This window comes from Balaenoptera physalus (genome assembly GCF_965194825.1).
Source record: "Balaenoptera physalus genome assembly, chromosome: 8".
In the NCBI taxonomy this organism is placed as follows: domain Eukaryota; kingdom Metazoa; phylum Chordata; class Mammalia; order Artiodactyla; family Balaenopteridae; genus Balaenoptera; species Balaenoptera physalus.
Genome location: NC_138887.1, coordinates 16,722,102 through 16,866,280, shown reverse-complemented (window position 1 = coordinate 16,866,280; position 144,179 = coordinate 16,722,102). Strand labels below are relative to the sequence as shown.

Genomic DNA, 144,179 nt, shown 5'->3' with positions numbered 1-144,179 from the left:
ATAACACATGATATAAGTTTAAAAAAATATTCCACATATAAGTCAAACATATAAGAAACAGTAGACAAGTGGTTGGCAGGGAGTGGGGTGGGAGAGAGGTAAAGGAAATAGAGGTTGGTAAAAGGATACAAATTTTCAGCTGTAAGCTGAATAAGTTTTACGGAGCTAAAGTAAAGCATGGTGACTATTTGGCTGATTATATGAGGTAATAAATGTGTTAACTAGATGGTAGGAATTCTTTCACAATGTACATGTTTATCAAGTCACCACAAGGTACACTTTAAATATATTACAGTTTCATTTGTCAATTATATCCCAAAGCTGAAAAGAAAGAAGAAAGAAGAAAGAAAGAAAGAAAGAAAGGACAAAAAAAGAAAAAGAAAGAAAGAGAAAGAAAGGAAAGAAAAGCTTAAGAGTAAAATCTGAAAGGCTAAAATTGTCTCCCAATAACTCTGATCCCAGAGCAAAACATCAAGAATATTTATAGAGGGACTTCCCTGGTGGTCCAGTGGTAAAGAATCCACCTTCCAGGGCTTCACCTGGTGGCGCAGTGGTTAAGAATCTGCCTGCCAATGCAGGGGACACGGGTTCGAGCCCTGGTCCGGGAAGATTGCACATGCCGCGAAGCAATGAAGCACGTGTGCCACAACTACTGAGCTTGCGTTCTAGAGCCACGAGCCACAACTACTGAGCCTGCGTGCCGCAACTACTGAAGCTTGCGCGCCTAGAGCCCATGCTCTGCAACAAGAGAGGCGACCGCAATGAGAAGCCCGTGCACCACAACGAAGAGTAGCCCCCGCTCGCCACAACTAGAGAAAGCCCACGCACAATAATGAAGACCCAATGCAGCCAAAAATAAATAAATAAAATAAATTAAAAAAAAAAAAAAAGAATCCACCTTCCAGTGCAGGGGACGCGGGTTAGATCCCTGGTCAAGGAACTAAGATCCCGTATGCCGCACGGGAAGCCAAAACAAACAAAAACAACTGAAAAATGGATCACAGACCTAAATGTAAAATGCCAAACTGTAAAACTCCTAGAATATAGAATAAAACCTAGATGATCTTGGGTATGGCAATGAATGTTTAGATACAACACCAAAGACACAATCCATGAAAAACAGATAATCAGATCTACACAAAGGAATAAAGAGCACCAAAAATGGGTTGAATTCCTTCTCTGTAACTTGGGTTTAGCATTTGTGGATTTGAAGTTTGTCATTCCTTATCTCCAGAACATGTATGTTTGTATAGGTTGTACATTATACAATTATATGATTCCAGACTTCAAAGACTCTAATGGGGGGTAATCCCAAGGAAAGTCCCTGGGAAGTTCGGACAGTGTAGAAGGCGGTCTTCTTTGATTTGTTGTTCTAGTAGGAGTAGTGTATTGACTGAACCAACGTGTAAAGTTAGGTATCTAGACAGAGATAGGCTTGATTAGGTTTGGGAGGATTTATTTCACTCAAAAAAACATAAGCCTGACCAGCCATTGGATCAAGTCAACATATTTAAGTGTTTGTTACATTCAGGGCACCATGCCCAGTATTGTAAGTGCTGTCATTCTTTATTCACTAAAACGTAGCATATGGGCAACCAAAAACCGCTGCACTTCAGTTTCTTCATCTCTCAAATAGAGATAATGTTGCCTATTTTACAGGGTTGTAACCAGAACAAGACAGTACACAGAAAACCCTGGGCACATTTCCTGACACAGAGTAGGTATTTCACAAGTAAGAGCTCTTTCTAATACCAACCCACTGGTCTACCATTCAGCTCTTCTCCAGGGAAATGGTGGTAGAAGGGGAGACAGATCAGTCTAGAATGTTGCTATCAAAGTGTGGTACCAAGACCAGCAGCATTACCACCTGGAAGCTTTATAGAAATGCAGAATTTCAAAACTCAACCCAGATCTACTGAATCAGAATCAGGTTATTTGTATACACACTCATGTTTGACCGCTGTTCTAGAAAACTGCCCTGACCAGCACCTACCTTTCCAGCCCAACATCTCTAGACCTCCAAAGTTAACTCTACCCAGATAATTTGCCATCCCCCTTTCACCCTACCTTCTCAGATCTTCACGTTCCTTCCCAGTCATTTTCTCCAGCAGACAAGAGTAGCAAACATGTGCTCACACAAGCCTCAGTACTGATGTCTAACTCCTGTATCCTTAAAACCTGTCAGGAAAGGATCAAGTGTGATGTGTCTGATTTTCATGTGCTTGAGGGCTTCCTTGCTTGTTTTTTAGTAAGTCACCAGGTCCAGTTCTCTGTATTTATGTAACAAAAGAAACTACAATGATGGTTCATTATCAAGCAAACAGATAGTGTGGGGTGGGAAACCGTGGACCACATGATAAATGCTTCCAACCTACCAAGAAAAGTATCTAATTAACAAAAGCTTTGTACCTAAGAGAAGACTGCGTTACTAGTTCTTAGAATCTCCACGATACTGGATTTACCCTCCATCTATAGAATCGGAAGACACCAGCTCCAAGCAGATCCCACTATGAACAGAAAGTATTCACCTGTGGCTATTTATTACAAGGGGGAGAGCTTCTGGTTCAAACAGAGAGCCTGCATTTAACAACTGCAATTACATGAACAACTAGAAATCTAACTACACAATAAGTGTGATGAGTGCCCCAAGGGGCAACCTATCCAGGAGTTACAGCCTGGTATATTGTTACAATAGCACAAGAGTCTGAGGGCTCCCTGGAAGACAGGAAGGTAAAGAATTTGGGAGAGGACTCTTGAAAAACAATGACAAAGGACCCTCCAGCCATGGAGAGATCTCAGCCTGAGGCTGCTGTCTGTCTTCATCCTGGGTCACCAAATGCTTGTTAAGAAGAGTTACTTTGGGGAGTGGCATTGTTAAGAGTCTCTCAAATGTCCTCCCATCCTCAGAGGAGCTTCCCCTAATCCTCCCCCCCACCTCCAATATCTGAGAGAGAAAGGGAGTATCAAAGTACTGATGGATTTAAAGACTTGAAACATCAGGGCTGCTGTAAAAACACTCCCAAGACAAGCCTATCCTGGATTGGAACCTTCTAACTCTGATCAGAGTGGACCTTCCATCATCCGAGGGTGAACAGCCACAGGAGCTCCAAGAGCGGCCCAGACAGAGGTGCCTGATGGTTTGGTCTCAACTGCAATTCGGGGACAGAATGTGGTCTGGACTGAGAAAATTACCGGGGGCCACGAGGACTGTCAGGAAAGCAAGCATATGTGTCGGAGCACTGAGAATGTTGTCCCTTATCTGCTCCCAGGGAGAAACCTCCCGTGTCATTTTTGTTTCTAGACAAAATTATTCTAGGTTGTTTCCATGTTTCTCTAACTAGACTATGGCTCCATCAGTGGTTGGACTGAGTCTGAGTCTTACTCATTTTGCATCCCTACCCCCGAGCAAAGAACCTAGAACTTTATAAAGTTTAGTTAAATGAATAGTGTGGTTCAGGGGCAAAGGCTACTTTAATTACTATTTCCACTGGTACACAGACCCCCTGCCTATCATCAGCTGGCTGGTGTGGTCTGAAGTAAGAGATTAGAAACCATTACTAAATGATTAATTACAGTGATTTGGTTGAAAACCTGAGAACTAAAGCTACAATCCCCCTGATTCTCAACTAAGAAATTCCAACTACTCTACTGATACAGTCTAAATGTTTACATTCCTCCCAAATTCATATGTTGAGATCTAACCCCCAAGGTGATGGTATTAGGAGGCGGGGCTTTTAGAAGTTCATTAGGATTAGGAGGGCTCTGCCTTCATGACTGAGGTTAGTGTCCTACAAAAGACTCCAGGGAGCCCCCTTGCCCTCTTCCATCAAGTGAGGTCACAGTGAAAAGACTCATCTATGAACCAGGAAGTCGACTCTCACCCGACACTGAATCTGCTGGTGCACTGACCTTGGACTTCTAGTCTCCAGAACTGCGATAAATTTGTTTACGAGCCAACCAGTCTATGGTATTCTGTTACAGCAGCCCACATGGCCTAAGACAAACCATGAGGAAAGCGATCTGCCTCCTTGGGGGTGCCCTGTTTAGCTGTGCTAATCAAAGAGGTTTTACACACACAAAAAAAAGGAAACCCAAAAAACTCAAGAGTGTCTTAGATTGATTACAAAACCAGCTACAATCCTTAACCCCTCCCTGTAACTGTAACGGTTGCAATGTGACTCTGTTGTCCCTCCCATCAAGAAGTGGGGTCTATTTCCCCCGCCCCTTGACTCTGGACTGGCCTTGGCACTTGATTTGGCACAGAATGCAATGGAAGTGATGGTGTGCTGGTTCTGAGCTCAGACCTCTAGAGACTTTGCACATTTCCACACTCTTTCAGAATCCTGCCACCACTATGTAAACAAACCCAGGCTAGCCTGTTAAATAATGAAAGACACGTGGCCTGGTCACACATTGACTCAGCTGACAGCCAGCCAACTGCCAGATGTGTGAGGCCATCCTAGACCAGCAGCTCCAGAAATAGCTAACTGATACATGTAGATTGTTTAAAAACAGTTTCACCGTCACTAACTCTGCTAGTTACAATCTACCTTCAATCAGACCAGAATCTCAATTATTTTAGAAGGGTCAAAGGGGAAAATAGTCAAGTCCTCATATTTTTCCTTGACACAGACCTCGGGGATGAGTTCAAAAGTATCAATCCACTTGAAAATTTGATTGATTTTTTTCCAGGTTTACTGGCAATTGGAAGCAATTGATAATAGTTGCATGCTCAGAGACCTTACTAACCTGAGCTGCTTTATACAGAACAGAGTACGCATGCTTGCAAGGCTCATTTACAAAAGCAACTTAATCCAGGTGCTGACTGATTACCAAAATGGCAGAGTCAAGAGAGTCACTATTAAGAGTTATGATAGGGAATTCCTTGGTGGTCCAGTGGTTAGGACTCTGCACTTCCACTTCAGGGGGCACAGGTTCGATCCATGGTCAGGGAAGTAAGATCCTGCATGTGGCACAGCCAAAAATAAATAAATTTAAAAAAGTTATGATAAATGTTTGTCAGAATTAGGTTCAGCTCTGAGCAACATAAATCCCCAAATGATAATAGCTTAAACTGGATTGCAGTTTCCCTTACACAAACATCTAGGAAAGAAGATCACGATTTCACAGGGCCGGGGGCCCAGGCTTCTATCTGGTTGCACTGCCATGGATGGCCTCGACTCCAAGATGGCAGCCCGTGCATTCCAAGCAAAAAGATAAAGGGAGGGGGAAAAAAAGGCAAAGGCAGAGTAGGACGATGCAGAACCTGCCTAGCCCCATGAACACATCAAAAATACATCTACATGTGGAACAATCCTGAAAACTCACTAGAGTCTGGCAGAAAGACCCCTGTACAACCAAGGCTGCAAGAAAGAACCACATGGAATCAGGTAAGAGGGAAGAGAAGAGAAGCCATCAGGTTGGGACCTGTGTCCCTGGGAGGGGACTCAGAGGGAAGAGATCCTCCCTGGGGAAGGAACAGTTTGAGCCACATATTGGGTGGTCCAGCCGTGGGGTCTGACACAGGGAAGGTGAGCCCCTTGGCCAGTTGGAGGGTCAGTGGAATGAACAGGAGGGCTGTGGGAAGCCTGGGCCCCACTCATGAGGGGCATGCAGATGTTTACTTGCTCCCAAAGAAGGGTGGACTGAAAACTGCACAGCCACCCTGGCATGCGCCTCAGCCTGAGCAGAGCTAACACGCCAGCTCGGCTTGCTTCAGGACACAGCACACACTGGAGCATGAGCTGCCACGGCTGAGGAGAAAGCTCAGCTGGGAGACACAGGGGCGGCTCAAACCAGAAGCAGCTTCTGAGTCAGGCAGAGGCATCTAATTCCTGGCACTTACACAGGCAACATATGAGGGGCCCCAATCTTGGTCTGAGGCCGGACCACCAGAGCCTGCAGCCCTACCCAGGCCGAGATCCCACACAGGCCCCGCCTGCCCTGCAGCACAGCTCCACACCAGGGTGAGGGCAGCAGAGGCCAAGGGGAGAGCTCAGCTGTGAGGGACAAAGGAGGCTCAGACCTGAGGCAGTGTCTAAACAGGGTGGGAGCAGTCATTATGGGTGCTAATACGGGCAGCCCATCAGAAGTGGGCTAGGGCTCTGACCCCAGCTGGACCACTACAGACCATACCCCAACCAGCCCCTCTTGCTGTAGCACTGCTCCCTTCTGGGATGAGGGTGCTAGTGCTGGGAGAGGAGAGTGCACACACTTAAAGGGAATGGAGCCAACTCAAACCCAACCCTTGGATCTCTGCTCCAGCAACTTGGGACCCAGTGCTGCCCCCAGTAGTGTGGTGAAGGCCACTGAGCACAGTGGAGGCCCTGGCTCACACCTGGCTCCAGCCCTTGGCCCTCCAACCCAACTCTGACCAAGGTGACAGCTGCGAGCAAACCCTGTGTAAAGACGTGACCTGTGTTCATGTCAGATCCAGCTCTCCTACCAAAGGAGAAGGCGCATGCAGTCTGCATGGGGATGTTCCCACATAAGGGCACCCCTTCAAGACCACAAGAGCTAACTCTTTCATTCGTCTCTCAGAGACAGAAAGGTAAGCAAAATAAGAGGATTTTGTTTCAAATGAAAGAACAACAACAACAAAAATCCCTGAGAAAAACAATGAAACAATTTACCAAAGAATTCAAAGCATTAGTAGTAAGAATGCTGAGTTAAGGAATAGAATAGATTAACACAGTGAGAAAATTAACAAGGAACTAGAATATATAAAAAAGAACCAGAACGGAATCATATTGGTACAATAACTGAAATGAAAAACTCACTAGAAGGAACAGACTAGGTGATACAGAAGAAAGCATTAAGTGATCTGGAATAGAATAATGGGAATCACCCAATCAGAACAGTAAAAACAAAAAAATTGAGAACAGTTTAAAGGATCTCTGGGACATCAAGTGTACCAACATTTGCATTATAGGGGTCCCAGAAGGGGAAGAGGGAAGGAGGTCGAAAATGTAATAGATGAAATTATGGCTGAAAACTTCCCAAACCTGAAGAAGGAAGCAGATACCCAGGTACAGAAAGCACAGAGGGTCCCAAACAAGATGAACCCAGAGACCCACACCAAGACATATAATTAAAACGGCAAACATTAAAGAGAATTCAAAAGGCAGCAAGAGGAAAAGAGTTACACACAAGGGAATCCCCATAAGGCTATGAGCAGCTTCCTCTGCAGAAACTTTGCAGGACAGAAGGGACTGGCACAATAGACTCAAAGTGCTTAGAAGGAAAAACCTGCACCTAGGATACTCTACTCAGCAAGATTATCATTTAGAATTGATGGAGAGAGAAAAAACTTCACAGACAAGCCAAAAAAAAAAAAAAAAAAAGTCATCAATAGTAAACCTATACTAAAAAAAAGGTTAAAGGGTTTTCTCTAAGCGGAAAAGAAAGGCTGTAAAAGAAGTAAGAATCTACAGGAAAGGAAAAAAAAATCCCACTAGTAAAGGCAAATACATAGTAAATGCTGAGGGTCAAACACTTATATACACTAGTACGAAATTAACAAAACAAAAAAACTACAATCAACTATAACTACAATAATCAGTAAATGGATCAACATGAAAATGTAAAATACGACATCAAAAACAAAACGTGGGGGACGGGAGTAAAAAAGATGTAGATCTTTTAGAGTGTTTAAACTTAAAGGACTCCCTGTTGAAAACAAATACATCTAGTTATGGGTCAATGTATATGAAACTCGTGGTAACCACAAATCAAAAACCTAAATAAAAAGGAGAGAAAGGAACACAAGCATACCACTAAAGAAAAAAAAAAAAAAACCACAAGGGAAAAACCACAAGAACACAGGAAAACTGTAAAACTAGAAAACAAGTAATAAAATGGCAATAAGTACATACCTACCAATAATTATTTTAAATGTCAATGGACTAAATGCTCCACTCAGAAGGACATAGGGTGGCTAACTGGATAAAAAGAAGACCCACCTATCCATGCTGCTTACAACAGGCACACCTCAGAGCTCAAGACATACAGACTGAGGACGACAGGACAGAAAAAGGTGTTTCATGAAAATGGAAACAAGAAAGCAGGAGTAGCAATACTTATGTCAGAAAAACTGAACTTTAAAACAAAGTCTGTAACAATAGACAAAGAAGGGCATTATATAATGATAAAGGGATCCATACAAGAAGAAGACATTATACCCTTTAACATATATGCACCCAGTACAGGAGCACCAAATATATAAAGCAAATATTAACAAAGAAATGAACAGTAATACAGTAATAGCACGGGACTTTCACACCCCACTTACATCAATGCAGTGATCATCCAGACAGAAAATCAGTAAGGCAACCAGTGGTCTTAAGTGACAGAGCAGGTGGACTTAGATATCTATAGGACATTCCATCAAAAACAAACAAACAAACAAAACCGAGCAGAATACAGTCTTTTCAAGAGCACATGGAGTGTTCTCCACGATAGATCACATGCTATGCCACAAAACAAGTCTCAACAAATTTAAGAGGATAGAAATATCATGCATTTTTTTCTGACTATGATGGTATGAAACTAGAAATTGCAGACAGAAAAATGGGAAAAACACACATGGAGACTAAGCAATATGCTACTGAAAAAACTAATAGGTCAATGAAGAAATCAAAGAGGAAATCAGAAATATCTCAAGACAAATGAAAATGGAAACAACTTACCAAAAACTGTGGGATGCAGCAAAAGAAGTTCTAAGAGGGTAGTTTATAGCAATACAAGCCTACCTCAAGAAACCAAAAAATCTCAAACAACCTAACTTACCATCTAAAAGGAATTAGAAAAAGAACAAAGACAGCCCAAAGTCAACAGAAGGAAATGAAGATCAGAAAGGAAATAAAACAGACCCCCCCCCAAAAAAAGTTAACAATCAATGAAACCAAGAGCTGGTTTTTTTTAGTATTAAAAAAATAGACAAGACTTTAGCCAGTTTTGTCAAGAAGAGAGAGGACCTGAATAAAACAAAGAAGAAATGGAGGAGAACAACTAATACTACAGACACACAAAAAACCATATTACTATGGCCTAGTAGTTATACACCATAAAGTGGACAACCTAGAAGATATGGCCAAGTTTCTAGAAACTTACAACTTGCCAAGACTGAATCAGGAAGAAATAAACAGTCTGAACATACCAATAACTAGTAGTGAAATTGAATTTGTAATAAAAAACTTGCAAAGAGAAGTCCAGGACCAGACAGCTTCACAGGACAATTCTACCTAACATATAAAGAGTTAATACCTATCCTTCTCAAACTATTCCAAAAAATTGAGGAGGGAACACTCCCAAATTCATTCCACAAGGCCACCATTACCCTGACACCAAAACCAGACAAAGACACTACAAAAAGAAACTTATAGGCCAGTACCTTTGATGAATATAGATGCAAAACTTCTCAACAAAATATTAGCAAATCGAATTCAATAATATATAAAAAGATCATAGATTATGAGCAAGTGGGATTTATTCTGTGGCTGCAAGGAAGGTTCAATATTCACAAATCCATCTATTTGACATACCACATTAACAAAGCCAAGAATAAAAATCACACGCTCATCTCAATAGACACAAAAAACATTTTACAAAATTCAACATCCATTTGTGACAAAAACTCAAAGTTGGTATAGAGGGAACATGTCTCAATGTATAAAAGACCATTTACAACAAATCCACAGCTAACATCACACTCAATGGTGAAAAGCTGAAATCCTTTCGTCTAAATTCAGGAATAAGACAAGGATGCCCACTGTCACCACTTCTATTAAACACAATATTGAAAGTCCTAGCCACAGCAATCAAACAAGAAAAATAAAAGGCATCCAAATTGGAAAAAATGCAGTAAAGCTGTCACTATTTGCAGCTGACGTGATACTATATAGAAACCCCTGAAGTCTCCACCACACCCCAAAATATTAGAATAAATGAATTCAGTAATGTTGTAGGGTACAAGAATTACAGAAAAATCTATTGCTTTTCTATACACTAATAATGAACGAGCAAAAAGAAAACAAGAAAATCCCATTTAAAATTGCATCAAAAAAGAATAAAATACCTAGGTGTAAAGTTAACCAAGGAGATGAAAGACCTATACTCTAAAAACCATAAATCACTTATGAAGGAATGTGAAAATGTGACAAAGAAATTTGAAGATATCCTGTGTTCTTGGATTGGAAAAATAAGATGGTCATACTACCCAAAGCAATCTACATATTTAATGCAACCCCTATCAAAATACCAATGATATTTTTCACAGAACTAAAACAATCCTAAAATTCATATGGAGCCACAAAAACCCCCAAATTGCCAAAGCAACCTTGAGAAAAAAGAACAAAGCTGGAAGTAACATGCTCCCTGACATCAGATTATACTACAAAGGTACAGTAATCAAAACAGCATGGTACTGGCACAAAAGCAGACACATAGATTGGTGGAATAGAATTCAGAGCTCAGAAATAAATCCATGCACTTATGGTCAATCAATCTACAACAAAGGCAGCAAGAATATACACTGGAGTAAAGATAGTCTCTTCAACAAGTGGTACTGGGAAAACTGGACAGCTACATGTCAAAGAATGAGATTAGTACATTTCCTCACACTATAAACAAAAATAAACTCAAAGGATTAAAAGACCTAAAAGACCTGAAGCCATAAAACTCCTAGAACATAGGCAGAACACTCTGACATAAATCATAGCAATATTTTTTTGGATTTGTCTCCTCAGGCAGAGGAAACAAAAGCAGAAATAAATAAATGGGACTTAATTAAACTAAAAGCTTCTGCACAGCAAAGGAAAATATTGACAAAACAAAAGACAACTTATTGAATGGGAGAAAATATTTGCAATCTTGTATGACTAAGGGGTTAATATCCAAAATATACAAACAGCTCTTACAATATCAAAACCCCCAATTTTAAAAATGAGAAGATCTGAATAGACATTTTTTCAAAGATGACATATAGATGGCCAACAAGTACATGAAGAGTTGCTCAACATTGCTAATCGGAGAAATGCAAATCAAAATCACAATGAGATTATCACCTCACACTAGTCAGAATGGCCAACATCAAAAAGAAAATGAATAACAAATGTTGGAGAGGATTGGAGAAAAGGGCATCCTCCTGCACTGTTAGTGGGAATGTAAACTGGTGCAACCACTATGGAAAATAAAATGGAGGTTTCTCAATAAACTAAAAATAGAACTACCATATGATACATCAATTCTACTCTGGGTATATATCCAAAGAAAAAAAACACTTATTGGAAAAGATACAGGCACCCCAATGTTCACAGAAGCATTATTCACAATAGCCAAGATACAGAACCAACCTCAGTGTCCTTCAATGGATGAATGGATAAAGAAGATGTGGTATATATAAACCCCCACACAATGGAGTATTATTCATCCATAAAAAAGAATAAAATTCTACCATTTACAACAATGTGGATGGACCTATAGAGTATTATGATTAGTAAAGTAAGTCAGACAGAAGAAGACAAATATTCTATGTTATCACTTACATGTGGAATCTAAAAAATAAAACAAATGAATGAATAAAACAGAAAAGAAACAGACTCACAGCTACAGAGAACCAACTAGTGGTAACCAGTGGGGAGACGGAAGATTGCAGGGGCAAGATAGAGGTATGGAATTAAGTGACACAAACTAGTATGTATAAAATCGACAAGCAACAAGGATATATTGTACAGTACAGAGAAATATAGCCATTATTTTGTAGTAACTTTAAATGGAGTATCATCTACAAAATTATTCAATCACTAGGTTGTATACCTGAAACTATATAATGCCGTCATCTTATTACCCTCTCACCAGCCACACCTAGCTGCAAGGAAGACTCAGAAAGGGAATCTTAACTTTGAGAGGCCCTGGTACGTAGCTACAAATTGGATTACTACTGAATTTGGAAGACAAAAACAAAGAAAGTTTAATACCTTGTTACATATTTCTACTCAGTGTCAGTAAGGGCGTCCTTTAACTTTCAAATGAGTTGTTCTCTCAATTTTATTTACATGCTCAATTGTTTGTAACATGGAAAGCGATTCCTCACAGAGACAATATTGTTTCTGAGGATTATGTTCCCAGACCAATAAACAAAATCTGTTTTAGCCTACAGTGTCTTTGAAATATGGTTTTTCGTCTATACTCCGTGACCCCTTATTCCATCATTTCGAGGGAAAAAGTATACACCAAATGACTGCAGACTGTATCTTAGGAACAGAAAGGGACCTCCTGAAACAGCAAATGTTGAAGGGAAAGGGGGCCCCTCTTGAGCCATGTGGGTGCCCTACATTTGCATCAGAAAAAAAGTCTTCCTGTCTAAGGTATTAGTCATACTATAAGGTTGTGACTTGGAGAACACGGCGCCCCAGAGGGGGATGACCACATTCCATCCCATTTTAGCCTATTCATCTTTTATTTGTTGTGGGAACTGTGCTCCTGGAGACTATGTGGCCCCGGTTATGTTCACAAGATACATGATGATGGATGCAGTGCTACCCTGAGCTTGAGGCAGTCTGTTGCCTTCACTTTGCCCCAGTTTCAGGCTTCACCAAGGGCAACTGCAGGTATAATCAGCCTCCCTTGACGGCTAGTCTTTGACCAAGTGCACTATTGGCTTCATCGGAGGAGACACCCACTGTGTGTATGTGTGATAAACATATCCACAGCGTCAGAAACACAGGGACCAAGCAATAGAGAACAGGGCAAGAGAAAGAGTAAAACGTGAGAATTCATGCCAGTTGATCTGTCATTTTCTAGGCATCTAAATTGTGGGGGACATGGAACACGAGGCATTTCCAACACACTGATATCTGGAATGACTTAGTTTGGCAGTTTGTCATTTTCTGCTGCCATCAAGCAGTTCACCATGGCTGATGGATGTCTTTCCTGATTATCAATGGGAACCTTGCTACTCTGAAACCTATTGATTAATGCATCCATCTTCCCAGCCTTGGAAACCTTTCCACTAGGCTGCTTAGGAGAGTTGATTAAGAAGTCTTCTTCATATTTTCAAGCCCTCTGAAAATTCTTATGGACCAAATGGGGAAGAGAAATCAAGGTTTCCAAGGATGAGTTTCAAATGCGCTTAACTTCTTTTGTGGGCTACTCTTCAGGAATTTGCTTTGCTAACTGGTCAAAGGGCTTGCCTAATGATAACATATTCCTCTTAACTTACTTTCCAGCAGAGAGAGGCTGAGTGGCTTTTTTTTTTTTTCTCCTCAAGTGGACTGAGTTTCTTTCAAGAGGTTGAGTTTTAACTCGACTTCAATCACAACGAAGGTCCCAGAACTCTCCTTTGAGTACGTAACAAAATTACTTTTTCTATTGAGTTACACTAAATTGGTGGTCAGTGGGAGAATTAAAGCCCTTCTGCCACTTCCTGTGAGGAAACCAGAATACTGCAGACACTACCACAAGGTTCCAAGAATAGGAACGATATGCACAGATTAATGACTAACCCACACAGAGGGCTCAGAGCAACTGAGATTCACAGTGAGATCCATGCTGCTTCCAGCAGAGCTAGACCTCCCTTCTCTTCCAGTAACCAAATAAGCCCTATGACCCTACACAAGATACCTGTGCACTTTTTTTCCTGGGCATTTAATACCATCCAGCAAGCCCTGTCCTTAGATTCTAGTGCCTAACCTTCCTTTCCTCCCAAGGATTTAGGGATACTCGAAAATATGTTTTCCAATGAGTAACTAATGATTCAGGATGTAATATATCCTCATGTAGCACACCAATAAAGTAGGGTGGCTGGTTTACCCACTCAGTGAAAAAGCAGGGGTGATGATCAGAGTATCCGACAACACAAAGCACGGCAGTCAGCAATCCAAATGAACCTTGGCCATTATGTCAGCTAAGTACCTACTGCAGAATGTCGGCCCCATCACGAGTGGGGAGACGTCCCCTGGTGACCAGTGTCCAGATTGGAAGATTCCTCCCTTGTTACCGTCTTTCTTGAAGACAGGGCATAGCTCTTTGTGGCCTGGGGCTCTTTTAGAGGATTCACCTTTCCCTCTTCTGCAAGTTTGTGTGACAGTCTCTTTAGACTCAGTGAAGGCTGAGAATCTATTTGTAGATTCCAAACACGATTATCATTTGTAGAATGCCCCTTGCTCCCAAATCCGTCACCAAGGTCTGTCAATTCCATTTCCTAAGCAGTCCCAAATCATTCCTGCCTTCTGTCCCCTCTGAGACATAGGTCAGGCACACACTATGTCCCATCTGGAATCCGTGTAACTAGTCCCCCAGGCATGTCCCTGCAATCCAACCTGCAAACACATACAGGGAGGGTGTTCTAAGCACAAACATGATTGGGTCACTTCAGTGCTTAAAGTAATTCAACACTGCTCTGTAGGAGTGTAAACCTCAGTAATATTTCCAGGCACTTTGGGAGGTACCCCTACAATATTCCCCCATTCCCCAGTGAAAGGCTGATGTTCTAACCAAGCCCAACTATTTCAAGTTCCTGAAGGCACGATTCTTCATGTCTGAGACAGCAGGAGCTGCTCCCTGCATCTGGAATGTGGGCTGCAAGCCGGCCCTGCCCTCTCTAGGACTTTGTTCTCTGTGATCTCAGAGCCTCAGCTAAAGACTTCTACTGACAGACTCTTTACAAACCCTGTATCTTTGTCATGACACCTGGGCCCACAAAGTGGGGAGACCTCAAAGGGTGACAACCTTCAGTCATTTGGGAGTAAACTAGTTATTTACTCCCAGATTGACTGTAGTAGAAAGAACGTGGGTTTAGGGTCTTAGGAGGACACATTTCCTGAGATGACCATGGCTAAGTCACTTAGTCTCTTTCAGGTTGCAGGATATGGCATTGTCATTTTTGTAAGTTAAAATTGAAAAACTCAGCAATCTCATATAGTTTAACCTCCTTTAAAGTCTCCTGCTCTGTGAAATGCAGCTATGAATCTCCACCTGCCAGGTCTGCTGTGAGGAAGTTTAGCATCACGGTTAAAAGATTGGGGGTTATAACTGGGTTAGAGTTCCAGCTCTGACGACCTTGTACAAGTTATTTAACCTTAGCGGGCCTCAGTTTCCTCACCTATAAAGTTGGGGATAATTGCAAGGCCTTCTTTGTAAAGAAGCTGTGAAAATTGAATGAGAATTTGCACTGAAGGCCGAGTTCACAGTCAACATTCTCTAAATGGCAGTTAGCGTGAGCAAATGGTAAGTGGAGCCCACTTCGTAAAATGCTCTAATTTTAATCGCTCTGCGAATAGCTTAACAGTGTAACTAATTTGCAACCTGACTGCTTGGTGGATGAACACTATCTTTAGAGCCCGAGTACCTTCCTCACCATTTAAAAGCCTCCATTCTCCCTCAGTATTGATCAGGATCCTGAGTGGATGTGCCTACACGCTTTCTTCTCTTTCCTTTCCTCCTACGTGGTCCATGTGCCACCATGATGAGTTTAAAAGGTTGAAAAAGAATTACTGGGGACCCCAGCACCTGCCCCATCCCCTTTCTCAGACTCCCATTAACTCCTGAAAAAGTCAAAGTAGTTGTCAAGAAGCGATGCTTGCACAGGTGTGTTATGAGGCTATTTAATACCAAGATTGCAATGAAACCATCCCTGTTTGCAAGACTAAGTCAAAAGATACCGATGCTTCTCTGTGGGGCGACTCCTGGCTTGGCCTTGTGTTCACAGGGAGCCCCAAGCCCGAGTTCATTACCTACGTCACCCACTGGCCCTGCTCAGTACTCCAGAGAAAGGTGCCCACGCGACAACCTGGGCATCTCCACCGGGCCAGCACCCCAAGGCACTCACCTCACCCCCTTCTACTATTCCCTCTTTGCTGGCCCTTTGGCAAATGCCCACACGGCTCACACCTCTTTTCTTCTTCAGAAATGGCCTGGTGAGATCTAGGTCTTTGACTTTGGGGAGAAGCTGTTATCTTTCTGAAAGGCTTTATGTTGAAGTTCTTCGGAAATAAAGACACACATTCCCCGAGGTGATCCAGGGCCCAAGTGAGGGGAACCACTGTGCCAGCCGAGCTGAGCTTCCCCACGCCCACCCCTCCTGGCCTTCCTCCAACTCTGGTTTAGAGGAGCTGCTCAGGAGGAGGAACAAGGCCTCTGCTCCTTGCTTAAGCGAGGCCCCAGCCAGAGGCCCTTGGAGTGGGCTCCCGGGCCCAGTTCTGCATCCCCCCTCCTGGTCATCACTGCTGTCCGCTATGGGCCAGTCCTATACCTGGGCAAGGAAACCCAAGGAGCCTGTGCCCCAGCTGCAGTGACCAGCTCCTTGCTCTTACTCCTCTGACCTTGTTTCCTCATTCTGATAACTGACCTCCTCATGGTTACAGGGCCCACCTGTTCCCAGGTCCACCAGCATGCCCTTCTGATCATTTTTCTGATACCTAGTGGCCCCAGCCCTCCCGAGGACCACAGCCTCCAGCTTAAAACCCAGCCAGAACTTGATGTATGATGTGTTGTGGGGTGAGGAGAGGCTGGTGTTCCCTGCTGGAGACCGGGGTGGTGGTGAGGGGAACGGTCAGCAGAGAAGGGACAAGAAAAGCGAGAAAGACACAGCAAAGGACAGAGTGGCAGAGAGCATCCATGGGGGAAAAAGAGAGCCTGAGAGACGCCACATAGCACAGCTGTTGGGAATCCAGTCCTTAGCGCTTCTGCCTCAAGTAGTTTGGAGGGACTGAATACAACTTGATTTTACCCACCTGATTCATCAGGGGAATCCCAGGGCTTTGAGAGCCAGTAAGGTCAGGAGGAAACACACAGAAAGCTACCCCTTCGCAGCTATTAATTTAACACAGTGTGTGTACCTGTGAGGCAGCAAGGACACTCTTAATTACCACCTTAAAAAATGCCTAGCTTTTAAAAATGTCTTCGCTCCTGTTTTCAACTTTGCCAAAGTGTGATCCTCGGAGGGAGTGTGTCTTCAGTCTGGCCACAGACACTGTGACATCTCAGTCTACAAATGGTGCCCCGAGAGTTGTGCCTGCTGAGCCCCGCAGCTGTGGACGGGACCCTGAACTGGATTCCAGATTTCTCCCTCTGTATAAGGCTTGGAGTACATTATGCTAAGTGAAATTACATCACACAAAGAAAGAGAAATGCTGTATGGTATCACTTACATGTGGAATCTAAAAGATACAACAAACCAGTGAATATAACAAAAAAGAAGCAGACACACAGATAAATAGAAAACAAGCTAGTGGGGACCAGTGGGGAGAAGGAAGGGGAGAGGGGCAAGACAGGGGTAGGGGAGTAAGAGACACAAACTATTAGGTCTAAAATAAGTTACAAGGATATATATAACAAAAAGAATATAGCCAATATTTTATAATAATTATAAATGGAATATAACCTTTAAAATTGTGAATCGCTATATTGTACACCTAACATACTATACAGCAACTATACTTCAATAAACTTTTTTTTAAAAAAAGAAAGTTTTTCTCTTGATTGGGTCAGTTTTCTGGGTCTATTCATAAGTCCCATACATGTTCTATAAATACCAAAATATTTCCCAAAAAAGTCATATATATCCTTAATCAGTCATCATAATCTTGTCCAAATTTGATTTTACATGATCCCTCCTCTCTCCATCACCATTTCTACAGGATTTGCTTCCTGCAGCACTAAGTTTCTTTACCTCTGCCACTAGTTACCCACTGAGATCTAGGTATGCTAATAATAATAAAAGCAGCTAATATTTACCAAGATCTTCTTATCTAGCAGGCACTAAGGGCTTTACAGGTACTATTATCTCATTTTATTCTCAGTCTGTAGCTGTTGTTATCTCTAGATGTCAGTATGATGCACTATGACAGAATGGAGGTCCTGAAAAGCCTCTTACTGCAAGACACCTAGAAATGACTCAAACTGTAACAAAACGACTTGTCAATGCAAATCTGAACTGGTGAGAAAGAGACAAAATTCCCTAGGACGGCAAACAACAACAACGTAAAAAAAGCTGAAGGCCAGGGTGGTAAGCAAGCCCAAATGGCTTTGGCTGCCCTAGGATGTTGGCTGGTTTTCCTAACCAAGGGGTTTGGATTTTAATAGTCACTTGGGAAAGGAAGGCCAAGCCTTGAACTCACTCCAGGTAGAAAGCTGGAACTTAAATGCCTGTATTAGGAAAAAAAAAAAAAGAAAGAAACACTGGAAAGAAAAAAAAAAAAAAAAAAAAAAACAATGATCTAAGCATCCATGTTGAAAAATTAACCACAAATTAAATCCTAAGAAAGTAACAAAGAGCGGAAATTAACATAAAACAAAACACACGCATGCCCCCTAAAGCTAGAGCCCTGGAAGACGTACAACTTCGGTGGAGAGAGGGGAATAGAAAAAAATTCCATCCACAAGCAAAGGGAGACCGCAAAGAAACTTGCCTGTCTTGTCCTGGTTCTGAATCGAGGACCAAAAGGCTCTGGGAATTCATAAACATGGGCCTCCCCAGCTCAGGTTAGAGCAGGCAAACAACGAGCACATAAACAAGTATAAATAGGAGTCCCTGGTCGACAAGTCCCCCAGAACACCTGGCAGCCTCAACGGCGAGGCCTCTGCCACAAGACACACCCTCCACACAAGCTGCCCACACTCACCGTCCGGAGAAGGGGGTCCCGAAAGCCGCGGACACCGCTCACACCCGCAGCCCTCAGCGGCTGAGTCACATCCATCCTTTATAAGCGCTGACTCTCAAAGCGTAATGCTGGAGTCACCTGGAACTACTTAGAAATGCAAATCACTGGGGCCCAGCTGGACCCACTGAATCAGGCGCTCTGGGGTGAAGCCCAATAATCTGTTTCACAAGCCCCGTAGGCGATTCTGATGCGCTCGGTTTGAGAACTTTATACCCATTCTTCCTCCTGTTGGGGAAGAAGAAAACTTTCTTCTACCCTTCTAGGTTCTTCTGACTGGTCTAAGAATTAAAGTGACGTGAGACAGATTAACAGGCGAAAATCAAATTTGAACGAGAGGTTCAAGAAAGATAACATGAGGTCGATATGCCACGCTAAGCTAAGGAACAGAACAGGGTTCTGGGGCTTCCAAGGCCAGGGAGGGTCATTCACAGGATAAGAAGAAGAGCACATGTTTGGTAAGTAGATGTTTGCCCTGCCATATACATGGGACCGCTTCGAACAAATTTATCTCTGGTAATGACTCCTTTTCTGGGGAAAAAAACCTAAAAACAGGTTAAATTCCTCTAGGTAGTTAAGGGAGAGGCAGTAGTTTTCTCTTGAGCCTACAGGGTCTTCACTACCTTCAGATAATAGTAATCCACATGCCAAAAGAGCAAAAATTGGGGAGGCCTGTTCTGAACCCCTACATTCCCAAGGACTGCCACCAAGACAAAAATATTCAATAAAGTCCAATAAGATTGGGAATTATCACTCCAGAACCCAAGTATATATTATGCCTACCAAACCTTAAATATAATTTTTAGACCGCCAAAGAGAAATTTTATTTTTAAAGCACTGGAACACATATGAGTCATTCTTTTCACATTTTGTATAATAAAATAGTAGACCCTTTAAACAAGTAGGGTTTCAGCTTTAAAAATGAAGTCTTCTCACATGATTATTTATAACCTATTTTTGTAATAATTAAAATATGACTGAAAGATACCAATTACTTTCACATGAATAGAGCGCCATTTACATAAATTACAATGCTAATAATTTTCTATTTTCAATCTAGAATTTGGGTGTATGTGCTGTGTTTTTCCTTGGGTAGAAAAAACAACTCCTCTTAAATAGAATAAGTATTCTGTTGCTTTGAATACACGAATAGGTTTGAAATTAGGACATCTTGCTTGGGACACAACTAAATCATCTGGTCACCTCCAATTACACTTTCAGTTGTTAGTTCTTACACACCGGTGTTCAGAGTGTTTGTTTATTTCAACTTCATGCAGGTCTGAAATGCTGATAGACTTCATTAAAAATAAGAACTTTTATTTCATAGAGTCTATGACCTCATGTTTTCTATTTCATTTTGTTGTTTCATTAGAAAATATGTTCTATAAGTTTCCTTGGGTCATACTGTAATAAGACAGAGTGGACTTTTTGCTTTAAGCAGGATGTTAGGATCCTGGGGGCGGGGCGCTCTGCATTGGTAGAGCTACTACAACCTGAAGTTTATTTGCTCACTTCTATGAATCTAGAATTTAAGTGGATATTTTATTTAAAAGTGATCAGTTCCTGGTACAAGCTGTACACCAGTAATTATTCACAACAAAATATCCCATTCAAGTGATAAGAACCTTTATGTCTACCATGCAAAGCATGTCTTACCTAATTTCAAGATTTCAGACTAACACAATCAGTGATCAGAATGACCGTTTTTTAAATTGAAGTATAGTTGATTTACAATGTTGTGTTAGTTTCTGGTATACAGCAAAGCAATTCAGATATACATGTCTCTGTGTGTGTATTTATATATATATATATATTCTTTTTCAGATTCTTTTCCATTACAGGTTACTACAAGACATTGAATATATTGATAGCTCCCTGTGCTATACAGTGGGTCCTTGTTGTTTATTTTATATACAGTAGGGTGTATCTGCAAATCCCGAACTCCTAATTTATCCTCCCTGCCCCTTTCCCCTTTGGTAATGATAAGTCTGTTTTCTATATCTGTGGTCTGTTTCTGTTTTGTAAATAAGTTCATTTGTATCATTTTTTTAGATTCCGCATATAAGTGATATCATATGATATTTGTCTTCCTCTGTCTGATTTACTTCACTTAGTATGATAATCTCTAGGTACATCCATGTTGCTGCAAATGACATTATTTCATTCCTTCTTTATGGCTGAGTAATATTCCATTGTATATATATATACCACATCTTCTTTATCCATTCATCTGTCCATGGACATTCAGGTTGCTTCCATGTCTTGGCTATTGTAAATAGTGCTGCTATGAACACAGGGGTGCATGTATCTTTTTGAATTAGAGTTCAAATATGGATATGTGCCCAGGAGTGGGATTGCTGGATCCTATGGTAATTCTACTTTTAGTTTTTTAAGGAACCTACATACTGTTCTTGATAGTGGCTGCACCAATTTACATTCCCACCAACAGTGTAGGAGGGTTCCCTTTTCTCCACACCCTCTCTAGCATTTATTGTTTGTAGGCTTTTTGATGATGGCCATTCTGACTGGTGTGAGGTAGTACCTCACTGCAGTTCTGATTTGCATTTCTCTTAATGATTAGTGATGTTGACTATCTTTTCATGTGCCTATTGGCCATCTGTATGTCTTCTTTGGAGAAATGCAGAATGACATTTTATACCATGTGCTTCCCTTCCTTCTACCTAAGCACAGGGGCAGGGTCTATTGGCACATGTGCAATAGATGTAAGAGCAAAGTAATTCTGAGAATTGCCCCAGGTGGAGAAAGTTTTTCTAGGCAAGCTACCTGCACTGCCCAAGCAGTCTTTGTTGGTGATTAAGTTTTGACCTGAGTCCCCTCACCCCACATCTCCTCTCCTTTACTCTCTCAGTTGCCTCAAATATTTGTACTCAGCTCTCCAGACCCAACAGTCAGGACTTGTGTTCTTGACAGAAGGTGTCTGACCCAGTCCCCTGTCATTCCATCTCAACTGACACAAGGATGAGTCATCACAGAGAACAGCTCCAGCTCTACCACCAGAAGCTTACTCATCCCATACACATCACCCTCCCCAATAGCAACATCGCCTTCATTGCCTTTTCCATACCCACCAACATGAACCTCCACATCCATATTCCAATGGGTCACAAACATCAACACAATCATTATCACTGGGACTTCCCTGGTGGCGCAGTGGTTAAGAATCTGCCTGCCAATGCAGGGGACACGGGTCCGGGAAGATCCCACATGCTGCGGAGCAACTAAGCCTGTGCGCCAGAACTACAGAGCCTGCACTCTAGAGCCCACAAGCCACATCTACTGAGCCTGCGTGCCACAATTACTGAAGCCCACGCGCTGAGAGCCCGTGCTCCACAACAAGAGAAGCCACTGCAATGAGAAGCCCGTGCACCACAACGAAGAGTAGCCCCCGCTCGCTGCAACTAGAGAAAGCCTGCGCGCAGCAACAAAGACCCAATGCAGCCAAAAATAAATAAACAAATAAAATTTTTAAAAAATCATTATCATTATCTCAAATGTCATCACTATTTTAGGAAGTTGCATGGTATGTTGGAAAAAGAAAAGGAGCTCTGAAGTCAGGCTGAAATACTTTGAAATTACAGCTGTATCTCTCACCATTTATGGGAGCTTGGGCAAGTTCCTCATCTTGAATGTTTTTTCTCATCTGTAAATAATAGGGATCCTACCTTCCTCACATGGTGTTTGCAAAGATTAAGTGAGGTCAAATATGTACACCATCTTGTACAGTAGTGGCTCCTAGTAGGTGCCCAACAACTGTTGGTATTTTGGGTATATCGTGGTACTCAATAAACACTGAACACATGACAATGAATAAACGAATGAACAAACTTTCCTTAGAGAACAAAAGGAACTGGATATTCTCAAGGAATATGTTATTTAGGCTGGAGATTTTCAAACCTTTAGTTTTTGTTGTTGGTGGCAAAAACCTTTCCTCAAGCAAAATCATACGCAAAAAAGTCAACACTGAAAATAAGAAAAATGGAGCTGCTTCAATTAGAGCAGGGCTGAGGGTCTGTGGCCCCCTTACTCAGATGCATTTGCTCCCTTCATTGCATGCCAGCTCACCTTTGCCCTGAGACTCCAAAAAGTGCAGCTTGAAACCACAGATCTAGACTATATTCTCAAAACTAAATTTTATTATATCCTTTATCTAGGTTCCACATATTTTTGTTGTATTTTCTGTTTGTTAACAACATAAATGAAGTCTTTGTCATTACATCTTCTGACTTGTTTTGTTGTTGATTACATAGGAAAGCTGCCTTTGTAGATAAGTAAATTCTCTTAAAAATTCTTCAAGTGTATCAGTTTACTCTCCTAGGGTTTTCCAAGTACAAAATCATGTTGGTTACAAAAGATGACTTTATCTCATCCTAGCCATATTTTAATCTCTTATTTGTTTCATGTTTTAGTGTATGCACTGGACCTGAAAATAATGTTATTTAAAAATGGTCCTGGTATACATCCTTGTTTAGGTCTTGATTTTAATTAGCTTTCTTCTAGACCAGTTATTCTCTACTTTTTTGCTGGCATCCCAACCCCCTGAGATTCTGATTTAATTGGTCTGGGGCAGATCTCAGGCTTCAGTAGGTTTTAAAAGCTCTCCAGGTGATTCTTATATTCAGAGAATTGAGACCCCGGAGCTCCAGGTAATTTACCATGAAGTATGTTAGCTGTTTATTTATTTATTCCTTATCATGTTTAGGAAGGATTTGCTGACCTAGAAGCCTAAGCTTTGGTTTTTTGTTTGTTTGGGGTTTTTTTTGTTTGTTTGTTTAGAAAGTGTTGCAATTATCTATTGAAATACATATATACACATACATATATATATACACATATATATTCTTATTGGATATATTAAAGTGAATGAATAAAACATCCTTGTATTTATTCCTAGGTTAAAGTTGGCCATGGTGGGTAATCCCTTTATTGTTTTACTGAGTTCAGTTTGCATTTACAGTTATCATTTAGAATGATGTATTTCTATGTACTCTCTGTCCTCCTTTAGTAATGACAACAATAATAATAGCATTATGTTTAAGAAGTGTTTATCTTCCAGATACTGTTCGAAATCCCTTATATGATTATTTCATTTATTTCTCAGTCTTACACATAATGGGAATTGAAGCACAAAACGCTTAAACATCCTGCCCACAGTCACAGAGCTAGGGCATGGGAGAGACAGGATTTGAAGTCCAGTAATTGGCGCTGGAGGACATGTTGGGAGCATTATTTCATCCCACCCCGCCGCTCTCAGTCCCATCACGTGCCTCCTGTGTGACCCTGGGTAGCAGACAAATAAGTTCCTTAACCTCTGATTTCTTCAGTTTGCTCACTGGTAAAATGAGGATAATAGTTATCCCTCCCTTGTAGGGTCGTCAGAAGAATTGCCTGAATTAATATTTGTGAAGTGCTCAGAACCATGCCTGACACTAAGGACCACATAAGTGTATCTTAAATAGATCCTAGCCAGGCTATCCGGTTGCGGGTCTTATCCATTACCTCTTTGGAGTCAGGGTTATGCCAGTTTAAAAAAATGACCTGAGTAGCTTTCATTCTCTTGCTAGTTTTTCTTAAATCAATTTTAGTCATTTCTATTTTCTCCCAATCGTTCATTTTCTACTTTATTAGCATAGGCACACAGAATTTTTTTTTAATAATAAAAAGTTCTATACTGTTATCACCTTTTACTTTCCTCATTTTTTTGAATTTTCTCTGTTTACAAAAAAACACACTAGCTTTGATTTTATTGATTTTGTTTTGGTTATTTAAAAAGAAAACAGTCCTTGAATTTATCTCTTAATGCTATTTATTTTCTGTTTTATAAATAATTGATTTCTGGGTTTTTATATCTATCTTCTTGAATAAAAGGCTTCATTTATCTCGTTTTAATCCAGCATCACAACTTTTCCTGTGTATGCCTTTGATCAGATAAACATTTTTTTAATTTGTGCTATTCCTAATCAACCTGCTTTTGAGGTGTTACCCCAATCACTTTGTTCACCCTTCGGTCAGCCCCTTTTCCAGCCACATTTATTCCCTCTCCATTTGCTCCCTCAGGCTACTGTCTCCTCTGGGGCCTCTCTTATAAAACAGGTATTCTCTTGACTCAGTTTATCTCCTTCCAGCATCCGGTGATTAGATATAATTGCAGTGATGGAGGGGAGATTAGATTTTTCATTCATCTTTCTGAACCGGTTACATGATCCAGGCTCCCAAAGGGACAATTGATAGTTCTCCCATACAAACAAGAAGTAACTAGAAAATATAATGAAAGAGCTGGTGTCATTTACCCTAACAGGAGAAAGAGGAGGAGGGAAAGGAAGAAGAGGAGGAGGAGGAGGGAGGGAGGGAGGGAAGGAAAGAAGGAGGGAGGGAGGGAGGGAGGAAGGAAAGGAGGGAAGGAAGGAATAAACTTAAGAAACATGCAGGAACTATATAAAGAAGACTTTCACAAAACTAAAAAATCTTCTGAGAGACATTTAAAAAGGAAAAACAGCTTGAATATAAATGGAGAGCTATTCCTTGTATCGGAATAGGAAAAGCTAATATTGTAAGAATGTCAATTCTCTCTAAATTAATATGTAAATTTGTTGCAAGCCCAACAAAATATTAATTGATTTTTAAAATCAGAGTAGCTGGTTCTAAGCTTTGTGTAAATATCAAAATTCAAGCTCAGCCAGAAAAAATTTCTGAAAAGGACGCATGATGAATTTCGGCCAAGTTCTACCAGATAATGAAATATATTACAAAGCAAATGTGATTAAGCCAGATGAATGACTCATGAGAGACAATCCAGAACTGGACTCAAATGCATATGCAAATTTAGTATATGACAAAGGTGACATTTCAAAGCAAATGCATTATTCAAATAATAGTAATAATGAAACTCTTCATACAGTTATAATACTTTTTTCTTATGAATGTTTTCATTTTTGTTATAATGTTATATATTTATTATATGTTATAACATTTGTTATGAATGTTACACATTTTTGTATAAAAGAATCTGTAAATTCCTAGGAGAAAATGGAAATTACTTTTATATTATGGATTGGGTAAAGCCTTTTTAATATTTACTGAGCACTTGTTGCCAAGGACTTCAAGGACTTTCTAAACACTTTACATATATTTATTTATTTGATCCCCACACTATGTTATCATCCCCATTTGACAAAGGAGAAAGCAAAGCACGAGAAGCTGAAGGAAAGTTGGCTCTTGACCCCATGGCTCAAAAGCGGCAGAGCGGAAGTACACAACTAGATAGTTTTACTCTGAAGCTTGTGTTCTCAACCATCATGATAAGCTAGCTGTGTAAGCAACTGACAAATGACCTGGAAAAGAATCAAACAAAGATGGAGCCCAGTGATGGTCCAGCTTGCTGGGCTTAATCCGTCCTTGACCTTGAAACATGGGTAATATCTGACTGCATGTGTTCACAGATGAGTCACTGTTGGCACACGTATAAAATGTCCTGGCATTATTATCTTTTTTAAAAAATATTTTTTGTTTTTTTATTTCTTTATTTTTGGCTGCGTTGGGTCTTTGTTGCTACACATGGCCTTTCTCTAGTTGCGGTGAGCAGGGGCTACTCTTCATTGCGGTGCACAGGCTTCTCATTGCGATGGCTTATCTTTGTTGCAGAACACAGGCTCTAGGTGCGCGGGCTTCAGTAGTTGTGGCACACAGGCTCAGTAGTTGTGGCTTTTGGGCTCTAGAACACAGGCTCAGTAGTTGTGGCTCACGGGCTTAGTTGCTCCCACGGTGTGTGGGATCTTCCCGGACCAGGGCTTGAACCTGTGTCCCCTGTGTTGGCAGGCGGATTCCTAACCACTGCGCCACCAGGGAAGTCCCCTTGGCATTATTATCTAACCTGTGATAATAGGGAGCAGGATGGCCCTGGTAGAGGGAAACTGTGCCCACAAGCAGGAAGTAAGAATCAGGTGATACAATGTGTGAAAAGCAGTTTTACAATCTGGTAAAGTAATTATGCTGGACCTGGCAGGACCTTACCTTGGAAATACAAAATGCCATCATAAACAACCCATGTGTTTCCCACAAAGAAGAAGAGCAAGCATACCCAACATCTGCATGCCTGACGGCGCCTGGCATGCTTTGTTTAAAGCCTGTCTATTGTGTGGGTCATAGTGTTAAAGAGAAAAACCACATGGATTTGTTGTGTTCAAGTCTATGATACCAAAACCTAGATTTAATACCTAAATTAATTGCAACTTCAACCTTCCCCAGAAATGTACTCTAAATCGACCAGTTTGGAGTTTTCTGGTCAGCACCAGTGAGGTAATCTGTCACATCGGCTGGCCCTCTCCATGCCATTCCGGAAAAAGAAGAGATAATCTTCATGAAAAAATCATGGTCCTTCCCCCTCAAAAGACAAGAAGTCCTGGCCCAAAATTACCCTTTCTTTTCTTTTGCTAATGACTTCCTTGCCCCACTCCCCTTTCTATAAAAGTCTTCCATTTTGTATTCCTCCTAGGAGTCCTACTGTTTACTAGGTGGGATGCGTCCTGATTCATGAGTCCCCTAATAAAGCCAATTAGGTCTTCAAATTAACTCGGCTGAATTGTTTTTTAACAATAGTAAACTACAACCTCTGTAGGGTTGATGCATCAGGGGGCTCATTTTTGTCAACCCTCCAACCCAGTCCTCTGCAGAATTACTTATCTTACTGTCCACCCCGAATTAAATTCCCGATGGAAAAATGATTTTTGATATACATCAATCTATAAAGGTCTAGGAGAAAACATGGTGAAATTATTCTTAATATCCAAAATTTAAAATAAAAATGAAACACCACTATTCATCTGTTGGACAAAAATCTTTGCTAATGCACAATATTGGTGAGGGAAGAGGAAGGAGACACTTTCAGACACTGAGTAGATTAACTGGTACCTCTTCTTTGGAGGGCAATTGAACATGATAATAGTAATAATAATAATAGCAATAGCTTTGTCGACTGAAAGAAAAAGGCCCAACATGAGAGTTGTGAGTTTAAGTTCCATTCGGGGTCTTAGTGAGGACTATAGCCCAGGAGACAGCCACTCAGTAGCTCTGAGTAAATTGCTCCAGAGAAGTAGGGGAGGAACCAGTAGATATGCATTTTTTGGCTAGAAAATACATGCTGTCAAGCATACATCTTGGTAAAAGATTACTGCTAATCACAAACAACATATCTCAAGTTAATGATTTAGTGCTTTTCTATATATGGGAAGATGCAAGAATCTGAGGTCATTGAAAGCCTTCCTGAGATATGCATCTTAACTATCTAGGGGCCCCCTTATCTAAAGCACAGAGTGCCCTATCCTGTTTTTCATCCTGAATTCCTCTCAGGTGCAGGTGCACTGTCCTGGGTGACTGCAGTGGGTTGTGACTTAACCCTTAACTGGGTGATGAGTGACACTTCTTGTTCTTTTTTTTCCACAGCTTACATTTATTGAGTATTTGCTATGTTGGACAGACAATGGTCTATGTGTTTAGATATTTTAATTCATGCACTCCTCATAACAACCAAATGAAGTGGTTTCTATTGTTATCCCTATGAGAAAACTGAGGCACGTAAAGATTAAGAAACTTGATGAACAACAAGGTCCTACTGTATAGCACTAGGAACTATATTCAATATCTTGTGACAAATCATAATGGAAAAGAATATGAAAAACAATATATATATAAGTATAAATGAGTCACTTTGCTGTACAGAAGAAATTAACACAACATTGTAAATCAACTATACTTCAATAAATTTTTTTTTAAAAATGTGAAAAAAATAAATGAATCATACTGGAAGGGGAACAAAAAGATCAAGAAGCTTGCTCAAGATCACATGTCCAGTAAACGGAGAAGCTGGATTCAAACTCAAACAGTCTGAAAAATTCAGTTTAAAATGCCAAGCTTAACAAGGTCCATAAAAATTAAAAATGTTAACACTTATTATCTATACCCATTCATTAGAATTAGGTTTGGCTACACAGCACAGAAAAGAAAATAACTATCGAGGTAAAAGTGTATTTCTCTCCCGTGTAAATAAAGTCCAGTCCAAAACTGGTAGAACAGCTTGATTATATGAAGTACTTAGGAATCTGGTTCTCTCCAGCTCACCACTCACCGTCCAAAGGGTGTGGCCCTAGATCTCATAGTCCAAGGCAGCAGGTGAATTACAGGAAGGAATAAAAAATAAAGGACAAAGGCATGCACCCGTTGTCTCAAAGAAGTTTCTCAGAAGCTGCCACACTGCTTTGGCTGCAAGGGAGGCTGGGAAATGTCTTAATTCTGTGCAGCCATAGGCACAGCTAAGCCTCAATAATGAGCAAGGAAGAGGAGGGGAATGGATATGAGGGGTCTCTGTCCTTCCTACTGACACCACAATTCCAGTTCTAGGAAAATTTCCAACAGACGAATGGCACATTTGTACAAAAATATATTATACTGATTATTCTCCATTTATCCTTCCAGATATATTTTTGACCCTTCTCTGCCAGCCTGTGCCCTGGGACTTGACCTCCATGGATCAGCATCATTTGGGCTTTCTTCTCTTCTGGATTCCACTTGTATTCAGCAGATGTACCAGCAGGAAACCAGAGAGCAAGAGGAGAGCGCAGCCAGGATATTTACTCTGATGGCTACAGTTTTGGCAGTGGCTACACTTTTCAATCTATGGCCACAGCTCCTGTTGGGTAACCCCTCTCGTAGGGCAAAGGGCTCACTGGCGGCTACCAACACTGCTCCCTCCCCATGTCCTTTTGTGCCTAGGGGAGGTGAGGGCTTCTCACTGTTGCTAGTTCCTGACCACTTAACCATGTAATGGTTGGTTCATTAATCCTGCCAGCACCTGTATCAAATCAACAGTCCCTCCATTATACTCTCTTCAGTTAAGCTTTGGCGGTACCACCTGCTTCACCCTGGACTCTGGTTGATATACATATGTACAAGGATTTTTACTGCAGCATTGCTTGAAATCACAGTAGATTAGAAACAAATTAAATATTCATCAATAGGGGTCTGATTAAATACATATAATACAATCAGAGTAGAAGTATTATGTAGCAGTTTGAAAAATAATGTCTCACTGTACTATACACTTAAAATTTTAAGAGGGTCAGTCTCATGTTCTATGTTCTTACCACAATTAAAAAGTAGGTCTCCAGGAGCTAAAATGGAGAGCTCTTGATGGTAGGAGCTACCGACTAGTTTTAAAATATAGCTATAAATGTATATTCAGATAGGTGTACATGTGTGTTTTATATATATGCCTTTATATACTAAGATGTGTGTTTTATACATAATATGCATTTATATACTTAGAGGTTTGTGGGAAAAAACTAGAAAGTGATAATAGTGGTTACCTCTGGGGAAGAATAATGGAGGCCCAGGGCAGGACAGAGATTTACTTTCATTGAATATCCTTTTACACTATATGAATTTTTACCATGTATTATTACCCTTAAAAACAAAACTAGTTAGGGAAAAAAATATTGCTTTCCTCAGGACACATATAGGGAAATGTAGGAATAGGACGATAACATTCCTTTGATACTCCATTACTTAATCGGGATTCCAACTTCCTCTCCACTCTCTGTCCTCCCTTTGTCTTCTCCCACTATACAGGGCCACACCGAGAATCCTCCTTTTAAGAAAGGGCAGCACCTCATCCCCTTGAGGCTAGTGTAGTTCTTAATGTGGCCCTCCCCAGGTGGCCATTGCTCTCACCACATTCGAGCTTTTCCATGATCCAGAACCTTCTTACCTGCTTATAGTTCTAACCATTAACCTTTCAAGGACCGGCCTCTGAGGAAATTAAACTACCTTTGAGGCTTCTGAAAAGAGATCTTACTCTCGGTTTATAACTCTTGGAACATGGTGAATTCTGCTAGGATTGACCAAAAGGACCCTCTGGTTGAATTCAAAAGTACCAGAGTCTTGGTGTGGCTTTTGTCTTTGGATCCCATTTCTTCCTTCATTTATTGACTTAGCATCAATATATGGAGTACTTGTGTTACCTGAAAAACTGGGTTCACCTCTTGGTGAGTATCAAGCCAAAAGACACAACCAAGCCAAAGATCAGGAGAAGGAAGGATTTATTACTTGAGCAAGTAAGGAGAACACCGGGGAGATTTCCCAAAGCAGTGTCTCCCCAAACAGCAAAAGTGGGGAAATTTTAAGCTAAGGCCACATGCATATTCATGAAGGGATTTGAGGAGTGTAGGCATATTCATGAAGGGGCTTGAGCAGAGGAGAATGCCATATAGAGTTGGGGCAAAGGTCGACAGGCTCCAAGCTTTAGATGACTAAAGCCATGAGGGTCAGAAAAGGTCAACATCATCATCCCTTAGGTTCCAGTTGATCTGGTTGTTGACCTCTCAAGGGGGATTTAATTTCTGCAAAACAGCTCAAGAAAGTGCTTCAGGCTAAGCTTTACCATTGAAACAGAAAGGGGAGTCTTTACAACTGGTTCGTTATCTTTGCTATTGTTCCTTCTCTTGCCTGATAACAGTGGTTTATTCTTTTGTTCCTTTAGGATCATTATTACTGAGACTCGTCAAAGGGCAAGCATTGTAGCCAGGCTTAGATCACAAAATGGCGCAGGCCTAAAATGGCTTCTCTAACGTGAAAAAGCTATATCTGGTTCTTCTCCTCCAGGGACCCCTACCCTATCTGCTTATACCTGCCCTGTTCCAAAACTCTAGGAGGTACCAGAAATTAAGAAAATGAGTGAACCCTGTCCGTGAAAGATTAATTCTTATGGAGGGGACACAAAAGTGTAAGAGATGCCAATAGAAGTGAATACAGAGATTAGAGTCAGGGCTCAGAGAGAGAGTGGTTGATCGTACTCGGGAACCAGGATGGGTGACTAGAAGAACTACCTAAGAGTATGAGAGGTAGGGATGGTGGTAATAAAAGGTGGTGAGGGTGTCCTAGGAGGACAAGTGAAAGGGAAGAGCATGTAAAATAGCAGAAGCAATACAACTTGAAGCAGGACATTTAAAGTAACTTAAAACTGTTGATGGAAGATTAACACAGGAAGTCAGTATGTTGAAGGTCATTGGTGTCATCCTCATCCTAGAGAGAATCAAAAGGGAAAGACTGAGGAATGGGTTAAGAGTGCCTATCACAGTCATTATTCAGGAAAGAAAAAGAAAAAAAAGAATAAATATTTGGCTCTTGTTTTAGACTGCATTAAAATGTGTTCATATTAAGATGCTGCCTCAACATTCTTGTACCTGTTGGGGGGTAAGGACATCTAGGCATGAAATAATAGGGCATATTAAAGAAACTGCTGATCGTTGATGGGGCTAGAGCCTACCGGCATGGACAAATGGCCAGGGAATAATAAGGACGCAGTCACTGAATTGGGGACACCACGGTAAGGAGAGTTCCAGCTCACTTGTACTCCTGGCTTCTAGATGTCTTTGAATATGTCATGTTACTGTCGGCTCTGGGAAATATCAGACTCACCTACTGGGGTATTGGAAGAATTTAGTTTAAAATGTGCATGAATGCAATTTGAAGAAAAAGTGGGAGGGGGCAGCTGTATGGGAAAGGCCTTTGCTATCATGCTGGAAGTGTGGGGAACCATGGTTCAGCCGGGCAGTGATGTAACCACTGCATGTTAGAAAGATCACTCTAGGTGGGGTATGGAGGGTGAGGTCAAATATGAGACTACTGCACTGATACTAAGCAAAGCTGAAGAAGGGAGAGGCATGCAAGGAATGTTGATGCAGTAGAGTCAACTAGTTACTATTTAAATGATGGGAGAGAGGGAATGGAAAGAACTGAAGAAATCTCCCAGTTTTCTGGTGACCCAACAGGTGGAGGTGTCATATGCTATAATAAAGAATAAAGACAGAGAAGGAAATTTGGGGAAAATACGTTGAGTTTGAGGTTATTTGTGGGATGGTCACATAACGAAGTCTAGGACACATTCAAGAATGAGAATAACTTAATTTCACGCTTTTACTTGTATCCTCTTCCTCTACTCAATCTCTCTTTTCCCTGCCCTCTAATCCTTGACCCGCCTGTCTCCTTCCCACTCCAGTTTTGCATAGTTAACTCCTACTCACTCTTTAAGGATTAGCTCAAGCAACACGCCATCCAAAAAGTCCCTCATGACACATCATCTCCTTCTCACAAAGCTGAGGTAGGTGGTTTTGCCCTCATGCTCTTAAAATGCTCTACGCTTGTTTGTATCATTACACCATAATGTACACGGAATTATAATTCATTTACAGGTCTGTCTCCCCTACGTGATTTTAATTTCCTTGGTGGTAGGGTCTACATCCTTATGTCTAATATCCCCAATATACAGCACAGTGGATGTATATTAAGATGGAGTAGGCTCTCAGTGGTTGTTGAATGAATGAATGAATGTCTTGAGTGGGAGAAGGAACATTTCTTTCTCTGAGACTGGAGTGGAGGTTGGAGGACGTTGAAGGTTGTAGGTGTAGGGAGCTCAGTGAGAGCTTGAAGGTGTCCATGATCTAAGTTCTATCTATGAAGTAAGAACCATTTCCCCAAAGAAAGGTGAGAAAGACATTTGGAGGAAAATGATGGAGGTTTGGAACAGCTTCTGTAAGGAGTGGGAATGGAAGGTGACCAGACATATTTAAGACTGTCAAGGAGCCTGAAGGGTCCAGCTGACATTGGCAGCAATAAAGTGATAGTGGCAGTGACCCCAAAGACTATGTGATTCCCTCCAGCAGCTCAGTGGGTTGAGTATGAGAGGAGGGGACTGAGAGTGAAACTCATCCAAGGTTCAAGGCCAGCAAGGCAGATTCATCAGAGGATGAGAGGCTCTGAAGCAAAGCGGAGTGTAGACTGGATGAAGAAGTGAAGTGGAGCCATGATGGACAAGAGACAGACAAACCAGGGTGAGGGAGTGAGGACTACAAGTCTCCCTCAGGCTGAGGAAGAGAAGTTGTGGGTAAGATAGTGGGACACCCGGTCAGGGGAGGGGATTCCAGAGTTGGACGTCTGGGTGGTGACAGAGCCCAGACTGTGGCCATGGAAGTTAGCTGCTAAAGGGACCTAGTGAGTAAGGTTGTGGGCGTCCGAACAGTCAGAGAACTTCGAAGCTACGTTCTTGGACCGACATTCCCAGAACTCTGAAATTGCCCATAATAGAAGCAGGAACAAGGTGAAAAGAAGAGTAAGAACAGGATTCCAGAAAGTTCAAAGGAAAGTGGATGGTGCTCAGGGATTAAATAGGTAGAGTGAGAAGGATGGAGGCAAGAAGTTCAAGGGAGAGTAGAAAGGATTTCTGCATGAGTTGAAAGGTCATGGTCAGGAGGCGGTCATGGGGAGCCTGTAGAATACTGACCAGCCTCTCTCCTAACTCTGAAGGAGTGTTTTTCCCTACTGGAGCAAACTCTTCAACCTAAAGAGATTAGACAGCCTTTATCTTTGCTCTTTGCTCTGGCATCAGGATTCCGCTTTCAGAATCAACTTTTGGGTCCCCAATCTCATGCTCTTATTTTGTTTTTCTATGGGCATAACTCCATGTTCTAAGAAAGTTATGATGCATTTTCTCATCAAAACTAATCTGTCCTGTTTTTCACTCCTTACTGTGACTGGTAGAATCAAGTCTACAGGAAGTAAGTTGAGTTTCCTGTTGGTCGATCATGGACTGACATGCTACTCTTCCCAATAAATATATTTGCATCTTGGAAGATCCTCCCAGAAATATAACAGCATAACCCAACCCACCCTACGAAGTCAGCAAGAAGGCAGACTTCCTGGTGTACCTCAAAACACAAAGCTCTCTGTGTTCTAGAGTTTCTTCTTTTACGAATTTAAATCCCACATGAGCAGGTAGCCCAAAGGCAATGCTGTAATTTATTTTAAGTTAGGGAGTGAAAGAAAGATAAACTGCCAGAAAGATATTTTAAGTTGATAGGAAGAAGGGGTAGAATAAGAAAGTCCTAAACCCACAGTCATTCACGCAGGACATCATAAGTTCCCAGGATTTCAGGTTAAACAACATGTGCTTTACATAGTAGAAAAGCACCAGCCTTGCCTTCCTCTTCATGCTCTGTCTGTACCTGGTCACCATGAAAGCTGCTGGACACCTAGTAAAACAGCCCAATCTATAACAGATGGAAGCTGAGTACCCATAAAATACTGTGGCAGGCATGTGTAAGCAGAGGATATGAAGTATAAAATATGGTCCCTGCTTTAAGAAACATGAAACTTAAGGGAAACCTAAGACAAATAGACACGAACAATTAACGAACCCTAAGAGTCAGAACCTGTGTTAAAGTAATACTACTTCCTGTCAGCATCAAGGATTAAACACTTTACTGCTTTGGAATTGTTAATATCACCAACGTGTTAGAAAGTTCCCTCAAGTGCTGGAATGCTGTAGAAGGTTGGCCTTTGCTGAGCACAGACATGTCCCAAACCCGTGCATTGTGACGCCAGCCAGCCAGATCGCAGGCTCTTCATGTCCCGCTCCTTGCACGATGAGCTGCCACGTCTGTCTGTCTATGACACCACCTGGCTGAACAAAGTAGGTCACACCAGGGTTTCTGGCTCCGAGACAGTGAGCGGGCCCGGAACATGCTGTAACTGAAAGAGACCATGAGGAGTATTTTCCGTAGAGACTTTTATGAGTAAGAATGCCAAAAGAAGATTCAAACTATCATCAGTGTTTTTACCTTTAACCCATTCTCCTTTTCCTTTGTTATACAGCCTATATGCTAGTAAAATGTACAAATTCAACACATTTCTACTACCTTGACGTAGAGTGTTGTAAGAAATAACATCTTATATTGTGTAGTTCATTTACAAAATTCTTCCACACGTACGACGTCATTTGATCCTCAAAGTAAACTCCGTAGAAGTATTATTGAACCAATTGACATGGGCTTCAATTTCACTCCATCACTAAAGCTGAGGAAGCAGTTATCTTACTCATCCTCAGGGGCAGGAGTTCCCCTCCTTGTAGAGCAGCTGAGCCTCGTTCTAAATGTCACCACTCTTTCTATCTCTAGACCCTATCTCCCTGTTCTAAATGTCACCACTCTTTCTATCTCTACACCCTACCTCTCTTACCTGCCGACCCTTCCTGCTGATTCTCTCCCTGGAATTCAATGCAGTTTGATAAGCGATTAATGAATGCCAACCATGGGCCAAATACAACACTAGGATTTCAGATTACTAAATCGACACCCTCGAGGAACAGCCAAACTAACTAGGAAGACAGGGAAATATATCAGTGCAATATGGCAGCTATTACAAGAGAGGGATGCACAGATACCACGATAGCTCCAAGAAGGCAGTAATGAACTCTGCCTGGTAGGCTCAAGTAAGTGGCAGTTGAGCCAGTTGGAAGATGACTAAACAGGGTAGAGAGGACATTGCAGGCAGATGAACAGTCCGTGAAAAGGTAAAGGGGTAGGGAACGGCAAGAAATTCAACTTAATTCACCTCTTATGTATATCAACACCCAATGTCATTGGAGAAAGACACACAACAGTTATCTCAGGCCCGTTGACCTCAAGTAAGGTCACAGGGCTACTCACTTACACCTCTAGACTACTACTGGGATGTTAGGGAAAAACCTGAACGAACATTCTGCCCAACCCCATACTTCCCAACTCCTTTCTCTGCAGACTTCCAACTGTTCACTCTCTTCTTGTACCTTTGCTTCCTATTGCACTGAGAAAATGCAACCAGTGAGAAGAAAACTTGCAAAATCACCTGCTACCACATCTACCATCTTACCTGTATCTATTCCCATGTCCTCTTCTCTCACCAGCATTAGTACGGATGACCTGTTCATCCCTGTCTGAGCCAACTCTTCTTTGGACACTGAACTTGAGGCACTCTTGCCTTCTCAAGGACACTGCTGCCAGCAATTCTCCCCCGCTCTCCTACATCATCATTTCCGTCAGCAAAACGGACAATATGAAAAGGTTGTTACTTCTCCAGTCTTAAAAAGAAAAAAAGCCCTCTTTTGACCCCACATCCTTCCCTTCCCACCCACCACTGCCTCATTTTTCTCCTTCACTTTGTAACAAAACTCCTTGAAAGAACTGCCTATCCGTTGTCTCCTCCAATTCTCTGTAGGACCCACTCCAAATAGGCTTTTCCCCAGTGCCAGGGGAACTGCTCTTGCCCTGTGGCGATGGTCTCCACTTTGCAAAATCCAGTGATCATTTCTTTGACCTCGCATCCTACTTGACCTGCCATCAGCATTTGACCCACTTGCTCTCTCCCTCCTTGAAACACATTCTTCACTTGGCTTCCAGGACTTGACGTCCTCCTGAGATCGCTCCTCCTCCTTCGGTGGCCACTCCCTCCAGGTTCCTTTGCTCGTTCCTCCGCATCAGCCAGAACTTTAAGAGCTAGAACCTCCAGGGCTCGGTCCTTGTACTTGTTTTCCTCATTTACTCGGACTGCCTAGGTGATCTCATCCAATCTCACAGCTTTATTTTTTTTTATTTTTTTTCCCTCATAGCTTTAAATACCAAGTAAACCACCCATGAGTCCCATCCGAACGTCTCCTTTAACTCCAGACACCAATGGCATACTCAAAATGTAAGCTCGGATGTCTGACAGGCATCTCAAAATCACCATGTTAAAAAAACAACTCCTGCTATTTTCTCTAAAACCCACCCTTGCCACGATCTCTATCTAATGCAAATTGAAACGATCTCCAACCTGTAGCTCAGGCCAAAAACCTTGGTGTCATCCTTGACGCCTCTTGTTTTCTCATACCCCACATTCAATCCACTGGCAAATCCTATCATCTCCGCCTTTAAAATACACACAGAATCATAACCCTTCTCACTGGCTCTACCACTCTCATCCTGGTGTAAGCCAGAGTCATTTCTGGATTATTACAATACTTTCTTTTTCGTTTCTTTGCTTACCCTCTGCCTCCCACCCCATTCAACTCTCCAGAGAGTAGCCAGGGTGATTCTTTTAAAATGTAAAATAGATCAGGGCCCTCAATGGCCTTTCCATGTCGCCTAGGATAAAAGCCAAAGTCCTTTCAATGACCTGCGCCTCCCAGCCATCTGCCTCTCCCGTCCACCCCCCAACCACCCAAGCTCTCTGACTAAAGAAATGGACGAGCAAGGAATTCCCCAGTGGTTAAGACTCGGTGCTCTTACTGCCAGGGCCCAGATTCCATCCCTGGTCAGGGAACTAAGATCCTCCAAGTCATGTGGCACGGCCAAAAAAATAAACAATAAAATAAATGAATGAGTAAAGGAGTAAATGGGTGTATGTTAGGCGAGAGGAAGCTGGTTTGAGCGTGACACTAGAGAGTGAGTCAGGGGATGAACAACCTTTTTAACAAAGCCAAGGAGTTCAGACTTTATTTGAATACAGTGGGTAGTCCTCAAAGTTGAAGAACTTTCCTATGATAACTATCTCCAGTAAACTCTCTGTTTTAGGATCCAATTCACATGTCACATTTTATACAAATCCTGACTTTTTTTCTCTACTAATCTCCCATCTGCACCCAGAAATCCAGCCACAGCAAACTCCTTGCTGCTCCTGTGATATGTCACATTTTCAAAGTTCCATGCCTTTGCCCTCTCTGTTCCTTCTGCTTGGAATGCCCTTCCTTACTTCGTCTGTCTGAAACAGGTCTACTCATCCTTCTGGACTCAGCTCAAGCGCCATCATCTTTATGAATTACTCCCTGACCACCCCAGAGAGTGATAAGTTTTCTTCTTTGGGCTTCCAGAGTATATTTTACCCACCTCTACTATAGATTTTATCACCTTATATAGTTATCATTTACATATTGTCAAGTCCCTGGAGGACAGGGTCCATGACCAATTCTTTCTCTTTTTTTTTGAATTTTATTTTATTTATTTTTTATACAGCAGGTTCTTATTAGTTATCTATTTTATACATATTAGTGTATATACGTCAATCCCAATCTCCCAATTCATCCCACCACCACCAACCCCCACCCCCGCCACTTTCCCCCGTTGGTGTCCATACGTTTGTTCTCTACATCTGTGCATGACCAGTTCTTGATGGGACCCCTGCACTTGCACACACTGTGTCTTCAATCTAGTAGATGTTCAATGCCTGTTTGTTGAACGAAAAGGAGCCAGTAAAATGGAATGAAAATTAGTAGAAAAAATATATAAGAGAAACCAGGAGAGTAAGATGTCTTTAAAACCAAAAGAAGGATTTTCAAGAAGTAAGGAGTACTTGAGAGATTTAAATAAGCTGACAGCTGTCATTATATTTAAGGAGATTTAGAGACATAATAGTCAAGGTTCAGTAGCATATGACAGAAATTATCTTATATGTAAGCAGTGATTTAATAGGAGGAACATTAGAAGGGCTAGATAAGTGGGGTCTAGGTTCCAGGACAACACGGCAGAATTGTTGTTCTGCCAGAGTGACTCCAACCTCTGCCACAATGGGAAAGCTGAAAACAAGAAGGCTATCACCGGAACTGCTGGCTCCAGACCCAGTGCACCTGCTAGATCTGCACCAACAAAAACAGACGTCCTACACCCTGCCTCTGGATACAAATGACTGCCTCTAAATCCCTGCTAATGCTGCCGAGGAAAACACATCTCCGTGACTATGTATATTTCTACTGCTGTATAACAACCTACCACAAACTTTTTACCCCAAACTCAACTATTATCCCAATTTGATAGGTCCAAAGTCCAGGCAGGGTTCTCTGCTTGGATCTCACCAGGCAGAAGTCAAGGTGTCAGCAGACTGGGTTCTCATCTGGGTTCTCATTCTTGGAAGAATCTCCTTCCAAGCTCATTTGGGTTTGGCAGAATTCAGTTCCTTACGGTTGTAGGACTGACGTCTTTGTTTCCTGACTATTGGCCAGAGGTGACTCTTAACTTCTAGAGGCCATTCACAGCTCCTTCCATGGGCCTCCTTACAGGCTCTCTCACAACACCATAGCTGGCAGCAAGATCCCTCAAATGGAATCCTCCTCACACTAATTCCTCTGACTTCCATTACTGCCTTCGGCCAGAGAAAACTCTCTGCTTTTAGATGGGCTTATGTGATGAGATTAGGCCCATCCAGATAATCTCTCTATTTTAAGATCAACTGTGCCATATAACATAACAAAATCATGGGAGTGGTATCTCACCATTTTCACAGGTTCCCAGCATTTGGGTATGGAAACTTGGGGGCTATTTTTAGAATTCTGCTCACCACATTGTGTTTGCCAGAAAAAGCAGTAGAACCAATAGATGCATCTTTCACCTTCTGAATTAGTTGGGATTCTCCAGAGAAACAAAACCAATAAGATGTATATCTACATAGACAGGGATTTATTTACTTATTTTTTAACATCTTTACTGGAGTATAATTGCTTTACAATGGTGTGTTAGTTTCTGCTGTATAACAAAGTGAATCAGCTATACATAAACATATACCCCCACATTTCCTCCCTCTTGCATCTCCCTCCCACCCTCCCTATCCCACCCCTCTAGATGGACACAAAGCACTGAGCTGATCTCCCTGTGTTATGTGGCTGCTTCCCACTAGCTATCTATTTTATATTTGGTGGTGTATATATGTCCATGCCACTCTCTCGCTTCATCCCAGCTTACCCTTCCCCCTCCCCACGTCCTCAAGTCCATTCTCTACGTCTGCGTCTTTATTCCTGTCCTGCCCCTAGGTTCTTCAGAAGCTTTTTTTTTTTTTAGATTCCATATATATGTGTTAGCATACGGTACTAGTTTTTCTCTTTCTGACTTACTTCACTCTGTATGACAGTCTCTAGGTCCATCCACCTCACTACAAATAACTCAATTTTCTTTTTTTTATGGCTGAGTAATATTCCATTGTATATATGTGCCACATCTTCTTTATCCATTCATCTGTCGATGGACACTTAGGTTGCTTCCGTGTCCTGGCTATTGTAAATAGAGCTGCAATGAACATTGTGGTACATGACTCTTTTTGAATTATGGTTTTCTCTGGGTATATGCCCAGTAGTGGGATTGCTGGGTCGGATAGTAGTTCTATTTTTAGTTTTTTAAGGAACCTCCATACTGTTCTCCATAGTGGCTGTATCAATTTACATTCCCACCTACAGTGCAAGAGGGTTCCCTTTTCTCCACACCCTCTCCAGCATTTATTGTTTGTAGATATTTTGATGATGGCCATTCTGACCGGTGTGAGGTGATACCTCATTGTAGTTTTGATTTGCATTGCTCTAATGATTAGTGATGTTGAGCATCCTTTCATGTGTTTGTTGGCAATCAGTATATCTTCTTCGGAGAAATGTCTATTTAGATCTTCTGCCCATTTTTGGATTGGGTTGTTTGTTTTTTGATGTTGAGCTGCATGAGCTGCCTGTATATTTTGGAGATTAATCCTTTGTCAGTTGCTTCATTTGCAAATATTTTCTCCCATTCTGACGGTCGTCTTTTCGTCTTGTTTATGGTTTCCTTTGCTGTGCAAAAGCTTTTAAGTTTCATTAGGTCCCATTTGTTTATTTTTGTTTTTATTTCCATTTCTCTAGGAGGTGGGTCAAAAAGGAACTTGCTGTGATGTATGTCATAGAGTGCTCTGCCTATGTTTTCCTCTAAGAGTTTTAGAGTGTCTGGCTTTACATTTAGGTCTTTAATCCATTTTGAGTTCATTTTTGTATATGGTGTTAGGGAGTGTTCTAATTTCATTCTTTTACATGTAGCTGTCCAGTTTTCCCAGCAAGAGGCTGTCTTTTCTCCATTGTATATTCTTGCCTCCTTTATCAAAGATAAGGTGACCATAGGTGCGTGGGTTTATCTCTGGGCTTTCTATCCTGTTTCATTGATCTATATTTCTGTTTTTGTGCCAGTGCCATACTGTCTTGATTACTGTCACTTTGTAGTATAGTCTGAAGTCAGGGAGCCTGATTCCTCCAGCTCCGTTTTTTCTTTCTCCAGATTGCTTTGGCTATTTGGATAGACAGGGATTTATTATAAAGAACTGGCTCACACGATTGTAGGGGCTGAAAAGTCCCAAGGTCTGCAGGGTGAGCTAGTAAGCTGGACACCCAGGAGAGCTGATGGTGTAGCTCTAGCCTGAAGAACTCACAGCCTTGAGACCCAGGAAGAGCTGATGTTTCAGTTTGAGTCTGAAAGCAGAAAGAAACCAATATTCCAGTTCGAAGGCAGTCAGCTCTTACTTGTGGGAGGGTCAGCCTTTTTATTCTATTCAGGTCTTTAACTGATTGGATGAGGCCCACCTACTTTAGGGAGGGCAATCTGCTTTACTCAGTTTACCAATTCAAATGTTAATCTCATCCAAAACACCCTCACAGACACTGAGAATAATGTTTAAGCAAATACCTGGGCACCCTGTGATCCAGTCAAGTTGACACATAAAATTAACCATCACACTTTCCAAATCTTGTGCAAGTACATCCAAATGGATGAACCTAAGTCCCAACCAGAACCTTAGCTTCAGAGAGGCAGAGAGTTCAGGAAGGTGTATTAGAATAGTGTCTTTCAACATCTTGACCCCAACCTACCTTAAGAAACACATATTTCATTACAACCCTATGTAAGCATGCATCTATACATATAAATAAATGAAACAAAATTCCATGAAACATTGTTTATCCTTACTAAGTGTAATGTACTCTGATATTTTCTCTATGGTTCTATTTCATTTTAACCACACTGATCTTGATCCACTGAGTGGTTTCATGACCTTCCAAAAACAAGGCATCATTAGGAAGGTGGACTGATTTTGAGGGTCCATCTACTGTATCCATTACAAGTAAACTTTGGGAAGCAATTTTCCTTCAGTTATATGTCTCATAATGTCTGGTATGTAACACCATGTTTGTTCAGTGGAATTGAATATAGACAATAGCTGTTAATTCAATTTGGAGAAGATTGAGAAAAGTCTGAATCCTTATATAGGGATAGGTCCATAACTATCCAATAAAATCAAACAATGGGTATCAAGTGATGCCCTTTTGCTGTTCCCTATCCCAATTCAGGAAAGCTAAATTTGCAAATCCACTGGAATATATGGGGCCTATTTTTCAGGGAGAAGAATGACTACCAATGGATGTTCACATGCAAAGTGCAGACATGACTAAATATAATATTATCAATAGGTGTTGAAGCATGTAGAAGTTGTCAACTTCTGTCCCACTTATAATAAGTGCTTAATGACTGACGTGGATTATCATGTCACAAGGTAAGACAAAATTTAGAGAATGTTGTTATTCAGACAACACTGACCTTTCAACAACTATGTCGGGTTTCATATTTCTGTTAACACGCCCTTCATGGTGAACTGCCCTTCTGCAATAGGAAAGGCCCCAAGGAATTTTCCATCACTCAAACTCTCTTAGAAAAGTGTTCTCCAGTGAAATGAATTACTTGTTTAAATGCATGATTTTTGTTATTTGGATAAGCAGTAGACATATTTATGAATGCACCATTTGTATTTAACTGCACTCATGCCCCAGGCAGCTCATAAGGATCAGCCCAGAGAGTTCAACTTGAACTGATCCTCTTTATCTCTGCTGCCACAGCATTGGCAGAGTTTTACACAGTCAGATTTAATTCTGTCTGACTTAAAAAAAAAAAAAGGAATCTGGCCTCTTTAAACAAGTATCATATTATATAGTCTTCATCATTCAGTTGCAGCAGGTGTGAACAAAGAGGGGAAAGAGGGGCATTGTGTGATCCAGGGAGTGAAGCTTTAGGTCTACCTTGTGGTGGTTGTTACAAAACCTAAAAATGGCTTAAAGACTAGAAAACCTTGAAACCAGTGAAACGCTGATGATTTGAGGATATTTATCATTAGGACTGTCAAATATCTGGACATACATTCTATACAGAAGCAATAAAATGCAATCATTCATTTAATATAGATTTAATAGAAAACAAACTTATAGTTACCAGGGGGTAAGGCAGGGGGAGGGATAAATTGGAAGATTAGGATTGACGTATACACACTACTATACATAAAATAGATAACTAATAAGGACCTACTGTATAGCACAGGGAACTCTACCCAACACTCTGTAATGGTCTATATGGGAAAGAATCTAAAACAGAGTGGCTATATGTATATGTATAACAGATTCACTTTGCTGTACATCTGAAACTAACATAACATTGTAAATCAACTATACTCCAATAAAAATTTTTAAAAAGAAGATTTAATGAGCACCTATTATGTGGTGTTTATAGTTCTACTGTAACTGCAGAAGTGATCAAAACAGACCAAGTAGGAAGAGGCAGAGGATAACTAACTGGTAAACAAGTAACTAATGAATGTCAAGGTAAAGGGTATACTGAGACTCAGCATCTGGGACCTGCCATCAGTTCTGAGTTGCTTAAAGCAAACATATAATACGTTGCCCATCCCATCTATGGACCACACTTCCAAAAGCTATGAGACATCTCTAATTGCTACACATTATAACCGCCAGGGTGTTTCCCCTTTCTTCTAATTACATTTATTTTTAAGACATGGTGTGATTCATTGAAAGGATACTGGGGATTCAGAGAATCAGTAGATGCTGGAGGCCCAGGTTTGAAATAGTAGCTCTAGAGGTCGAGAGGCAGGACATCTAATCATGTGTTCTTTATATACAGCTTTATTGGGATATAACTGACATACAAAAAACTGCACATATTTAAAGTATACAAGTTGATAGGTTTTGACATAAGTATACACTCATGTACATATCACTACATCAAGGCAAGGAACATATCTGTCACCTCCAAAAATGTCCTGGTGCTCAGTTATCCCTCCATCCCACATCTCTCCAACCCCCATCCCTAGGAAATCACTGGTCTATTTTCTGTCACCATAGATTATCTTGCATTTTCTAGAATATTATATAAATGAAATCATAAAGACATACTCTCTCTCTCTTTTGGTAGGGGAAGAGGTCTCTGGCTTCTTTCACTCAGAGTAATTATTTTTAATTTTATCCCTGTTATTGTATCAATAGTTCTTTACTTTTTTGTTTATCCATTGACATGTCAAAGACCATTTGGGTTCTTTCCACATTTGGCTTTATTATAAATAAACATTTATGTAAAATTCTTTGTATTGATACAGACTTTGATCTCTTTTGGGAAAATATATGAAAGTAGATTGGCTGGGTCATACACCAGGTGTATGTTTAACTTTTTGAGAAATTGCCAAACTGCTGTCCAAAGTAGTTGTGCCATTTTACATTCCCATCAGCAGTGTATGAGAGTTCCAATTGTTTCATATCCTAGCTAACACTTGGTAGGGCAATCTTGTAATTTTAGACATTCTAATCAATGTGTAGTGTAATAGTTTTTATTTGCATTTCGCCTTACGATGTTGAATAGCTTTTTATGTGCTTATTTGCCATTCATATATCATCGTTGATAATGTGTCTTTTAAAATCTTTGCCCATCTTCTACTGGATTGTTTATAATTTTTACAGTATTGAGCCTTGAGAGTTCTTTATATGTTCTAGATACAAGTCCTGTGTTACATATATGATTTGTAAATATTTTCTCCCAGTCTCTGCCTTATCCCATACTCTTTAACAGTGTTTTGAAAAACGTAAGTGCTTAGTTAGATAAAGTCTAATTATTTTTTTCTTTTAATGAATTATGCTTTTGGTCTTGTAGCTAACAAATCTTTGCCTAATCCAAAATCAGAACGATTTTTTCTTCAGGTACTTTAAAAATGTTGTTCCACTGTATTCTAGATTGCATTGGTTTTAATGGGAAATCTACTTTCATTTTTATCTTTTTCCTCTGGCTTCCTTTTAGGATTTTCTCTTCATCTGTGGATTGAAAATTTTTGATTATGGTGTGCCTTGGTGTAGTTTCCTCATCTTTACAGTGTTTGGGGTCCATTGAGCTTACTGGATCCCTGTTTTTACAGTTCTCATCAACTTTGAAAATTCTTATCCATTGTTTATTCCATTTGTTTTCCTGCCTGCCCTCCCCCTTGAGGACCCAATTACATGTATATATGGCCACTTGAAGTCTTCTCTGTGTGCTTCATTTTAGATGGTTTCATTGCTATGTCTTCAAGTTCACAAATATTTTCCTGTGCAATGTCTATATGCCACTAATCCCATCTAGCAATCTTAGACTGGGTTTTTCATTTTAGTCATTATCATTTTCATCTCTAGAAGTTTGACTTGGGTCTTATTTATTACTTGCATGTCTCCATTTAACATGCTCAATCTGCCCTCTAATTTCTTGAATATATGGAATAGAGTTATAATAACCATTTTAATGCTCTTATCTATTAATTCTATCATCTGTGTAATTTCTGGGTCAGTTTTGATCGATTGATTTTCTCCCTCATTATGGGTTGTATTTTCCTGCTTCTTTTTATGTCTAGCAATTTTTGATTGGATGCCAAAGTTGTGAATTCCACCTTATTGGGTGTTGGATATTTTTGTATTCCTCTAAATATGTTTGAGCTTTGTTCTGGGGTACAGTTAAGTTACTTAGAAATAGTCTGATTATTTCAGGTCTTGCTGCTAAGCTTTTTTAGGCACAACAAGAGCAGCATTCAGTTGAAGGATAATTTTCCCCCACTACTGATGCAAGATTCTCTTTAGAACTCCACCAATGGCACGTAAATTATGAGGTCTTCCACACTGACTGTAGGGAACATGTATTATTCCTGGCCTTATGTGACCCTGGGTGTTGTTCCCTCTAATCCTTTCGATTATTTCTTCCCCTGGCCTTTAAAGGTTTCCTTATATACATGAGCTGATCAATACTCAATTGAATACTCAAGGCAGACATTCTGTTGATCTCTGGATTTCTCTCTCTGTGCAGCTTTTTCTTCTCTGATACTCTGCCCTGTGAAATCTAGCAGCATCCCTGAACTACTGACTCCATCTCCACAATTCTGGAAAACTGCTGGGCTCTGCCTGGTTTCTTCCTCTCTACACCACAGCCTCAAAGCCCCATCCAGTCAGGAAGCTAAGGCACAGTAGAGATCACTCCATTTATTTCCCAGTTTCAGGGATCACTGTCCTTCATTGACTGATACCTGATGTCTTGAGGAGAGTTGTTTTGTATACTTTGTCCGCTTCTTAGCTGTTTCCAGCAGGAGTATAAATATGGTCCATGTGATTACATTTTGGCTAGAAGTAGAGGTGTTAACTCCAAATTACATTTTTTTTAATGTCAATTTTATTTTAATCTCAATTCCCTTATGCTCTTTTTTTTAAAATTTTATTTATTTATTTATTTATGGCTGTGTTGGGTCTTCGTTTCTGCGTGAGGGCCTTCTCCAGTCGCAGCAAGCAGGGGCCACTCTTCATTGCGGTTCGCGGGCCTCTCACTATCGCAGCCTCTCTTGTTGCGGAGCACAGGCTCCAGACGCGCAGGCTCAGTAGTTGTGGCTCACGGGCCTAGCTGCTCCGCAGCATGTGGGATCTTCCCAGACCAGGGCTCGAACCGTGTCCCCTGCAGTGGCAGGCAGACTCTTAACCACTGCACCACCAGGGAAGCCCCCAAATTACATTTTAACATTGAGTTTTACTTTCTTGGTTTTGTTTTCTAATTTTTTTCTTCTTAGATGGTAGATTTCCTGTAGACATATGGGGAATGACAATCACTAGACATGGGGAGAAATTAGAGGGAATGAGCTGACAGATGGGAAGTATAGTTTTAAAAGAAAAAAGGGAAAAAATTAGAAATGGAATGAGAACAAGCAGTCAAATCCTGGAGAAAGGAATTGATGGAGATTATCAAAGCTGTTTGAAATCCCAACTCTCACCTTTAACAGACCTAATATATGGCTGCAGAATGATTCAAACTACTCTCTTCAACTTGGAAACTTTAATCTGTCAGTGAGATTTATTAATTTTTAGTGGTCTTCACAGCAGACTAACAAAGGCAAAGTCTAGGAATTTGTCATCTCTGTTCCCCAGAGAGAAAAACTCCAAACCTACTGAGTAAGTAACAAACTCAAAGTCACCCACAGAACAGTGCCTGGGTGAGAACTAGTAGTCTTAAGTATGTCTTTTTACTACTTTGTTCAAATGGTTATCTAGCATCATTCACCTTGGGAGAGAGTAGCTGTGGCACAGAGGAAAACACACGGGACTTAGGGTAGGAGTCTAGGGTTGCAGTTTAACACTGTCACTAATGAGCTAAGTGACCTTGAGTTCACTTCTCCAGGTCTGTTTCCTCAACTGCAAACCTGAATAAAAACTCCAGCATGAGGGGTCCCTGCCAGGGTTAAATGAGACAATGCATGTCCAGTTAAACACAGTGCCTGACACTTAATACTACATGTAAGTTTCCCTGTATTATCTCCTCTAGAGAGATCTGCATTGTTTTTTAATGGAGGGATGTCTTAAATACAAAGAGATGAATCTGCCACTAGGGGCTGTCAAATAAGAGCTGGGGAGAGGACTGGCTTACTGGCCCACTTATTTCTACTCATCAGGCCATCCCTGCCCTGGGCTCCCTCCATATCAAAGAATTGAAATCAGAAGACCTGAAGCTCACCTCTTAGGTATCTGACCTCAGACAGATTATTTAGCCCCTCTTAGCTGTTAAAATGAGGATAAATACAAACCACATATCTGATAAGGGTTAATATTTTAAATATATATGGAACTCATACAACTCAGTAGCAAAAAAACAAAAACAGACAAACAAAACTCACAAAAACACCCCCAAAATCCCTAAAACACAACAAATATTCCAATTATGAAATGGGCAAAAGATCTGAATAGACAGTTTTCCAAAGAAGATATTCAAATGGCCAAGAGGGTACATGAAAAGGTGCTCAATATCACCAATCATCAAGGAAATGCAAATCAAACCTCAATGAGATATCACCTCAAACCTGTAAGGATGGATGTTATCAAAATGACAGGTAAGAACTGCTGGCAAGGATATGGAGAAAAGAGAACCCTTGTACACTGTTGATAAGAATGTCATTTGGTACAGCCACTATGGAAAACATATGGAGTTACCTCAAAAAATTAAAAATAGAGTCACCATATGATCTAGCAATTCCACTTCTGAGTGTATATATTTGAAAGAAATATCACTGTCTTAAAGAGATATCTGCACCCCCATGTTCATTGCATCATGATTTACAACATCCAAGACATGGAAACAACCTGAGTGTCCACTGTCTGATGAATGGATAAAGGACATATGGTATACATATAGAATTGAAATATTATGCAGCCATAAAAAAGAAGGAAATCCTTCTGTTTGTGCCAACATGGATGAAACTTGAGGTCATTATGCTAAGTGAAATAAGTCATATAGAGAAAGACAAATGATCCCACTTCTATGTAAAATCTGAAAAAGACCAAACTCAAAGAAACAGAGGACAGACTGGTGGTTGCCAGAGGTAGGGGGTAGGGAGTGGGGGAAATGGGTTAAAAAAAATGAGCATAATAATAGCAATCATTTATTGAGCACTTGCTCTGTGTTGTCAGGTACTGCATTAACACTTTGCCCATGCTGTCATTTAATCTTCATGATCCTTTGTTATTATCTCCATTTTAGAGATGAGGCAACTGAGACTCGGAGATTTTAAGTAACTTGTCCAAGATCACACACAACACAAGGGGTACAGCTGGGAAGGGCACCAACTCAGCTTCTATGTGCATGCTCTCAATCACAATCTTATCCTGCCTTCTCACCTGCATGCTAAGAATCCACTGAGCCCAGGGCTATAAGTGTTAAGGTTGTATGTGGCATATTATTTATGCCCTCACTGAGTTCTTCTTCCCTTCCCTCACCCGGAATATTTTCATACTACCTGAAAGCTCACTCGTTATGCACCATGACTTCCCTCAAATCCTTCTCAAAGCAAAGGCTGCTCATTCTCACATAACCTACCTATCTCCCAATCCACAGAAGGTGAGGTGGACCTTCATATAGGATTCTGCCGCCACATCCAAACTGTGACTCTACCACTTTGAATCACTTTGAAAAACTCCTCATGTGAGCCTCATTCACCAGCTGACAGTCTTCATGCTTCCCTCTACCCATCCTCATCCCTGTCATCTCCTCCTACCCAAGCCACTCAGCTCTACTCATTAAACTCTGGCACCTGACCCCCAGGCATTCTCCACCCAGATTCCTGTCATCATCTAGGTAATTTCAACATCTTCACTGATGACCCATCAAACACTCAAGTCTCATGGTTCCTAGACTTCCTTCTACTTCTGCCCACGTCAGAAACCTACTCAGACTCCTGGTGTGCCAAGGATGAAGCCCACTGCTGCCTACCTCTCCCACTGATTGCAGCTATACACTGGTCAAAATATGAAGAATAACTACTTCAGAAACTTAAAAATTAACAAGAGCAGGCAAGTGGGGTAAGGGAACCCCCAAACTTGAAGAATGACCCTGTGATGGTTGTTATTATGTGTCAACTTGGATGGGCCATGGGGTGCCCAGATTAAACCTTATTTCTGGGCGTGTCTGTGAGAGTGTTTCTGGATGAGATTAGCATTTGATTCAGTGGACTCAGTAAAGCAGATTGCCCTCCCCAATGTGGGTGGGCATTATCCAATCTGTTGAGAGCCTGAATAGAACAAAAGGCAGAAGAAGGGGAATTTGACCCTTTTTTCCTGCCTCACTGTTGAGCTGGGACATCAGTCTTTTCCTGCCCTCTTGGATTTACAGCATTGGCTCCTTTGGTTCTCATGCCTTCAGACTCAGACTGAATTATACACTGGCATTCCTGGGTCTCTCGCTGACAGACCACAGATCAAGACACTTCTCAGCTTCCATAACTGCATGAGCTAACTCCTCATAATCAATCAATCAGTCAATCTCCTACTGTTTCTGTTTTTCTGGAGAACAGACTCTTATATGAAAAGTTTGTACTTTTTCCTCTTTTGTCTCCTATGGTTGACCTGAGGGTGGCCCTAGTGTGAAACTCTGAAGTGGGAATGGGCTACAAAATAAAGAGAAAGCCTGTCTTCCTGGCCAGAGGACTGGAAAAGGAGTTCCTATTATCTAAAAAATGTAGAGAATATCTGCTGGGGTTTTTTTTTTTTTCCTCTCTTTGTCCTGCCCCAAGAATAGTCTCAGTTGCAGAGCTACTCTGTAGTGAAATGACACCTAAAACCCCAAGAGAAAACCTATCTTTCTGGCCAGAAGAACCAAGAAAAGTGGTCCTGCAGTGCCAAGGGTATGAAGGGGGAACCCCATTAATTTTTTGTTCTCTATTTTCTTGCCAATTGCGCCAAGGGCAGCCGAATGCAGCAGAAATGTGCAACTGCAGTTCGGCTAAAACTCCAAAAGAAATCCTAGCTTTCTGGGCAAAGGACCAAGCATAGGGGTCCTTTGAGTGTGGACAGTGTGGGGAAACCCAAGAAAGGAGAGAATCAAAGACGGGAATCCCCGAATTCTATGCATGAACCAACACAAATCCCAGCACTTCCCCTGAGCACTTACATGGGATGGACCCAAAGCAACATAGAAATGGCTTACAAATTGGAAAGAAAAAATAATATTATCTCAACTACCAAATGGCATGATGATCTACATGAAAAAATTCTAAGGAAGACAGACAAAAGATTTCGAGAACTAATGAATAGTTTCATAAGGCCCTAGAATATAAGGTCAGTATATGAAAATCAGATTCATTTTTATATACTAGCAATAAATAATTAGAATATGAAAAAAAGTTTTAAGTACCATTTAAAATCACACCAAAATAATATAACACTTAGATTTAAATCTAACAAAACATGTACAGGATCTGTAGCTGAAAGCTACTGATGAAAGAAATCAGGGAAGATGTAAATAAATGGAGATATCTGTCATGTTCGTAGATGGAAGCCTCAATATTCTTAAGATATCAATTCTCCTCCAACTGAATTACAGATTCAACATAATCCCAATCAAAATTCCAGAATTTTTATAGGTTCTAAAGCTGATTCTAAAATGTGTATGGAAAGACAAAGGAACAAGAATAGCCAAAACAGTTGTGAAACAGAACAAAGCTCGAGAACTCATACTACCCAATTTTAAGACTTACTATAAAGCTACAGTAATCAAGACAGTATGGTGGAGAGAGCTTCAAGATGGCAGAAGAGTAAGACGCAGAGATCACCTTCCTCCCCACAAATACATCAGAAATACATCTACATGTGGAACAACTCCTACAGAACAACTACTGAATGCTGGCAGAAGACCTCAGACCTCCCAAAAGGCAAGAAACTTCCCATGTACCTGGGTAGGGCAAAAGAAAAAAGAAAAAAAACAGAGACAAAAGAATAGGGACGGGCCCTGCACCAGTGGGAGGGAGCCGTGAAGGAGGAAAGGTTTCCATGCACTAGGAAGCCCCTTCGCGGGCGGAGACTGCGGGTGGCGGAGGGGGGAAGCTTCGGAGCCGCAGAGGAGAGCGCAGCCACAGGGGTGCGGAGGGCAAAGAGGAGAGATTCCCGCACGGAGGCTCGGCGCCCAGTAGCACTCACCAGCCCGAGAGGCTTGTCTGCTCAGCCGCCGGGGCGGGCGGGGCTGGGAGCTGAGGCTCGGGCTTCGGTCAGATCGCAGGGATAGGACTGGTGTTGGCGGCGTGAACACAGCCTGAAGGGGCTAGTGCGCCACAGCTAGCCGGGAGGGAGTCCGGGAAGAGGTCTGGAGCTGCGGAAGAGGCAAGAGACTTTTTCTTGCCTCTTTGTTTCCTGGTGCGCAAGGAGAGGGGATTCAGAGCGCCGCCTAAACGAGCTCCAGAGACGGGCGTGAGCTGCGGCGATCAGCGCGGACCCCAGAGACGGGCATGAGATGCTAAGGCTGCTGCTGCCGCCACCAAGAAGCCTGTGTGCGAGCACAGGTCACTCTCCACACCGCCCCTCCCGGGAGCCTGTGCAGCCCGCCACTGCCAGGCTCCCGTGATCCGGGGACAACTTCGCCAGGAGAACGCATGGCGTGCCTCAGGCTGCTGCAACGTCACGCCGGCCTCTGCCACCGCAGGCTCACCCCGCATCCATATCCCTCCCTCCCCGCAGCCTGAGTGAGCCAGAGCCCCCGAAGCAGCTGCTCCTTTAACCCCGTTCTGTCTAGGCGGGGAACAGACTCCCTCAGGCGACCTACACACAGAGGCGGGTCCAAATCCAAAGCTGAACCCCAGGAGCTGTGCGAACAAAGAAGGGAAAGGGAAATCTCTCCCAGCAGCCTCAGAAGCAGCGGATTAAATCTCCACAATCAACTTGATGTACCTGCACCTGTGGAATACCTGAAGCGACAATGAATCATCCCAAATTGAGGAGGCGGACTTTGGGAGCAACGACATACATCTTTTTTTCCCTTTTTCTCTTTTTGTGAGTGTGTATCTGTATGCTTCTGTATGTGATTTTGTCTGTATAGCTTTGCTTTTACCATTTGTCCTAGGGTTCTGTCTGTCCGTTTTTTTGTTTGTTTACTTAAAAATTTTTCTTTCTTAATAATTTTTTATTTTATTAATTTTATTTTATTTTATCTTCTTCTTTCTTTCTTTCATTCTATTTTTCCTCCCTTTTATTCTGAGCCGTGGGGATGACAGGCTCTTGGTGCTCCAGCCAGGCGTCAGGGCTGTGCCTCTGAGGTGGGAGAGCCAAGTTCAGGACACTAGTCCACAAGAGACCTCCCAGCTCCACGTAATATCAAATGGCGAAAATCTCCCAGAGATCTCCATCTAAATGCCAAGACCCAGCTCCACTCAATGACCAGCAAGCTACAGTGCTGGACACCCTATGCAAAACAACTAGCAAGACAGGAACACAACCCCACCCATTAGCAGAGATGCTGCCTAAAATCATAATAAGGCCACAGACACCCCAAAACACACCACCAGACGTGGACCTGCCCACCAGAAAGACAAGATCCAGCCTCATCCACCAGAACACAGGCACCAGTCCCCTCCACCAGGAGGCCTACACAACCCACTGAACCAACCTTAGCCACTGGGGACAGACACCAAAAACAAAGGGAACTATGAACCTGCAGCCTGCGAAAAGGAGACCCCAAACACAGTAAGTTAAGCAAAATGAAAACACAGAGAAACACACAGCAGATGAAGGAGCAAGGTAAAAACCCACCAGACCAAACAAATGAAGAGGAAATAGGCAGTCTACCTGAAAAAGAATTCAGAATAATGATAGTAAAGATGATCCCAAATCTTGGAAATAGAATGGAGAAAATACGAGAACCATTTAACAAGGACCTAGAAGAACTAAAGAGCAAACAAACAGTGATGAACAACACAATAAATGAAATTAAAAATTCTCTAGAAGGAATCAATAGCAGAATAACTAAGGCAGAAGAACTGATAAGTGACCTAGAAGATAAAAGAGTGGAAATAACTACTGCAGAGCAGAATAAAGAAAAAAGAATGAAAATAATTGAGGACAGTCTCAGAGACCTCTGGGACAACACTAAACGCACCAACATTCGAATTATAGGGGTCCCAGAAGAAGAAGAGAAAAAGAAAGGGTCTGAGAAAATATTTGAAGAGATTATAGTTGAAAACTTCCCTAATATAGGAAAGGAAATAGTTAATCAAGTCCAGGAAGCACAGAAAGTCCCATGCAGGATAAATCCAAGGAGAAACATGCCAAGACACATATTAATCAAACTATCAAAAATTAAATATGAAGAACGAATATTAAAAGCAGCAAGGGAAAAACAACAAATAACACATAAGGGAATCCCCATAAGGTTAACAGCTGATCTTTCAGCAGAAACTCTGCAAGCCAGAAGGGAGTGGCAGGACATATTTAAAGTGATGAAAGAGAAAAACCTACAACCAAGATTACTTTACCCGGCAAGGATCTCATTCAGATTTGATGGAGAAATTAAAACTTTTACAGACAAGCAAAAGCTAAGAGAATTCAGCACCACCAAACCAGCCTTACAACAAATGCTAAAGGAACTTCTCTAGGCAGGAAAAACAAGAGAAGGAAAAGACCTACAATAATAAACCCAAAACAATTAAGAAAATGGTAATAGGAACATACATATCGATAATTACCTTAAATGTAAATGGATTAAATGCTCCAACCAAAAGACACAGATTGCCTGAATGGATACAAAAACAAGACCCATATATATGCTGTCTACAAGAGACTTCAGACCTAGGGACACATACAGACTGAAAGTGAGGGGATGGAAAAAGATATTCCATGTGAATGGAAATCAAAAGAAAGCTGGAGTAGCAATTCTCATATCAGACAAAACAGACTTTAAAACAAAGACTATTACAAGAGACAAAGAAGGACACTACATAATGATCAAGGGATCAATCCAAGAAGAATATATAACAATTATAAATATTTATTCACCCAACATAGGAGTACCTCAATACATAAGGAAATACTAACAGCCATAAAAGGGGAAATCGAGAGTAACACAATCATAGTAGGGGACTTTAACACCCCACTTTCACCAATGGACAGATCATCTGAAATGAAAATAAATAAGGAAACACAAGCTTTAAATGATACATTAAACAAGATGGACTTAATTGATATTTATAGGACATTCCATCCAAAAACAACAGAATACACATTCTTCTCAAGTGCTCATGGAACATTCTCCAGGGTAGATCATATCTTGGGTCACAAATCAAGCCTTGGTAAATTCAAGAAAACTGAAATCATATCAAATATTTTTTCTGACCACAATGCTATGAGACTAGATATCAATTACAGGAAAAAATCTGTAAGAAATACAAACACATGGAGGCTAAACAACACACTACTTAATAACCAAGAGATCACTGAAGAAATCAAAGAGGAAATAAAAAAATACCTAGAAACAAATGACAATGAAAACACGACGACCCAAAACCTATGGGATGCAGCAAAACAGTTCTAAGAAGGAAGTTTATAGCAATACAATCCTACCGTAAGAAACAAGAAACATCTCAAATAAACAACCTAACCTTATACCTAAAGCAGTTAGAGAAAGAAGAACAAAAAGAACCCAAAGTTAGCAGAAGGAAAGAAATCATAAAGATCAGATCAGAAATAAATGAAAAAGAAATGAAGGAAATGATAGCAAAAATCAATAAAACTAAAAGGTGGTTCTTTGAGAAGATAAACAAAATTGATAAACCATTAGCCAGACTCATCAAGAAAAAAAGGGAGAAGACTCAAATCAATAGAATTAGAAATGAAAAAGGAGAAGTAACAGCTGACACTGCAGAAATACAAAGGATCCTAAGAGATTACTACAAGCAACTGTATGCCAATAAAATGGACAACCTGGAAGAAATGGACAGATTCTTAGAAATGCACAACTTTCCAAGACTGAACCAGGAAGAAATAGAAAATATGAACAGACCTATCACAAGCACTGAAATTGAAACTGTGATTAAAAATCTTCCAACAAACAAAAGCCCAGGACCAGATGGCTTCACAGGCGAATTCTATCAAACATTTATAGAAAAGCTAACACCTATCCTTCTCAAACTCTTCCAAAATATTGCAGAGGGAGGAACAATCCCAAACTCATTCTACGAGGCCACCATCACTCTGATACCAAAACCAGACAAAGATGTCACAAAGAAAGAAAACTACAGGCCAATATCACTGATGAACATAGATGCACAAATCCTCAACAAAATACTAGCAAACAGAATCCAAAGCACATTAAAAGGATCATACACTATGATCAAGTGGGGTTTATCCCAGGAATGCAAGGATTCTTCAATATATGCAAATCAATCAACGTGATACATCATATTAACAAATTGAAGGAGAAAAACCATGATTACCTCAATAGATGCAGAGAAAGCTTTTGACAAAATTCAACACCCATTTATGATAAAAACCCTCCAGAAAGTAGGCATAGAGGGAACTTTCCTCAACATAATAAAGGCATGTATGCCATATATGACAAACCCACAGCCAACATCGTCCTCAATGGTGAAAAACTGAAATCATTTCCACTAAGATCAGGAACAAGACAAGGTTGCCCACTCTCACCACTATTATTCAACAGAGTTTTGGAAGTTTTAGCCACAGCAATCAGAGAAGAAAAAGAAATAAAAGGAATCCAAATAGGAAAAGAAGAAGTAAAGCTGTCACTGTTTGCAGATGACATGATACTATACATAGAGAATCCTAAAGATGCTACCAGAAAACTACTGGGACTAATCAATGAATTTGGTAAAGTAGCAGGATACAAAATTCATGCACAGAAATCTCTTGCATTCCTATACACTAATGATGAAAAATCTGAAAGAGAAATTAAGGAAACAATCCCATTTACCACTGCAACAAAAAGAATAAAATACCTAGGAATAAACCTACCTAAGGAGACAAAAGACCTGTATGCAGAAAATAATAAGACACTGATGAAAGAAATTAAAGATGATACAAATAGATGGAGAGATATACCATGTTCTTGGATTGGAAGAATCAACATTGTGAAAATGACTCTACTACCCAAAGCAATCTACAGATTCAATGCAATCCCTATCAAACTACCACTGGCATTTTTCACAGAACTAGAACAAAAAATTTCACAATTTGTAGGGAAACACAAAAGACCCCGAATAGCCAAAGCAATCTTGAGAAAGAAAAACGGAGTTGGACGAATCAGGCTCCCTGACTTCAGACCATACTACAAAGCTACAGTAATCAAGACAGTATTGTACTGGCACAGAAACAGAAATATAGATCAGTGGAACAGGATAGAAAGCCCAGACATAAACCCACGCACATATGGTCACCTTATCTTTGATAAAGGAGGCAAGAATATACAGTGGAGAAAAGACAGCCTCTTCAATAAGTGGTGCTGGGGAAACTGGACCGCTACATGTAAAAGAATGAAATTAGAACACTCCCTAACACCATACACAAAAATAAACTCAAAATGGATTAAAGACCTAAATGTAAGGCCAGACACCATGAAACTCTTAGAGGAAAACATAGGCAGAACACTCTATGACATAAATAACAGCAAGATCCTTTTTGACCCACCTCCTAGAGAAATGGAAATAAAAACAAAAATAAACAAATGGGACCTAATGAAACTTAAAAGCTTTTGCACAGCAAAGGAAACCATAAACAAGATGAAAAGACAACCCTCATAATGGGAGAAAATATTTGCAAATGAAGCAACTGACAAAGGATTAATCTCCAAAATTTACAAGCAGCTCATGCAGCTCAATAACAAAAAAACAAACAACCCAATCCAAAAATGGGCAGAAGACCTAAATAGACATTTCTCCAAAGAAGATATACAGATGGCCAACAGACACATGAAAGAATGCTCAACATCATTCATCATTAGAGAAATGCAAATCAAAACTACAATGAGATATCACCTCACACCGGTCAGAATGGCCATCATCACAATATCTACAAACAATAAATGCTGGAGAGGGTGTGGAGAAAAGGGAATGCTCTTGCACTGTTGGTGGGAATGTAAATTGATACAGCCACTATGGAGAACAGTATGGAGGTTCCTTAAAAAACTAAAAATAGAACTACTATCCGACCCAGCAATCCCACTACTGGGCATATACCCTGAGTAAACCATAATTCAAAAAGAGTCATGTGCCAAAATGTTCACTGCAGCTCTATTTACAACAGCTAGGACGTGGAAGAAACCTAAGTGTCCATCGACAGATGAATGGATAAAGAAGATGTGGCACATATATACAATAGAATATTACTCAGCCATAAAAAGAAACGAAATTGAGTTACTTGTAGTGAGATGGATGGACCTAGAGAATGTCATACAGAGTGAAGTAAGTCAGAAAGAGAAAAACTAATACTGTATGCTAACACATATATTTGAATCTTAAAAAAAAAAAAAAAGAAATGGTCATGAAAAACCTAGGGGCAAGATGGGAATAAAGATGCAGAACTACTATAGAATGTACTTGAGGATACGGGGAGGGGGAAGGGTAAACTTGGACAAAGTGAGAGAGTGGCATGGACATATATACACTACCAAACGTAAAATAGATAGCTAGTGGGAAGCAGCCGCATAGCACAGGGAGATCAGCTCAGTGCTTTGTGACCACCTAGAGGGGTGGGATAGGGAGGGTGGGAGGGAGGGAGGTGCAAGAGGGAAGAGATATGGGGACATATGTATATGTATAACTGATTCACTTTGTTATAAAGCAGAAACTAACACACCATTGTAAAGCAATTATACTCCAATAAAGATGTTAAAAAAAAAAAAGACAGTATGGTATTGAGGAAAAGATAAACACACAGATCAAGGAGACATAATAAAGGGTCCAGAAATCGACCCTGCACACAGTATAGCCAATTTTTGACAAAGGTACAGAGCCAATTTAATGGAAAAAGGATAGTCTTTTAACAAATATTAATGGAACAATTAAATACTTAAAAACAATAAAATAAATCGACTTAAATTCACACATTATACAAAGTTAACTCAAAAGGATCATAGATGTAAATTTAAAATGTAAAACTATACAGCTTTTAGAATAAATCATAGGAGAAAATCTTCAGAAACTAGAGTTAGGTGAAGAGTTCTAAGATGTGAAATGAAAAAGCATGATCCATATACTTTTAAAAAATAGTAAATTGGGCCTCGACAAAACAAAAGACTTCTGCTCTTCAGAAGACACCGTTAAGAGAATGAAAAGACAAACCGCAAACTGGGAGAAAATATTTTCAGATCACATATCTGACAAAAGGTTTACATTCACAGTATATTAAGAACTCTCTAAACTCAACAGTAAAATAATAAACAATCCAAAGAGAAAATGGGCCAGAGTTGAAAAGACAATTCAAAGAAAACGTACACATGGTAAATAAGCACATGAAAAGTTGCGTAACAGCTTTAGTTATTAGGGAAGTACAAATCAATCACAACTTCACACTCACAGGGATGGATGTAATAATAATAAAAAAAAAGACATACAATAACAAGTGTTGACAAAGATGTGGAGAATTTAGAACCCTCATACACTGCTGGTGGAAATTTAAGATGGTAGAATCATTTTGGAAAAGAGTTTGGCAGTTCTTCAAAAAGTTAAACAAAGAGTTACCCTATGACCCAGCAATTCCACACCTATATGTATACCCCAAAGAAATGGAAACATATGTCCATACAAAAACTTGTATACAAATGTTTATAGCAGCATGATTCATAATAGCCAAAAAATGAAACAACCCAAATATCCATCACTGATGAATAAACAAAATATTGTATATCCATAAAATGGAATATTACTTGGCAGCAAAAAGGAATAAAGGACTGATACATGCTACAACATGAAAGAACGTTTAAATCCTTATGCTAAATGAAAAGAAACCAGCCACATATTACATGGTTCTATTTATATGAATTATCCAAAATAGGAAAATCCATAGAGACAGATAGTACGTGAATGGCTGCCTAAGGCTGGCAGGAGGGGCACATAGGGGATGACTGCTTAATGGGTACAGGATTTCCTTTTAGATGGTAAAATATGTTGGAACAAGGTAGACGTGATGGTTGCACAACACTGTGAATATATTAAATGCCACTGAATCACACACTTTAAAATGGTTAATGGTTAATTTTATTTTATGTGAATTTTACCTCAATAATTTCTTTTTAAAAAGCCTGGAACCTGGGGCCAATCATTTTAACTATGCTCTCATGAGCACCCCATAGTTCACCTACCCTTTTGGGCTTCTGCTTCACTGGCTCTGACAATTGCTAGCCATGGATCAGTCATGGTTCCATGATTGCCAATCTTCGTGAGGCCCTCAACAATGTCCAATTCCAGAAGTTGCTCCAAACCTTTACTGCTCATTGAAGCTAAAACCACACCCCTCTTCCCTTCATTCTTAACTAATGACATTCATTTTATAATATGGAGTAAGTAGAAACTATCAAGTATCTGGTCCTTAGTTGGAGCTCAATAATTATGTACTGAACTGAGGAAGGAGCATTCTCCACTCTCCTACACTTCACTACCACCGATATCAACATCTGCATCCTTTGCTCCCTTTCCTCTTGTCCTAAACAAGAGCTGCTCAATATTCCTCCTTCCCAAGCTAGCCTCCCCGTCACCTCCCATGGTTTCTTAGTGCCCCCAAGTAGAGTGCAGATGCCTTATCAGGACATTCCCAGCCCCACTCTCCCTCACCCCCTTCACAGGGACTGCTTGCCCTGCATTCTCACCCCTCTCTGCCCTTTCTTTCACCTTGACTTGGCGAACTCAGAGTCAGTCTTCAATACCTACCTTAATGCTCAGGAAACTTACCCTTAATCTCTCCGGCCAATGAAACTTACCATTGGATTTGATGATAATTAGGAAGTTATTGGTAACACAAACAAAGACCATCAGGGACCTTAGGGAAGACAGATCCAGTGCACATGCCAAATTGAAGCAGACTGAAGGGTAAACTATATAATAAAAGTAAGACATTATTTACTTTTTTATTCTCCCTCTCTCATGAGTGGACAGTAGAGTTTTCCAGCAACATGGTATGCTATGTATCAACAGATTGAATGCAGAAGCAGATATGAGAATTCAGCTGTCTTTTAATAAACCAACCATTAATGAGCTTCACAAAAATATAAAGCCATGCTCCTCTTCTCACTGATTTCTTTGGGAAAATAATATTATTTTTCATAAAAATGTTATTTGTGTTAATATATATTGGTTTTATTATTGCTATTTTTAAATGATTTAAATATATTTGAAATTTCTTGGTTTTAAATTTTGATACAATATACATCAATAGGTATGATATGCAAACAAAAGCTCTTTGGGGCCCTCAATAATTTAGTAAAAAAGTGGTCCTGAGACCAAAAACTTTGAGAACCACTCCATTCCAGGGTTACTAAGCAGAGCAGTGAGCCTGCCTGAGGCTGGGTATCACATATTTGCAATGGAGCTGGGTACTCGGTTTTCTTCAACAGCATCTATTGGTCTTGGAGCGGCAGGAGGAATAAAGAAAATGCGTTGTTGATCTGATCCAATACTGGGGATCAGCAGAGTTGCTGTAGCTGGACTAGGTCAGGCTTTGTTCTTCTGAACAAAGAGGATAAATTGTCAGCTTAATAAATTACCCTTTACATTTTGCAAGAATTGGAACAATGAAGAGGTTTCTTAATCCTGAACTTCCTTCTCCTTCATAGATCCCTTTGGATCATTTAAATCTGGTTAATTATGTACTTAGAGTAGCTTCTTATCACCTAGCTCTTCTGTTTAGTGACATAAACAAAGACCATCTCTTCAACTTCACGTTTCGCTCTGCCTCTGATGATAAACCCATTCCTGGGTCACTTCAAATAATGGAGTCTGTTAAATTATGTACTCCTTGCTCTGACCAGATTATAAATTTCCACACAGCTTGGATATTTAAAAAAGGAATAGAGATGGACTATTGATGATGATTATGATGGCAGTAACACTGATCCATTGATTCACCCAACAAATATTTTTTGGAGCATTTAGCATGAGACAGGCACAGTCCAGACACTGAGGACTCAGCACTGAACAAAACAGGCGAAGATGCCTCCACTCTTGGCACTTACAGTCCAGTGGGGGAGACCGAGAAGGAACAATAAATGAAATAGAAATGATGGTAGATAAGAATAAATGCTAGAGGGAAAGAGATAAATAAATCTTGGGAGATGATAGAAGAACTGGGGTTATGAGTATCAAAGCTAGATAGGGTGACCAGAGAAGGTCACACTAATAAGGTGACATTTGAATAAAGACGTCAAGGAAATGAGCGAGCCACATAGTGACAGGAGAAAAATGGAATCCAGGCAGAAGGAGTCACAAATTCCCGAAGGCAGAGGAGTAACTGGTGTGTTGACGGACAGCAAGGAGGCCAGCGTGGCTGGAGAAGGTGAGGAGGAGGAGGAGGGGGAGGGGGAGGAAGAGGGGGAGGGGAGGAGAAAGAGAGGAAGAGGAAGGACAGTGGATACAAACACCACCATCAATAGATAAGGAAGGCATAGCAAAATATGGCCATGCCAGCTCCTCTCCCTCACATTACCTACTTTAATTCTTTTTCTTTCTTTTTTTTTTAATTGAGATAGAACTGACATTCTTTAACCTGTTTTCTCCACCATACAAGGCTCATTCTATTCTTAGCACTTAATGGAAGCAAGAAAATGGAAATAACCTAAATGTCCAACAGTTGAGTTTACATAAATTATGGCATGCTATGTGACCTTTAAAATTCATAACTCTGCAGTACATTTATGACTTAGGAAAATGCTTATATGACTAGATTAAAAAGTGGGACTTTGTCCATCAGCAGAGGAATGGATAAAGAAGATGTGGTACATATATACAATGGAATATTACTCAGCCAGGAAAAGGAATGAAATTGTGCCATTTGCAGAGATGTGAATGGACCTAGAGACTGTCATACAGAGTGAAGTAAGTCAGAAAGAGAAAAACAAATATCATATAATATAGCTTATATGTGGAATCTAGAAAAATGGTACAGATGAACTTATTTGCAAAGCAGAAATAGAGACACAGATGTAGAGAACAAACGTATGGATACTAAGGGGGGAGAAGGGGTGGGATGAAATGGGAGATTGGGATTCACATATATATGCTTCTGTGTATAAAATAGATAACTAATGAGAACCTACTGTATAGCACAGGGAACTCTATTCAATGCTCTGTGGTGACCTAAATGGGAAGGAAATCCAAAAAAGAGGGGATATATGTGTATGTATAGCTGATCCACTTTGCTGTATAGCAGAAACTAACACAACATTGTAAAGCAACTGACATTGTAAAGCAAACTATACTCCAATAAAGATTAAAAAAGAAAACAAAGTGGGACTCAAAGCTATATAGCTAACTTTGTTTAAATGCATATATACATTCTTCCTCCTTCCCAGATAATCATACCACAGTGTTAAAAGAGTTTACCTACAGGTGGCTGAATTATGAGAGTTTTTATTTCTTTTCGTTATTTCTAACTTTTCTGCAATAAACCTACATTATTGTCATAATCAGAAAGTAATAACACTTAGAAGTGAATTAAATAATTTGGTCCAGTATGGCTTGACTCGATAAAATATTTCACCACCCTCAAGATATTAAGGGGGAGTTTAAAATAGTCCAAAGTTAACACTGCTAAGGTCTGTAGCACAATGTGAGTCAGTAAGATAATACATTTATTTGAAGATCATATAATTGGTTTTATCTATTTGCTCTAGAGCAGAATTAATCTTAGACCCCCATTCACTCTCGATTAACATATTACCTTCCAAAATATTGTCTTAAATAGGTCCATCTCAAAGATTGTATTATATTTAAAAGACCAAGAACTAGTAGAAAATCAAGACCCACTATGATAAATGGTCACTGTAGAATCTCGTTATTTTTTTGACCAAACATCTTTTCTAAAAGATTATATTGCTTGATATGACAGGTGAACCTCTTTAATTATTCCGGTGTATAGAGTTTAGCACATACTGAAATGATAAAGCAAAAGCATATTTTATGTTGTATAACCTCAGACCTCTAAATTCCACAAAGCTCAAAAAATAAAACATCACCAGCACCATGGATTCTTGCCCTGTGATCACCCCCAGTCACTGCTCCATCTCCCACCCCAAATTTCACCAGTATCCTGACTTCCAACACCATAGGTGAGATTTGTCTGTGTTTGAAGTTTATATAAATAGAATGAAAAAATATGCAGTCTTGCGTTGCTGGCTTCTTGCATTCAATATCATGAGACTCCTCTGTGGTGCTTTGTGTAGCTGAAACTCAGTTATTTCCACTGCTGTATTGTCTTCTCTTGGATGAGTGTTCTACCATCTAGCGATCCATTCTACAGTTGGTAGACCTTTGAGCTGTTTCCATGTTACCCAACTCAGGTCTGGCTACTTGCTGCACGATGGGCCGACAAGTCAAGTGACAAGGTGTCGAGGTAAGGACAGCTGGCTAACCGAGATGATGAGGGACTAGTGTCCTTAAAAAACATCTTAACACCTCGGTGCGGGCAAAGGGCTTTTAAAGGCATCGTGAAGGGTGGGGCTGCAGGGCAGCTCATGTGCAATTCTCAGACTGGCTGGCATCAAGGTGAAGTTTCGAGCATCACCCATCTTCTGGTTTCAACCCGTCTGGGGTCTACATGCTTGTGGCCAGCAGTTTTCAATTGCTGTGGGTCTGTTTCCTGTAAAAATAACTTAGGAATGTGTGTCAGATCTTTATCTGTATCTTTCAGGGAACTGGGAGTTCCGAGACTCTGCTGTGTGGCTAGTTTATGATCTAAAGTGTCACCAGTTTCCTAGTCAAACAGATATTCTTCGTTTCTACATCTTCACATTTCCTAATCATTAACTCTTGAGCCAGCCTTTTGAGACTCAGGGGAGGCCTGGGAGACTAAAGCAAAAGCATTTTACTTCAAAAGACAGAGACACGGGCTTGTATGTGGTTTCACCCTGGCTGGCATTGTTATAATGACGGCTACTGTGGACATTCCTGTTCCATGTGCTTGGATAGAAGCATATCCACTACAGTGTGTTTAGCCACTTTGGTCCAAAATCTTAACTGTAGATTGGCATCTCCCTGGTGCCTGGGTGCCAGTTCCACAGGGAATTCTGACCTGAGCTGGGATTAAGAACCAATGAGCTAGATGTTGAAACCCCCAGACAAAAGGAGGAGAGGAATCCAGTTCAGTGGATTTTGAATGAATTGTTTCCAGAAAGAGGACTATAAAATCCAATGTAAAAAATAAGCTGTGTCCATTTTGACTTTGTCTTTCCTTTTTTTCCCCTTCGAGTTCCTAAACCAAAAGACTACACGGACTGGGTTTATGATACTGTAAGTGGCCTCCAAATTATTTCACAAATTCCCCAGATTCTCAAAGCAAAGTTATTTTAGACATGTTTTAAAGACACATGTGCCATCAGACTTAGAGATCAGACTTGTGGTTGCCAACGGGGCAGGGGAGAGAGAGTGATGGATTGGGAGTTTGGGGATGGTAGATGCAAACTCTTACATTTAGAATGGATAAACAACAAGGTCCTACTGTATAGCACAGGGAACTATATCCAGTCTCCTGAGATAAACCATAATGGAAAAGAATATTAAAAAAAGAATGTATATATGTGTAAAACTGAGTCACTTTGCTGTACAGCAGAGAGTGGCACAACACTGTAAATCAACTCTACTTCAATTAAAAAAAAATGTGTCATGATTTGGCATACTCTGGGTGGGGGATTAGGCTTTCAAAACTTTAGACAGACACTAGTTAGCTGTCCCAGCTCCATAAGCAGGGAGACTTCAAAAAGCCAAGAGTTAATTTTCTGTGGTCCAGGTCAGCCTGGAATTAAATGAAATATGCTTAATAATCATTGTTGCAACCGAGAGTTTGGTTGGCACTGTTTAATTTCCTGGTTTCTTGAAACTGCTTTTTGGACCCATGCCCAGGAGCTGTCTTGATGAATGTATTTCAGAGAAGGAATAAAAACAGAAATGAATAATGTGGCTCTAGAAAATACAGCAACAGAAAGCACTGAACTATCACAAATCTCTAAAAATATGTTCCTCTTCGGGATCAGTCTCCAATATGCATTGGAAGATAGGAGAGAACAGAGGCCATAAACTCAATTCTTTTGTGATATGTGCAGAATGTGTTAGAAACTTAATATAATTTATGCATTGTCAGGTAGTTCGATGCCTTCAATTTGTAGTAGGAGAGTGGTTTTAAGTTCCCACCGGACCAAGAATAACTCCTTCACCAGCCTCCCCTACTGCCTGACTTGGCATGAACTCAACCCCTTGACCAAGAAACATTATTTCAACTTTGACCTTCTGTCAGGATGCATGAAAGGTTCTGTAGGCACATAAAGACCCCATCCTTGCCTTCAAAGAACTTATCATGTTTTGGGGGTGGGGAAGGCCATCCTCATACAAAGAAAACTAAAACTTCAAGTCTGATGTGTCACCTGTGAGCTGAGTGATCAGTACAGGCCTCTCTGAAGCAGTAGACATGAATGAACTGAATCTTAAAGGAGAGTCGGGCTTCTCGTGGGCAGGCAGGAAGGAGGAGGGCACTTCAGATAAGAGCAAAGGTGCAACAAGAGAAAGGGGCAGATGTTCAGAGAACAATGAGGGCAATCCTGTTGGAATCTGAGACTCTTCGAAAGCAGTGGTTATTAAAGTTTTGCGATTGGGACTGAGGCAGAGCAGAAGACGATGTATGTTTATACTCTACCAATTCCCTATCCCTGTGTTAGAAGATGCCAAAAAAATTGGGGATGATCAAGTAGACAAGATGGTGACAACCCAGCAATTTGATAGAAACAAAACAATCAAGAGCAAAAATCCTGAGCAAAATTCTCTACATATATGAGTTAATCCCCACAATAGCAGCAATTGAAATCCACGAACGACTTAAGACCACTCTCACGATGCTCTGCTCAGGGCATTCTTCCCAGCTGCTCAAGCAGGAAACCTCATCTTCCATCCTTCCCTCATCAACCTCTTCCCTATGATCCATCCAGCAGCCCATCTCTCACCACCTTCCAACTGGTCTCCCACATTTATTTCTTAACTTCTGTGCCCCCCTCATTCTTCCCACCCCAATCCCAATCCATTCTTTACACAAGCAGCTAGAATGTCACCTACAAATCCTCAATCTGAGCAGATAACCCCCCCTCTTAAAACACACCTATGGTCTCCACTGTACCCAGGATAAAATATAGAATCTGTAACATGCCCACAAGACCCTGGAGGGACCTGCTCTGTCCCCTCTCTAATGCCATCTTTCCTCCTGTGCCCCTTCGGTAGGTGATTGAGACCTGCTCTCTCCTGGTTCCTCAAACTAGATCTGCTTTTTCCAGATTCCTCCTAGAATGTACTAGGCATCCATTCTTTTCCAGGCTAGCTACTATAGGTCAAAGTTTAAAGGTCATGTCTCCACAGGGGCCTGCTTCAACCAATCCCGCAATCTAAATTTTGTCCCCCAAGTTATTCACTCTCATAGCCTTTAGTCTTTTATTTCATGGCACTTACTTAGCATAGTTTGTATTTATACGTGTAACTTTTGTGTTTAAGGCTTGAAGCATCATGAAAATATGGACCACATATGTGTGATTCATCACTGTGTACCTGAGCCTAGCAGCCTGACACCTAAGGTTTGCCATAAATATATCTACAGTGCCTGAAATGGAGGGAATTCCAACTACCTCTGTGTGCTAGATTCAAGTCCTCAATAATCTCTACCAACAAATTTAGTAACTCATTTGATTAATTACTTATAAGTAGTCTTTATTCATGTATAAAAAAAGGAAGGGTCACATCTCTCAAGCATAGAAGAAAAATATTGCATTTTTGATAGCTTAAGCCTTGTATGGATGCCATTTTGACCAACAAAAGGTCCCGCCCCTGAGATGCAGTTCATTTAGAAGTAGTGGGGATTATGGAAAGGAAATCATAATAGTAATACAATGTTTACTGAGTGTGATGTGCCAGGCTTTCTGCTACACTTTTTACAGGCATTATCTGTAATTTACAACTATCCTGAACATAGATAGGCATTATAGCTTCCATTTACAAATGAGAAAAGTAAAAGATTGTTTTCCATAATCACAGAACTAGTTGGTAGGAGGGATTGATGGAGCCTTCAAAAGATCTACAATTTACACAATGTAATCTCTGTGAAATTAGCAGAACATTGTGGAATTTCCACCTCTAATGATATTTTCCATATTGGTTGACAGGACATTTACCAATATTCATCTTATTTTTCCAAAGAACCATACATGCATTTTGAATAATAAAGAATACCATTCAGAAATAAACATTTTCTCATCCTAAAATTTTGGTTGGAGAGACTTTAGGATTAAAAGAAACTAAAATCAAATTTAGATAAGATTATAAATAGTATGTGCCTGGCCCAAATGATAACAAGTGGCTTTTGACCCACATACTTGGGAAATGTAAGTGACTCCCCGATATAGGTCGGTGAATCCGTAGGCTGGTTGAGCAAATACTTAAGTATTTGTAAGAGCAATAATGGCTCCTGTGGAAATCTCCACTGCACTTGCATGTACTAAAACCGTAAATATTCTAGGAGATGGAGCACTGTCAGGGAGCAAAATTCCAAGCTGACCTGGCATGAAGCAGGAGACTACTTGAGAGCTTTGAAACTTCTTCAAACTTGGACATTCTAAGTGTCCTGAAAGGAAGACGTTGTGAAAAAACTAGACTTGCCAGGTAATCCTGACTTGGGGTATACAGTTAAATTCCTTTCTTTATGGGCCTCAAACCAAAGTTTTAAACACCACAGACTATTTCAGAGAGAAATGCCACATCCCTGTTAGAGGGAAACATCTTCCTATAAGAGTTAGGAGAAAGAGAACTACTATGTACAGGAGTTCTCTATATTTTATTTATTCCATATAACTCCTTGAAGTTGGAATTATTTCTCACTTACAAATGAGGAAACTATGGTCCAGAGAGGTTAACTAATTAACCCATAATCACACACCTGTGATGGGGCTGGGATCTGAACCTAAACTTTGGCTTCAGATACCTCTTTCACTAGTAGTCTACTGTTTGGTGTGGATAAAGGAAGATTGGTGGATTTCTCATCTAATGAAGAAAACTACAGAATCACAGGACCCTGAAGTTGAAAGACATGTGATTTCAGCACCATGTCTTCTTACCTTTACATCTCTTACAGTGCCTGCTATGCCATAGATGCTCAGTGTGTTTGGAGGATGATGGACGGATGGAAGGACGGATGAATGGATGGATGAATTCCCTTATTGCTGGGCCATTCAGAGTGACTGTCTTTTCCATATTAAGAGGCTGTTTCTCAGAGGACAGGTGACAGTAGCCAATTGTTCAATATTGTGTCTCCTCCTCTGGGCGAGCTCCAGCAGGTTAAATGGAAAAAGGTTATTTAACAATTTGCCACTAATTTTTTAGCCACTTTTCTTGGAAGGTAAATACACGTGTAGGCTATTGTAGCTCTTTTGGTCCTGTGAAGATAAGGAACAGCTCACAACCTCAGTTTAAGGAGGTGAAATACATCTTATTGGTAGCTGCTTCAGTCCTGTGAATGCAGGGAGTACTGTATCTCTTGAAAGTGTTTCACCTCCCTTTCTGGCCTCATCCTTTTTTTGCCAGTATTTGTTTCCCTAGTCTTGGCATTGTCTAACACAGAGTGGGCACAAGGGTTGGGGGAAAGGAACAGGAAATGAGGCCTTCATTAGATAAACTCCGTCTTCATATTCCTCTCAGGAGACTTTCTTTCCTTGCTTGGTACTTGTGTCTGATCTCTGTAGACTTTAGATTTTTCTCTCTTGGCCAAGGAGAGTCTTATTTCACAATCTCTGCCTGGAGTGAGTAGTAGATTCTACTCAGGAAGTGCCTGAGAACAGCAATAAATCTTATCTGAGTCTTTTTTTCTTAAGAAGTTCCAAGTCATCCATCTGAGATGGCGTACACAGTAATTATTCTTAGTTGCCAAATGGAAACTGATATTTGCAACCAATGCTATGAGTTCATCGAATAACAAAGTCTGTGGGTCAAGTGACATGAGAACTAAGCACAGCACTCTACACAGCTTCTGAGCAGGAGGAGCACGTGGCCATGGCCAGCCGGGCTCTGGAGGAGGGCAGGGTGGTCAGGAATCCTTTCACCATCAAATTCAAGGGAGGAACGTGTTGAGAAGAGGCATTCCCTATTTCGGGGCTGCCTGTGCCTTAAGGAATACAGGTGTGAGACACTCTCTGAAAAGCTACATCACTTGTCCAACTCAGGGTGAGGGTAGAGGATGGAAGTTCTGAAAACTGAGAGGGAAATTCACCTCAGAAAGTGGGAAATATAATTAAAATTTAAAATTTAAAATAATTAAAGTAGAAAATTACAATCAAATTGTTTGGGGAGAGAGTGTGTGTGTGTGTGAGTGTGTGTGTGTGTGTGTGTGTGACTCTAAATCCCCGTTAATAATAAATACTCTTCAGAGCACCAAATACAATCTTTGTAACCTTAAAGGCAGAAGGGGGCCATCTCCCAGCTTATTCCAAACAGCCAATTATCAGATAAATCTTTTTTCTAGGTCATTACCTTGAAAAAATGTAATGACTGATGCAGAAATGACATTGGGCCCTGTAGTAGGATGAACAGTAGCCCCAAAAAGATATATCCAAGTCCTAACCCCCTATATTATAATAGGGAAGAACAAATCTGACTCCATATTGGATCTGTTTCTTTCACTTTAGCCTTTGTATTCTATTTCTTTTTCTACAAGTTAAGAATTTTGCCTATAACCTAAAATGTACAAGATAGCCCGTTCTCAAGGCTCTGACCTTAAAGGATAACACTTTTCCATCCATATAGAGATAAAAAGTTGCAGAACAGAGAATAACGTTTGTCTTGTTGGAGGTTTACAAGAACATTGTGACCTGACCTATGTGGACAGCTGCAAGAACAAAGGATTCCAACACCAAGAAGTGTGCAACAACCAACCACGCCCCGTCCCCTTTTAGTATAAAAGAAGCCTGAATTCTAACTCAGGTAAGATGGTTCTTTGGGACACGAGTCCACCATCTTCTCAGTCTGCTGGCTTTCCGAATAAAGTCGCTATTCCTTGCCCCGACAGCTCATCTCTCGATTTACTGGCGTATCACGTGGCAAGCAGTATGAGCTTGGACTTTGTAACAAAACTTATAAATATGACATTACTTGGAAATAGAGTCTTACAGATGTAGTTAAGGATCTTGAAATGAGGTCATCCTGGATTTTGGGTGGCCCCCAATCCAATGACTGATGTCCTTATAGGAGAAAGGAGGGGGAGACTTCACATAGGGACACTGAGAAGCAGAGCACATGGAGACAGAGGTAGATACCGGAGTCACGCTGCCCCAAGCCAAGGGATGCCAAGGGGTGCCAGCGGCCACCAGAACCTAGAAGCATGGAACAGATACTTCCTCAGAGCCTCCAGAAAGAACTAAACCTGCTGACACTGTGATTTCAACTGAAGGCCTCTAGAATTGTAAGAGAATCAATGTCTGTTGTTTTAAGCCACCTCGTTTGTGGTCATTTGTGGCAGCAGCCCTTGGAAACAAATACAGGCCCCAAGCCTCAGGTCTGAGCATAAAAGTGAACAGAAATGACTTACAGGAAGTATTACTTTGAGCTACTGCAAGAATTTCTTTTGCCAGGATTTATATAACACATACAATTGAGTAATTTCTATATTAGACAAAAGACTAGGTTAACATTCTAGCAATTTGCCTGAAATCTCTATGACAATAAAGGGAGAGGCCAGAGGGAAGACCTACACGTGTACCCTTGGCTGAATTCAGGATGCCTGAGTAGGCCCACCAGGGTTTTATTTGCAGGAAAACCCCATGAGCCTCATGGGGACAGTGGTTGGATCCTGTGGGGTTGGTAGCCTTCCTGCAGGGCTAAGGCTCTATGTGGGTAGAGACCAGGGGCTCCTTCCTCTCCAGGACAATATCCAGGCTGGGGAGGGGATGTGCAGCTGGGGAGGTGGAGGGAGTGATGGAAACAGGCTTAGCCTGCAAATGGGGACAAGGTTGGAGGGATGCCCAGTTGTGTACCTTCCGCCTTATTTTTTGGCCCTTCCCTCTGTGTCAGGTAGTTAGAGAGGGGGCAGCAATGGACTGACCAAGTCAAATGATTGGTTCAGGGCACTGGTGGAAAAGAGGCTTCGAGTTCAAGGCTCAGTTTGGACTCATGGGCAGTGGGAGGCAGGTGGTTGTCCCCACTGGGCTTGATGGCTGTTGGAAAAAGCACGGGCAAGAACGATGGTATAAGCCACATCAGAAAACCCCATGGACCCCTCAACTATAGGGATAATTCGAGGGCTGAGGTTGTGGCTGCTTGCTTTAGCTAATAGAAGCGGGAGCAAAAGGCCACTGCTAAACCGCAATGAGATCCCACCTCACATCCACTGGATGGTTACTGTCATTTAAAAAAACAAAAACAAAACAGAAAATAAGTATTGGTGAGGATGTGGAGAAACTGAAACCCTTGTGTACCGTGTGAGACGTAATAAAATGGTGCAGCCACTGTGGAAAACAGTATGGTGGTTCCACAAAAACTTAAAAGTAGAATTACCATATGATCCAGCAATAATACATCTGGGTATATATCCAAAAGAACTGAAAGCAAGGTGTTGAAGAGATATTGTTCAAGCAGCATTATTCATAGCAGCATTATTCATAATGGCCAAAAAGCAGAAGAAACCCAAGTGTCCATCGATGGATGAATGGGTAAACAAAATGTGGTATACAATACAATGGAATATTTTTCAGCCATAAAAGGAAGGAAACTCTGACATATGCTATGACATGAATGACCCTTGAGGTTATGATACTAAATGAAATAAGCTTGTCATAAAAAGACAAATGCTATATATTTCCACTTATATGAGACCCCTAAAGCATCAAATTCAGAGAGACAGAAAGTAAAATGATGTCTGCCAGGTCTTGGGGGGGAGGGGAATGAGGAATTTTTATTTAATGGGTATAGAGTTTCATTTTTGCAAGATGCAAAGAGTTCTGGAGATGGATGGTGGTAATATTTACACAACAATGTAAACATGCTTAATATATTAACGGTGTATATACCACTGCATAGGCAATGTATATATACACTGTGTATGTGTATATACGTACACACTACAGTGGTATATATGTTGTACAATATTCTATACCACTGAACTGGTATATACCCACTGAACTGTACATTTTTAAATGGTTAAAATTGTAAATTTTATGTTGTTTTATTTGACCACCACTAAAGCAGACGGCGTTACTTCATTCCAATATGCTACCCTGAACACCTGTACACAAACTCCACACCCCTATACCCCCATCCACACACTGCAGGCTGGGGAGACCTGCAGAAACACAGTTCCCTCTCTATGCTGCTGAGCTAAGCGGAAGATGTCTGTTCCTGTAGTACTGAGTCTATAAAATCAGCGGTGTTTAGTGTGTAATGGGTATCATAAGTCATCTGGCTGGTCAGATAAAGAATCTGGAAGTCAACCTGCCTCCCAGTCTCCTCTGTATCCATTGCCCATTGGCCAGGTCTTGTTTATCCCGCCTCCCTGATACAGTCTAGATCTAGCCCTTGCTCTCTAGTCACTGTAGTTCAACCCTTCTGCCTGGGCTTGGCAGCACCCTCATTACTTGTCTCCCTTTCTCCAGTCTCACCCCTCCTAGACTCCTCCCCACCAGGACTGCCAGAGGGATCCTGCAAAAAGCAAGTCTGTTCACGTCCCATGTCTTAGAACCCTCCAACTGTTGGCCCTCGGTTCTAGGATGTGGCCCCTGTTGAAAGGGAGCCTTATCCTTGGGTCCAGCTTGACTCTCTAGCCTCACCTCCTACCTTCTGCCAACCCCAAATCCTGCTGGGTCTCCCAAATGTCACCCTCCAGCAAAATGAATGATCATCTGCTAAACATGCTGTCTCAGGTCTATGCTTTTTCACCCGCTTTCCCTGGGTCTGGAAATGCCCTCTTTGTTTGTCGACCTCACAAACCCTAGCTGGCTTTCCAAACTCAGCTACGACCAAAAGCCTCTCTTATCTCAACATCACCCCAACCCGACCCTGAATAAATCTAACCTCTCCTCCCTGTCTCCTACTCCTTTAATTTAAACATAATTCTATGTTGGTACATATCGCAAGGCGTGAGAACTCTTCCCTTTTTTACATGCCTCACTTCTCTACTGAACTGCAGTTTCTTAAGAGTAACGCTGCATACTTAGTATGTGATGAACGCTGGCTACATGAAATCTGTTAAAGAATTCGGCTCACTCAAGTGGTCATACTGATAAGATTTTGACAATAATTATAAAATGTAATCATAATTTTATTAAAATTAAAGTGATCATAAATATCATCCTTTTATTAAAATTAAGTCACCATAACTAGAAAATTTCTGTCAATCAAGGAATTTTCTCATTTTCAAGGAACTCCAGACCCATTTAGTCTTGTTTCTCAAACAATTATATCAGAATATCAGGGTTTGGGGCTTGGGCATCAGCATTTTTTGAAGGTCTCTAACTGGAGAAAAGGACTTCAAAACCATTGGCTCCCTAGTCTTGCTCTGATCTCACCTATTTACCTGAGTGGGCAGTGACTTCCTGTATCCATCCCAGGTGGATAAATGTCTCACTTTTATTTTTTCAAGAATCTCTGGGGACACAATTCTAGAATCTCCTTTGCCTTTTAAAATAGTGTTCCTCTTTAAAATAAATAAAATCAAGTGTTAAAAGAAACTTGTAGCTATCACCATTTATTTTTCAAATAAAAGATTGTTTTTATAATTTTTAAATGGTTTTGAAGTCTTTTTCTGGGCATCTGATCTTTTATCCCCTGTTTGGCATGATGTTCTCATAATTTGCTATGTCTCTGAAAAAAGAGTTCCAGCATTACTGTTTCCTAAGAAGTCTGGGGTCATGACAGAATGAGCTGGCCAGCAGAGAGTTTATTTTTAGCCCAGAGTCTGATCCAAACTCGATAATGAGTGGTAATGTCCAACTTCTTTTTCCTACCCTGACATTTTTCTGTGCTCCTGGGTAAATAGTCCTTTTTGGGGATCATCCCACCTATGAAGTGTCTGCTTGGCTACATGTATTTCTTAGCTCTCCAGGCCAAAATGAGCCCTTAACACCCCTCAGTACAAGTTGTTGAGAGGTCCTTTCAACATGCTGCTGTTTTATAAAGTGAACAAGGGCATCTGTGGGAGGTCATCTGGAAGGAACATGATTATGAAGATCACTTGGGAGTGTTTTGAATCTGAAAAACTGCATGTCCATCCTAAGTTCAGTCATTAATTTAAGAAAACACCACCTCTTCTATAAACTTAAATCATTTTTATTTAAAATTTCAGGCCTAAACAGAATCTGCCTGCCTTTTTAAATCATCTCCTAAAGAAATCTAAAATCTGATACAAATGAACATATCTATGAAACAGAAAACAGACTCATGGACATAGAAAACAGACAGGCGGTTGCCAAGGGGGAGGGAGTTGGGGGAGGATGGAGTGGGAGGCTGGGGTTAGCAGATGTGAGCTTTCATATATAAAATGGATAAACAACAAGGTCCTACTGTATAGCACAGAGAACTATATTCAATATCCTATGATAAAGCACAATGGAAATGAATATTAAAAAAAGAATGTATGTATATATGTATAACTGAATCACTTTGCTGTACAGCAGAAATTAACACAACATTGTAAATCAACTATACTTCAATTTTAAAAAAAGTTTTTTAAATCATCTCCCAAATTAGAACACATGCCTATTTAACAGGGCAGAAGCACAAAAGCTTTCTTTGACTTCTCATTTACCCCAGATGCACACTCACTAGTTCTTGCATGATTTTTCTTCAGTCCTTTCCTCCATTTCTCCACTGTTACCTCTTCTTCATCCACAGCCAGGACTCACTCAATCTATAGGAACCAGCTGAACGAGCGCTCTTTCCACTGCTGCTATAACAAATGACCACAAACTTTGTGCTTTAAAACAATACAAATGTATTCTCTTACAGTTCTGGGGGTCAGAAGTCCGAAAGGACTCTTAGGAGGCTAAAATCAAGGTGTCAGAAGGGCTGTGTTCTTTCTGGAAGCTCCAGAAAGAATCAATTTCCTTTCCTCTTCCAGCTTCCAGAGGCTGCTGCTGGCATTCCTTGGCTCATTGCCCCTTGCTCCATCTCCAGAGCTCATCATTCCAACTTCTGCTTCTGTCATTCCATCTCCTTTTGCCTTTGACTCTCCTGCCTCCCTCTTATAAGGACCCTTGTGATTGCACTGCATATCTCCAAAGATTATCCAGGATAATCACTCCATCTCAAAATCCTTAACTCAAATATGTCAGCAAAGTCCTTTTTGTTTTTTGGCATGTAAAGCAACATATACACATATTTCGGGGATTAGGATGTGAATACTTTTGCTGGGGCCAGAGGAGGAGAGGGGACATTCTGTCTATCACATGTCCTGAAGCTTTCTGGCCAAGCACCATTTCGATCACTTCCTCCTTTCAGTGCTAAAATGTATTCAGTTGAATTGTGTCCCCCTCACTACCACCACCAAATTCATGTCCTTGGAACCTCAGAAGGTCACCTGTTTTGGAAATAGGATCTTTGCAGATGCGATTTTAAATTAAGATGAGGTCATACTGGATTAGGGTGAGTCCTAAATCCAGTATGAATAGTATCCTTATAAAAAGGAGAGATTTGGACACAGAACCTTTGTATCTGTTTATACCACAGAACTTTATACCAAAAAAGTGAATTTTTCTGTATGTAAATTTTAAAAGTGAGTCATAAAAAAATACAATGTGGCCTTTTATTGTCAGATCTAACATGTAAAGAACTTGGAAGTCATCACTCCTATCCTCACAACAAGATAAAAACTGAACAGACTGAAAATCAGTGACTTTTCTTAGATCCATCAGAAAATTGAGATCACATAATAACCTGTAACATCAAAAGGCAACAGACAGAAATTCAGATCTACATAAAGAAAGGAAAAGTACTGGAGAAGGAATAAATGAAGGTAAAATAAAGTCTTGTATTTTTCTTAGTCTTAATTGATCTAATAGGTAAATATTTGTTCAAAATAAGAACCACATTCTGAGCCATAAAACACATCTTTACAAATTTAAAACAATAGAAATCATACTATGGTCTTAGGCCACACTGGAATTAAACTAGAAATCAGTAACAGAAAGACAGCTAGAAAAATCCCCAAATATTTGGAGATTAAACATCATACTTCTAAATAACACATGAGTCATAGAAGAAGTCTCGAGGGAAATTTAAAAGTATTTAACTAAATGAAACTGAAAATACAACCTATCAAAACGTGTGGGATTCAGTGAAAACATTGCTTAGAATGAAACTTATAGCACTGAATGCATACACTAGAAAAGATCTAAAATTAGTAGCCTAAATTTTCACCTTAGGAAACTAGAGAAAAAGTATAAATGAACACTAAAGCAAGCAGAAGAAAAGAAATAAAAGTTAGAGCAGAGATCAATGAAATTAAAAAATAAAAAGGAAATCAATACAGAAGCCAAAAGCTGGTTCTTTGAAAAGATCAATAAAATTGTTAAACTTATAGCCAGGCTATATAAAAAAAAAAAAAACAAAGGCACAAATTGCTAATATCAGAAATGAAAGGATCCCATATCTGGAATCTAAAAAAACAGCACTGATGAACCTAGTGGCAGGGCAGGAATAAAGAGGCAGACACAGAGAAAGGACTTGAGGACACGAAGGGGAAGGGGAAGGGGAAGCTGGGACGAAGTGAGAGTGTAGCATTGACATATATACACTACCAAATGTAAAACAGATAGCTAGTGGGAAGCTGCTGCAGAGCACAGGGAGATCAGCTCGATGCTTTGTGACCACCTAGAGGGGTGGGACAGGGAGGATGGAAGAGAGGTTCAAGAGGGAGGGGATATATGTATACTTATAGCTGATTGACTTTGTTGTACAACAGAAACTAACACAACATTGTAAAGCAATTATACTCCAATAAAGACACATTAAAAAAAAAATCTGAACCACAAAAAAAAAAGAAAGGATCGTTACTGATTCCATGAACATCAACAGAATAATAGCAGAATGTTATGAACAACTCCATATCCAAAACTTTGATAACTTAAATGAAATGGACCAATTCTTTAAGAGACTCTCCCTACTAAAACTTACACAAGGAGAAATACATTATCTGGATAAGCCTATACTTATTACATAAATTTAATCAAGAATTAATAACCTTCCAAAAAAGAAAGCATCAGGCCTAGATGGTTTCACTGGTGAATTCTACCAAACGTTTAAAGGAAAAATGATGCTAATTGTCTACAATCTCTTCCTGAAAATAAAGCTAAGGGAATACTTCCTAACTCATTCTATGAGGCCAGCATTAATAAAACCAGCTAAGAACAAAATGAGATAAAGACATTATAAGAAAGGAGAGCTACAGACTAGTATCTTTCATTTATATAGATACAAAAATCCTTAATAAAAGGTTAGCAAATCCATCCAACAATATATAAAAAAATTATATACCATGACTAAGTGGGGTTTATTACAGGTATGCAAGACTGCTTCAAGATTTAAAAATCAATTAATGTAATCCATCACATCTGAGGGCTAAAGAAGAAAAATCATATGATCTTAACAACAGATGCAAAAAAAAAAGCATTTGGCAAAATCCAACACCCATTCATAAAAAAAAAATCAAGTTGAGACTTAATCAACTTGATAAAGAACTTCTATAAAACAAAACAAAAACCCTACAGCTAGCATCATATGTAATGGTGGAAAACTGGATGCTTTCTGAAATCATTCCGTAGCTTATTATGAAGAAGCCAGGTAGGTAGAAGACATCCAGGGAAGATCACCTTCCCTATAGTATCTTCATGGGCTTACTTACAAAACAGAAGACCTGCTGGTTTTACCTTTTTATATTTCATCACTTCTTAGAGCAGGATCAAGGGCCCCTCAAATAAATTATTCCCTTCCCTTATTCCTCTAGCCATTTCTTTGGACCCTCCAAGCAGTAATCCCTTCTTACACGATCTTTTGACCTACCTGTGATATTACACACTGTTGGGCTGCACTTCGCAGTCCTACAAGCCTTGTAGTTGCCCAGCCATGAGACGGAAGAAAGAGCCCGGAGACAGCAACAGAGACAGAGACAGCAGTGGTTTAATGGACAGGGAACCTTACAAGTGCGAAGCAAAGCCCTGGAGCAACATGCCACCGTGTACGGCAGACGGTGGGCAAGACTCGGCAGCCACCCTTGCTATTCAGGGGCGAAGGAGGCTACCATTTATAGGGGGAATTGACATCAGGTTGGCTCATCAGTTACCGGGGAAAACAGCGGCTGGGGCGGGGGGCAGGCATGTAGGTAGTTACAGATTAAGCCCTATGATTAAGAGGATTGGATAGTCATGTGAGTAGGGTGTAAATGAAGTAGGGACTGGCTGAGCAGGGGATGTAGAGGGAGCAAGAGAACAGCCATCTTGAGTGGCCTGACCATACACACACCCACTCCTCCCAAACCTTCAGCCTTCGAAGTCCACACCTTCCAAGATACCCTCCTTAACAATTTCCCCTTTTAACTTATATTCATTCCCAAGATACAATCAGATTCTGCACTTTCCCTAGATGAAAACATCATCAGCCTGATTTTGAGTAAAAACAACTCATAAATAGGACATCTGTTCCTCCTTCCCTAACCCTGCCTCACACAGTGCAGCATTTTTAGAGCCTGTATTAACTGATGAAGATGACGACATAGCAGCACAGTGAGAACAATTCTGTTCTGTTGAAGCTTTTCTGGTTCTGCCCTGACACTCACTGCTGACCGACTACCAGCCTGTGATCCCATCTTTAACTGGGAGCAAGAAAGTACAACCAGTCAACTATTCAGAATATAAAAATCTCTACCACTGAATGGTACCTCACATGGTCAGGGGGAAGTCATGTGCCACCTTGCAGTTTACTCAGAGCTACTTGGAGTTAATAATGTATTACTCATAGCCAAAATATTACCTGCAAATGGCATCTCTGTCTTTATAGTCTGTTGCTTTTTCTCCCTGTTTTATATTCTGTTGCTTTTTAAAAATGCAAATCCAGAGTAGTGTAATGGATGATGCTACAAATCTTAGGTTTTTAGTCATTTGTTTAGATGTGAGTTTCAAAACCATGGCTGTCTAGACAGTGAAAACTGGCTAAGCGCAGGGAGTTTCCAATTTCCATAAATGTGAATTGATGGAAAGAGTCAGCTGAGGAAGCCGTCCTGAAAGCATGATGTTGCTGGAACCCCAAGGAGAGGAAGAGTCAGTATGAAGAAGTTAGCTTTAGATGGTTCATATAGAGGAGCTTCTTAAATATACCTCCAATATACATTCCACTTAATAACAAATAAATGACAGGAGAAGTAAAACAGAACCACAGCAATGACGGCAATCTGTGTAGTAAAGAAGACACTGCAGAGATAATGGATGGTTGTAAAAGTTGCACACATTATGGCTCTTGGGGTTGCCATACATTGTGGTCCATAACAATCATACCTCCTAGAGTTGTGCAGTGCACAACTTGTGCAACCATAAGCAACAAGCCTGAAAACATTCTGATGCTAGTAAATATATAATAGCAAATGCATGCCACAAAGAGCACACATTTTATGTCTGAAGTTAAAAGCTTTAATTGGGTTTATTTAATAGCAGACTTCAGTAAACTGAACTTCATCAAAACTAAAACGTTTGTTGCATCAAAGACACTAAGAGAACAAAAAGACAAGCTACAGACTGGGAGAAAATGTTTGCAAATCATATACGCAGCAAAGGTCTCATATCCAGAATATCACACATTTAAGTATGTGAAAAGATGCTCAACATCATTAGGCTTTAGGGAAATGCAAATTAAAACCACAATGAGGTACTGCTACACACCCATTAAAATGATTTTTTAAAAGACAATACCAAATACTTGAAAGGAGGCAGAGCAATTGCAATGCTCACGCATCACTAGTAAAAATGCGAAATGGTACATCCACCTTGGAAAATAGTTTGGCAGTTTCTTATAAAGCTCAACAGACACTTGTCATATGACCCGTTAATCCTACACCTACGTGTTTTTTCTAGAGACGTGAAACTTATATTCATATAAAAACCTGTACATAAATGTATATAGTAGTTCTATTCATAATTGACAAAAACTGGGAACAACACAAATATTCTTTAGGAGGTGAATGATTAAACAAACTCTGCTATATCTATATAATGGAATACTACTTGGAAAAAACAAGAATGAACTATTGATATGTGAATAACATGGATATATCTCAAACGCATTATACTAAATGAAGGAAATCTGCCTCGAAAATTTAAATACAACAAGGTTCCACTTCTCTGATATTCTAGAAAAGGCAAAGCTACGGGGATGAAGATGAGTGGTTGTCAGGGCCTAGAGGTGGGGGAGGGGTGACTAAAACATGAGGGATTTCTTGGGGGCAGGGAGATGGAACTATTCTACGTTATGATGGGGGGCGGTTTACATGAGTCTCTACATTTGTTAACACTCATAGCACTATACACCAAAAGCTGTTCTTTTTACAGTCTGTGAATTAAACAACAAAAAGCATTTTTTAAAATTTAGTTATTTATTTGTTTATTTTTGGCTGCTTTGGGTCTTTGTTGCTGTGCACGGACTTTCTCTAGTTGCGTTACTGCAGTGTGCAGACTTATTGCAGTGGCTTCTCTTGTTGCGGAGCACGGGCTTTAGAGCACAGGCTCAGCAGGTGGGGCGCATGGGCTTAGTTGCTCTGCATCATGTAGGATCTTCCTGAACCAGAGCTCGAACCCGTGTCTCCTGCATTGGCAGGCAGATTCTTAACCACTGCGCCACCAGGGAAGTCCAACAAAAAGTGTTTTTAAAAAACCCCAGATCTGTTCTCATCTCTCCATCTCCTCCCCCCACTCTAATCCCTGTCACTTGCCCCTCTCCTGGGCTATTGTAGTGACTCCTGACTAGATTTCCTCCCAATTACAATCTTTGAATATATTCTTAAAATTAATTAATTATGAAATATTTCTATTATACAAAACCTTATTAAAAAATCAGTCAGATCTAAATAGCTCTCCTCCCTTTAGACTGGGCAAGTACACCACTCCCTATGGTATCCCCAACACTGAGACCCAATGTGAAAATTAAAATAAGCCTCCAAAAGATTATGTATTTGTAGCATGTTACATATACCATCGTATAACGAAAATAAGGAAAGTTTGATTATAGTGCTGGAAATAGTGGGATTTTTTTTCTCATACCCAGTCCATTGTGCTTACTTGTGGTTCATTTCCGGGTCTCCTGCCCTAACCACTATGCACACTGCTTCTAACAGGTGCTAACCTAATCCTAGTTGAATTGAATTTCTAGCTGTTTCAACTCAGTAGTTTCTTTGGCCTGTTGCCTCTCTCCTGTGGACCTGGAGAGAAAGTCAGTGAAAGAATTAACACGCTAGACCTGGCAAAGAGCCACAACCTCCCAGAGATAGTGACTATTAGATAATTAATTGGCTATTTAGGAAACATGAGCCAGAAAACAGAAGAAACAATGGGATGTTGAACTTCCCAGTGGGATGCTAAAAAAAATGCACTGGAGTGAAAAATTGGAAAAACAAATAGAACGAAAGAATTTTATCCCCAATGTCACTGCAGATGTTTCTGGATTGACCACATGAACCCTAGGAGAATGATTTCAAAACAAAAACCCAAAAAATGTTAAATATGCACTGGGTATAATTTACCATCATTTTAGGTATAATCAAAGCTGCAGAAAACTACCTTTATGTGGGAATAATTAGTATGCCATAGCTACTCAGAGGAGCCACATGTATTGCTAGTAACTGATGCTCAGGTGGTACTGATCATTCGATCACCCAAACCTAATTAAGGGTCTTAAAAAGGAGGCGGGAACCCACACAGGGAGACAGAGATGGCTAAACAGATGGGGTGGCTCAAGGGCTCAGTGAAACGGGAGGCCTTCATTGCAAAGTGAACAATTAGCCTGAAAGTTCAGGCATGAACACAAGGCCTCTGGGCGCCTGGCACGAGCGCTGGGGACTATTAGGGAGCAAGGACATGAAGTGGCACTTCCTCTGTGTCAGGCACAGTACCTGATAGACACCTCTCAATCACCCCTGTGTGCACAAGGAGGAACTGAGGCTTAAGGGGGCTTTGGAACCTGCTCAAGGTCACACACCTAAGAAAGTCCCAGAGATGGCCTTTAGACCCAGCCCACGATCTTAACCATGACATGCTATGTCTCATGTACGAAGACTCAGCTTTGGTGACGCTTTTGCCATCTCTGATAATCAGTGTCACAAGTACGAGTTTTGGCCTATGTTCAAAAATGTTCTACCTGCAACCCTCTCTCCACCCCCAACCGGAATTCACTTATTTCCAGATCTCTGGTCTCTGAGCTGGAATAATATGAAAAACAAATTGAAAAATAAATAAATGGTTAATATATGAATATGTTATCCCTTGATCTTAGCAATATATTTACAAGCATCAGAAATTCAATATTGTAATAAAAGACAGCTCTAATTTCACAATGGAGGCCAAACTCTTTGTTTGTTTGTTTGTTGGGGGGGGGTACGTGTTTTTCTTTAGTCATTCATCCTTACCCCGTAAAGAGGTGCCAGCTTTCTATGTGCCTAGGTCGGCTGGTATGTTTCCTTTAGGTTGCAATAAACAGAGTAGTGGGTATTTATTGTAAGGGTGGAAGTGGAAGTAAAAACCACAGGATTCTCAGCCACTGGACTGACTAGACTACAGAGTAAAAGAGGAACCACATTAGAGGCAGGGCTTGCAGGCTCTGCAGGGTAGTTCAGAAACTGACAAACGGGTGACGGAGTACCCATCACTCTCTCGGCAACACAACCTGCTCGATTCCTCCTTCAGAGGCCGGCTTCTCTCAGTCTCTGCTTCTACTTCATTTACCTTCACTATCACTTTTCCCCACACTGTGCTCACTCAAAACTTATGCTTGTAGAATTGCAGAGACATACAGAAAATATCCAAGGTAAAAATGAAATGAAACCACCATTCAAGCACATCTTTCAATAATATATACATTACTATATACATACATATATGCACATACATTTTATATATATGCATATACGTATATTTTTAAATTAAAAGTTCCACTGAGCAAATAGTGCTGTAACAACTGAATGCCCACACAGAAAAAAAAAAAAAATGAACCTCAACATTCCTTCAGATCATACACAAAAATTAACTCAAAATGTATCATAGACCTACACTGAAAAACTAAAACTATAAAATTTCTACATAAAACAGAAAATCATTGTGACTTTGGGACAGGCAAAGACTTCCTAGATGGGTTACAGAAAACATAAGCCATATTCATTGGTTGTAACAAATAAATCATACGAACGTTTATAAGAGGGAAAGCTGGGTGTGGGGTTTATGGGAGCTCCCTGTGCTGTTTTTGCAATTTTTTGTATAAATCTAAAACTATTCTAAACAAAAAATGTATTATAAAAAAGCATGGAACATAAAATTTAAATCAGCTAAGTTGATAAATTTAAAACTTTTGTTCTTTAAAAGACATTATTATGAAAATGAAAAGATAAGTTATAAACTGGTAAAAATATTTTCAAATCACATATCTGACAAAGGAATTGTATACAGCATATATAAAGAACTCTCAAAACTCAATAATAAGGAAACAACTAATTTTAAAAGATTTAAATAGATTTAAAAGATTTAAATTTTACTAGGGAAGATATATGGATGGCTTATAAGTACACAAAAAGATGCTTGACATTAGTCACTAGGAAAATGAGAAACCATTGCACACCTATTAGAACAGCTGAAATTTTTAAATGGGCAATACCATGAGCTTCGAGGATTCAAAGCAATTGGACTTCTCATTGCTGGTAGGAATGCAAGATGGTACAGACACTTTGAAAAAGACATTGGCAATTTCTTAAGCATACACTCATCATACAACCCAGTAATCCTTCTCCTGAAATGTTTACCCAAGAGAAGTAAAAACATTATGTCCTGTACACAAATCGTCCCTAATCATCAGAAACCGGAAACAATCCAAATGTCTATGGACTGGTGAATGAACAAACTGTGATGCCTCCATACACCGTAATGTTCCTCCATAATAAAAGGAGTGAAGCACTGACGTACACAACATAAATGAGCCTCAGACGTGAAAGCAGCAGATACAAAAGGCAACACACTGTGTGATTCCATTTAGCTGACTTTCTGGAAAATGCAAAACTACAGTTTGCAGGGATTGGGAGTAGCGGGAGAGGACCGACTACCAAGGGGCAAGAGAAACTTCTTGGGGTAGTAGAGTCTATATCTTGATTGTGGTGGTTATCACATGACCACATACATTTGTCAAAACGAATCAAAATATAGACCTGAAAAGGGAAAATCTTACTGTATGCAAATTATACCTCAAAAGACTTTGAGGTATTTGATTGAATATATAAATAAAACTGGGAATATATCTTCTATATAACTTTACATACTGCTGCTGTTTTTCGTTTAATGTCAGAGCACTAAACATGCTATGAAAACATGACTTAAATGATTACATAAAATTTCACTGTGTGGGTGTATTGTAACTCAATTACCATCCCATTATTGGACATCATTTATTTCCAATTTTCTTACATATATTCTTACACAAGCATCTCTGTACACCAATTTCATCTGTCATCTCTGATTATGGCATTAGGACAAAATTCTAGATGTGAAATTACTGAGCCAAAGGGTATAAGCAGCAGTTCAAGGTTCTGGATATTTACTGCCAATTTGCTCTCCAGAAAAGGTAAACACAGCTTACATGTGCCAATCATCATAACAGTGGGTCTATAATAGAAATCTTAAATACATCTGTTTTTTCTGAACATGGAACAATCATACAGGAAAAGACTTATTCGAAGTATTTTAAGGAGGCAGCACCCTAACTCTCAGATCTAGAACACCAAGCTAAAATGTGAGAAAAAGGTCTATGGGGTAGTGAGACAATGAACAAATCTACAGAAAAGAGGATTTTCTGTGAAATTTCCAGGGGCCCTTTATGATCAACGAACTCTTGAATATTATTTTTTCTCAAGAAGAGAGATTCGTTTTTCCATCTCTAACACAATACTTTGCATAATGAAGAACAACTAGCATAATAATGCATTAGAATCTGATTTACACTTAAATTTTCAACAGCAATAATTTATCTCAACTAAGTTATCCCTCTTCATTTAACCATCAGGAGTAAGAATGTTGGAATTTTCATAATCATGTTTCAATGTAACAAACCCTGTATTCCACAATAGAATCCTAGGCTCACAATATTCTTTCATGGGCTGGTCACTATAATCAAGGCATATTTTATGCAAATCGATGACTATTCTTTACAAAAGAAACAGAAAAACCTTATTAATTTTCTGACAAGTCTCTATTCAGATGTTAGCTCTGCTATAACTAAGATAAACGCATTGCTAATCTAACTAACATTTTAACTAAAAAGTGACCAAAATAGAAGAACTAAGCCTGGACAACATTAAATTCAATATCAAAATGTCTTCATGGTGAATGAATAAGATTTCTGAACCTCAGCCATATGATCCTGGAGTTCTGATCATTTCCCATCACTGACTTGAAAGATGAACAATGTCTGCCTGAATAGCTCCACCTGAAACCCTCTTTTCTGAATTATTCATGCAGGCATGAATTTTGATTGTACAGAATTCATGTAGAACTTGCATCATGAAACTTCAGAATAGAAAGAACACTGATTTGCCCAAATCCTCACAGAGGGTTGGTAGTTGTGCTGTGAACTCAGCATCTAAACCTTGCACTCTCCGTACTCACCCCACTCCGCCTTGCTCTCTATCCCACGTGGGCTGGCGTAACTCACTTGACTGTACATTTCAGATGTCTCCGGCCAGAATGTTCGACCTGTGAAACGAATCAAAAATCACACCAATAAAGGTTCCATTCCAAACCATCTTTAATATTCCATTACATCTTCCAGGATTCAGAGGAGACCAAAGCCAACTTCTAAAAACAAAGAAACATATTTAGAAGGAATCGCTGTAAACAATGAACATCAATTCCTAGACCCAGTGTTATTTATTATTGTTATTGTTATTATTACTTAGGACTTACTTTTTTTTAAGAAAAATGCTCTGTAATTTGAAACATTTGAAAATGACTTGAATGGGAATCAGAATAAATATCACATCCCTCCACTGTGAGCCTCTTCCCTTCCCTCAGACACACACACACACACACACACACACACACACACACACACACACATACACACACATATTTCCCACAGACTGCCAGGTACCTACCCAAGGCGTCCCCTACTCTCTGCGCTCAAGACCAGGCTGCCCCGAAAACCTCACTAAGACCAGCCTGGAGCAAAATGGAAGGAGGCAGAGTATCCCCCAGGCCCACTGTCCTGGTCTTTCAGGCTCCTCTCTCCTTCCACGTCTCCCTGCCTCTCACCCCACCCGGTTGTCACGGCCCCTCCCCCAGCTCCAACTACCTGAGAAACCTACCTAGCGTTAGATTCCTACAGCAAAACCCAATAAAAGCCCAAGAAGGGCTAAGCCCTCCCAGGCAAATGGATCTGCAGAAAACGACGCTGGACAGACGACAGACTCTGAGGATTCTCCTCCCAGCTGTATCCACTCATTAGCTGAACAACCCTGGGCAGGCGCTGTGGCTCTCCGGGGCCAAACAGGAAAATGAGGAGGCGGGGCTGGGGTGTTCTCAGAGCTTGCTCTAAGCCACACCTTTCAAGGTCCAGGTTGGCTGCACTTTAATCGGAATAAAGAGCCCTGCAGCATGGGCACTCACCCCACAACCCTGTCCCTTGACCAGTGCTTTCCACAAAAAACCACTGAATGTTCGTCGATCCGTTGGTAATTTTGATGAGCCCCTTCCGGTTTGTTTTGCCTTGTTTAAAATATCTAGCTCAACACAGGGGAGTGTGAGGGGGAGCTGAGTGGGCAGGGCTCCGGCTCCAGCCATCCCAGGCGTTGGCGTGCTCCAGAAGGACGTTGTAGGATTTAAGGAAAAAAAAAAAAAAAATCTAGCTCAAAAGTAAACTAGCTTTTGAAAAAAATGCGTACAATTCACCAAGATAACAGACACATCCAGGAGTCTGTTCACTATAATCATTCATATCCCCAAAGCACTGAATCCCACCCTGTAGTAATGAGAGAAGAGCCTCAGGCAGACCCCTGCCAAATGACAAGGAAAAAGCAACAGAAGGCTACGGTGACCTCCTGATGTAGTAGCTGCAAGCACAGAATATAAGCCTCACCCACCAAGCTGACAGTACGGGGAGGCAGGGTTCACCTCTAGAACAGATCCTGGCACAAAGAAGTCCTCGATAAATTTTTGTTGAATGTCTGGATAAAGCCATGGGTGGATCAACGAACTGAGAAGAAGAAAGCAAGCAAAGTCCGGCAGAGGTAAACCTACCTGTTCTATCATGAGAAACATAGGTGCTTTTAGCAATACCAGCCAGTGGGTAAGCATTACAGGGCAAGAGAATGAGCAGATTCTCTCGGTGGTGTTTTCCCCCGTGATTGCAGGGGCAGCTGATCTATCCTACAGCTGGGAAGCAGATAGTGCCCGGCTACCAAGAGTTCTGGTACAAAGGAAGCAAGGGCCAACTCTCCGCCTTGGCTAGAATCTGAACTTCCATTTAAAGACTCTCTGGGTGCTTCCCCCCCTTTCTTATCTCTCCCATTTGCTCCCACCTATCCTGTCCTTATTTCAGTATTATCTCTGATTCTGTGTCCGTTATTCCATTTTGTCTTGTTTTGTTTTCCAGCTCTGCAGTTTATCTAAGTAAAACCTCAGACTTAAACCTTATGAAGGTGTTTAGGAGATAAAAGGGAATTTGAATATATAATTTTTAGAACCCCACCCATTTTGTCATGTTGTAGCAGTCCAACATAGCTGATACCATTATAAATTGGAAGAGGTGTCTGCAGTTGGCCTGCAGGATTCCAATACAGAGAGACTCTAGGAAGGCAAGTCTCTAGGGCCGGTGGAGGAAGGGTTTAAAACTCTAAATGACTCCCCGTGGCTGCATTCATGAAGTCTGTTTTTTAACTGGCTTACAAGTAATTTGAGACAACAGTTGTATGAGATAACCTTCTCTTTCACCTGCTTATGGCATTTAGAAGAGGAGGAACATACAGTGGCTTTAGGTGTCAGCCAAGTTGCCCTGAGATCCTCAGCCAAACTAAACCATCTAATCACAGGAGTAAAGGAATTCCTGCTTTTGTTCATTCATTCATAAACTTATTCATTTCACAAAGATTGAACATCTCTGCTGTACACCAGGAGAAATACAAGGGTGAAGGAAACAGGGTTCTTAAATTGATTTTTTTTTTCACCTTGGGATTTCACAATCCTATGATCGGTTCCTCCAGGGGTGACTAATTTACTTAACTTCCTCCAAATGTGTTTATAAAGATTAGTGGAGAAAGCGGGATACAACAGGTATAGGTTCAAATCCTGGCTCTGCTACAGAAATGTGTGACATTTGACAAATTTCTTAACCTTTCTAAGCTTTAGTTTATTCATCTATTAAGTGGGAATGATAATGCCTATCTCATAGGATTGTTATTTTTGCTTGAAAGAAAAACAAGCATAAAATGCACACAGTTGTACCTGGTGTATGGGAGGAATTAAAGTTAATTTCTTCCTTCTATTATCCTCTGTATTTCTGACCATTTTTCCCTCGGTTTGTACTCTTAGTACTTTTAGTGAATTTGACCTCCTCTCCCAAATAAGCTTGACTCTAATATGCCGTTTTATGTTCTGTGGCTGTTCTTTGCTTTCAGCACATGCTGATATGAAAATTTCAAATGAGCAAACTGAGGCTTTATAACGTTTTTTACATTAGTACTAATGAAAGCTAACACGTATTAACTCAAAGCCAGCCAAGTTGCAGGCACAATTCAGTGTTTTACCTGCGTCACCTCACTTAATTCTTAATAAGAGCTCTATGAAGTAGGTGCTATATTGCACCTGTTTTTACAGCTGAGGAACAGGGAGATTAAGTAGCTTGCCCAAAGTTCTGCTGCTGGTCAGAGGGGGAGGTAGGATTCTTGAACCCAGGCAGCCTGGCTCCAGAGGCCACCCTCTTAACCTCTTGCTAAGGGGCTGTAATGTAGTGATTATTAGGTAGCATTGGGTTGCAAGTCAGATCGTAAGAGAGATCAAAGTTTTCAGCCAATTGGTTTGATCACAAAATGCTAGGAATTCATCAGAAGTTTATCACATAGGTTTCTGTAAAAAAAAAAAAAAAAAATCTATGTCAAAATACACATTATGTATTTTGTATGTCAAAAATACATATATATATATATATATATCAAAGTTATTTGGGAGAATGAGGTCAAATATATATATACATATATATATATATGTATATATATATATATATATATTTTTTTTTTCCATTACAGATTGTTTCTGGTATACATAAACTGAATCGACACAGCTAGTTCTCCTGTAAAATTTGGGAGCCTGTGTTCTGGGTTTGTCTGAACTCTGTAAACACAATGCATTCATTCAGTATCTACCGAGCACTTTGCACATGGCTGGCGCTACGCTAATGATAAAAAGATTAGCCCTGCCAATGAGGAATTTGTGGCCCAGAAGGGGAGAAAGAGACTTAGCAAGGAGGTAATTACAGCATCATTGGTGTGAAGAAGTAGTGCAGACACACAAGGGTGAAGTAAATATCCCCCCCAAGACCCTTTATTTAATAATAATAAAAAAAAAGAACAAGTCCCTTTTAGACTTCGGGAGGCAACCTTCGCGTGGGTTCTCATAAGTATATTTTTCACTAATTCCACACATGTGAGGGCTGAGCCCTGCTGAGCCAAGCCCTTCCAAGACAGAACTTCCCTCGGCTCAGTTGGCTTCAAGTAAACCGGAATATTCTGCACTTCTGCAGTCTCTGTCTCCCACCACCCAATCCCCAGCCCTCTCAATGCCTAGGTTTCTAGAAAAATAAATACATGAGGTCAAATCAGACAGTTCCTTCCACAGACAGGGTCTCCACTATGTTATTGATGATTTCAATGGAATCCTGTCCAAGGGCTAGAAAAGGAGCTCTGAGAGATGAACTCAAAGTCTCCTCAAATGCTTACTTTTATGACAACTGAAATTCACTGGGCTTGGGTTAACAATTGTCAACACTATTCCCAATCTCAGACCTGGTTTTGTACGAAGGATGGAGAGAAAATAATTAATATACAAAACACTTTTTTAGACGCTTAGCTTTAAGATGGCAAGGAGAAAATATAGGGGAAAAATGTCTTTGCTTTCCATGTTAAAAGCAGAAGTAAAAAAAGTCTTCAGCTCTGAAGAACAAAGGAATAATAGCACTACACAAAGCAAACTTTTTAAAGATAAGTCTTATATAGCAGAAACTTTTTTAGTACAAAATTTACAGATTATGGTATTTCTCATAACTCCTTGCTGCCTTAGGGAAAAAAATATTTTATTGTTTAACTACTATCTGATTTCATGGCTATCTTTCCTTTTATTTTTTAAAGCACAGCTTATCCTCATTAATCAGATAAAAATAGTTTATCTTTTTTTTGATGACACAAATGGAATATAATTTATACACCCAGTCTTCTTGTTCTTCCTTGTAGTACCTAGGATGTTTCCTTGCACATACATTTGCTGATCAATAAAGAAGATATTTTCATTTGGGACCAAAAAAGACATTAGTTTATTTATTCACCCTCCACAGAAAAAACCAGCTCCTACCAGAGATAATAAAATATGTGGGTATTGAACATGTCAGTGTTCTTCCAAATGTTCGTATTCAATTTTAGGAAAAGTTTATTTGACAAGTTTGGTCAAATACCTAATGGAATAATGTAAAGGAAGTAAAGGAAGCTCTGGAGGAAAAAGCACTGAAAGGTAATGAAAGAGGGGAGACTAAGATCCAGATCTCAAAAAAGCTCTAAATTTATACTGACACATACTTTTCACAGCTTTGCTAACCAGGTTGTATACAGTGCTTTGAAAATCTAAAGGGCTATAACTTTCTAAGGCAGAATTTCTCAAAGTATGATCTGACCCTTCCACCCCTTCCCCCCATCAGAACCATAAAGTGCTCAGATTCTAAGGTCCTACTCCTATATTTTTAGGAAATCTACCACTTATTGGCAAGATACCCAAAACTAGGACAAGGATTCCACTCTGCAAAGGATACACAAACCCCACTTTCTTTATCATAAAGTTTATGTTAGTTTGGTAAATGGATGAAGGTGACAAAAACACATCAGCCCTTGGGAAGCAGTGAATCCCCTAAGTGCTTGAAATGTATCCTGCCCCCTTCTAAGGAGGAGCGCAGACACTGCTCTATGGCCTCCCAAAACCAGGTGCTTCTGTCAGAACTAACCCTGCTACCCTGGCTAAACACAAAGGTTGACCAGTGAGATGGTCTATATTCATATCTGCTAGACTCACTTACTAATCAGATTCTCACCACTGATGGGGCTGGGAGGTGAGAAGAATGGAGAGAAGCAGACAAACCCACGTGGCCACGGACTGGATGGAGTCCAAGCTAACTGTTGCTACTGCCTCATCTTAAGTTACGGCAGCTGAGGCTACACCTCGGTCCGCCATTGCTCTGTAATGATGTTAGAGAAGTTGTATGATGATAAGAACTAAATAAAACGAAATCTGGTAACTTAGCGTAAGTTAGAAAACATCAACAAGAAGACAAAGTAAAATCCTTTGTTTTCGTTTGAATCGATAATTATAATAGATTCAAAAGTTGCAGTGCCTCCTGGGAGGCAAGAAGCACAAAGTCAATCCACCCACAGGAGCACCATCAGAGGGTTCATCCTGAAAGAATACTGAACCCCGGGGCTTCCCTGGTGGCGCAGTGGTTGAGAGTCTGCCTGCCAATGCAGGGGACACGGGTTCGAGCCCTGGTCTGGGAAGATCCCACATGCCGCGGAACAACTAGGCCCGTGAGCCACAATTACTGAGCCTGCGCATCTGGAGCCTGTGCTCCGCAACAAGAGACGCCGCGACAGTGAGAGGCCCGCGCACCGCGATGAAGAGCGGCCCCCGCTTGCCGCAACTGGAGAAAGCCCTCGCACAGAAACGAAGACCCAACACAGCCATAAATAAATAAATAAATAAACCCAAAAGTTTAAAAAAAAGACTCTCTTGAGGTTGTTGATGGAGAGCAATTAAAAAAAAAAAAAAAAGAATACTGAACCCCATGGATCTTTAACATGGATTTGAAAAGGCTAGACCGACTGGTTTCTCCAAAACCCAAAAGCCTTGGAGTCTAGAATTCCTCTAAGTTTGCTTGATGCACTGATAAGCAAAAGGAGGCTGTGGAGGAACTTTGGTGAAGCCACATACCCTAGAAACATCACAGCCAGTTTGTGACCTGGAGAAGAAGAAAAGGAATGACGTTCAATAACATCAACCGTTCCACCTCATAGATCTGTTGTGAGCCTGAAATGCTCATCTGTGTAATGTACTTTGAAGAGGGCAAGTGGTAAGTGAGCAGTAAAAAAAAGATATTATTAGTATTAATGATTGCTGGCATTTCTTACAGTGTTTTAAAGTAGGTTATAAAGAAATCGGCAGCTCTGCCATTCCATGCAGCTTGCTTTAGATGACACTACTGCCTTAAAGGAGTGCAGCCTGCACCCTGCTCTGTGAGCAAATCTCTCTCTGTTTAAGCCACTGGTGGCAAGCTTTCTGTTACTTATAGCTGAATGCATTCCTAACTGATACATTGTCAATACCACTGAAATATAGTTTCATATTTTAATGGCACAGATAACATTAATGATGCAGGCCTTATAAAATGTGAAATTAAGAACAAAATTGAACAGATGACATTTGGGAAAAGATGCCAGAAAAGTTTCCTAAAAGAAGTAGAGTCTTGGAGAATCCCAGTATTCTACAATATAAGCATACCCTCATAAAGTAAAGTAAACTGTAGGACCTACAGGTTCTCTTTGTTACTACATAACTGGAAGTTGAAGAGTGTTTTACTCATCAATCTCAGCAGAAGCCCAACACAGAGAAGTGTCTTCTTCAAAGAATGGAGACAATACAGTGAAAGAGTGCTTTGGACCCACAAACTACTATAATCAGTAAGAAGACTGAGACAACTGTGCAGCTGCAGACACAGGCTCTTTCATAAAAAAGGAAGAATGACTCAAAGCATGAAATCAAGAGTCCACAGGGTGGAACTGGAGCCATGGAAGATTATTCCCAGGCTTTGCATCCCAATGAAGGAACAGCCAAGCTGTGTCCAGCTGAATTTCAGAATTGCAATGGACCAGTGAACCTTGTGTACCTCCTTGTTTCCTACTTTTTGAAGAGCAGTGTCTATTCTGATTATCCTATGCCTGTCCCATCATGGGGTGTTGATTGTACCTTTAAGTCACAGGTATTCGGATTGAGGGGAAGTGTACTCAAGAACCTGTGCTTAAGAAACTGCATCTGAGGCACTTCATCCACACCTGGACCTAATTGAGATGAAACATCCTGGACGTTGAGCTGATGTTATAAAGGGCTGGGACTTTGAGGAGAGATTCTCAGTATGGGGTGAGGATATTTTGCATGTGAGATGAATGCAAATAACTTGATCCCAGAGGGCAGACCATGTTGGCTTAAAATATGTTCATAAATTCTTTTTTAGGACCTCCAAAAGTGGAGCCTAGTTCCCCTTGCCTTGAGTGTGATTTGGACTTAGTGAATCATTTCAAAAGAATAAAATAAGACAAAAGTGACAATATGAGTCAGAAACACTATAGAAACTAGATATGATAGTTCTAACAGTGTTATAGTCCGGGGTCACTTAAGGGAAGGGGCAATGAGTCATCAAAATCTAGAATTCTAAACCTGTCAAAACTGTCAATTAAGTGTGAGAGCAGAATAAAGATATTTTCAGAGATGCAAAGCCTCAGAATATCTGATCTATTCACTCTTTATTAGGAAGTCATCTGAGGATGTACTCCCACAAAACAAGGAGAAGAGAAATAAAGAAAGAAGATAACTAATAATAGCTAGCATTTACTGAGTGCTTATTTTGTGCCAGGCACTGTGCTGTGTGTGTTTTTCATGTATTATTACATTTAACCACACAACAATCCTATGAAGTATATACTATTGCTATTATTATCTTATAGAGTAGAAGACTGAGTTATAAAGGGACCAAATAAGTTACCTAAGTTATTGGTAAGTTGTAGAACTAAGATCTAACCCTGAGCCATCTAGCTCCAGAGCCCATGATCTTAAATACTCCCTATCTTCCCAGATAGCTATGTTACCATGAAACTGTGGAACCAAATCAGGACAGCAGCAAAGGAAAACCTCAGGATGAAAGCTATAGAGCAGGACTATTGAGTCATCAGTATAATAAACTGGGGCAGGAGAAAGAAGGATTCAATGAGACAACTCTAGGAGGAAACGAAGATGACTTCATAGATGGCATGATTTGGGAACATTAAAAGAGCGCAAGAAAACAAACAGCAGTTAGAAAATCAAGGAAAATCAAAAAATATCCATAAGATGGACAATCCCTTGAGCCCTTCCGTGCCAACCAGGGCCCGGCAGGATGGCTCCCGCAAAGAAGGGTGGCGAGAGGAAGAAGGGCCGGTCTGCCATCAACGAGTTGGTGACCAGAGAATACACTATCAACGTTCACAAGCACATCCATGGAGTGGGTTTCGAGAAGCATGCCCCTTGGACGCTCTAAGAAATCCAGAAATTTGCCATGAAGGAGATGGGAACTCCAGATGTACACATTGATACCAGGCTCAACAAAGCTGTCTGGGCCAAAGGAATAAGGAATGTCCCATACCGTATCCGTGAGTGGTTGTCCAGAAAACGTAATAAAGATTCACCAAACAAGCTCTATGTGTTTGTTACCTATGTACCTGTCACCACTTTAAAACATCTACAGACAGTTAATGTGGATGGGAACTAACTGCTGATTGTTGAATAAAGTTATAGAACTGCCTTTGCATCTTAATTTTCCTTTTCTAGTTGCAGCTAAAATCTTGTATATCTTTAAGCAGTTCCAACCTACAGGATCATCTGGAGAGCATTTCCTAAGTACTGTGCTTGGGCCCCTCTCCCCAGTCCCTGGAGTTTTTGAATATTTGGACAGGGTCTAGGCAGGTGTTCTAAGGTGGTTTCGAAGGGCAACCTGGCTTGAGAATGACTATTTAGGTAGTTGGGACATTGTGGGCATAATGCTAATGCTTTTACATGCAGGTTTTGTTGATTCTAAGATACACATTTTTCCAGAAACTGGCATGTAGAACTTAATTGCCATTTTTCACATTTTAACAAACTAAAATGATATACTTGATAGTCTTAGATTTAATGAAATATGTACAGTTCCTTTTTAGCTCACTTATTTGTAGTGGCCCCATGAGGTGTTTTTAGTCCTGGTTTATGTGGAACTAAAGCTCAAGGGTAACCTTTTTTAAAGGTTACTAACAAAATCTGCTTATTTCAACCTGAAAGCAAGGTGTTGCAGGGATTATGTCTCATTAGTGTTTATACCACTGACGTGAATTAAATGCCATAAAGAGTTCCCCTTTTGAAGCCCTATTGATGACGGTAGTGGGGTTGGGGGCCACCTGGAGTGTAATGTACACTGTGAACATGGGGGGTGGGGGAGCATCCCCAGGTTATCCATTCCCTGGCACAGTCCAGACCTTAGACACTGAAACAGACCAAGTCAATACAAAAATTTCTTATTAAAAAAACTTGGAGACCAAAAAAAAAAAATATCCATAAGATGGTCTTAGTCTGAATGAACTAACCAAAATGTGGCATGGTTTAAAGCATTGATGGAGTACAGAGAAAAAGAATCCATTTCGCCTTGATACTAGGGATGTCCTCATTCAAGAGGTCCAAGTGTTGCAAAGAAGGACAGTAATTCTAAGATTTGAATACTATTTACATAGTCATAAGAACATAAACCATTTTTTGGTTTTCAATTTTTAGAATCAAACTTTTCACAATTTTAAAAGGACTCAATTTCAGGGAAGAATAAAAATGTTAACAGCAATGACAAAATAAAAGTACAAAGCTGATAGTAGGTGGAGGAGAAATAAAAAATGCAGAAAGGATAAGGGAGACATTCATCTTACAATGTAGGAAGTGAAAATTGATAAAACAAGTAAAAGGGACAAGTATCTAGTTTAAAATTACATAATGTGATGGTTAATTTTATGTTTCAACTTGGCTGGGCCACAGGGTGCCCAGATATTTGGCTAAACATTATTTCCAGTATGTCTGTGATGATGTTTCTGGATAAGATTAACATTTCAATCAGTAGACTGAGTAAAGCAGATTGCCCTCCCAAATGTCAGAGGCAATCTAATCTGTTGAAGGCGTGAGTAGACTAACAGACTGAGTACGAAAGAATTCACTCTCTCTGCCTGACTGTCTTCAAGGTACTGGTCTTCTCCTGCCTTCAGACTCAGACTTGAAATGGAACTTACACCATCAGCTCTCCTGTTTCTCAGGCCTTCAGACTCAGACCAGAACTATACCATTGGTTTTCCTGGGTCTGGACTTCTCAGCCTTCATAATCATGTGAGCCAATTCCTATTGATACCGTTTCTTTGTAGAACCCTGACTAATACACTTATGAACTTCATCCATTATGCCTTTTTGCCCTCATATCCGGTTTCTGCATTTCTCCTCCAAACTGCATTTCCTAGGTTCTTTGCCAGCTGGCTTCCAGAGTGGTTTGACCAACAGTAGCTTGACTGCAGAAAGGAAGGGAGGTATAAGCCCAGATTCTATCTCCTTTCTGGGCAGCCCCTTCTCTTGTGACCCCTGCTCTTACTAGGCACAGTTCTGTGTTTCTCTAGCCCTGGGGTAGAAACACTTTCTGATGATACTAATTCCTGGTTGTCATCATTTTTTTGGCTCCTGGGATGTCCCATCACCTATGTAACTATTTAAAATACCTATAGTGAATCATTTTCTGGCTGGACCCTGACTGAAACAGTAATAAAGATAGGAATTCAGCAATATAAGTATACTTGGAGGAGAGCAGAGAGAAGAAAGGTGGTATAAGGGAACTACATCTCATCTTAATATAGGAAGTCAGTAGATGGTACCTAAAATTGATAAATCAATAAATAGCACTACAGTATATTATCTAGAATTATGAAGATAACAAACAAAAGAATAAAAACTTGAAACAGTTCAAACTGTTACCTCAAACTATTGAGTCAGTAAAAGACCTGTGGTTGCCAAGGACTCAGGGGAGAAAGAGAGAGAGGAATAGATGGAATATAGGGGATTTCATGGCAGTGAAACTATTTTATGGCAATGGTGAATGCATGGCATTATATATTTGTAAAACTCATAAAACTATATAAAACAAAAAATAAACCCTAAGATAAACTATGGACTTTAGTAGTATCAATATTGGCTCATCAACTGTAACAAATGCACCACACTAATGCAAGATGTTAATAACAGGGGAAACCGTGTGTGTGTGTGTGTGTGTGTGTGTGTGTGTGTGTGTGTGTGTGTGTGTGTGGTGGCAGGGATGGGGAGGTACATGGAAACTCTCTGTACTTTCCAGTCAATTTTTCTGTAAACCTAAATCTGTTTTTAAAAATAAACTCCATCAGTGAAAAAAAAAGAAGGGAGGGAGGGTAGGAGGGAGGGTGGAAGCTATCTAAAAGACATGAAGGAAACTTAAATACACATTTCAAACTGAAAGAAGGCAATCTGACAAAGCTATGTACTTTATTATTCCAATTATATGACATTCTGAAAAAGGCAAAACTATAGAAACAGTAAAAAAAACCAAAAACAAACTGGTTGCCCAGGGTTCAGGGGGAGAGAGGAAGTGATGCCTAGGTGGAGCACAGTGACTTTTTAGGGCAGTGAAACTATTCTGTATGATACTGTAATGGTGGATACATGACATTATGCATTTGTCAAAACATATGAAACTGTGCGACAGAAAAAGTGAACCCTAGTGTTAGTTAATAATAAAATGTCAGTAATGGCTCATCCAGTCCTAGCCACAGCAATGAGACAAGAAAAAGGAAATAGAAGGACCCCAAATTGGAAAGAAAGAGGTAAAACTATCACTGTTTGCAGATGACATAATGCTATGCATAGAAAATCCTAAAGACAACACTAGTAAACTACTAGAGCTCATCAATGAATTTGGCAAAGTTGCAGGATACAAAATTAATATATAGAAATCTGTTGCATTTCTATATACTAACAACAAACTATCAGAAAGAGAAATTAAGAAAACAATCCCATTTACAATCGCATCAAGAAGAATAAAATACCTAGGAATAAATCTAATTAAGGAGGCAAAACACCTGTACTCAGAAAACTATAAGACATTGATTAAAGAAATTGAAGATGGCACAGATGGAAAGTTCTACTGTGTTCAAGGATTGGAGGATTAAAATTGTTAAAATGACCATACTACCCAAAGCAATCTACAGATTCAAAGAAACCCCTATCAAAATACCAATGGCACTTTTCACAGAACTAGAACAAATAATTCTAAAGTGTGTATGGAAACACAAAAGACTCTGAATAGTCAAAACAATCTTGAGAAAGAAGAACAAAGCTGGAGGTATTGTGCTCCTTGATTGCAAACCATACTACAATGCTACAGTAATCAAACGGTATGGTACTGGCATAAACAAAACAAAACAAACAAAAAAAACCTGACACATAGATCTATGGAACAAAATAGAGAGCCCAGAAATGTACCCACACTTAAATGGGCAATTAATCTATGACAAAGGAGGCAAGAAAATACAATGAGGGAAAGGCAGCTTCTTTAATAAATGTCATTGGGAAAACTGGACAGCTACATGAAAAGAATCAAACTGGACTGGTTTCTCACACCATATACAAAAATAAATTCAAATAGTTTAAAGACTTAAATGTAAGACTGGAAACCATAAAATTTATAGAAGATAACATAGGTAGTATGCTCTTTGACATGAGTCTTAGTAATATTCTTTTGGATATGTCTCCTCAGGCAAGGGCAACAAAAGCTAAAAAACAAAGGGGACTACATCAAACTAAAAACTTTTGCACAGTGAAAAACTGTCAACAAAATGAAAAGGCCGCTTACTGAATGGGAGGAGGTATTTGCAAACAATACATCCAATAAGGGGTTAATATACAAAATATGTAAAGAACTCATGCAACTCAACATTAAAAAAAAAATCCAATTAAAAAATGGGCAGAGAACCTAGACATTTTTCCAAAAACACAGAGATGGGCAACAGGCACATGAAAAGCTGCTCAATATGACTCATCATCAGGGAAATACAAATCAAAACCACAATGAGCTATCACCTCACACCTGTCAGAATGGCTATAATCAAAAAGACAACAAATAAGTGTTGGCGATGATGTGGAGAAAAGGTGTACTCTTGGTGGGAATGTAAATTGGTGCAGCTGCTATGGAAAACAATATGGATATTCCTCAAAAAATTAAATACAGAACTACCACATGATCCAGCAATTCTACTCTTGACTATTTATCCAAAGAAAACAAAAACACTAATTAGAAAAGATATATGCACCCCTATGTTCATTGTTGCGTTACTTACAATAGCCAAGATATGGAAGTAGCCTGTGTCCATCAATAGATGAATAAAGTAAGTGGGGTATATATATATACATATATATATATACACATATATATATGTATATATACATACAATGGAATATTACTCAGCTATGAAAAAGAATTAAATTTCTCCATTTGCGACAACACACCCTGGAGGATATATGCTAAGTGAAACAAGTTAAACAGAAAGACAAATACAATTTCACTTATCTCTGAAATCTAAAAAATAAAACAAATGAACAAATATAATACAGAAAGAGACTTATAGATACAAAGAACAAACAAGTGGTTGCCAGAGGGAAGGGGAGTGGGTGGAAGGGAGAAATAGGTGAGGGAGATTAAGAGGTACAAACTTCCAGTTGTAAAATGAATTAGTCACAGGTATGAAATGTACAGTGTGGGGAAGAGAGTCAATAATTATATAATATCTTTGTATGGTGACAGATGGCAATTAGATTTTTCATGGTGATCATTTTGAAATGTATAGAAATATTGAATCACTGTGTGTAATAGGAACTAACATAGTGTCGTAGGTCAATTATACTTCCAAAACAAACAAACTCATAGAAAAAGAGATCAGATTTGTGGTTACCAGAGGTGGGGGTGGAGGGAGGGAGAATTGGATAAAGGCAGTCAAAAGGTACCAACGTCTAGTTATGTTATTACTAGGGATGTAATGTACACTGTGATAAATATAATTAACACTGCTATACGTTATATATGAAAGTTATTAAGAGAATAAATCCTAAGCATTCTCATCACAAGGAAAAAATAATTTTTTCTATTCTTTTAATCTTGTATCTCTATGAGATGATAGATGCTCACTAAACTTACTGTGGTCATCATTTCATGATGTATGTAAGTCACATCACTTTGCTGTACACCTTAAGCTTATACAGTGCTATATGTCAATTACATCTCAATAGAACTGGTAGAAAAATATTTAATTAAAAAAATTTTAATTAAAAATTGGTTCATCCATCAAATATAATAAATGTACTCATATTATAATGCAAGATATTAATAACTGTAGAAACTGGGGGGGGGGGATTCTGTACTTTCTATTGAATTTCCCTGTAAACCTAAAACTGCCCTGAAAAAATAGCCTATTTTAAAAAAAAACCCTGACTTTTTAAAAAAATGTAGGGAAGGGGTGTTTGTGGGTGAGGCAGGGCTTATTATTGTTAGCCCTCATGTGCTTTTTAAGGTGTTTTTTTAACTATGTATACATTACTTGGATTAAAATGTTTTTAATTTTTTTAAAAATCTGTTTACCCACCAGGATGGCTAAAATGAAAAAGACCAAAGCTACCAAGTGTTGGCAAGGATATGAAATATCCAGAACACTACTATGAAAGTTCATGTAAATTGGTATAACCACTTTAGAAAACTGGCGGCGTCCAACAAAGCTGATAATTTGCATAGCGTGTGACCCAGCAAATTCACTCCTAGATAAATATTCAAAAAAAAAAAAATTTCACCACAGGACATGTTTGTTCTCTATGTGCACTGAAGCTTTATGCATAATTGCCCTAAACTGAAATCTACCTAAATGCCCATCAAGAGGTGCAGAAACATTGTAGAATATTCACACAATGGAATTCCATACACCACCGAGAATAAACGATTTATAACAACATGTAATAATATGAAGGAATCTCAAAAATAATTTTGAGTGAAATAAGCTAGGCATGTGACACAATTCCATTTATATAAAGTCCAAAAAGAGGCAAAATTATCTATGCTGTAAGAAGTCAAAATAAAGATTATCTTGGAGGAGAGATGGGGAGTGATTGAAAGGGGCATATGGGAGTCCTCTGTGGCTACTGGCCAGATTCTGTTTTTTCAATCTGTGTGCTAGTTCCACGAGTATATTGAATTTATGTATCAAGTTGTGCTTATAATACTTTTAATATATGTACTTTTTAGTATGTGTATTATGCGTCAATAATTTATTTTTAACCTGAGAGTTTTGAACCCTAAGCCACACGTTTTTTCTATACTCTCCCCACTAAATATTTAAACACAGAATATGTACTTGAAAAAATTCCGAGAAGATATATATATATATATGTATATATATATATATATATATATATTTTAATATATATACACATACATTTTACAGTTAATTTCAGTACTTGGAAGAATCTCAGTGTAACATTTCTATGAATACTTTCAGAAGCAGAAGAAGTCCAATTTTGAGTCCAACAGAATATTTATTCAAACTTGCTGGTCTAGCCATAGTGTTTGCTGTTGTTATGACTGTTACCTTCCTGTTGGTTTCTGGATATGCTTATCATGTTACAGATCATGGTTTAGGGTGACATTTACCAAGACAAGTGAGCATTGACAGTGAGAAGTCATCGCTCTTGTGAAATCAAATCGGCAATCAGGCTCCATTTTGAGCTTCTTATTACGGGATAACTTCCATCTAATGAAATTCTTTTGTGTCAGCTTTAGATACTGAAACCTCAGCTTGTTCACCAAGTTAGAATATGCTCTGTTATTCTTTGTGCTAAGAGGAATTAGAACTAAACTACAGGCTTTAGAAACAAAATCTGAAAATAATTGTGTCACTGCTTCAAAGATGAGGATTGTTTTACTTTTAGTAATAATTTTCTACTGTTCAAACATAACTATCATATTCATTTGTTTCCTTGAACACCGGAAGTACAAACTTCGCAGAAATTGATTCTAATTTAGTCTGTACATGCAAATTAATATGGTTCTCAAGCAACCCTTCCTGAACTTACACCGAGGGAAAACTTAGTGTGGAAATCTGGCAAGTTATGGGATCAACAATAGTAATCTATTACTTTTATAAATTCTCAGATAGTTTAAACCATGTAACAGTACATTTTAAATATCTTTCAGAGACACCACGATGATAAAAGAAGACCCCCAAATTTTAAGAAAGCCTAAAACTCCAACAGTAAAAACTGTTTTTTAAATCAACTTAATCCAACCTCCTGCCGGTTTGTCAACAGGCTAAAAACATTTCGAGATTTCTCTGTCTTTGATTTAATTCACCCACAAATTACCAACTCTTAATTTGTCTTTTAGCTTTCCCAGACCACGCTCTAGTCTCAGGATGCTAAATTCCCAGAGGACCCCACTCTCAGCATTTCTATTCTCAGTACACATGCCTCCAATTAATAGGATTTTTTAAATATTTCCTATGTGTCTACCATTTACATCCCCTTTAGCCCTTTCAACAGCCCCATCATTTCTTTTACTAACTACATTTGATACTTGAGGAAGCTAAAGCACAAACAGTTTACATAACTTACCTCAAGTTCTAATGCTTATGAGTGGTGAAACCTTAATTCCATTCCAGGCACTGGGATTCAGTTATTACACCATGCTGCCTCTACTTATTGATAGGAACTTCAGGCCACAGAGTGGTACTAGAATCCTGCCCTTGCTAATACTCCACTCCTACCTTCTAGACTGCAATGAAAATTCTGGGTTTACTCATTCTGTGGAACAGACTTTACTGCTGCTACTCACATGAAGCACTTGGACTTTCTTTCCTAGCGTAAAAGAATGTGAGCTTTAGACTTTTTATCACCACCACAGGAGGACATGGGGCTAGGGCTCAAAACTGAATTTTGACGCATTTTTATTTATTTATTTATTTATTTATGACTGTGTTGAGTCTTCGTTTCTGTGCGAGGGCTTTCTCTAGTTGCGGCAAGTGGGGACCATTCTTCATCAAGGTGCGCGGGCCTCTCACCATCGCGGCCTCTCTTGCGGTGGAGCACAGGCTCCAGACGCGCAGGCTCAGTAATTGTGGCTCACGGGCCCAGTTGCTCCGTGGCATGTGGGATCTTCCCAGACCAGGGCTCGAACCCGTGTCCCCTGCATTGGCAGGCAGATTCTCAACCGCTGTGCCACCAGGGAAGCCCTTGACGCATTTTTAAAGTCCTTTTTGCTGGCAAACTTGGTAATGACTTGGGATTGGCCATGAAGTACTATTCTGGTGATTCACTAGATCATTCAAGAGGTGATGTCACATAGAGTCCCAAGACAGCACAAACCACAGATCTCAAGTTCACACACACACACACACACACAAAACAGTCAAAATTGATCCCACTGTTAATTATGATGTTTTCCAACTCACATGCAAACATAAAATCCCATTTCAGAAACTTTCAACATCATTAGAAAAACCAGTCACTGTGTATTCTCTAAAATTTATTTACAGTTAATAAGTTAAAAAGCAAAGTACAACCAGATTGTAAATCTTAATCATATGCACATCAAACTGTCCAAGGAAACAATTCGGTTCCATTACAAACAATTGCCTTCTACTGCACTTAAGACATAACAGGCTATCAGAAAATATTTCAAACACACCAATAAAGTATTATAATAAAGTAAATATTATGTATATACGTCCACTAAAAACCACCAATTTAAAGAGTGCTGTGGCAACCCTTAAAACAAAAAGCTTTCAGTTCAAAATTGCTGATTTATTTGTATTCAAATATTTTTAATGTTTCTTTATTGAAGTTTTCAGAAAAATAGTACTATCACTTGCACGTAGCAAATCAATAGGTGTCCGCCACCAGCTTCCTTACACGAGTCCAACAGGGTACTCGAACTTCAACAAAATAAATACACACCACAACAGCAACACTTTGCACTATCAACAACAGAGCTTGCCCTCAACGATCATGACATTCCTGGTTTCTGGAAGGAAAAATAAGTTGCTGGTTGACAGGAAGGAGGATAAAAAATGACATCAGGAATCCCCAAAGGTTAGCGGAGATGCCAGTCACCACGTTTAGGCACTCAAAAGTTAAAAATGAAATAAAAGCACAGCAAGGTGATCAACTTCCTCCTAGCTTCCCCCTCTACTTGCGCCGTATGAGATATAAGATAATCTTATAAGAGAATGAATAAAATCATGAGATTTCTTTAAAAAAACTATATACAAGCTAAGCTACAGACTTAAGAGGATAGGAAATGGATGCCTCAGCAAAAAGGCCACCTTGCCAAGTTCCTCTTCACATTCTGCCCAATGTACCCATAAAGTACTTTCACTTTCCTGTTAATATACTAACCAACTATATTAGTTGTTTCTTCACGTTTCAGAAGCTGTAACATAGGCTTTGCTAAAGAACAGTTGGCAGAAATAAAGATTTTTTGACATCTTATTTCACAAACTAGAAATGGCATGATTTTTAAATAGACCAGATAAATAACATATTGAATTCAAGATGGGCAATCAGATCCAAACTGCAATGAGACAGCCCAGATAATCCAAAGAAGCATTTACGCTAGTTCAAGTGCACTAAAGTAACAAGGCATGAGGAAAAAATGTTAAGAATCTCAGTTAAAATAAATGCATGGTGTCAATGGTTGTTTCAGTTTTGAGCTGAGCAGAGGTATCTTCCCAGCTAAGTCCAATTTCAAAATCCTCTGGGAAACTATCTAGATAAGCTGTATGTTAAACCTACATTCTAATATGGCCACTGAATTTATTTTTTAATTATTATAAAACTATGTACAATAGTGAGTGGTACCAATACATATTTTTTCCTCAGGGGCTAGTCAGCTAAAAAATTTTAACAATTTGGGGGTGGGGGGGGAAACCCTATGTATCTGAAATACAACTGGCAATAAGCTAATAACCAAAAGAATATATATAAGCTTCCTATCACACAAATAAAATTTAACTCTCCATCAACTAAGTAATGATTCACTTTTATTTACTCATGTGACAGTGTTTGTAACAACGCGTTATCATTAAGTAGTGAATAAAAGAATATGAGGCATAATGGGAAACTGGCATCAAGTCGTAGATATATATATATAATTTTCTTTTTTCTACAAAACAAGAACACTGAAATTAAAGTCACAAAACTCCTACTTACGGACTATTAAACTTGAAAAACTCAATCCAGAAAGCTATGCCATTTGAATTCTAAGAACACAAGAGTCAAAACTTCAACTCTTATTATTCTCCTACGAAGCTGCCAAGCAGAGATAAACCTTAATATTGGGGATTTCATATGTCGAGTTCCAGCCAGTATGAATCGTTCCATAGCAGAATACTTAAATTTGAAAAAGAGTGGAACAAAAACACCACTTGACCCTTTAGATATTGCAGTAAAATCTGGCTGTGGCACCACCGGCTAAAAACCATTAAGTCTTGCTGCCACCAATGACCAAAGGCACTTGGATAATCAAGAATTCCACATTGGGCCGTATGATATAAATGCTATCATAAAAGTGTAAAAGAAGGGTCAGTACCCTATGTGACTCGCCTGTTCGATTCCTGTGGTCTTCAGCTGTCAACAAAGACCGGTAACTGCAAACAAATTATGAATGGAATTAAGATAAAAAAGGAAACTCGTGGAGCAAAAAAGACAACTAATTGTCATGATGTCTATAAAAGTGATGGATATTAGTTTGGACATTTCTTGCTATCCAACAACAAAAAGTAAAGAAAGACCTATTTTGCCCAAAGTAACTTCAACCAGTTATTTGATACCAAGAAATGTCCCCATCCCCTCGAAATCACTGATAGTTCTGAGAATTCTAATGGGTATTCTGTTTATCATTTTAATCACAAGGTTTACACACATTTATTTCTCCTATGTGATTCCCAATTTAAAATAGGTTATCCTTGAACTATACCTGGATTTGTATGTTAGACCAGTACAAGGAGACCAAATCATTTCCAATAGGATTCCATCCATCTCTTTAACCAACACCAGTTCTTTATAACTCGTTTTCTTTATCACAAGCCATGTGGTTTCAATGCACTTTAATTTTTATTTAATCAAAAAGAATTTTAACAACTCAACTTTTCCTAAACAGAACTTTATATGAGTTTCAACCATTTTCTTTAGGAGCTCAGCAAATATAAACATTAAATCTCAATATAAAACCTTTAGAAACACCTCAAAAATGTTTAAACAGTTGTAGTTTGCATCTCTTTGTTTGCAATCACTGAGCCCATGGAATTCACAGCATACAAATCCTTGCACTATTAACAGTCATGATAAGCTTGAATCTCTTAGAAAAATATCCTTGGTCAAAGCTTTGGAATCCGATTAAAATTAGGAAACGAGTGGGATTCAGAATACCCTGAGCACAAACGGGTGCAACAGCACAAAACAGGTTCGATCTTTCGTCCAGAAAGAGGGGTGGCAGTCGAAAAGAAAAACGGGGGTAGGGGTAGAGGAGCGGGGTGAAAAGCAAGTAGAGTCTGGCGTTATTACACAAGCACGAAACCAAATTCCTTTGGAAAAAACAACGACTTCTTCGGAGGACTTCCAGACCAGTGAGGTAGAGTCCAAAGGGAGAAAACGGATCTGCCCCTCCAGTCCTGGAGACGTCTCAGTCCGGGGTACGGAAGCAAAGGGCCCTCCCCCACGGGTCCGGCGGTCTCCTCCTCCGCAGCCCCGAGCCGGGAAGGGGCGGAGGGCGCACCTGCCCCGGAGTCCCAGACGGCGGCGCCGCCGCGAGCCCGGGGCGCGGGGCCGGGAACGCCAGCCGGTGACTTCTTCGCCCGTAAAGTGCACGAGGGGACAGGGTCCAGGCCGGATCTGTAAACACTCGACTGACACTTGTCCATCCCTCCGGGCGGAAGCTCCGTCGCCGGCTGGGAGGGCGACGCGGGCCGCGTCTCACGCCCGGGGCACCGGGAAGCGGCGGAGCCTCACCACGGGTTCCAGGTTCACTCGCAGGATTCGATGCGCTGTACGCCGCGCCGCCGCCAGGCTGCGCTCGCCCCACACGTCGCCGCCGACGCGGATGGTGGGGAAGGTGGTCAGCGTCGGGGTGGCCGCCCTCCAGATCTCCTCCAGGGTGCGGCCCCCGAAGCAGGGCCCGGGCGCCGCGGGCTTGGCGGGGCGGCTCTCCCCGGGGGCCGGCGGCAACGGCGGCGGCGGCGGGGGCTTCCTCCGGCGGGCGGCGGGCGCCCGGGCTCCGCGGCGCCTCCTCCTGGCCGCCGCGCTCAAGGTCGGCCTGCGCGTCGGGCCGCGGGCGGCAGGGGGTCCCGGAAGGTCGGGGACGAGGGCCCGGCAGGAAGAGTAGCCGTAGACGTCCTTGCTGCGCAGGATATGCGGGGAGAACTGGTGCTTGAGGCTGCAGAGGAAGCTCCAGAGCTCCGCATCCGAGCTCATGAACTCCGTGCTGCGGGGCATGAACAGCTTGAAGGCGTCGCCCAGCGCCTTGGTGCTGTCGGCCAGCGAGAGTTGCGACCGCGAGTACACCACCTTCTCCTCCCGCGCCTCCAGCGCGGCCCCTCCTCCCTCCCTAAAGCCGACGCCCCGGGCGGCCGCGGCCGGGGCGGCCGGGGGCCGGCGCCGCCGCCTCTTCACGCTGCGCCGCATCGGAGGCCGCTCGGGGCCGCCCGCGCTCGCCGGGTCCCGCCGCCGCCGTCCCCGCCCGCCTTCGGCTCCGCGGCAGCAGCAGCTGCTGGCGCCTCCCGCCCGGCGCGTCTCTAGCTACTCTTCTCGCCTCCGCCGCCGCCGCCCCTCCCCCTCCGAGGGCGGAGGACGCGGGTGAAGATCCTGCCGACCGGTACAAAATGGCGGCCGGCGCCCACCCCTGGGCTTTGTCATTGGACGGCGCCTCGCCCCCCTGGTTTCTCTTTCTTCTCCTCTCTTGCCTCCTTTCGCCCTCTGCCTTTCTTTAAATGTGCCCGCCTCAGGCCCCTCCCACCGCAGCCCCGACTCCACCCATTGGGTGCTCTCAGAAGAGGGGCGGGGACTACTGGGGGAGAGGCCAGTTCCTGGTAGATGGTGCTGGGGTGGGTGATGGTGGTGGCCCTTGAACGCGAGTCAACAGTTGGGTGGGTATATGGGGAGGGTGCCTTGTCTAGAGTAAGGGGTGGACATCAGCTCCATCTTGGGGAGAGTCACTCTCGGAGTGAGTGGGTGTGCATTTGAAGACTGAGCTTGGAGGTCTACCAGTCTGAATAACAAAGAGAGACGTGTCCAAAGGCTGTGGTTTGTATCACAGAAAGGGAATTTGGGTCTAAGTCCAGGGGGAATGGGCCTTTCACCATTCCCTTCTAAACCTTCAGAGGCCTCTTTTGCATCTTCATCCCACTCTTCCCGCTTTTGACCCCAATCCATGTCAAACAACACTAGTAATCCAGAATCTTTCAGGTAATATGGACGGCATCAGTGGCATTGTCTCCTTCTAGACAATGGAACCATCTTCACCTTTTAAGAGATAACTCTGCTTATTGGGAAAGCAAAGCCTCTTATACCTGTAGAACTAAATACTCTGCTCAAGTTGATCAAAGATCAATGACAACAAAGCCATTCTCCTTAAGGAAAATAGCATTTTTGAATATATAATTGTTTTTTAAATGAGTGCACTTCACTTTTCATTTAGTTTTAATATGTCCCTTTGCAGCACCATCTCTATCACTGAGAAAGGATGCAGCTTCACAATCAAAAAGGTTCTGCTGAAGAGAACACATTGTTAAGAACCCATCACCTTTTGAATTTGAGAGGAGGGGATTATGAAGGTTTACAGAGTAATGGACAGTCTTCAGTCATCTTTTCTATCCTCAGTACTCAGTTCAGCGCCTGTCGGATAGTGGGCACTCTATGTTTGTTGAGTGAATCGATGAAATACCACTGATAATTTAAAATGATGTGAGAAAGAAAGATACATTGAAATCGCTAAGGACAGGACAATTTTATATTTGATATTTTACATTGCGGTTTTCTCTTAACTCCATTAAAGTTTTAAGGTTAAAAAAATCTCCTAATCCTTAGAACTTTGAGGTAGGCATGCAAATTTTACCCTTCAGTGCGCACCTTATTTGCAGCAGAGAACTAATAAAGCAGAGTTTTGTGATTTGCACATAGCTGCTAATGGTTCCCTCGAATATTGGAGCTGAAAGATACCTAGTTCAATCTCCTTATTTCACAGATGAGGAAATTTGGACCCACAGAGGTTCAGTAATACAGCTTCTTGATGGCAGGACTAGGACTAGAGTTTAGGGCTTTGGATTTCTACTCTAGTGATCTTTATATTTCATTGGGGGTTTTTCAAATTGTGCTGCTCAGACTCAAAGAGGTTCAGTAGAAAATGCTTTATGCAAGAGTGGAGTGACTAAGGGATAGAGCTGTCCCCGTATTTCCACTTCCACTCCTCCCAGAATTGAGCAGTTTTTATCTGCCCTATATTGGACTTACAGATATTTTCTTAGAACCCGATTTTTTTCGTTTAGTTTCAAAACAAAGGAATAAAGTAAATAAAATGAACAATAAATAAAATAAAACAAAAATATTTTGAAAGTTGCTTCTCTACACCAGAGCACCCTCTCCACACACTGGGTTTATGGTAAAAACCAAACATCCTACCAGGAGACCAGTTCTCAACCTACCAAAATCATGGTAACTTTCTGAAGAGAAAATCATTTTCCTAGAAAAGCACACCCTGATCTCAGGACAAGATTATGGAGCCAGTTACCAGCCTCCTAAGTCCTTATAAGGAAATGTCATTACAACAACTCTTTATATCACAATTAGTTCTCTGGGTAATTCTGGGAACACAGACGAATGTGAAATTTGTATAACTTCCATTGGAATACCCCTGCAAGATAGACATAGAAAATCTCACAGAGTAAGCCAGCAGAGTAGTAAGGGGACTTCATAGTGAAAGAAAAGGGTAAAATAAGGATTTATGTACTCCTGGCTTCTCATATTGTTATTTCCTCCCTTCCATGTTAATCATATGATAAGTACTTAGGGTTCTTAACTATGGAAATGTTTAGGGTCTTTTGCCACATAAATACATACCAGGCATCTACACAAACTTAGCGAATTGATTTCAGTTAAAAGGATAAATATTTTTATAAGACCATTCTTATTCTAGGAAAACATAAGGTCTCAACAAATTGTAGAGAGTTCAAAAGTTCATTTTATAATACATACTCATTTAATTTACTTAAAACCAAACAATATCTTTATGAAATATTTTTAGGAATTAATATCATGTCAAACAACTTATTGTATAATTTTAAATTTGGCATTGTTCGATTTCTCTATTCTTCCGTTTTCACTGTTTCTTATTTTTACATTTCTTCTTGATCTCTGTCTTTTGATTAGCTTAAATAGTCCTACAAATGTTTCTTATCCATTCTCCATAAGTGAGTAAAATTTACACATAAAGATAATATATTTCTTCTAGTTCCTGGGACACTCCTAAGACACTATAAGGTTTATGGAAAGTTGGCAAATTAAAATTTTGTTCTTGAGGAAACATTGTTTAAAATGCTGAGTTTATTCCTTTACCTCTCAAGGAGAACGATGCTTCCTATATATATAAGTATTGGATAATAAGAATAAACAGAACAAAAAACTACCTCTATGTGTATATTTTCTGAATTTATAATTTCTGTAGTTTAAGAATTAAACCAAGCAGTGACTGGAGAAATTGAAAATAACATATATCTCTTAGCTATCCAGAACTTGTGCTTTAAGATTCCACTTCTGTGAAATAATTTGCTTCTTGCAAAGTGGCCAAAAAATAAAAAAGTATCTGTAAGTGGCTGGGAGCATCCACTCTGGAATCAAACAGACTTGGAATCAAACAGATCTTTATAACACAATATCCTTAGACACATTTTTTATCTTTCTGAGCCTATCTCCTCATCTATAAAATGGGCATAATCTCTACTACAATAGATTGTTTTGAGGATTGAATGAGTGAACATTAGTAAAACTTTTACTAGAGTGCCCAGATCACGGCAGGCATCCAATAAATAACAGTTACCTTTATTTGTCTTATCTAATTGAGGATTTTACTTGGTTTAACCTATGTATTTCAAATCCTATATTACAGTGGGAGTCTATAGATTTTTTTTTAAGTAATAGATTGATGAGGGGAAAATGAAAATGTTAGAGCGAGAAGGAAATTTAGAGATCATGTAATGAGTCCAACATTCTTAATTCAGATGAGAATATTGAGATGCCAAGAGATACGCCCAAGTTCACACAGCTGAATGGTAGAATACTCTGAACCAGGACCTAGGTCTCCAACTGTTAATCCAGAGTTGTTTCTAACATTCTTGTATTTAATCCAAGGAGATAGCATTAATTTTTAAGTTCAAGTGAAATTACATAGGACATGATTCATCAATTTCAGCCTTTTCATTAGAATCATTATAAAGTAATTTAGATCTTTCTATAAAAGTTATCTCGAAGCTCTGATATGCTCTAAAACTGCTTAATGTAAAATACACAAAATACACACCTAAACTGAGAGGCCAGAACTTCCACTTCCAGGAAGATGAAATACCTGTACCTTTCCTATTCGTCTTGCTACTTTCAATTTAAAACCCTGGTCATTATATATAAAATGAACATAAGAAGACTGAAGAAGGGAGAAGAGAAAGCAGACAGGCTAAGGATCTCAGAACCCAAAGAACAACACAGCAGTGAGTTCCCTGCGTTCTCTTTTTTTCTCTTTTCTGCACACATCTCAGACTGAGTGCTGGAGAAGCCAGCAACCAAGAAATGCCACCAGACATAAAAGACATAAAAGCGCCAACAAAACCTTGTTCTCTCTAGCTTTAGGACCAAGAAAGGAGTAGCCTAGCAAGACAGAAACTTTTAGAAAATTATCGATCTACTGCAGCAAAACACCACCACCCCCCAAAAAACACTATGTCTTTTACCCTCACCAGGCTATAACTAGGCACCCCACCACTCCTTTTGGGGTGATGTCAGAGAAGTCCAAATAGGGAACCACAAATCTCAACCCTGCTGGGCAGTGAAGAAGCAGTTCTCTCGGCAAAATCCCAAGGATGAACTTCAAGTTGAGGATGGGGCGGTGGGGACGAGACAGAAAGAGTCTAGCTCTTCAACGACATTGTTGAACCATCAAACCAACCCTGAGACTGCCCACCTCCGGGTATCTAGTTAAGGAATCAGTAAATGTCACTATGACTTAAACTACTGTTACTTGAAGCCAAACACACCGTAACTGATACAGACCCCAGGTGATTATGACATGCACTGCACACCGCCCCCAATAGATGCCCCCTTATGCACCTGCCCCCACTGACTACCAGTGTTAGAGATTTTGCCAAAACTATTTTAGATTTCAAAATATTTCCTGAGAAATTCCCCCACATTCAAGCAGAAACTCATAATAAATAATCACTGTCTCAAGCAAAACACAATTAATTTACAAAAATATGTTGGACAAGAAAAGACCAAAAGACCACAGGGTTATGTCATTTGTAAAATATTTCCATTTAAGTTACTTAACTCTTAGCTTTGAAGATTTGTAGCTAGATTTACTGGAACTGTTTTCCCCAAAGTATGGCCAGGAAGATATTTCCACTATCTCATCAACCTGCTCCCACTCTCTGTTTAGTACCTAGACTGTAGCTCAGTGACTCTTCCCTTCTATACAGATAAAGAGAATTAAGGATCTTCTCCCAAACGGGTTTTCCAGCTTTTATTGCACTGTCCCCACCAATGATTTTTCAAACTAATCAGACAGTAGGACATATTTTATATGGTAGTAAACTTTAACATAAAATACATTTATTGTGAAAACGATATTACATTAACACTGATTTTTTAAATGTAAATAAAAACCCCACTCCATGATATCCATATTCAAATATCTATTTTCATGTTTCATTAGTTCTAATTTTATATGTCATAGTTTTCTTCACTTAACGTATAAATATTTCTTTGTATTTTTACACAATCTTAATACACCATACTTCTACTTCTTCATCATAATATAATATTTCTTCTACCAAGATGTTCAAATATAATATTTGTGGAATATTTAGGCCATAAGGACACTGTTTTCAGTTTTTCAGGATTATCAACAACGTTCAAATGTACCCCTTCAGCATTTTTTTCTTCTTTTCATTACTTCCCTAGGATAAATTTCCTTGGTCAAGAAGAAAAAATTTGAGACTTCTTAATACATATTGTTATATTGATTTCTAAGAAGATCACAACCAAGTTACAATACTTCCAGCAATATGAGTTTCACCCCAACATTTCCAGAATTGTTTTATATATTTTAAGCATTTTTGCCTGTCTTTAGTTATTAATTATTATTCAACTTGCATTTCTTCTATTACTAGTGAGAGTGAACATTTTCTCTTATACTTCTTTTTTTTTTTTTTTTTCACATTTTTTCAGCTTTATTGAGATGCAACTGACAAAAAAATTACATATATTTAATGTATACAACATGATGATTTGATATGTTGAAAACTGAGAAGTGATTACCACAATCAAGCCAATTAACACTTCCATCACGTCACATAGTTACCTTTTTTTTTTTCTTTTCTGAGGGAGGACACTAAGATCTACTCTTTCAGAAAATTCAAAGTATATAATACAATACTGTTAACTATAGTCACCATGCTGTATATTAGATTCCCAGAATTTATTTATTTTATAACTGAAAGTTTGTATCCTTTGACCAGTTTTTCCCCTGTTTTTAAAATATGTATTCTGGAGAACTCAGAATATACAAAAAATGTACAGAACATAAGTAGCAATAATCTCATGTCACTTCATTCTTACTACTTTTATATGGGTGATTCTATTATTTATCCTCTTCTTTTGTATATTCTCATCATTGTAACATTATTGTGTATTTTTTTTGTAAACAATTTTTAGAGCATTTTAAAGTTCACAGCAAAATCAATGGGAAGATACAGAGATTTCCCATATAACCCCTACCCCTACACATGCATAGTCTCCTTATTATCAACATCCCCCACTAGAGTGGCACATTCGTTGCATTTGATGAACCTACATTGGTACATCATAATCACCCAAAGTCCATAGCTTACATTATGGTTCACTCTTGGTATTATACATGCTATGGGTTTTGACAAAAACATAATGGCATGTATCCCTCATTACAGTATCAGAGTATTTTTACTACCCTAAAAATCCTCTGTGCTCCACTTGGGCATCTCTTCTCACCTCAACCCCTGGCAACCACAATTCTTTTTTTTTTTTTTTAAACTTCCTTCAGGACTTTTTTTTTTTTTTTTTTTAACTTTTTGGGTTTATTTATTTATTTATTTATTTATTTATGGCTGTGTTGGGTCTCTGTTTCTGTGCGAGGGATTTCTCTAGTTGCAGCAAGTGGGGGCCACTCTTCATCGCGGTGCGTGGGCTTCTCACTGTCGCGACCTCTCTCTTGTTGCGGAGCACAGGCTCCAGACGCGCAGGCTCAGTAGTTGTGGCACGCGGGCTTAGTTGCTCTGCAGCATGTGGGATCTTCCCAGACCAGGGCTCGAACCCATGTCCCCTGCATTGGCAGGCAGATTCTCAACCACTGCGCCACCAGGGAAGCCCTCAAGTTACTTTTAATTTCAAGTTTAACTTGGAATTTAAGTTCCTAATTATTTGAATTGAAGTAGCTAATAATCCCAGATGATTGATTGAATAAAGTGTACATGTGTTTTTTTTTTAATTAATTAATTAATTTATTTTATTTATTTATTTTTGGCTGTGTTGGGTCTTCGTTTCTGTGTGAGGGCTTTCTCTAGTTGCGGCAAGCAGGGGCCACTCTTCATCGCGGTCTCTTATACTTCTTAACTTATATTTACTGTTATTTGAATTATCCCTTCATGGTCTCTCACAATTACTTATTGTGGTCTCTTGGTGGTAAACACTTAAAAGAAAATATATTGGTCTAGTGTGTTATTAAAATAATTCTTTTATGAAATATCTTGTATATATTCGTTGAAATCTGGAATTAAGATCTACAGTGGCTGTATTTTCTTTAAAGGGTAGTTTCTTATAATTGCACTTATGTAGGCATATACCTTGCTTTAAATTACAAGTTTCTGTTTAGGATGCGAACAAGCAATTTCCTATGCTCTGTCTTTTACCATTTTCAACATTTTGATCTGTGCTTTAGAGAAGATGATGAGTGGTGGGTGGGCTTATCAAACTTAGAGATTCCATGGAGAGACAGGAGAGAGCTGATACCTCCTTCTAAAACAGTGAACCAATTCTTTAAAAATGTAATTTCATAGAAGCAAGTATAAAGTCTAAACCAGGAGTCTGTCAACTCAACCGGAGAAGTATAACATAAAAGAACTATACTTAATAGCAACATATGTTTAAAAGACCAAGAGGGTTCAGTTGGCAGCAAGCTTAATACGAGTCCATGGTAGACGTTTTGTCCAAGACCTTATGTGATCCTACAGCTGTATCAGTCATAATCACTATTGCTCTGCACTCTTCAGACCATTCCTGGAGTATTATGCATAGTCCTGGGACATTGGCACATGGGAGTCTATTCCCCAGAAGAAAATGTGGAAGATAAAATGACTCAACACTGGGTCATGGGAAGAATGGACAGATGGCTTGGATTATTTTCCTTGGAGAATAGAAGTCTCATGTAGGATATTATTAAGGACTTGCGAACATTTTAATATGTGCATGTTCTCTAAGGTTCTAAACAGGGAACCAACTAGCCATGGAGCGCTATTGTATGATTAGTAAAAAGCATTCCCACTGGGCAAATGAATTAGAAAAAAGTGTTCCTGTCTCTGGGCAAATAGGCTGTCACACTTTGGTACAGAATATGGCAAAGGGAGTACAGCTGCATTTCAGACCCCGCTTATCCCCTCGGTCACTTATTTTTGTGCACAGGTTGTTCAACTTTATGCAGTGGCCCTAGCTCCATGGTAGGGTCAGTAAACTATGATCATGGATCGAATCCAGCCTATGGCCTGTTTTTGTAAATAAAATATTGTTGAAGACAGCTACACTCGTCTGTATTGTCTATGTCTGCTTTCCCACTATAACGGCAGAGCTGAGCAGTGCCAACGGGGCTGTATGGCCTGCAAAGCATCAAATATTTACTGTTTGGCTCTTTACAGAAAAAGTTTACTAACTCCTGACCTACAACATTTTTTTTTTAAATTATTGTTATACTTGACATACAATATTATATTAGTTTCAGGTGTACAACATAGTCATTCGATATTTTCATACATCATGAAATAATCACTAAAATAAGTCCAGTTACCTTAATTTTCTTCTGCTCACAAATACCAGGATCTGGGGGGGGGGGCAATTAGGGATTTAAAGAGTGAGTGCTCATTTTTAAGAAGCAGATTTTGGAAAAAAAAAAATTCACTCTTTGATTTTCATTTCCCAGAAGCAACCATTTTCAACACTTCTGGCATTTCTCCTGTCCATGTTTCGAAATAACATGCTTAAACTGCTATTTCTTGTTTCTTCAGTTTAAAATATTATTCATGTATTTCTTACTATGCCAGATGTGGATTCTCCTTTGTTCTACCTCTTAACATATTTATATCACATATTTTTGCTAAATCTGTATCTGGCATTTACATTGCCATGACTATGTAAATAAAGCAAACTTTCTAACCACTAAAGCCTTCCAAAACTAGAAAAATATCTTGTAAGTTTAGTGTGTTCCTGTAAATAACTTCCTGTAAATAACTTCCTGTAAATCCTGGAAGGCAGATAGTTTCTTATTTATCTTTGCATCTCCAGTACCTTCTATAGTGCCAGTATATGTGAGGTAATCTTTAAATGGGAACGTTTATTGTGAAAGAGTCTGGCACTTACTATTTCCCAAGAAAGCATCAAAGTAGCCTCATGGAGAAAAAAAGAATCAGAATTCTGTTAGGTTTCCTGACTCTTAGTTAGCAATTTAGTGTTATTGTGATTTGAGATTATAGAGAGTGGTAGAAAAGAGGAAGAGCTGTACAACCTCTCCAGCACCTCAGGCTTCCAAAGCGCATGCCAAGGTCCTGAATGTGTGGATGGATATAGCACCCATGTGTCACGGTGCACGGATATGGTGGCTTGGATGCAAGTGAAGAGAGGATGCCTAACTTAGATCCAGGACATTTTCACTTCTGTCTATTGGAATGCCATCTAAATCTAACAGAATGCGTGGATTTCTACTACTGTTCAGACAGAACTTGGAGCAGAGCAAGAAATGGGATTCTGTGTAGAACCAGAGAAAATTTTATGTAACTAAGAGCTATAGCAGAATCAAGCCAGGGCCTTTATGTAACTTTCAAGATAATATCTTGACCTACAGCATGACCACCTTTTTGATAAGTTTTTTTACTGGGATTTTATAATCATTATTTTGTTTTACTTTGTAGTAATGATGACTCTTTCATTTACCCTAAATTACATTTATTAAGTCTATCAATTTGTCTCTCAGGATAAAATGGGGGAGGAGGAGAGGGTGTTATTTTTTATTCAACACAGTGCCAGCCTCTGAGTAAGATGCTTTACCACATGAATTTAAGTAATATACCATGGGGCTTCCCTGGTGGCGCAGTGGTTGAGAGTCTGCCTGCCAATGCAGGGGACACGGGTTCGAGCCCTGGTCTGGGAAGATCCCACATGCCGCGGAGCTGCTGGGCCCGTGAGCCACAACTACTGAGCCTGCGCGTCTGGAGCCTGTGCTCCGCCGCGATAGTGAGAGGCCCGCGCACCGCGATGAAGAGTGGCCCCCGCTTGCCGCAACTAGAGAAAGCCCTCGCACAGAAACGAAGACCCAACACAGCCATAAATAAATTAATTAATTTAAAAAAAAGTAATATACCATGAAAACCAAGAAAAAGACAATCAGAAATTTTCTTAACTTTGAGCTATAGGATTATTTTTCAGTGACAGGACATGGACTCTCCCAAGATCTTGTATAAGACTAATTCCTATTTTGTTACAGGACTATAGCCTTGGTCAGGGGTTGCAGATCTACAAAAGTGCTTCGACTGAACCTGCACAGAATTTCAATAACCATGAAAGTTTAAAAGAATTACGGTTCTCTTGCTGTTCTTGAAAAATGTTACTTCTGTCACTAATGGGTCCTCATTCAACATGGTCACAAGGGCTGGAGCTGAGAAGGTTTTGTAATCTGTGTGCCCTCAGTAACGTGTGGGTCTGCCATCCTTGGGCTCTATGAAATCTCAAGATTATCAGATCAAAGTTTATGGTCTTAATACTGGTGGTACTATTTGTTCCCACTTCACTACATAGGGTAGCTTCAGGGAATGGAAGTTACGTTTTGGTGCTTTGAGAAACAGGGCATATACTTAGGAATAATAATAATAGAGAAGACTTTAACACACTGCGATGGACACAGCTTTGCCGTGATGCTGTCTAGCGATTCACTTTTTTAACTCCCATCTTCTTGAAACTGGTCTTCCGTTTTCATTTATTTGCTTATTTGCAGAATGTTTGGACTATATTTATGAGGAAAAAGCCCCAATGGGGCGTCGATTCTATTAAAAAGGTAGGGCAGAAACTCAATGGAGAAAATATGCTTTTGATAGGATATCAATGAGGAATATATTAAGTAAATGATTAATGTTAGAAAAAGTATTACCATAGTACATGATTAAAACCACAGGACAGCATTTCCCTGAATTCCCTGAGGATCTTTGTAAATCACTAAAAAAACCCAGGCCTTGATCTGAAAACCAGAAACTTCAATGCAGAGTCTGTCGATAACAGTGTGTCGATACTTCTCATCCACCCTTGAAGTCAGGATGTCCAGTGAACAATCTGAATACGGGTAGGTAGAGGCTGTTCTTTAATATATTTTAAATGCTAAAGAGAAAATTAAGCATTACTACCCACCAGAAATAGGTAGAATTATAGTAAAAAGGGAACTTTCTTAGCTTGTTTTGTTAAGACTACTAGCATTACTCCTTATGTAATTGTTTTATCCATATCTGCATTTAAGCACTTAACACAATATTTTTTAGTTTGCGTCCATGTTTCTCTTTCCTAAAAGTCTTGAAGACATAATCAAGTCCAATTTCCTTTGAATCCCCAGCTCTTAACATAGTATTTGGTATTTGGGTTCTCAGTAAATATTTGTTGAAAGGATGAATGAATATATCAATTCATTAATCATACAACAGGCAACTTTTGAGGTAATTAACTATTACTACTCAACTGTTCAAATTTTAAAACTTGGATCGTAAAACAATCTAAATAATTGGTCTCTTCCTTAATTTCAAGTCTGCGCTCGCTCGCGCACGCACACGTGTGTACGTCTGTGTGCGTGCGCATGTTTTCCCTACCATCTCCTTTCATTCGGCATCCTCTAAAGATGTTTATTGCGGCTGACATCATCCCACCGAAGACTGGGCCTCAGGCCTGACAAAATGCCCAACCTGGCCCAAGAAGCTCACGGAAGTTACAGTTGACTGCAATAAGCATGAAAGGTAGATTCTTAGCCAAGAACACCAGTATTTCCGTGTGGTTTTTTCAGTCTTACAGTGGGAGACTTCAGTTGATGGCAGTAACAACCTGCTTCTCCGAGGTAAGGTCCTACCAGGTGCACGAAGCACTTGAACCTAATCAAGACTTTAGTACCCTCCAATCATGTCACTCTGAAACTCCAGCATAATTACCTTAACTGGCCTGCGTAAATAAAAAGCTACTTCTCACAAGCCAGGTCCCCTGGATCTCCCATTTAGATGGCTGACACTATTTCTTGCTGCGCCACCAGGACCTTCCTGCTACATCGTCAACCCGCTATATAACAGTGACCAGACGTGAAGTACTCTAGCTGTATTTGTCACACTGACCAGTCTGTGGGCACAACCCATCATCAGAGTGGTTCTTTCGCTTAGCGTTCGTTCATCAGAATTGCCTGAGAAACTTGTCCAACATACATCCCTGGACCCTGCTCCCAGATATTCTAACTTAGTGAGTACAGGATGGATCCAGTTCACCTCCGATTTTAAGAAGCACCTAAAGGGCTTCCCTGGTGGTGCAGTGGATAAGAATCTGCCTGTCAATGCAGGGGACACAGGTTCGATCCCTGGTCCGGGAAGATCCCACATGCCGAGGAGCAACTAAGCCCAGGGGCCACAACTACTGAGCCTGCACTCTAGAGTCCGTGAGCCACAACTACTGAGCCCGCATGCCACAACTACTGAAGCCCACGTGCCTAGAGCCTCTGCTCCACAACAAGAGAGGCCACCACAATGAGAAGCCCGCGCACGGCAACAAAGAGTAGCCCCTGCTCGCCGCAACTACGCGACCAAAAATAAATAAACAAATAAATAAAAAATTAAAAAAAAAAAAGAAGCACCTCAAGGGACTCTGATGAAAGTGGCCCACAGAGAACACTTTGAGAAACTCTTCATTTGAGACTAAAGTATGCTTTATCATGCACCTTTTCTATGGCAGCAATGCACTAGCAATCTTCCCTCCCTTTTCCCAGATCTCCGCACGTTCTTTAGGAATCTTCTTTGGTTGTAACTCAGTTTTCTATATAATCTAGGCACAGACATATAGCTATTACCCTTCTGTTTTTAAATGTCTCCCATATGCTTTCCTCTAGACCAGCAGTTTTTGTGCTATGCTCCATGGAAATTCAGGATTGTATAAAGCTTTTCTAACGGATTTTAAATTGTTCATATGTAAAGAAATGTTTTCCTTTGATATGTACTTTATTTGGAGACATACAAAATATGTACAGTTTCCACAACCTTGAACAGAAAAGGAAAAACAGAATGGTTGACAACTTCATAATGTAATACATATTTATGAATGTCTGCCTAATTTAAAATAAATACTTAAAAACTTGTGATCAGTGTTTCCCTCTACAAAACTTCCAAGAAAATTCACAGGTGACAAAAGCGAAAGTCAGCTAAGATTATATCCTAGGTTCACTGCACAGCAGGCAGGCTTCCCGTAGGTCTCTGATTACTTTGCAGCCATACCCACTCTCCAATCAAAGACAGGCTCTAATTTTTAAAGCATTAGGGGTTCAGCCTTCACTTGTAATATTTGAAGTATGAGAATTAAAGGCAGAGTAGAGTTTCCAGAAGCCTATATTTTCATTAAACCAAATTCTTCTATGCTTCTGTGTTTCCTGTTTTCAAATGCTTTTCATTCTTTTGTGAGGATCTGGTTCATTAAGATGTTTGAAATGTGCATCCTTTGGGTGTGCTGAACATAAAGCCCCACATGGTTGGTCTGCCAGAGTCCGTCCCCTGTGAATGAAGTTGAATGCACTTGACTGAGCAATGATGTATGAATACCCTTAAAAAGAAAGGCACTGGTGATGGAGCTTCAGCTCCATTCTAAGCATCAAACCCTTCAAGATGCAGTGGAGCAGTCTCTGCCAAATCAAAAGGCAACGCAAACATAAACCATCACCTTTAGCTACGTGGCCGGAGAAGAAAGGAGGAGAATGAACACGTGCTCATGATGAGGTTTTAGTGGGTCTTCAGAACAAGTCAAGCTAACTCAGCAAATGTTTATTGAGCACCTTCTGTGTGCGAAAGCATTAATGAAAATGTTTATATTACTGTAGGACCCAGAAAGCTATTCCATTCACTGAGACATACCCCAACCTCCAGGCTTGTCTCCAGAGGACCTGAAGGAGAGTTGTCTGGTCCAATGTGAGATGGTCCGATTGGACCCTGCCCAAGCCCAATCCATGAGAGTCTGATTGGAACAACTGGCCAAAAGATCAGTACTAAGTGGGAATCAGTAAGTTTTGTGTGAGCGGCAGGGTCCACAACATCAAATGATCTGGCTAGATCAGTGTTTTTCAAATTGCAGGTTACAATATCAATTAATGTCACAACCCAACACATTTTTTAAAAACATAGAATAGAATAGAGGACGGGGGGTGTCAGCATATTACAAATAGTAAGCCAAAGCACTGTTTCATGAAATATGTACTAATGTGGTAGGAGAGGCAGGATGAGTGTGTGTGTGTGTGTGTGTGTGTGTAGGTGTGTGTCCTAGGTTGTTACGTGAATAGATTCTAATGGTGAGTAGGGGTCCAAAAAGTTTGAAAGCCACTGAACAAATGATCTACTAAAATCTTTTCCAATACTGGGATTCCACAGTTCTCAAATTTTCTAATTTCTACATGATTTTTAGATTACCTTGTATCAGTTATACTTGTATACAGTTTTAAAACAAATAATTCTACAATTTGTTTTAAAAAAAGATAAAAATTCCAGATGTTACCTCTTCCCTTTCCAATTTCCATGCCCTAAGGGAAGTAGTAAATGCTTACATTAATTTAGAGGTAAGTGATCATTCATTCTGTTTATAGTTGTTATTCATAGTTAGCTCCATATTTCAAAATAGTGTGCTTATACTGTTTCTTGACTTTATCTTAAATATTATCTATTGATTTTTTTAATGAAAGTTGAGTACTTAGCTCTCTTACATCACACACACACACACACACACACACACACACACACACACACCGTACTCTAACATCTAATCCCATTAGTATTAAAATTGTTTAAATCAATTATTCCTATTTACATTAAATGACTATATGACTATTATTTCCAGCTGAACATGTAGGGTAATACGATTACATATATTTGCTTGCTTATTTTTTGCTATTCCTGGAGTTATTAATAGCTTCTTTTTCATTTCTTTAGTTTCCATGTATACCTCTTATTCATATACAGACTTTCAACAGAACTATAAATACTCTCTCAAAACTGTTAAACACATCTGGCAAAATGTCAGTTTCATTACTTCTTAGAGACTTCCCTCTTGATCTCCTCAGCCCTTTTGTGCCAAACTGAATTAGTGTTTCTCTTGACCTGATTCTCTGCTGTCATTCTGGGTTCCCTCTTTACCACCATTGTGGGAATTCCCTTCATCTTTCTCCTGTGTTGGATCTCTTCGGATATCTGAATCCTATGTCATCATCTTCTTTCTTGGCTTACTCCTTCTATTAGTGGAACACCTCCTCCAGTAGTTTCTTGAAAAAAATGTGCATGTGGGTCAAAGATTTGGAGAGCTTTGTACCTAAGTCTCACAATTGATTAAAAGTTTGACTGGGAATGGAATTCTGGGTTGGTAACCACTTTCCCTCGGCATTTTAGGGAGATTGTTGTATTTTCTTCTCGTTTCCAGTGTTACTGTTGAGAAACTGAACGCCATTCTGATTCCTAAACCTTTGTGTATGACCTGTTCTTTCTTTCTGGAAGCGTTAGCATCTTTATTTTGCTCTCAGAGGCCTGAAAATTAATGATTATTGCTTTGCTGTGGGTTTTTTTTTTCCCATGCATCATGCTGGGTACTTAATATGGAAACTCAAACCTTTCCATTCTGAGAAATTTTTGTACTATTTCTTAGTTAATTTTCTCCCTTATATTTTCCTATCTCTCTATTTCTGGAACTTTTTCCTTTGGCTATTTTTCATACTAGTCTCTCTTTTCTTTCTATCTCTATTACTTTCCTACATACTGAAATATTTCCCCATCTTCTAACTCTTCTGTTACATTTTTCACCTCTGCTACCATATACTTCATTTTTAAGATATTGTCATTGTCATTTTCTGGATGTTTCTTTTCAAGTATGTATTATTTTCTCTTACCTTTCAAATTTTAATTATAATTTTCTAGTGTTTTCTGCTCCCTGCCTTGCCTGTGTACCTTCTAAATTCCTTTTTTTAAAAAATTTCCCCTTCAGTTCTGTACACACTATTTCATGTTAAAAGGTTTTTTTTCCTCAGTTTTCTGGTGACCCTTGGATCTTTGATCATATTTAAAGATGAAGCACTGAAAAATGGATAGTGAGTGGATAGGGCTTTCAGACTTCACTGATTGGACAGGCATGCAGCCATTTGTTGGGAACCCCAAACCATCAGTATCTGTTGGTTTTTCTCTTGGGTTGATCAGTCCCCCCGAAGAGGAATTCTCCAAATTCCTGCCTAGGGTGTGCAAGCCTCTCTGTCAACATTTTTTGGAGCCGTGTAGTCTGCAGGAAGAAAGAATTGCATCCATTTAATACATAGATTTACCCTGTTTTCAGGGCAGTGCTCTGCCTACAGGTGTGTCTACTGTCCCTGAGGCCAGAGTCCTTCTGATTCAAAGGGTCACCTTCCATCCTCTGCCAGGCTAAGAGAGGAGTAGCTGCCTGGTATGGAGTATGGGAAGAGGACCTGAGTAATTCTCATTTGGAGTTTCAATCCAATTCACTTTCAGATTCAATTTCTGGGTGTTTTGGAGGTTCTGCAATAAAAGTTTACCTGCTCCTGAGCACTTGTCACTGTAAAATTAGTCTTTAGCTTTCTGTGGTCCCACTATTTGTTTTTCCCTCCCAAAATGTTGTTGTAATCACTTTCTCTTCAATTCTCCTTGTCTTTTGGGGATTTGGGCCTTTAAATGTTTATTTTGGTAGAGTTTTATTTTGGTGGAGAGGTTAATAGATGCCATGTTTTTTAAGCTTTTAAAACGATTATATTTAATGCCATCTTTTATGTATGATTTTCACAAATGAATTTCCAATCCTCAATTCCAATGCTGTGCAATAAATTTAGAGTGGGTAGCTGCTTAAATTCGCGTGATGTTTCATACAGGTGGTATTTTTAAATGCAGTTTGGTACTGAATTATCAATACAGCATTTTGTCTAATTCATTAGAGAACTGGTTTTAATTCAGTTAAATTCTGCTTGATTCTCAACAGTGAGAAAGCAGGATTGCATTGGAGGGTATATTCCTCCTTTCCTCCCCACTCCCTCCCCGTGGCTTTGTGCCCTCAATACATCGCACAGATACGCTGTTCCCAAGCATAACTTGGGATCTGAAAGAGAATGCAGACAGCAAAGTAGAAAACAAGTTATCTAATGCATTGGTCTAGCAGTGCCTGCCTTACAGTCAATCTGTATTTCCTTTTTGTATCAGAAGTGAACTTGTGGTTGCTTTACTGGCTTCCTTTCTTCACTGTACTTAGATTAGCTGCCATCAGGTGCAGGGTGCAATGCAAGAAAATGAGGAAGCAGGGTGGGAAGAAGGATTTTCAGGGAATTCCCTGGCGGCCCAGTGGTTAGGACTCCGCACTTCTACTGTAGGGGACACAGGTTCAATCCTTGGGCAGAGAACCAAGATCCCACACGCTGCATGGCGCGGCTGAAAGTAAATTTAAAAATTAAAGAAGGAAGGAATTTCCTGACTCGATGTCTGTACTATCTTACTAAATGCAACCTGGAAGCAGAGGAAAGATGTGGGCAAAGCACCGGTGACTGGAGTAGAAAAGAGTTTTCCATAAGGAAGAATGGGATGAGACACATCTCTTGTCAAATCCTTCTTTCTCTTTCCTTTCCTCTTTTCAGATACAGGTGCAGTGACTAGGGAGAGAAGACTTCTTCAGTGCAGTCATGCGTCAAGGTCTCCCACCCAGCTCTTTCATTCACTCTTAGAAATGTCACAGAACACCAAGAGATTACGAATTTTATGATTCCACTCTTTTATCAAAACTAATAGATGTAATTTAAGTAAACTTGATATACTTTAGTCTTCATTTATGAGAGTCCTTTACGCTTTTCATCATGCATCCTTGTCACTGATAAAATCTGAAATTTACATAACCAACCTCGCTATTCTGGGACGCAGTCTTGCTCCCCAGATTAGATGCACCGTGACCAGTGCAGACACACCTCCCACTGGGGAGGACAAGGCAGCCTGGGGTGCTGGACGGAACACCAGCTCTGGGAGCAGATAAGTTCAAACTCTGGCTCTGTCATCTATGAGCCGGATGATTTTCTTTGTGTGTGAATTTACGTGTCTTTCAACAGAAACTGAAAGCTATGTAACTTCATTGCTTCTTTTCTTCCCCTTAGTTTCCAGAAAATTGGGAGCTCAACCATCACTCTGTTGTACCAGATGACTCATTTCAGGGAGCTGGTAGAGTCTTTTCCCTTTGCTCCCCAAGATGATCTTTACTGTGTTTGATTGCCAGTGTCTTGTGTTATATTTCTGTCTGTTGTAAACCAGATAAAGTCATCACGTATGAATCTAAAACACTTTTTACGTATTGATGCTTCTATTGATGTCACTAATCCAGGCTGACCCTTCTCTACATGGCTCTTGATGCCACTTTACTCTCCCTCTGAAGATTTTTGCCGGGTGAGTGGTGTGACATGCTGATTTCAGTTCATTTTATTTGCTTCTTTTATAGAAAGGTGAGTTGGCACTGATATTTTAAAAGCCTGATTTTTAAAGTTGTAGAGTTTTCTGAAAATTAATGTAAAGGGGAAGGTGTTTGGAGCTACAGTTTTCACTTCCTATCAGAAATCATACAAGTTCATAAACTAAGGAATTTTACTTAGAACTGCCAAGCAAGCATTAGATTCTATTTCTTTTAAGTATACATGCAATCCATTCAGCAAGCACTTATTGAGTATCCATTATGTGCCAGACCTGTCCCTGTCTTTCAGAACACAGACATGAAAAGACAGATCTTGTTCTTGAAATATCTGGCAGTCCAGTGGGAAGGACTAATAAAAAAAACGAACAAGTACAATAAAGTATGATAAATGCTGCAGTAAACTGCTATGGGATCATGGAGTTGAAGTCAACTATTTCTAACAGGAACTGATTCTTGAATGCTTTTGAATATGTTTAGCTTTCATAAATACCAGTTTCTCAAAGTGGTTGGGAACTTTGCTCTTACCAGCCACGTATTTGTATTTTAGTGATTCCGCATCCTCACCAACACTTACTATTTGTAAGTGTCCTTCATTTAGCCATTCTGGTAGATACGTCATATATCATGGTATCTCATCCTGGTTTTAAGTTGCATTTTCCTGATGAGTAGATATTGGTGGAGGCAACAGGTGTGGAAGGGTGGGAGGAGGAAGGTCATTACAGACAGGGAAACCAACATAAAGAGGAAGACTCAGAGGCTAGAGATAATGATGGATATGAGAGGTACAGAGAATGGTAAGAGATGAGACAAGAGAGGAGACTAGGAGTATGAAAGTCTTAGCACAGCACACGAAGGTCGAACTTCCCATAAAAATCACTGGACAGTTAAACCATCAAAAGATTTTTAAGTAGGAGATAAATATAACCGGACCTGTAGTTAAACGATCCCTCTGACAACACTGTGCAGGACAGACGGGCGGACACACTACTAGAGGAAACAGCTAGGGAAGGAGACAAAGAGAGCCTCGATAGAGACAGTGATACCAAGGACCATGCAAAGAAACGGTTCAAGAGACATTTAGACAACAGAATTAGCAGGATTGACTGGACAAGGCAGGTGAGGAGGAGTGCAGAGCCCAAGATGGCACACGGGATTCTGGCCTGGTAACGAAATAGATGGTGATGATATTTACCAGCCCGGTAAATAAAGGAAAAGAAGCAGATACAGCCTAGGATATGATGAGAGAGGGTAGCAAAATTCATTTTGGACATGTTATATTTGAAGTGATGGTAGAGCATCCAATTAGATAGACATTTTTCCCTCCCTAGCCTCAAAAACCTATCCCAGAAACCACATCCTTCAACCTTAGAAAAGAGTGAAGAGAATTTTGTTTTCAAACCTTAATCCATAGGAATAACACAGCTGTATTTCTAAAGGGACAAAGGGGTCCTGGGGATTGAGAGAGGAAATAAAAGGGAAGTGCCATGGCCTTTGAGAGTAGGAAAAGGGTCCCTTGAGAAAAAAAAATCTGCAAAACAAAGAGGGATGCTAGGACGGGCATTGCTATATGTCTCTCAGAGCGGCTGGCAGTAGTCAAAAGCAAGACTGCATAGCAGAGAACAAAAGTATAAGAGTCTGAGCTCTGTAGATTACATACTGGTCATCAGCATGTGTAGGGTGGTTAAAGCCATGGGGAAGGGCGAACTTACTCTAGGGTTGCTTATAAGGTAAGAGGAGAAAAGGGCCAAGATGATGGGAAACATCAGTGTTTAGGGTTTGACAGTAGAACAGAAGGAGTCTGAAAAAAGAATGCCCAGAGACACAAGAAGAGAACCAGCAAAGAGCAATGGCATGGAAGCCAAGGAAGAGAGAGCTTCTAGAAGGAAGTCATCAATATGGTCAAGTGCTGGAAAGAGAATTTAAATGAGGTGAGGATTTTAAAGAGTTAGAAAGTCATTAAGGACTTTGCCAGAGCCATTTCACCAGATTGATGGGTTATAAGCTTTATTATGGGGAGCTGTAAAGTGAATGAGCAATGAAGAAGTGAGGGAATGTTTTATATTCTTTTATGGGGTTAAATAATGAAGTGGACAAAATATAAGGTGATCTCTAAGAGGGATTACAAGTTTGGGGGAGAGAATTTTCCTTTAATATGGTAGAAACTTTAGCATAGTAAAAGGCTATGGAGAAAATAGTGATAGAGAAATTGAAAAAATGGGAACGAGAAGAGGTTAAGAAGAAGTGACAGAGGCATCAGAAGGAAAACCAACAGAGAGGTCTAAGGGAAGGGAAGGTTGTCCACTATACCAATTGCTTTTAAAAACTCATGAAACATAAGGGCAGAAAGTAGTCTGCTGTGTTTGTCAACTAGGACATCAAGAATGGCTTTGGAGAGCAGGTCAACTGAGTATTGAAGGCAGAAGCAAGAGTGCAAGGCGCTGAGATCTGAAGGGAATATGGGGAACTGAAAACCGAAAGTTTAAGATTATGTTGTCAAGACACTTGCCTGTGGTAGAAGAAAATAAGTCAATTCACTAAACCTATCACCTCCACCAGGCCCAGGGCCTCCATGAGTGGCCAGTGTACAGGGACCCTGCCTTGCTTATTGGAGTGGGGTGGGCACTAGAAAAGGGAAGTGAACTATATGGGCACAGATATCAATCAAGGTGGGACAGCTAAAGTAATAACGTTGACTTGTTCTTAGTGGAACCTCTTCTTGGGGGAAATTAAAAGTCTACTCATGGTTCAGTGACAGAAGCACAGTGACACTACTGGAAGAGATTTTATATTTTTCGATGGAGGAAACATTCCCCTTTTTCTTGGAGATCAATGTATCTCCCCAATAATTTAGCTGTTGAAATAATGTTCAGAGACATGCTCTCTGCTAGACTGCCTTTCAGAAATCACATTTTCCCTTTTCTATATTCCTCATTATTTTGAGCCATGAATAGGAAAGCAAAGGGCCATGAAGGAGCCTATAAGCCAAATACTTTTATTTACACCCTCATGATCTCAGAATAGCTAAGTAATCAGTCAATACCAAAAAATAAAGCCAAATAAGTTAACAATCATTGATGAAGTCTAGCTTGTTTTTGTATCAACTTACTCATTCTGTAAGTATGGACACTTATAATTATGTCCCTAAAGCAAACCAGGATTTTCAAAAGTCAAGTGTAACCATGGGCTGTGGCTTTTATTAGTCACAGCCTCCAGGAGTGTTGATTCAGCTGAGCAGGAAGCAACAGGAGCATTCTGACTTAGTTAGTAGTCATGTGTGGGGGAAGGGTGTGGGACTGGGTAGAAGATGAAAGAAAAAGATAAGCAAGTAATTTTAAAAAACACCTTGTACTATGATTAAGAAGGTAGCTTTTTTTTTTAATGCTGTAATATGTTCAGTTTCATAATGGGTTATGAAGTTTGCTACATTCCTTTAATGATATCTGAGCAGAGTAAGAGCAGGGAGGAAATTACCAAGCATGAGTGTAGGCAATTGGTGATAAATACTTTTGCACTTAAAAATATTTAACACCCTCTGCCTTTGTTGTGTAAGGGTATACTACCATTCCATTATCATTTTTTAAATTTTACAACTCAAGTTGTTGAGTGCCATGTCTAGTCTATTGGAGACAAAGAAAACAAAACCATCATTACTGAAAAAATCTCAAATAAGGATATGTTCATCAATTTGGAGATAGCCTGCCTTTCTGAATACTTGAGAACATTCTTGAAAAATTTGAAGAGTGTAAAATTTAAATTACTTTAAAAATTAACTTAAAGAAAAAATTAAGAATTTAAATTGTAAAAATACAAGCAAAAGCCAAAGCTAACTTGAGATAAAAATTTTGGTCTTAAGAATCCTTTGGGTATGAATAGACAATCTTTCTGAGAGTAAAAGGTTTTTGGCCCACTTTTTAAATTCCACTTCCACCCCATCTCACCCACTCCACAACTTAATACAGCACCTGATGCATATGTATTCAAGAAATATTTATTGAGGACAAATGTGTGCCAGGCATTTGCTAGGGGATAGGGACACAGGAATGAGTAAGAAGGTATCTACTTTCTGTTGGAGAGTATAAAGACTAACACCAAAAAAATCTATAAATAAACAGTTTAATGATGTGCTCTATACATTAACACCTAGATTTTATAGATGTTGCATCAGAAATTGGTAAAATATACAGAGTGCCAACTATGCTGAAATGTCCAATGGGTTCAACCGGTCAGAAAGGACTTTACAAGAGGTGTCACTGGGGAAAGTGATCAGACCAAGAGAAGAGACATCTAGATAATGAGATAGTTGAGCATTCCACAGTAAAACTGTCTCGGCTCTGCCTGATGGCCCTACAGCAAAGCCCTCCATGAAAAAGCCCAGCCTCCCCACACAGAGCCTCGAATCAGCATTTAGTGCCTGCTTATAAATATGGGCAGAAAGCCAAGGATCACCAAATATTTGAGGAAAGCTTCCAATGTGAAAGACAGTATCTAAAACAAACAACAACAACCCAAGAGCAAATTGGGAAAAAGCACAATTTAAAGATAAATAATTTCCAGATATCATAACTGATATTCTTAGGAAAAATAAGAAAAGATGATGTATTCACAAATAGGGATGGAAAGCTATGAAGAAGGATATTCAGAGAGCAAAAGAAATTTAATGTTATACTAGAAATAAAAAACTCAGTAGAAGAGTTAAATGACAAAAGTGAGGAAATATCCTAGAAAGTAAAACTCTAGATGTTGGACTCTAGATGATCCAGCATTCAAATCACAAGAGTTCCAGAAAAAGAGAACAGAATAAACAAAGGAAGGAAACAATCAATGAAATACTTTTCAGAATTTAAAGATAAAAGTTTCCAAATTATGAGAGTCCACTGAGGGCCTAGCACAGCATCACAAAATTTCAGAGTCCAGAAGAAAAGAGAATCTCTAAAGTCCCTGGGGTAGGGGTTGCAGGGGGGAGGATTACATTTGAATAATCTAGAATCAAGATGGCATCAGACTTCCCTTGCAAAACTGGTAGCAAAAAGATAATTAATGAACACTGCTCCCAAATTTTGGAGGAAAATTTACTTCAACCTAGAATTCTATACTCAGAAAAACTATCAATCAAGTGGTAGAGGGGACTAGAGTCATTTTAAGACATACAAGGTCTCAAAACATTTACTTCTCCACCATCCTTTCTGAGATTGCTACTGGAATATGCACTTCACCAAAACTAAAGAGTAAGGCAAGAAAGAGGAAAGCATGCAGTACAAGAATTTTGAGATCTAACAGAGGAGAGATGTGAGGGAAACCACAGGGTGATAGCAAATGGAAATGTCAGGATGGCAGTTAATACAGGCTTAGAGAACACCCAGTCCAGATGGGAACAAAACAAATCACACTCAAAGAAATATTATCCCCAAAATAAAATTAATAGGATATCTGAGTGTTTAAATGTATTGAGAAAAGATACAGATTTTCCAAACAATTTGAACATGAAATAGTGAGAGAAATAGAAAACTAAACCAACAAGTGAAGGAGACTATTAGTTACAGGAAATCAAAACATTATACAAGAAAAGAAATGAATTAATAGTACACTACATGGCTCAGGTGGGAATACACAACCATAATATTGAAAATGGTGAATACGAATCTAACTAAGAATTATAACCATACTGGGAGGAAAAGGAAAGTGAGGAGGATGTGTAAGATGTCTTGAAGGGTGAAAGGTGGCAAAAGAGCATGAAATACTTATTAAACACTTGTTTTCTATAATGAGAATTTAATAGATAGGTCTAACTGGAAAAGAAAATCAGAAGAAAGCAGTATAAGGATGCTACTTAGAAAAAAAGAGGCAAATACCAGGAGAAACATCTAAAAGATTAGAGAGTAGTTGCCTCCAAGAAGCAGAAATGGGGGTATGTGCCTACAAGAAACCTGACTTCTATTAAAAAAAAAAAAAAGAAAGAAAACTTGGAGAATTACCGTACTTCACTGAATTTCAATGTACTAAGATGCACTATTATTTTATGTACCACAACGAAAAAAAATGCTGAAAAATTAGGACAAAATTCTGTCCTATAGCTTAGAATTTTTTATATTGATTGAAAGAGCTATTTTGGCTTAGATTTCTTCTCATACCTCACGTTGTACATACATAAAAAAGAACATGTAAATTAAATAAATTAACCACAGTATTTCTAAAACTTCCTTAGAGAGTCCAACTCTTCTGAGTTGTCTTGGACTCAAAGTTGTTGATCTCCATGTTTTTCCAGACAGTATTGATCTCTGTGCTACCAGAGTATTAACAATATACAGCATCTACTAAAAGAGTGCTTACTTAGCCTTCCTAAGTAAGCCACTTAATATTTTAATATTGTGTTTGGGCTTTCTTCCAAGCTGCTGACACCCACTCTGCAGCTTTTCATACTGTCATAATTTCATTTTAGCAGAAGATATCAATAAAAGTTGATTATATTCCTTCCTCAAATGGTCCTTCAGTGATTATTGAATAAAACACCAGAGAGTTGCAGTTGTCCAGTCATATCACCCTAAATAATAATCAAGTTTGTGCAAGCAGATAATCATCACTATGTTAGAATGACTTCCTGGCTGACACCAAGTGGAAGACACCATCAATTATAAGCGTATCCCAACTTCAGACATGTTAAAATATAAAAACAAAAAAGCCCCATAATTATCTTCAATACAGACTTTAAACCCTAGAAGAATAGGAGGAGGATGAAGAAAAAGAGAAGAGAAAGACTGTTCTAATAATCCAGACAAGAACTAAGGCAGAGCAGTGAGGATGCAGAGAAGAAAATGGACACAAGGCATATTTAGAAATTACAATCAACAGGTCTTGGTATTGATAGAAAGTTTGAGGATGAGGGCAGAAAAGGAGTACAGGATGACTGTAGGACTTCTAGGTTATATATCTGGATAGGGAACAAAGAAAGTATTAGGGGGAAAATTAGTTCAATTTTTGGATACAGTGAATTTGAGGTTTCATTTGACATCCAGACAGAGTTGTCCAGTAGGCAGTTGGATGTATAAATCTGGAGCTTAACAGAGTTGCTTAGTCTGCAGATATAAAATTAGGAGACATCAATCTATGGTACTGGATGATATTGCCCATGGACAGCCAGAAACCAAATCAAAACAAACAAACAACAACAAAAACCCCCCAACAACCAGTACTGCATTGGTTAGTATTTACAAAGTACATACAAAGAAGAGAATCCACTGTGACTAGTTTAAAAGGAAACAGATTTATTACGGAATATTAAGTGGCTTACTTAGGAAAACTAATGAAAAAGACTCTCTCCTAAGCTTTTAGAAACAATTCCCAAAGGCACACTGCAGAACTGGGCAGCTGAAGAAGCTGCTGCCTTTAAAATGATCAGACATCTGTAAAATCAGGAAACTGTCTGCCACACCAGAAACTACTGTTACAGCCACCTGCCCCAGAACCCCACAGTGTCCACTAAAATCTGCACCAGCAGAAAATAAAAATAAAAAAATAAAAAAGCCTCATGCCCTGAGTCCCTCCTCTCAAATTAGCTTCAAATCTAAGTCTTGCACAAATGTATCTACCTGACTGGCAGAACTTAAATTATATCCAGAATTCTAGGATATCTAGAAAACTTTTGTTGTTGTTGTTGTTGTTGTTGTTGTTTTGGTGGGTGGTGGGGATCTGGGGGGGGGGGTTTATTTGGCTTTCTGGCTTCCATGTGTTAGAAGGAGGCTGGGCTGAAACGCATGATGAATGAGCCAAACCACGTTACCTACCATAAGGATAAAAACAGAACACTGGGGAAAACGAACATTGAAAGTGTGAGAAATCAATCAGGGGACGAGAAGGCATGGTCAGAATGGTAAGCACCACGGTGAACACACTACAAGGAAAGCCAGTAGAAAAAGGAATTTTTCGGAGAAAAAATGAGTGGTGAAGCAGCATTAGAAGCTGCTAAGAATTAAAAGTTTGAACAGCTAGGTAAGATTCAAAGAGTGTCTGATAGAGTCAGCAAAAACAATACCCTTTGGTGACCTTGGCAAAGGCAATTTCAGAGAAGTGACTGAGGAGAATGTTTGAAATGGATTAAAAAGGGAACGGGAAGCATAGGCGGTGATTTCAAAGAGTTTAGCCTCATCTTAAATGTAAAGTAACCTCTAAGAGCCTGAGTTTCCTCATCTGGCGAGATGGATTTATATACACCTTGTAGGTTTGTTGTAAGTGTAACTTAGTGTGGCCAGGCCTTTACCACCACAGCAGAGGGTTAATTTAAAAATTAACCTCATTGTTGCACCTGGGGTCTCCCTAAGCACCTCCTGGCTGTTGGGGTTTAGGGCGATTCAATCGTTCACCCCCTCATCACTTCCAGCTCCTTCCAAGTTAAGGACATACTCATGATACCTATGGATATCAAAGTATCAGTTTTATTAACGGTAAAACAGACATGAAGAAAACAGCTTGGGCCTGAGGCTGAATTGAACTTGCACTCCCAGCTAGACCCTGCCCCATCTGCTCACCACGTGGGAGATAAACATGAGAAAGAGCCATAGCCCTTACTCATTTTTGAGGCAAGTAGCTGGAGATCAAGAACCAGGAGATAAGGCCCTGTCTGGTAGGAAAACATGAGGAAGAGCCAAGAAAGGGATGGAGAGAACAATGGATGTTTCCTCCATGGTATTTCTCAAGGGCATGAACGTGTTTGTAGAAACCACAGAGGGGAAGAGGGTATCTCCCTATCTAAGGGCTGAGGGTATCTCTCACTGCCCACAAACAAGATGGCTTCCACATCATAATCCATGCATGGTGGAAGCAGAGCATGGCTAGGGTGGACCTCTCCTCTAGTCTATTCTTCATTCGCTACAAAAGCTCACAAGGAAATGAATGGGGGGCAGCCTGACCCAATAGCCTTCACCATACTGATCACTTAGACCAATAAGTAGGTGGATTCTGTTCTTCAAATAGGATACAGCTCTATAAAGAGATACAGATACCTTCTGCTTTCTACATGTAAAGCAATATGTACATAATAAAATTCATCCAAAAGAGTCAGGCAATGTGGTTTCCTGCTTTCCAGCCTCTGCACTATAGGAAACCACCTAAACAAGATGGAAATGGATGCTGAGTACCAATCAGCTATATCCAACATACACACACACACACACACACACACACACACACACACACACACACACATACACAATCCATGATGACAAGATGACTGGCCCTTTTTGTTATGTGAATTTTCTGATAACCATTACAGAAAACAGACTGGAAATAATATCAATGAGAAAAATGGAAAATTATTATAATAAAAGTTCCACATTTCACACGGGCTATAGTTTTGGCCTCTAGAGTTCCTGGTTACTGATGTCCTCTAAGAGATTAAGTAGATGTCTGATGGGCAGCTCCGTGCTTTTAATTCTCTTGAGGTCCAGGCTCACCAGTGTGCTCGGGTACTCTATAATAAAGAGTCTGATTCCATTTTTGATATTTGATGGCTGACAGTTTTCAGACCTTGCAACTCTCCCCCTTCCCCTATGCCTCCCATCTGGGCAAGTTGATAAGAAAGCCCACGTGCTCCCAACTTTGGCAGTGGTAGGAAGTTCAAACCTGGCAAATCTTTGCCAGCATGAGGGAACCCTCACCCAAGCCCCACCTTCTAACAATTATAAAAGCCCAAGCCAGTCTCCCCTCCCTGATCTCTCAAGCTATTTTCAGACCCACTTGGGAGTTGCCCTACTGTCCCAAGAAAGCCTTATTGTGTGAGTGATAAACCTTGCATATCCTCTCGGTCCACGTGGCAACATCAGTCTTGACATACGAACCACAAAATGGAACATCCATCTTGCCCCTGAGGAATGCCCACAAGATACTCCACCCCATAGCCCCCCACACCATACATCTCTGACTCCATCTTGCTTCCAGTTGGTCCCTGTTCCCTACCTACAGACACCATCAAAGCAGAATTATATTCCTTTGTCCTGAGTGGGCAGTTGGCTTCTCTGCAGAATAAGATTGGGTGAAGCCCAATTAACCAGGGCTCTGCTTTGCCCAGGAATGTTGTTCTCAGAGCACTTCCTCCCAGGGACCACATTCACCTTTCTCCCCATTGCCAAATCCAGATTAATGTCTCATGCCCACATGAAATTCTCTTACTGGATTATTTCATCCATAATCACTTGCTGCTGTCATCTGTGTCTACTCTTCCCTCTGCTATGTTCTTTAGGATTGTGATGCCTGGCTTAGTACCTTACCTCACCTCAAGACTCTTTTAACCTGGGAGCACGAGTGATACTATCCTCAAAGTTCAGAGGCCTTTAATTCCAATGATATTTACTAGTAAACAAAAATCCTGCCTTTCCTCATGGTTATCCTTCACTGCCCGTCCAGATTCACACCTCTTCAGCCACCGTCTTCTCCCCTACTTTCTTCTTAATACTGCTCATTTTGCCTGGAATAAACTACCTTTAACATCTTCATCTGGATAACGCCTTTTCATCCTACTAGACTCTGTTTAGAGCTTTCTCTTCTCTGCCAGGGCTAAGATTGCCCTTCCATTGTCCCCACTATAAAGGTAAATAAATAAAAGATCATAGGGATTGCGAATTGGCACCTTATAGTCTGATTCTGGCTGGAAGCTATATTTTATTTGGCTTTCAGAGGGGTTTTTTTTTCCATAAAAAAACAAAAATTTCCCAAAAGAATTCAAAGCAGGATCTCAAAGAGATATTTGCACACTCATGTATACTGCAACACTATTCACAATAGCCTAGAGGTGGAAGCAACCCAAATGTCCATCAACAGATGAATGGATAAAGAAAATGTGGTATACAATAGAATGTAGTGTGCGATACAATATTCATCCTTTAAAAAAGAAGGAAATCTTGTTACACAGTACCACATGGATGAGCCTTGAGGATGTTATGCTAATACTGAACCATCTCCAAACTGTTAGAATAAAATTTATTTGCTTAGGTTGTATAGTTCTTTTAATATTTTGCTATTATTCTCTTCTCCAATTTTTAAGTCATATATATATTTCCATAAGAACGTTGTGTGGGGACTTCCCTGGTGGTCCAGTGGTTAGGACTCCACACTTCCACTGCGAGGAGCACAGGTTCAATACCTGGTTGGGGAACTAAGATCCTGCATGCTGCAGCACAGCCAAAAAAAAAAAAAGAAAGAAAGAAAGTTGTGTGTAGTTTTGTCTTTATGCTGGTTTTTCAATTTTTGAATCGTTTCCATGGTAATTTTGTAAAATAAATTGGAAAGATTTCTATACTCCCTCCATGCTCTTAAATAGCCTAAAAATGAAAAAAAAAAATTTGCTCCTTGAATATTTGGAACAATTTACCTATAAAACCTTCTGGGTATGGAGGTTTTGGATAGTTCTTTACATTTTTTTCAATGTCTATTCTGAATTTATTCATGCTTTTCACTTGCTTTTTTAGTAAATTTGGAAATATTTTCTTCGAAAATCCTGAATTTTCTTAGGATATTCAAATTTATCATTATAGAACGTATCTCATATTTTCTCACTTTAAAAATTGTCTTTTTCATGAGGATGCAATCAGCCAAATTAAGAATGTGGAAAATTCTAGGGACATATAACTTTCTTTTTTTAACAAATAAATGGCATGTGGGAAATAAGGGGTGGGACAGCTGTTATAGACTAAAGATACTTAAGCAACACATTAACTAAATGCAATGTTTAGACCTTCTTTGGACACTTATTTGAATAAAACAATTGTTAAAAGAGTTTGATACCATCAGGGAAAGTTGAACACATACTGGATATTAGATGATACTAAAAATTATTGTTAATTTATTCAGTGTAATGATATTATGGTTAAGGTTTACATTTTCAAAGTCCTAATTTGTTAGTGATATAAAGTACTTATAGGTAAAAGGCTATGGTATATGGATTTCCTTAACATACTCCAAGGGAAAAAGAAGTGGGGAGTGGAGAGAGTAAAAAACAGAGGAATAAAATAACAAAAATGGCAAAATGTTGATAATTGTTGAAGCTGACTGACAGTACATGGGAATGCATTGTATTATTTAAAATATTTGAAATGTCTAGAATTTTTCCCTCTGTCTTTATGGGTTATCCCTTTCATCATTCTGAATGTTATTTATATTTTCTCCATTTGTTCTAGATTAATCTTCTGGAGATATTTTTGTCTTAGAAAACAAGCTTTTAAATTTATTTACTAATTATTTTGCTTTAAAAGTGAGTAACTGAAGTTTTTATCTAAAAAATAATTCATTCTGTTTGTATCTTTTAGGTCAATTTTGTTGTTCTTTGTACGGCTTCTTGAGTTGAATAGTTAGTTCATTTATTTTCTTTTCCTGGTTACTAATTAAAGCATTTAAGGCTATGAATTTCCCTTCAGGTACAGTTTTGGTGTATCCCATAAGTTTTGACAGGCACCATTTTCTACGTGTGAGAGGCTACAGTGCATATGGTAGATTAGTACTTAATAATCATTCTATTGTGCTTCTGTTGTGCCTTCCTGAACTGCAGAGCCTGGAAAGCTAAAAACTACATTTCCCAGATTCCCTAGCAGATAGGGTTTTGAAAGAGATTTGGATTTGGCCAATCAGATGCAGCCATGCAAATTTTGGAAAGCAGAAGAAAGGCAGAGGCAGCGCTTCTGCTGCTTCTGCAGTTGGGCATAGTATTAATTTTTCTGTAGCTGAATTAGCAGAGGTCCCGGTGCCAGTCACTAGTTTTAGGGATGCCGTAAGGCAGGCACAGGGCATCACTGTACTGGTACACACCACAGCTGAGGCTGTGTGGCTCTGGAGCCCCCAGTAGCAAAGACAGTTTCCTGTTTGTGGTGATATCCTCCCCAGGGCAGCCTGTGTCTGTAGCAGCATCTTTTATGGGGTGGAAGACACAGCAGCTGTTTTGGTGACACCATTTGCAATGTGGTTTTCAGAGTCATTTCTGAAAGCTCAACCTAGCATCTGGTCTTCAGCACACTCTTAGCATTACTAAAAGCCATTTAATTCCCTAAACTAATCTCCCTAAACTGGCCAGAATGAATTCTGTTCTCTGTAACTGAACCATGACTAATATAATAAATGAAATTAGCAGTATGGTTCCATACTACTTATGATACAGGGTTGGTTGCCCTTGACAGACCCAAAATAAGCACTGGCTTTAAAAAGTTAGAACTGTGTTTCTAATATAAACATCTGAGCTGGCATGGCTGTTCCGCTCTGCAAAGTTTAGGCCCTTTCTATCTATTTGTTCTGATATCCCTCGGCTATTGCCCACATGCTCCAAAATAGCTCACCACTGTGTCTGCATTCCAGCCAGAAAGAAGAGAAAGAAGCGGAGGGAACATCCTTCCCTTCAAAGGCATAACCCAAAAGTTGCACAGGTGACTGAGGCTCATATCCTATTGGCCAGAACTGAATCATGGCCACACTTGGCTGCTAGGAACAGTGACCTCTTTTTGACTGGTCTCTGCCTCTTCATGTCTTGATTATCTCATTAGGATTACAAAATTCAAAGAGTGGCCTGACCCAGAAAGGGGAAACATCCCTAATTGTGCCATATCCTTACTGCTTATGATGTTCTAAATATGTTGAGGTAGTAGTTTGCATTTCTTCGTTTATCCAAGAGTTATTTGCTACCTTGCTATTCAAAATGTGCTCTACAGAGATCAACAGCACAAGTGTCACCTGGGAGCTTACTGAAATGCAAGATCTCAGGCCCAACCTCAGACACTTACTGAATCAGAATCCACATTTTAACAAGAAATACTGGTTCAGAAGTCAGAGTTCTACCTCCAGACCTTGAATTAGATGAAGAAGCAGCAGTCTTACCCTCTCCCCTATTCAACTCACCCTACTCTCTAAGGGGGCTTCGGAGATGCAGTTTCTCGGTAGAGTCAATTTACTGCAAGACCCTCTTGTGGTGAAAACAGCAACATAAGATAATGAGGTGTCACTGGAATTTGCTAGGGTTCAAGTCCAGTTTGTTTGTTTTTTCCTGTGCTTACTCCACTAGGCTTCTCTGTAATTTTTATCAACTAGCATGATTTCATCTGTTTCTCTGACTCCCTTTCCTTTCCCTCACCCTTTCTCTCTTGCTCTCTTCTCTCTCTCCTCCCCATTTTTCTTTATTTTAGGGGTTGCAACTAGTTGTCCAGGGTCTAGGTTCATGTGTTTTGATTGGCTGCCATAGTAGTTTAAGAAAATCTGAATTTGAATGGCTTTAGATAAGCATGTACTCTTGACACCACACATTCCCTACCAATCCCTACCAGTCTCGCACCCAGCCCAGCCTGACTCATTAATTTACATTACTCCCCATTTGAATTAGTGAATCAAGCAATGTTCCTTTTTCTTCTGCCTGCTGGAAGAATGCAGTGTTGAAGAGTTTACCAGCCCCCACTATAAAGGGATTCAAAGTACTGCTATTGACCAAGTCCTTTTCATTTATTTCCCTCATTTTTATTATGGGATTCCTGACATCAGTTATTTCCTTTCTCTCAATGAAACTGTCATATCATCTCTAGCCTGGTCTCAACATTGTACCATGTCCTAGGAATGTGAACCTGAAAAACTGGTACGACTGGATATGAATTGTAAAAGAGTTTGTAACTAATCATTCCTGGAACCTTACTCAAGTTCAGTCATCACTGATCTAATGACACCCACAGTTGCATTATCTTCTTCACCATAATTTATTAGGAGATTGTTCTTCATTTTCCTGGAAATCAGTTCTCCTCTTACACTAAAAATTCACACAAGGAGGAGATCAAGATGGCAGAGTAGGAGGATGCTGAGCCCACCGCCTACCATGAGCACATCAAAAATACGTCTACATGTGGATCAGGTCTCACTGAAAACAAACTGGAGACTGGCAGAAAGACTCTTATACAACCAAATCTGTAAAGAAAGATCCACACAGAGTCAGGTAGGAACGGAAGTGAAGTGATCAGGTCAGGACCTGGGCAGCTAGGAGGAGACACAGAAGAAGAGGGGGAATACACAGGCTCAGAGATCCTTCCTGAGGTATGAGCAGTTCAACACATATTGGGCATCCCAGCCCTAGGCTCTGACACCAGGAAGATGAGTCCCCTTAGGTGGGTTGAAGACCAGTGGGACTAACAGGAGGGCTGTAAGAAACCTAGATTTTGCTCATGAATACTGTGCACATGCTGCTTACTCCCAGGAACAAGTCAGAAGAAGCAGACTGAAACTGTCTGGGACCCTGGCCAGTCTTCCACAACTGCCCCTGCCTGTGCCCCGGACCACGTCAAGCACCTGCTCTGAACCACTCTAGTTCGGCACAGCTCCCCACTAGGGCAAAGGCTGCTGTTACTGAGGAAAGTGCGTAGTTGTGGGGGATGGAGCTGGCTCAGACATGGCACTGCACCTGAAGGGGGCGGGGCAGCCACTGTTGGCTCTCATGGAGGTAACAGAGAGGGAGCAGTCTGAAACTCTGACTGGTGTGTCTGGACCGCCCAGCATGCCCCACAGCCCACACCAGGCACCCACTCTTGCTCCAGTGCGGTTCCACTCTGGAGCAAAGGTGCTGATGCTGCGAGGGGTGAGAAAGAACACTGAGAGGGAACAGAACCAGCTAGCACCTAATCCTCAGAGCTTCTGCTCCAGCACCTTGGGACCCGACCCTGCCCCTGATAGGGTGCTGTCGGCCACTGAGCATAGGAAAAGCCCTGGCTCACACCTACCTCTGACTCTAGCCCCTCCCTTTCAAGCCCCACCTCCCACAAAGGTGATAGCTACTCGTACAAACTGAGGCAAGACAAGACTGTACTCACTCCAGATCCAGCTCTCTCACCAAAGCCACTGGGCACAAACGGCACAGGGACACTGCCACACAGAGACACCCCTTCAAGAGTAGGACAGGTAACTGTTTCACCTAATTTTATAGAGACAGAGAAAGTTAAGCAAAATGAGAAGACAGAGGAATTTGATTCGAATGAAAGAACAAGAAGAAAAAAAACCCTGCAGAAACAACTAATAGAAAAGAGATAAATAACTGACTGTTAAAGAGTTCAAAGCATTAGTAGTAAGAATGCTAACTGAAGTAGGGAAAAGAAGAGATGAATACAGTGAGAAATTTAACAAGGAACTAAAAAATATATAAAAGAACCAGGCAGAGATGAAGAATACAATAACTGAAAGGAAAAACACATTAGAAGGAATGAACGGCAGACTAGGTAGTACAGAAGAATGCATAAGTGATCTGGAAGGTAGAATAATGAAAACCACCCAATGAGAACAGCAAAAAGAAAAACAAATTAAAAAACGAGAACAGTTTAAGGGACCTCTGAGACAACATCAAGTGTACTAACGTTCACGTTATAGGGGTCCCAGAAGGAGAAAATAGAGAGAAAGGGGTTGGAAAATATATTTGATGAAATTATGGCTGAAAACTTTCTAAACCTGAAGAAGGAAA

At 40.1% G+C, this 144,179-nt stretch overlaps 1 protein-coding gene, 2 long non-coding RNA genes and 1 pseudogene across 4 annotated transcripts; 1 reads left to right on the top strand and 3 right to left on the bottom strand.

The window, feature by feature from the left end:
* Nucleotides 1-34,964: 34,964 nt before the first annotated feature.
* LOC309666321 lies at nt 34,965-40,086 on the bottom strand. The gene is made up of 2 exons (XR_014267049.1): nt 36,408-40,086; nt 34,965-35,249 (listed from the first exon to the last, which is right to left on the bottom strand). It is a non-coding gene; the product is annotated as an uncharacterized lncRNA (long non-coding RNA).
* A 109-nt stretch (nt 40,087-40,195) lies between these two features.
* On the bottom strand, nt 40,196-93,038 carry LOC309666319. The gene is made up of 3 exons (XR_014267047.1): nt 87,682-93,038; nt 86,984-87,070; nt 40,196-41,757 (listed from the first exon to the last, which is right to left on the bottom strand). It is a non-coding gene; the product is annotated as an uncharacterized lncRNA (long non-coding RNA).
* A 350-nt stretch (nt 93,039-93,388) lies between these two features.
* LOC309666281 (large ribosomal subunit protein eL31 pseudogene) lies at nt 93,389-96,173 on the top strand (annotated as a pseudogene). The gene has a single exon. The product of its transcript is annotated as a large ribosomal subunit protein eL31 pseudogene (transcript).
* Nucleotides 96,174-104,998: 8,825 nt separating this feature from the next.
* On the bottom strand, nt 104,999-113,524 carry CCDC71L (coiled-coil domain containing 71 like). Its single transcript, XM_082473643.1, has one exon. The coding sequence runs from the start codon at nt 109,163-109,165 to the stop codon at nt 108,458-108,460; it is 708 nt and encodes a 235-aa protein (XP_082329769.1). The 5' UTR covers nt 109,166-113,524; the 3' UTR covers nt 104,999-108,457.
* Between the last annotated feature and the right edge of the window lie 30,655 nt (nt 113,525-144,179).

Excerpts from the sequence above, each read along its gene's own strand:
- CCDC71L (XM_082473643.1), bottom strand. The coding sequence starts at position 109,165 with ATGCGGCGCAGCGTGAAGAGGCGGCGGCGCCGGCCCCCGGCCGCCCCG.